The sequence below is a fragment of the Ursus arctos genome, chromosome X (genome assembly GCF_023065955.2).
Source record: "Ursus arctos isolate Adak ecotype North America chromosome X, UrsArc2.0, whole genome shotgun sequence".
NCBI lineage: Eukaryota > Metazoa > Chordata > Mammalia > Carnivora > Ursidae > Ursus > Ursus arctos.
The window spans coordinates 78,254,775-78,397,720 of NC_079873.1; the positions used below are offsets into that span (position 1 = coordinate 78,254,775).

The window sequence follows — 142,946 nt, forward strand, 5'->3', positions numbered from 1 at the left end:
ACAGGGGGAGCTTCCTGCTGGAGAGTCAGATTTCAGCATTCAAAGAAAGAGACTGCCTGAAGGGTCTATATTTAGAGTATGACTCCCCAGCAGGGACAGCTGAATGTCTGGGGACTAACTCCTGCATACTTTGTCCCTGAGTTCTGGGATTATTCTGAGGGGCTTGTATGGCTGCTGCAGTGAAATTGTAACACAAGGCAGGGAGTGAAAAGGCCTTTCTCAGCTGGTGCTGACTGCTTGGCATCCTGCAAACTACGCTTGCTGTGAGGGAAGAATGACACAGATTTCAGGGGTGGTGCAGTGATTCACAGTCACCCACAGACCCTCAGCGCTGTCGCCCCTGGAAGATGGTGAGCACTAGCTGCTGCTAGGGTGACAGACATACAGGACGTGAGCACAGATCCTGGAGACAGCTCACCCGTGGCACGATTAAATGAAAATTCCACCTGCTAAGCCTCATTTCCATCACTGGGAGAGCCGTTGGTCCTGTTCAGCCTGTGATGAGACCGATTTGATCACATGCTTATGTAAAATCCAAATAAAGTCCCTTGAATGGAAAGCGGGTTAATCTGGGAAGTCATCAGTTTTCAGGCACTGGGTTCATCAGGAGTTGGGTCTTCATTCAATCATCCAGGAGTCATCTGAAGAAGTTCTCAGACACTTGACACAAGATCATAGTAAGTTCAGCCAGAACTTGAAAAGGTCTTCAAATCACTTGTGGGAAATTGCCAGTTTTAGAAAACTGAATGTCTTCCCGCAGATTAATTTATAGATCACATTGAAAACGTGCTGGTTTTGTTTAGGAAAATTTTGTCCATAAAATGTCAATAATTACTAGTATGTTTTGAAAACTGAAATCGTTTACAGCAATTAACGTGGCAAAAAATAACGTGAACAGATGAGTCTTGTTATTTTTACGAACTCATTTTTAAATGTCGAATGAAAATGGCTTGCCTGCATTTCCCAATTGCAAAAACAATGAATGCGATGTTAGGTGGGGGCGGGGAAGAACATTATAAAAACAAAGTTAAGCATCTACTTGCACTCTCTGCTTCCTTTTCTGACGCCCCTTCCCAAGCCCATTTTGGTGCAGCAACGCACCCGATGGGGAGTGTTAGTCTTATAGCCAAAGAGAGAAAAGGATTTCTCCAAGAGAAAAGGCCAGAGCCGAGGCTTGGGGGAGGGCGATATGCAGACCCTCCCCAGTAACCAGAGAAGGGCAAACCCCCACCGCAAAGCGGTGAGGCCACACTAGGCGGCCCCCACATTGGAGGGGACAGAGCTGGGCGACCAGGCGGTGCGCTTTGGGGCTCGGCTCACAGACCGGTGGAGGGGGAGCTAGGTAGGGCGGAGGTGGGGGGCAGGGTCCCGTAGAACTCCCCGCAGGGAGGGGGTGGGGTGGGAGGGGAGAGAGAGGGGGAGAGAGAGCATTGGTGACGCGCGCCCTCACGTGACCCGGAGCTGCAGAGCGACGCAGCCTTCGGTGCAGTCGTCACTCCCGTCTGGGTACCGGCTCCCCGCTGTCCTGCGCCTGGCGGGCTGGCGTCGGACCCGAGGCAAGCAGAACAGGTAAGGGCTCCGGGGCCCGCGCTCGAGGCCAGGGCGGCAGCGGCCCCCTCCCCCCGGTGGCCGGTTCGGGGATGGGGGACAAAGCGGGCTTAAGTTCCAGGAGACTTCGCTGTGATTCTCCCGAGTCCCCTCCCCCTGTCTCCGTCTGTGCCGGGAACCTTGGGCTCTGACCGGGCGGATGGTTGGCTGGGGGTGGCGGGGGGGAGTGTCTCTAGAGGAAAATGCGGAGATTGAGATTTCCCATCCTCTCTGACTCTAATCGTTGACCGCACACGTCCGCCCAGCTTCCTGCTCCTGTCAGTGGAAGGGACATGCCACCGTGGCGTTTACAGAGAAAATGGTGGGCCTTGGTGACTGGACGGTGGCGTTGGTGGGGGTGGCGTCTGGGAGTGCGGGGACGGACGTTTGATAACCGGGATCCTGAATCCCGAAAGGTGAGTACTGGGATCTGTGTCCTGGGTGCTGGTCCAAGCACTCAGTGCCTTTACTCTCTCCTGTCTGATGGACAGTAGTTCCGTGTGGCACAATTTGTGGCGAGGCAAGGGAAGAAGGCGAGAAGAAAACTGCACGGGATCTGTGGAGGTTAGTGTGAGCACGGCCCGGCCTTTGAACGGTTGAAGTCCTGTAGGAATTCTCTACGACAGGAACTTAGGCGCCGCTGTCCTGTTGGGATGTGGGGTGGGGCTAACTAGGGGACTTTCCCTAAACTGCATGTACTTACTAAGCCTAGGGGTTTTAACTGAAATTGTACGTTGATGACCAGTAAAGACAGCAAACTTTTCCATGGATGCTTTTGTTCGCACTGCAGATACTATTAAGAAAATACCAATGGTCGTATCAAAGAACTTTACTTATTTTTTGAGATAGCCTCTGCCGGGAGGGATAGCGATTTTGTGGAAGAAAAAGCCTTCCCACACTCCTCACTTCTTTTGCTGGAGTCTCCTAGAGATGGGTTTAAGGGGAGGTAGATGGCAGGCAGTAGGCTATGTTTGATTCTAGAGTAGGGGATGGGGGCCTCCATCTCTCTCTCTCCGTTTTCCAGTTTTCCAGATTCGCTCGCCTGTCTGAGCACCTTGGTGAAGGAAATGATGGACTTTTGGGAGAAACCTTAGAATCCTACAGGTGGTTTTAAAGTAATTTGCCCCTGTCTCTTCCCTTTTATTTCTCCTGCCTCCCTTTTACACACTGCCCATTTCAGTGCTGGGGAAGCCCCAGGTTCTGCTTGCTAGAGAGTGGGTCTCTAGATCCAGTAAGTCAGGTACTGGGACCCCTGTTTTAGATGCTGGGATGTCACAAGCACTCAACAGTTACCTCCCCCCCCCCTTTTTCTTTGTTTGTTCCTAGGTCTTCCCATAGGCCTACACTAGGGCTGTTTACCACTGGAAGCCAGGGAAAGGGGGAGACTGGCCTGGAACCGTTGAAGGTTGGTGTGAAAGTGGGCAGCACCTGGGAATAACAAGAGGGTGAGCACAGAAGGTGGCTGAGACTTGAGAGGCAGTGGACGGTACTTTTGCCTCTTCTACACTCTGCCCGATTTCCACAGTGTTGCTACATCCCCTGCTGATTTCAGGGCAGGAAACAGGAGGAATAGTGGGGTAAGGGTGGGCTGGAGTGTGACTGAGAGAAGACTGGAGAGATCACAAGATGGGACACATTAGCAAACTGGACATGGGCTCTGGCAAGGCAGGTACCGGGATCAGGGATCAGGGTGCTTGTCTGTTCTGTGAGGACTTGGTGTCTATTACCTCCTGTTTGTTTGCTTGTCCATAGATCTGCCTGCAGGTCTGCTGTAGGGCTTGAGATTACTGGAAGCAAAGAAACAAGGAGGAAATTGCCCCTGATCAGTATAGACTGGTAAGAGGATGGGAACTGCCTGGGTAGACCTCCAGGGTGGGTTGGTGGAGATCAGCGTGCATCCAGTGTGGTCAATGTCAGTCTGGAGTGTCCTCAGCCTGTCCCTTTCCCAGCCACCTTTCCTACCATCCCCATCACTTACTCCACATTCTCACCTTTATTTTGGTATGGAGAGTGGCGTGAGCTGAGGGAGATAGAAAGGTAGTTTGATAATATGCCTGTCACATCAAGAACAAAATCTCCAGCCCCATCTGTCCCTCCGTCTGTCTGTCTGTCTCTAGGTCCACAGATCTCATGAGTTAATAGATCTACTTTAGGGTATATCACCAATCAAGAGAAGGAAAGAGGAGGGAACTGCCTTGATCATTACAGGTTGGTATGAGGGTGGGGACCTTTGGGAGTGGTGACAAGAGTAGGTCCAGTAAAAATCAAGGTCTGAGTGCTTCTCAGTCTCTCCCATTCATAGTCAGTCCCCCTCACCATCTTTTCCATTATTCATTTGGTGTAAGGAAATGTATATGGATGTACCTTAGGGGAACATTGTTGGGCACTGGGAAAAATGGGAGGGGAGAAAATAGAAGGGATGGAGAGAGAGTTTGCTCATCATCCTCTTCTCCCACCACGCACATCATTTCTACACTTTCCTGTCCTTCTGTGTATCTATCTGTATGAGGCACAAAATTAGAAGAGAAATTTTAGTCCATTTCCTTCCTCCACTTCTAGGTCCACCTCCAGTGGCAGCTGTAGTGGCCTTTAAGTGGCTGAAGACCAGCGCCTTCACAGGCCTACACCCAGACCTACTACCCTCTTTCCCCATCCTGATTGAGTCCCCTGTACCTTGTTCATGCCTTCAGTGGGGGTGATTACATGGGTCGCGTTCAGGAAGTGGGCTGGGTGACTGCAGGACTGGTGGTTTGGGCTGGTACCTGCTACTACCTTTACAAATTAACCAAGGGAAGAGCCCGGAGTGTGAGGACACTTGCCAAAAATGGGTCCAGAGTCAAGATGGAGACTGTGGTTGGGGTACAGAACCAGACCTTGGCCATGGGTGAAGCCATGGCTGGGACAGAGACTGAGACTAGACCCAAGGCCACCACTGGAGCAGAAACTGAAGCAGGAGGTAGGGCTGGGGCTGAAGTAGTGATTACCACCCCTGCTAAAGCCAGACCCAAAGCCAACTCTCAGGCCATGACAATGGCTGAGGCAGAGGCAGAGATACAATCAGAGGCCAAAACAGTGGCCAGAACAGTGGGCATGACAGAGGCAGTGACTCTGACTGAGGCCCAGGTCAAAGCCGGGGAAGTGGCTATGAAAGAGGCCGTGACTCAAACAGACTCTGAGGCTGGGAGAGTAGTCAAGAAAGAGGCTGTGACCCAGACCAAGGCTAAAGCTTGGGTACTGGCTGCCAGGGCAGAGACTAAGAAAGAAGTAATGACCCAGACCAAAGTGGAAGCTCGTATACTGGCTGAAAAAGGGATGAACAGAGTAATGGTGACACGGAGCGAGGTCCTAGGAGTGATCAGGGAAGTGTCCAAGATGGGTGCCATAAATAAGACTGGAATTGTGGCTGAGACCAAGGCAGGAGCCCTGGAAGAGACTGTGAGTGTGGCTGAGACTCAGTCTGAGGCCAGGCCTGCTAACACAGTTGATGCTAAGGGAAATCCTAATACCGTGTCCAGGGCTGAAGTTGGAGTGGACATGAGGTCGTGTGCACCATCTCAGGCTGTGACCAAGATCCAGGTCGACAACATGCCTGGTGCTGGGGTTGAGGTCAAGGGGAATCACAAAACCAGGTTTCAGGCAGAGTCTAGGGCAGACATGAGGGCTTCTGCCCAGCCTCAGATTATAGCCAAGACCCAGGCTGAGGCTATGCTTGGGGCAAAGGTTGATGCTGGGGTTAATACCAATGCCATGTGTAAGGCAGGGGCAGGGGCAGATCTGAGAGTTTCTACACAACCTCAGACTGCGGCCAAGAAACAGGGCGAGACAATGTTTGGTGCCAGGGCTGATGACAGGGGAAGCACTGATGTCACATCTAAGGCAATGGCTGGAGCCGACACATGGGCTGCTACTCAACCTCAGGCTGTAGTCAGTGCTCAGGCTGAGGCTATCCCTGACGCCCGGGTTAAAGGTAGAGGCAACTCCAATGCCACGTCTAAAACTGGGGCCAGGGCAAACTTGAGGGCCAATTCCCAGTCTGAGACCTTGCCTGATGCCAGGGTTAAGACCAGAGACAATCCCAATGCCATGTCCAAGATGGGGGCTGGGACAGACATGGAGCTCTATGCACAGCCTCAGCCTGTGGCCAATGTCCAGGTTGATGCTTTTCCTGATGGCAGGATTAAGTCTAAAGGCAATGCCAACACGATGTCTAAGGAAGGGGCTGGGACAGACACAAAGGCACAGTCTCAGGCTTCCACCAAGAGCCAGGTTGAGACCTTACCTGGTACTAGACCTAAGACTAAGGGAAAAGGCAAAAGCAAGTGTAAAGCAGGAGTCGGGATAGAAATGAAAACCTGCGTGCAGCCTCAGGTTGGGGCCAAGACGCAAGCTGATGCTTTACCCGATTCCAGGGCTGATGGCGGGGGTGATCCTAATGCTGTTTCTAGGTCAGGGGCTAAGGCAGAGCTCAGGGCCTGTGGACAGCCTCAGACTATGGTCAGTTCCCAGGGTGAGGCCTTGCCTGGTGCCAAGAACAAGGTCAGGGGCAATTCCAATGCTATGTCCAAGTCAGGGGCTGGGCCAGATACAATGGGCTCTGCCCAGCTTCATGCTGTGGCCACTTTCCAGGATGAAGCCTCACCTAATACTAAGAATAAAGTCAGGGGCAATCCCAGTGCTATGTCTAAGGTAGGGACTGGCCCAGATTCAATGTGTTCTGTCCAGCCTGAAACAGATACAACAAGCTCTGCTCAGCCCCAGACTGAGGCAAGTTCCCAGGGTGAGGCCTTGCCTGGTACTAAGAACAAGGTCAAGGGCAATCCCAGTGGTGTGTCTAAGGCAGGGACTGGGCCAGATACATTGGGCTCTGCCCAGCTCCAGGCTGTGGCCAGTTCCCAGGGTGAAGCCTTGTCTGGTAACAAGAGCAAGGTCAGGGGCAAGCCCAGTGTTGTGTCTAAGGCAGGGACTGGGCCAGATACTGTGTGTTCTGCCCAGGGTGAAACAGATACAACAGGCTCTGCGCAGCCCCTGGCTGTGGCCTGTTCCCAGGGTGAAGCCTTGCCTGGTACTAAGAACAAGGTCAGGGGCAATTCCAATGCTGTGTCTAAGACAGGGGCTGGGCCAGATACAATAGGCTCTGGTCAGCCTGAGGCTGTGTCTAATTCCCAAGGTGAAGCCTTGCCTGGTACTAAGAATAAGGTCAGAGGCAAGTCCAATGCCATGTCTAAGACAGGGGCTGGGCCAGATACATTGGGCTCTGCCCAGCTCCAGGCTGTGGCCAGTGCCCAGGGTGAAGCCTCGTCTGGTACTAAGAATAAGATCAGGGGCAATCCCAGTGTTGTGTCTAAGGCAGAGGCCAGGGCAGATGCAATGGGCTGTGCCCAGCCTCAAACAGATACAACAGGCTGTGCCCAGCCCCTGGCTGTGGCCAGTTCCCAGGGTGAGGCCTTGCCTAGTATCAAGAATAAGGTTAGGGGCAAGTCCAATCCTGTGTCTAAAACAGGGGCTGGGCTAGATACAGTGAACGCTGCCCAGCCTCAGGCTGTGGCCAGTTTCCAAGGTGAAGTCTTGCCTGGGACTAAGAACAAGGTCAGGGGAAATTCCAATGCTTTGTCTAAGACAGGGAATGGGCCAGATACAGTGGGCTCTGCCCAGCACCAGGCTGTGGCCAATTCCCAGGGTAAGGCCTTGCCTGGTGTCAAGAATAAGGTCAAGGGCAACCCCAGTGCTTTGTCTAAAGCAGGGACTGGGCCGGATACAGTGGGCTCTGCCCAGCCCCAGGCTGTGGCCAGTGCCCAGGGTGAAGTCTTGTCTGGTACTAAGAATAAGATCAGGGGCAATCCCAGTGTTGTGTCTAAGGCAGAGGCCAGAGCAGATAAAATGGGTTCTGCCCAGCCTCAAACAGACACAACAGGCTCTGCCCAACCCCTGGCTGTGGCGAATTCCCAGGGTGAAGCCTTGCCTCGTGTCAAGAATAAGGTCAAGGGCAATCCCAATGCTGTGTCTAAAGCAGGGACTGGGCCAGATACAGCAGGTTCTGCCCAGCCTCAGGTTGTGCCCAATTCCCAGGGTGAAGTCTTGCCTGGGACTAAGAACAAGGTCAGGGGCAATTCCAATGCTGTGTCTAAGACAGGGGTTGGGCCAGATACAGTGGGCTCTGCTCAGCCCCAGGCTGTGGCCAATTCCCAATGTGAAGCTTTGCCTGGTGTGAAGAATAAGGTCAGCAGCAATCCCAATGCTATGTCTAAGGTAGAGGCCAGAGCAGATACAACAAGCTTTGCCCAGCTTCAGGCTGTGTCTAATTCCCAGGGTGAAGCCTTGCCTGGTGCCAGGAGTAAGGTCCGATGTAATCTTAGTGCTGTGTCTAAAGCAGACACTGGGCCAGAGACAGTGGGCTCTGTCCAGCCACAAGCTATGACCAATGCCCAGGGTGAAGCCTCATCTGGTACTAAGAATAAGGTCAAGGGCAATCCCAGTGCTGTGTGTAAGGTAGAGGCCAAGGCAGATGCAATGGGCTCTGCCCAGCCTCGAACAGATACAACAGGCTCTATTCAGCCCCTGGCTGTGGCCACTTCCCAGGATGAAGTTTTGCTTGGTACTAAGAATGTCAGGGGCAATCCCAGTGCTGTGTCAAAGGCAGAGGCCAGGGCAGATACAATGGGCTGTGCCCAGCCTCAAACAGATACAACAGGCTCTATTCAGCCCCTGGCTGTGGCCAATTCCCAGGATGAAGCCTTGCCTAGTGTCAAGAAAAAGGTCAGAGGCAATCCCAATGCTGTGTATAAGGTAGAGGCCAGAGCAGATACAACAAGCTTTGCCCAGCCTCAGGCTGTGTCTAATTCCCAAGGGGAAACCTTGTCTGGTGCCAGGAGTAAGGTCCGGGGCAATCCTAATGCGATGTCTAAGGTAGGCACTAGGCCAGATATAATGTGTTCAGCTCTGCCTCAAACAGTTATAACAGGCACTGCCCAACCCCAAGCCATGTCTAATTCCCAAGGTGAAACCTTGCTTGGTGCCAGAAATAAGGTCAGGGACAATCTCAATGTGGTATTTAAGGCAGGGGCTGGGCAAAATACAATAGGCTGTCTTTCACCCCAGGCTGTGGCCATTTCTCAGGATGAGGCCCTCCTTGGTGCCAGAAGTAAGGTCAGGGCAAATACCAACGCTGAGTCTAAGGTAGAGGCTGGGGCACATATGATGGGCTCTGGCCAGCCTCAGTCTGTGGCCCATTCCCAGAGTAAGATCTTACCTGGGACAAAGGACAAGGCTGTACCCAAGTCTGAGGCTGAGGCAGAAGCCACAGGAGATGAGGGCTCTGCAAAGCCCAAGGCTGAGGCCATGCCCACTTCTGAGAGTGGGGGTGGGATAGGCACTCAGGCCTGTAGAAAGACTCGGCCTAGGGTCCATGACTATTACTGGAATGGGATTGGTATTGAGGATTGGATTGCTTCTGAGCGATGGATCAAATTTAGGTTTCAGGCCAGGGATGGATACTGGGAGAATAGCATGTCCTGGGCTGATGATGAGAATGAAGCCAGTATTGAGTCCTGGAGTGGGGCTAGTGATAAGTCAGTTAGGTCCTGGGCTGGGGTTAAGGCTGAAAATGAAGTTGGTTTTCCATCCTGGGCTGCAGCTGGGGACCAGGCCTGTGGGGGGCTCTGGGTTGGGAGCAAGGCCAGTGGGAGTTCTTTGTCAGAGGCTGGGGATGTGGCCATTGGAGCATCCTGGATTGGGGCTGAGAACCAGGCCAGTGGGGGGTCTTGGGCTAGCCCTGGGAACCAGGCTGTTGGGGAGCCCTGGGCTGGAGGTCAGGCCAGTGGGGTGTCCTGGGCTGGGGAAGATGCCATTGGAGGGTCTTGGACTGGAGCTGAGGAACAGGCCAGTGGAATGTCCCAGGATGGGGCTGGGATTCAGGCTAATGGAGGGTCCTGGGCTGAAGCTAGAGCTGGGAATGTGGCTAGTATTGGGTACTGGCCTGGGGATATGGAGCAGACTAGTGGAGGGTACTGGGTTGGGACTGGTGATCTGTCTGGTGGATCCAAGCCTAGATTTGAGGATCAGGCCAGTGAAAATGTATCCTGGGCTGACACTGCAGACCAAGCCAGTGGAGCGTCCAGGCTGAGGCCTGTGGACCAGTCTGGTGAGTCCTGGGCTAGGGCTAGGGAGCAGGCCAACAAAGGTTCTAGGCCAGGGTTTGTGAACCAGTCCAGTGTTGGGTCCTGGGCTAGCACTGGGAATCAGGCCAGTGGAGGATTCTTGGTTGGGACTGTGGACCAGGCCAGTGGGGGGTCCTGGGCTGGGACTAGTGATCAGTCTGGTGGTGAGTCCAAGCCTAGGTTTGAGGATCTGGCAAATGCAGAAGCGTCTTTGGCTAGGGTTGGTGGCCAGGCTGGTGGAGGGCCTAGGTTGGGACCTGAGGACCAGTCCAGTGGAAGGTCCTGGGCTGACTCTGGGCACCAAGCCAGTGGAGGGTTCTTGGTTGGGGCTGTGGACAAGGCCAGTGGAGGGACCTGGGCTGTACCTAGGGATCAGGCTGGTGGTGGGACTAAGCCTAGATTTGAAGAGCAGGCAAGTGGAAGAGCGTCTTGGGCTGACAATGGGGGCCAGGCTGGTGGAGGGTCTAGGCTGGGTCCCAGAGACCAGTCCGTTGGAGATTCCTGGGTTGGCACTGGGGACCAGGCCAGTGAAGAATGTAGGCTGGGGCCCGAGGATCAGTCCAAGGGATGGTTCTGTGCTTGCAGTGGGAGTCAGGCTAATGCAAGTGGGTCCTGGGGTGGGGCTGGTGGCCAGGCTATTGGCGGGTCTAGACTAGGGCCCACGACCCCACCCAGTGGTGGGTCCTGGGCTGATACTGGAAGTCGGGTCAGTGGAAGGTCTTGGGCTGGGACTGGAGATGAGGCTAGTAGCTGTCCCAAACCTGGATTTGAGGATCAAGCCAGTGGAGGGGGGTTCTGGTCTGGTGCTGAAGACCAGTCTGTTGGAGGATCTAATCCAGGGCCTGCAAACCAGTCTAGTGGTGGGTCCTGGACTGGCACTGGGAGTCAGGCCAGTGGAAGGTCCTGGGCTGGGGCTAGGGATGAGGTTGATAGCTGTTCCAAACCTGGATTTGAGGACCCAGCAGGTAGAGAAGGCTCCCAGGCTGGCATTGGGGATCAGGCTAGTGGAAAATCTTGGGCTGCGTCTAGGCCTGGTAATGAAGCCAGCAGAGGGTCTAGGCTGGAGCCTGAGGACCAGGCAAGTGGAGGGCCCTGGGCTAGGGCTGGTGACCAGGCCAGTGGAAGACCCCAAATCAGTGCTGAGATGGAGGCCAATGAAAGATCCTGGTTTGGAACTGGGGCTGAGACTAGTCCAGGGTCCTGCTTCAGGAGAGGGGAAGAGGCTGGTATTATATCCAAACCTGGAGGTAAAAACGAGGCCAGTACTGAATTCAGATCAGGGGCTAAAGAAGAGGCTAAAATTAGTTCCAGGTTTGGGGCTGAGGATAAGGCCAGTATTGGGTCCTGGATCAGCTCTGAAGAGGCAGCCTGTATGGATTCCTGTTTGGGGGCTGGGGCTGAGGCTGGCGCTGGGACAGAGGTCGGGAAGGAGTCTTGGCTCTGGGACGGAGATGCGGCCACTACAGGGTCTAGGCTTGGGGCTGAAGAAGAGGCTTGCATGGGGCCGTGGACTTTGGCTGAGGATGTAGAGGAGGATGAGCTAAGTAGAGCATCCAGCCCTGATATTGAGGAGATCAGTTTAAGGTCCTTGTTTTGGGCCGACAGTGAGAAGAGTAATGAGTTCAGATCCAAGAGGGAGAGAAGTGTCAATTTTGAGCACGGAGCTGGAGATAATGCCAGCACCAAGGATAAGCTCGAGGCACCAACTGGCGGGGGAGCTGATGAGAGGCCTTGGTTCTGGGATGGTAATGAAAACAGAAGTGAGGACAAACCTGCACTTAAGACTAAAGGCAAAAAGTCAGCTGAGTCAAGAGGCACATATCCATCCATGGTCCCTGGGGCAGGAATGGGGTCCTGGGCAGGAGCCATGATCTGGACTGAAATGAAACTTCCATACCAAAATGAGTCCTGCTTCCCACCTGAAGATGAGCTCAGAAAGCAGATCAGGTATGAGGAGAAAACTCAGCCCTGGACCTGTCGCTGTAAACGCGAAGCTAATATGGATCCACGAGAGCTTGAAAAACTCATTTGCATGATTGAGATGACTGAAGATCCTTCTATTCATGAAATAGCCAACAATGCTCTTTATAACAGTCCCGAATATCCGTTTTCCCATGAAGTCATTCGTAATGCAGGTAGAATCTCAATTATTGAAAGTTTGCTCAATAATCCCTATCCCAGTGTTAGGCAGAAGGCTTTAAATGCACTGAATAACATCTCAGTGGCTGCTGAAAATCATAGGAAGGTGAAAACATACTTAAACCAAGTATGTGAAGACACGGTCACCTATCCCTTGAATTCAAACGTACAGCTGGCTGGACTAAGATTGATAAAGCATTTGACTATTATTAGTGAATATCAGCATATGGTTACAAATTACATTTCAGAATTTCTTCGTTTGTTAACTGTGGGAAGTGGAGAAACGAAAGACCATATTTTGGGAATGCTTTTGAATTTCTCTAAAAATCCATCTATGACAAAAGACTTACTCATCGCCAATGCACCAACATCACTGATTAATATCTTTAGCAAGAAAGAGACAAAAGAGAATATTCTTAATGCTCTTTCACTATTTGAAAATATAAATTATCATTTTAAAAGAAGGGCAAAAGTATTTACCCAGGACAAGTTCAGTAAAAATTCCCTTTATTTCATATTCCACCGACCTAAAGCATGTGCCAAGAAACTCCGAGTCTTGGCAGCGGAGTACAGTGACCCTGAGGTGAAAGAAAGAGTTGAGCTATTATTAAGTAAACTCTGATTAGTTGTATGTTCCCAAACAAATTTGAGTAATATTTTGGGTTTGCAGTCTTGGTGTAATGCACGCTGTAAATTGCATTACAACTTTGAAACTGATGTTACTTGTGATGGTCTGTAGCTGGATCACTTTATGAACACCAAATGAATTCAAACTTGTACTGAAAATACGTGTGTTGATTATTACCTTGTCTGGATTGAGATATTTTTAGTATGCTTCATGAGCAGAAACTGACCTGATTCTTCGTAAGTAAGGTAATTTTTGGTCCTTTGTGTGGACTTATGTTTATACATTTGAGACTTTATTTTTATGTTATCAATAAAGTTGTGTGTTTTAAGCAGAAAAAAGAGACACATCTTTGTCCTTGAGTTTATGATCTATTTGGAAAGGCAAGATGTATGGAAACAAAAATATACTAATAAAACCACAAGCCTCTGATCGTGGCCAAACCCTTCCCATCTGTGCAGAAACTTCTGCAGGCAGCCGTGCTGAGGCAAAGTTGTAGAGAGGAGGGGGACATTTAGGTAAACTGGGCTTGAAGGATAGGATAAAAAGGGCAGGAGAGCATTGGAGGAGGGAGTAGTGGTGGGAAGAAAGGCGTGGAGGTGGTAATTCCGCTCCAGAGAGGAGGCTGGCCTGCCTGGAGTTTCAAGTGTGGGGAGGGAGGGGAATGATGGGAAATGGAATCCATCAGTCTGGGAGCCCCTTCATGCAGGATCCCTGATTGCTAAACTGAGGTGTCTGAATGTTACTCCATCCACCCCTGTTAGACCCCAAAGCCTTCTGTGACCAGAAGAATGAAAATGAAAGGAAAAGGATGTAGCTGATTTGTGTGCAGGATGGGTCAGAGTTAGGGTGGCCACTGGCGTGGCCATTGGAGATTGGAACACCAGTTAGGAAGTCACTGCTGTGGTCCAGGCACAAGATGATAAAAGTGTGAGACTTCACTACTGGCCATGGGAATGGCAAAAGGAAGGAAGTGAGAGACTTTAAACAAAGAAGTGATGGAACATATCTTGAGGGCATACAGAGAGGTACAATTTTATTTTAGGGTCCCGGTGGCATTGAATTGGAAAGCATTCTCTTTCTTGGCCAACTCTGGTGTCTATGTAAGTAAATACATTAGTTATTATTTTGAAATACTAAGAAAGAATAATAGAAGAAAGAACAACGTTTAGTGCTTCTATCAGATTTCTTTTAGAAGGCTGATTGAGGCAGAGCCTTTATGGAACCATTGAGAGTGGTGTTGGCATCAATACTGTAGAAGACCCACCTCTCTCCCACGCTAGAGTGTGGTGAGGGTGTGGTGGGAGGGGCGCTTTCAAAGTGGGCTGGTGGGAGCATACATTGGTACAAGGTCCCTTTGGATCCATGCTTCAGAAGCCTTTAAGATGTGCATGCTCTTTGAGCCAGTAATCCTACTTGTAGAAATTTATCTATAGAAAATTATCAAATAATTGGCTTGTACAAAGCTGTGCATCTTCATACTGTTTCGAAGAGTGAAAACGTGCATGACCCAAGTGTCTCAAAATAGGCACTTGGCTGAACAAATTAGGGTGTGTCTGCACATTGAAACATTTTGCGGCAATTGAAAATGGTGATGGGCATCTACGCTTATTTACTTGGGAAAAGTTCAGCATATAATCTTAAATAGGGAAAATAGGCTGCAAGAGCACATGCTATACTTTTTATAAAGAAAAAATATATATTTAAATCATCTCATATATGAGCTTTGGTGTATACTCTGAGAACGTTAATAGTGTCCTATGGGTGTTAGGTTAATGAGTAATTTTACCTGTTTTTTACTCATTTGTATTTTCTGATTTTTAAAAGATTTTATTTATTCATTTGAGAGAGAGAGAGAGAGAGAGGCAGAGAGAGCACAAGCAGGGGGAGAGGCTGAGGGGGAGGGAGAAGCAGAATCCCTGCTGAGCTGGGAGCCCGACGTGGGGCTTGATCCCAGGACCTGGAGATCATGACCTGAGCCAAAGGCAGACGCTTAACCATCTGAGCCACCCAGGCGCCCCCATATTTTCTGATTTTTATATAATACACAATAGGAGCTTTTGCATAATTTACCAAGAGGAAATGGATGGATTTGGGCTAAGCAGACCTGTCAGTAGTATTTCAGGGAACTAGAGTAAAAGTGTAAATAGAGGCTCACATATTGATGTCTAGATATTTGGAAGGTATAAATTAAAATTTTAATAAATATTTTAATAAAGCTGTAAATGTCCATGTAAATGTTTGAAAATTTAAATCTTTTTCACCATTTTAAAAGTAAAACTGTTGTCAATTCTATTATTCAATAGCCACTAAATTTCTGGTGGAAAAAATGATGTCACGCTTGTGGTAGATTCTGCAATCTGCTGCCCTAATCCTCCTTCAGGAATAAAGAGGTTATTATTTAGTTGCTAGGAGTGCTGCCAACAGACTGCCCTCAGCTGTCATCCCTTTTCAGGAATTGCCTCAACTGGAAAGTCACCTCCCCCAAGGTCATACCCTCTTCCTGGGGTACTTCCACCCAATGACTGATTGACATGTCCTTCTTGCCCCAAAAGGGACAGCTTAACTTCTCCCTCTGTCCAATCCTGCTTCCTTCTCTTCCCTTCCACAGATTTTGATCTCAAGAGCATTCCCTAATAAAAGCCCTTCATGCTGAACTCTGAGTCTGCTCTCCAGGAAGCCAATCTACAACAGTTGGTATGAGGAATAGTTCAGGAAAGCATACACTGTGATGAAATTTTGGAGATGACTCACCTGCTGGCCAGCTGGCAATGAGGACCCCATCACTGATGGTAGGTGGAGTAGATAAGAACCTGGAACAGGTGACAAGGAATTGTTAGAGCTTTCGCTGATGGCGAACTGGGATGGCAGTGGTGGAAGGGAATGCATTAGCTGGTTCTATGTAGCAGAATTTCAAGAACTATGTGGGAAATATTAAATATAAGGAAGGCCAGAAAATTGGGTAGCTATTTCTATGCTCGATTGACTTCTAGAAAAAAAAAATAATGAAAAGCCAAATTAAATTAGTCCACAATTAAGTGCTATATGTGCTATATTAAGTGCTATATGTGAAAGCCAGAGGGTTTCATTCATAGCGTATAAAGAGGCCCTCGTCTTTTCCAGGTAGACGGTAGAGAAATCTGAGGACCAGGCCTAGGACTTACGGAAAGCAAGCTTCAAAGAAAGTTAAAATCCCAACTGAGACAAGTCTGCTATGCCAAGATCAGGACCCTGGTTAGGAAGGAATGGGACCCTGGCACATGGGATGGGGACTTCTGGATTGACATCCCTAAAAATCTGTATCCTTAGATTTTCCTGGACACCTTGAGCATTCAGAAGTGTCCCACTCCTTCCTGTTAAGGGCTAGTGCTTCACCTTGCTCGATCCTGCAGAGCCCTTTCTCCTGTAATATAGTATGTGTTTCCCTCAGAATCTGCCCCACTTCCCATCTTGGCCACTGGGCCTATATATAAAGTTAAGTCACAGCATACCTTCATTGGGGATGTGATGGGCCTAAGAAGGAAGGAAAGGGACTACCCCAAGAAGAAGCTACAGGACCTAGCCAGCATGTACTAACAGGTGCTGAGGGGGAAGCACAGGACTGAATTCTGAGGGCCTTGATCAGGGAAGCTGGAATATAAAATTGAATAAGGGAAAATTGTTTTGAGAGTTCTCTCCCAAAATACAGTATTTAACATCCTGGGAAAGACCCCAGGAGATCATGTAAACTCAATACTAGAATGGCTTCTCAGAGTGCGGGGGCGGGGGGGGGGAGAATTAAGTGAAGTATAAATGCCAAAGTTGTTATAGCAGATGGGGGAGAAAGGATTAAAGGCTCAGGGAAGTGGGAATGATAAAATAAATATATTATGTGTGTCCAGAAAACCCTCTGGAGGACTTTGTTCTGCAGGAGGACCCAAAAGGCACACTATTTGCTAAAGCTATGAGGAACGCACTGGTGAGAGCAATGGCAGCTTTGCTAAGAAGTTCAGTGCTGGCTCGGCTCTGCAGGCCAGGGCTCAGAGTAGGAGAGGGTGTTACAGGATGAGGATCACTGATAGAAACAGTGATGGCCTGACCATCAGAAGTCAGGTGGACGCAAATACCATACTGCACTGCCGGGTCAGAGTGATGGGGGGGATGCTGATCTGCAGAGAGCTGTGGGGATGGTTAATAGAACACAATGCTCCTGGTGAATGGATGGTTAAGAGGTAGTTAGTAGATTATGTGGTCAATGTAACATAGTGCCCTGGGGAAAATAAGCAGCCAACAATCTGTGCTTAACATGAACAACCAAAAGAAATCAAAGATGGTCAAGAGTCTGAAGGACAGTAAAAAGTCACAATTCCTTGCTCAGCTTCTGATCCTAAGTCAGTGTTTGAACCAGGGTGCGCTGTTTGAAGGGGAGGCTGAAGGAGAGGCTGGGGTGCCCAGGAAGAAGAACCCTATAACATATGTGTAGTAATGATTTCTCTAGTCCTTCTATTTATGTGTGTAGTTGTATGCAGGGAAAAGAGGAATACCCAAACATTTTGAGGACCAATGGACACTGGTTATGAGTTGATACACCCAGAGACCTAAAATGTCATCGTGTCCCCCTTCTTAGAATAAGGGCGGATGGGAGCCTGGTATGAAGTGGACTCCTGGCCTGTGTTGGGTTCACAGTGGCTCCAGTGGGTCCACAAACCTACCTGATGGCTATATTCCTGTTCTCTGAATGTATAATTGGAATAGACGTTTTGGTAGTTGGTACAAACCTTACATTGGTTTCTTGACCTGTGGAGTCAGAGCTATTTGCAGATGAAAAGTGGAAGTTTCTGAAACTGCCCTCACCTTCCTCGGCCAAGATAATAAATGAAAACATATAGCATCTTGGGGAGGATGGCAGAAGTTAGTGCTGCCTTTGAAGACCTAAAGAATGCTGGGATGTGGTCCCCATCATTTCTACATTTAATGCACCAGTTTGGGCCCCTGCGAAATGTGGGCAGAGCCTGGTAGATGACAGACCATTGCAAACTCAACCCAGTAGTGATACAAGTGCGGCCACCGTGTCAGATATAATATCTTTGCTAAAGCAGAATAACATGACCTTAGATATCTAGTAATTAGCTATTGATTTGGAAAATGTAGTTTTCCATCCCAACAGAATAAAACATCAGAAAAAGTTCATATTCATATAGGACAGACAACAGGATACATTTATAGTTTTTCCTCAAGGGTCTACTAACTCTCCTGTCCTCTGTCATATTACACTCTGGAGATATCTGGACCATCTGAATATAATACTAGTCCACTCTGTTAACAACATCATGCTAATTAGACCAAAATGAGTAAGAAGTGGTTAGTACATTGGAGGCCTTGGTGAGACACATGTACTCTCCATGGTGGGAGATAAACCCTCCAAAGATCCATGGGCTGGCTACATTAAGTGCAGGTTTTCGAGGTTGAATGATCTGGGGGGCACGCCAGGAGATCCCCTCCTAAATTAAAGGACAAATTATTGCATTTTTCGCCTTCCCAACAAAGTAGGAAACTCAACGCCTGGTAGGCTTCTTTGGGTTCTGGAAACAGCACATTTCACACCTGGGATTACTTTTTCTACCCATATACTGGATGACACAAAAAGCTGACAGCTCTGAGTGGAGCCTAGAGCAAGAGAAGGTCCCATAGCAGGTCCAGGCTGTGGTTTCAAGTAGTCCTGCCACTTGCTCCATACAATAGACAGACCCTATGGCATTAGAGGTATCTGTGTGGGCAAAAGATGCCACATGGGGTTTTTGATAAGCCCTAGAGGGAAAGTCAGAACTTAGTCCAGAATTTAGGTTCTGGAGCAAACCATGCCATACATGGTGGAGGATTATATAGCTTTTATAAACAGCTCCTAACAAGCTACTGCATCCTGATAGAGACAGAATGCTTGACCATAGGACATCAAGTGGCCAGGCAACTAGAACTGCCCATCATGAACTGAATGCTGTCAGATCCACCAAGGTGTAAGGGTGGGCAGGCCCAGCAACCAGATGGAAGTTTGACACACAGGATCAAGCACAGGCAGGACTAGAGAACACAAGCCCCTACACAATCAGCAAGAGCAGATCCTCCATGATAGCAGATCCTCCACTGATGATGCACTAGCATTATTCACTCACCATCCACCTGTGGCCCCTTGGGAGATCTCTTTTTTTTAAAGATTTTTATTTATTCATTTGAGAGAGAGAGAGAGAGAGAGAGAGAGAGAGAGAGAGAGAGAGAGAGAGAGAGAAAACGCACAAGCAGGGTGAAGTGTAGAGGGAGAAGCAGACTCCCCGCTAAGCAGGGAGCCTGATGTGGGGCTCCAGGATCATGACCTGAGCCGAAGGCCAACGCTTAACCTACTGAACCACACAGGTGCCCTGGGAGATCTCTTGACAAGCTGACTAGGAAGGAAAAGCCCAAACATTGTTCTTAGATTGGTGGGCTTGGTATGTGGGTATCAGCAAGTATAGCAACTCCAGCCTGAGAAAGCCGTGGTGACCAGGAATGAGGATCTGGGTCATACCACCAGGCAAAGCACCAAGACCTTAAGACTGATGGGGATCTATAATTGTTACTGGAAGGCTTTGAGACCAGCTGCAGTATTGAGGGGTGTAGTGTGTCCTAAGTTTCTCCTAGGAAGAGAGACCCATCAGACTCCTGGAAGAGCTGATCCCATAATTCAGTGAAGTGGATCTGGGAGGCACAAGGGGTGGACTGTAGTGGACACAGCAATGCCTTGCCCAGAGCTCCCTTTAGCAGTTGAGGCCTTATTACTTCAGTTGTTAGGAACGCTTCCATCAGAGAGTGTGTGGCTGCTGGCCCACTTTCGGGATTGCATTAGCTGAGAGTTATCTTGCTTCATGTCCCTTTCTCAGAGTGGCTCACGTCCGGTGACTCACTGATGCTGTGTATAAAGGCCTGGCCCTTTTGGCCCTAACTATGGTAGTTTTGGAGTTTCATTCTGTCTTCATAATTCACTCTAAAAATGCTGAGGCATTCCACTGATGGTATGCTAAAATTTGATTTATCCCTTTTTTCATTCCTGCTGCTTTCCTCCCTTTCTTTCCATAAATGTTGATCCCAGGAGCACTTCCCAATAAACCTTCTTTACTCTAATCTTTGTCTCAGAATCTGCTTCCTGGAACATCCAATCTGTGACAATGCTTTATGCATGTTAAAGCTATCTGTCTATCATCTATCTGTCTATCTGTAACTATCTATCTATCTATCTATCTATCTATCTATCTATCTATCTATCCTGTTCACCCTAAAATCAAGAGTAATATGAGTTGTTCAATATTGTAAAATGTTCTTTAGCCTCTCTCTGCAACTGTGCAAATACTGCACTAATTTTTTATTGCCTCTGGAGCCACAGACTGGAAAATAAAGACAGGCAAGAAAATGGGCACTATTGGGGAATGATAGTTTGTTCAACAGAAACCTATTGCATTTGTGTTATCTGAGGAGGCTTTGACAAGTTAGCTTGTTTTTTCTCTTCCATTAAGTGCTTCCACCGCTTGAATCTTCCCTGCTTTCTGAAATAATGTCTGTTTCTTGGGTCAGTAGTGACACAATCCACGCATGGTCATGGCATTTGGACACAGTTGACTTTTATTTAGAAGATAGAGGGAAACAGATGTGGAGAAGTATGTTCCTGGAGCCTGAACAGTACTAGTCAAAGTGCAGATGTTTAGAGTTATAAGTTGCACTGTGCCAACAATGAGCACCAGATCCTGTGTGACACAGGCACCCATGTGTTATTTAATGTGTGTGTGTGTGTGTGTGTGTGTGTGTGTCTGTGTCTGTGTCTGTGTGAGAGAGAGAGAGAGATGCAGGACCCCTCAAAACATGGGATTTAGAGAGGGTCCCTCATGCCCAGTTCTAAGGGTAAGGCTGAGGCTAGGATAGCAGTGGATGACATTCCTAGATAATTTGGAGAGTTAAGTGGTCTTATAAACTAGTTCTGGGTTCCCCTGTGGCCCCACAACCTGATTCTTACTCTAGTGTTGTAGCAGACTCAGGGCTCAGGGGTTGGTTTAAGGTTTTGGATTTAGAGGCCTTGCTGGGTCATGGAAGAGTTTAACACCACTTTTTGAAAATGAAAATGCAGTTCTTCTTGGGAAAAAGGCCCATTTCTGGGAAACACATAAACTGATTGACCCTTAAGGCAGTGTAGTATAGGGGAGAGAGTACGATCTGGAGTAGAGGATGAGGCAGCAAGGCTATTAACATTTCTCTTTCCCTTTTATTTTTCAAACATGAAGGAGCATATTTGAGAGGGAAAGGGAATGAATCTGGTTTAAACTATTTGAATTTGAGGTGCCTATGGGATTTTCAAGTGGAGAGGTTCAGTGTTTATTTGAAAAGTGTGGATCTAGAGCTCAGGATAAAGGTCTGACTAAAAATATGTATTTTAGGGGTGCCTGGGTGGCTCAGTCTGTTAAGCATCTGCCTTTTGGCTCAGGGCATGATCTCAGGATCCTGGGATCGAAACCCCGCATCGGGAATCCCTTCTCAGCGGGGAGTCTGCTTCTCCCTCTGCCCTTCCTTGTGCACTCGCGTGCTCTCTATCTCAAATAAATAAATAAAATCTTTTAAAAAATACGTATTTTAGATGATAACTGAAGCCAGAGAGTGAGTCAGGTAGCCCCAGCAAGGGATACAGATTGAAAAACCAAGGACAGAATTCTGAGAAAGCTCAATACATGTGGGACTTGGACAGAAAGGAGTGCAGAACTGAAATGGAGGATATGGCCTCCCATCAATATTACAGCACGTATCTCTATACATTCTTTTTCTTCCCTTTAAAAAAATTGCGGCAAAGTACACAAAATATTTACCATCTTCACCACTTTTAAGTGTATGGTCCATTGACATTAAGTACATTCACATTGTTGTGTAACCGTCACCACCATCCATTTCCAGAACTCTTTCATCTTTCCAAACTGAAATTCTGTACCCATAAAACACTAACTCCCCATGATCTCCTCCCTCAGCCCCTGGCAACCACCGTTCTACTTTCTGTCTTTATGAATTTGACTACTCTATGCATTTGACTACCTCATATAAGTGGAATCATACAATGTCCTTTTGTGACTGGCTTATTTCATTTAGCATAATGTCCTTATATTAGTCTGCTTGGGCTGCTAGAACAAAATACCACAGACTGGCTGGTTTAAACAACAGACACTTCCTTTCTAACAGTCCTGGAGGCTCAGAAGTCCAAGATTAGGTGCTGGTAGATTTGGTTTCTCTGACAGCTCTCTTCCTGGCTTGTAGACAGCCACCTTCTTGCTATGACCTCACATGGCCTTTCCTTTGTGTGTGTGCCTAGAGAGAGAGTGAGTGAACACTGGTATTTCTTCTTATAAGGACACTAATCCTGTCAGATCAGGGACCCACTCTTATGACCTCATTTAACCTTAGTTACTTCCTTAAAGGCCCCATCTCCATATACAGACTACACTGGGGGTAAACACTTCAACTTACGAATTTTGGGGAGATGCACACATTCCATCGTCCATAATAATCCTCAAGTTTTCTGTACATTATTTACACGGAATTGGAGTCCTATTCTATGTTTAGTTCCAGAACATGGTTTTTTAAAATGTAATTTTTGTAGTTACAGAGTAGTGTAAAGCTTAGAGCAGCAACAAGAAAAATCCACTAGAAATTTCCTTCATCCTTTCCCAGGCCAGATTTCTGTTACTCAGAGACAATCACTTTGAAATCTTTTAACTGTTTCTTCTGGCATCACCTCCATATTTCTAAATAGCTGATTTACACTTTTATTTCTTGATTTTTAATTTTTATACATCAGTTATGACTTCCTACAATGGAAAGATTCAATTATCTTATACCTCCCACTCCATATATAACCACACTTTTCCCACATTCTCCTAATATATTGTTGTTATTTATTAAATCAATATTAAGTGTTTATATTTTGTCTGTGTAAATATTATTCAAAGCTGAACCATAAGAAGGAATAATTAAGAGCATAGAAGCCACCAGACAGCTTCACTTCAAATCCTGGTTTTGTCACTTAATAGCTGTGTGATCTTAGGTAAATCTCTTAATCTCTCTCTCCCTCGCTTTCCCTATATTTAGAATGAAAATAACAATATCTATTTTATTTATTTATTTTTTAAAAAGATTGTTTATTTATTTATTTATTTTTGCGAGAAAGAGAGAGAGCGAGAGAGAGGACGAGCGAGGGGGAGGGACAGAGGGAGAAGCAGACTCCCCGCTGAGCAGGGAACCCAATGCAGACTTGATCTCAGGACCCTGGGATCATGATGTGAGCCAAAGGCAGATGCCCAACTGACTGAGCAACCCAGGCACCCCAACAATATCTATTTTATAGGATTGCTGTGATAATTAAATGATTAAGCACTCAGTAGTACTTAGAAATTGGCATATATTATTGTTATTCCTTGTATATATTTTCACTTCCCTTCAATTCTGTTTTTGCTTCATGTATTTTGGGGCTTTGTCATTAGGTCCATATACATTTATAATTGTCATATCTTCTTTATAGATTGACATTTTCATCATTATAAATGGCCCTTCTTAGTCTCTAATAACAATGTGTGTCTTAAGGCCTAATTTTTCTGGTATTAATATAACCATTCCAGGTCCCTTTTGGTTACTGTTGCATGGTATAACTTTTTTATCCTTTGATTGCCAACCTGTTTGTGTCTTTGATTCTAAATGTCTTTTGTAGGTAGCATAGATCATATTTTAAAAATCCATTCTGCAATCTCTGGTTTTAAATTGAAGTGTTTAAGGGGTACTTGGCTGGCTCAGTCAGTGGAGCATGTGACTCTTGATCTTGGGATTATAAATTCAAGCCCTACATTCGGTGTAGAGATTACTTAAAAATAAAATCTAAATAAATAAATAAATAAATAGGAGTGTTTAATACATTTATATGTAATGCAACCCCTGATAAGTTATAATTTATATCTGCCATTTTGCTATTTGCTTTCTTTTCTTTTCTTTCACAGTAACATTTCATTTTTTATTTAAGCAATTAATTTAAATTGAATGAATTAACATATAGTGTATTATTAGTTTCAGAGGTAGAGGACATTGGTGCATCAGTCTTATATCACACCCAGTGCTCATTACATCACTTGCCCTCCTTAATGTCCATCACCCAGTTACCTCATCCCCCCACCCCCTCCCCGCCAGCAACCCTTTGGTTTCCTATGATTAAGAGTCTCTTATGGTTTGTCTCCCTCTCTGATTTCATCTTGTTTTATTTTTCCCTCCCTTCTCCTATGATCCTCTGCCTTGTTTCTTAAATTCCACATATGAGTGAGATCATATGATAATTTTCTTTCTCTGATTGACTTGTTTTGCTTTGCTATTTGTTTTCTATATGACTTATGTCCTTTTTGTTCCCCTGTTTCTCCACTCTTGCCTTCTTTTATGTCAAGTAGATGTTGGCTAGTTTACCATTTTCATTCGCTTGTCATTTCTTTTATTATATTTTAAAATATATTCTCTTAGTAGCTGTCCTGGGAATTACAACGAACGACTTAACAAATCGAGTTCAGATCAATACCAATTTAATTGCAAATCTTTGCTCCTAATAGCTTCATTCCCTACCCACTCCTTTGCATTGTTATTATCATATAAATCGCATCTTTATACACTGTATGCACATCAACATAGATTTATTCATATTGCTTTATGAAGTTTTCTTTTAAATCAAATAGAAAAAATAGAGTTACTACAAAATATATTTATACTGTCTTTTATGTCTCCTATATAGTTGTATGTATTTTAACCCTTTGTTGAGAGCTGGATATTTAGGTAATATAGCAACCCTGGATACTGATGCTCCTCTCAGTGGTCATTTGTTTGTTTGTTTGTTGACTTGGTGGGACTAATTCTGTGAAGTTTATTCCCCCCCACATACTCGTAGTGTGCATCTCTGATGTCCTGGCTCAGGTCTTTTCCCCTTGTTTTTATCTTTTAGCCTGGCTACTTAGGTTTTGCCTGTGGGTTAGCATGTCACTTATTGGTCAAAGGTTGTGCTTAAGTTCCCTCAGTTAGATATTTACCCTTTATCATTAGATATGTGTGTAGCTGCTCTCACGTTTCAGTGAGTTCACATAGTTTGCCTCTCTCCCATTGAGCTAGAGACTAGTAGCTTGGAGTTTTCTTCTCTAATTGTTCCTGAAAGGATATAGCCTTGGACATTCACACATTCTTTCAGACTGCCAAGGATGACTGTGACTTTATTTTTAATCTTGGCTTTCTAGGATTTGTCCCTGGGTCAGAGTAGCTTATGATTTAGTCAGCGCTTGGTCAGAGGTTGTGTTTAAGCTCTTTGTGCCAGTGAGGCTTTTGCCCTGTGTTTATGGGTCTCTGTGTGGCTTGGGGAATCCCTTCAAGCCTGTTCCATGTCTTTCTCTAATTTTCCTAAAAGGATGCAGCCTAGCATATACACACAGTCTTCCCGATCCCCACAATTTTATGTGATCTCAAGAGGGCTTTTATTGGTTGTCTCTTTCCCTGATTCTCTCTAGGAAACTTGTGACTGCTCTAACATTTTTCTTATATTAGTGGTACTAGCCTCTCCACCAAGATCTCCGTTGTTTTTTGACAATGCTTGTCAAAATGCATGGAATTTTCTAGCACCTTTTCCAAATTATTTCAATTCCTTCAGGCAGAGCTGCAGCATTCCTTATCCACGTGTCCTGCCTTTCTTCTTGGGAAGAACCCTTGAACCACTGCACCGGAGCTGAAAGCAGGCACCTGCTTTTACCTGAGTGACACTACTCCTGCTCTGTGAGATGGTGCTGGGAAGGGATAGCAGCACTTCCTGATCTTTTTGGCTTGCCCCTCCTAGAATAGAAAAATTATTTGAGGATATAATTGTTAAACATTTCCCAGATGTTTTAAACATCATCAATTTACAGATTCATGAAGGTCAATAAATCCTGAGCAGGATGAACTCAAAGAAAACCATGCCTAGACACATCTTATGAAACTACTAAAAACTAAAAGTAAAGAAAAAATGTTGAAAGTAGCTAGAGGAAAATAACACATTACTTATAGGAGAACAACAATTTGAAAGACCGTAGTTTTCTTATCACAAACAATGAAGGTCAGAAAATAGTGGAATAAAAACATTTTTAAAGTGTTTAAAGGAAAGAATTGCCAAACCATAGTTATACATCAAGAATGGAGATGTAATAAAGATGTTTCAGATGAAGGAAAACCAAAAGAATTTGTTGCCCACAGACATGTTGTAAAAAAAAAAAAATGCTAAAGGAAGGTCTCCAGCCGAAAGGGAAATGATACCAGGGGGAAATCTGGAATTCAGGAATGAAGGAGAGGCAATAGATAGGGTTAATATCCAGGTCAAAAACAAAAACAAAAAACTTCTGTTTTTTGAAAACAGTAACGACACTGTATTAGTTCCCTACTGCTGCTGTAACAAAATATTGAAAATTCAATGGCTTAAAACAAGACACATTATCTTACAGTTCTGGAGGTCAGAAGTCTAAAATGGGTTGACAGAGCTATGCTCCTTCTGGATGCTCTAGTGGAGAATCCATTCCTTGCTTTTTCCACCTTCTAGAGGCTGCTTTCATTCCTTTGCCCATCACCCCACGTCACTCTGATGTGTGATTCTGTCATCACATCTTATAGGACTCTTCTGCCCCCTTATAAGGGCCCTTGTAAAAAAAATTTTAAAAAGAACGCTTGTGATTACATTGGACCCATCCAGCTAATCTAGTATAATCTCCCTATCTCAATATTTTTAACTTAATCACATCTGCAAAGTCCTTTTTGCCATATAAGGTAACTTAGTCACAGGTTTCAATATGTAGACATCTTTGAGGAGACATTCTTCTTCCTACCACAACATCACCAAGGATCCACTAATTTTTAAAAATAATTTAAAGTGTTCCAGAGCATAGGAAAAGGTGGAAATCTACCCAGTTAATTCTATAAGGCTTCATAAGACTTATACCCAAACAAAGAGGAATAGAACTAAAAAAGTAAACCAGCGGTCAATCTAAATTATAAATATAATGCAAAAGTCCAAAATAAAATATTATCAAATTCAATATAGCATTGTAGTAAATAGAATAGTGATAATGGTCCCTATTTTTTGTGCTAGCTGTATTAGATTAGCACCAATATTATGGAGGCTATGCATGGGCTGAATAACATGGACTTCCACTTACTAAGGTTGATCTTGTACTAACACTGCTAAGTGCCCAAACCGATAAGAAAATAAGATTATGAAGAACCATTCAATACAATAAGATAGTATTTCCTGGGGGTACCAGTCAGCCCCATGGTGGTAGGATTATTATATGGGACACCTTTCATCATGGTGAGAACAGAAATTTTTCTTCATGGAAATAAATATTCTGGACACACATTTATCTGCTTTGCTCATGATGATTCCTAAGTGCCACCAGAATGCCTTAATCATCATTGGGTTATCCTAGGTAACAGTATTGTCTCTGACCAAGAAACTCATTTCATGGTAGATGAAGTACAATAATGGAGCTGTATCCAAAGATTCACTAGTCTATTACTTACTTCATCGTGCAGAAGCAGCTTGCCTGATAGAAAAGTAAATGAATTACTGAAAGCTTAGTTATAGGATCAGATGTTCCATGTTGAAAGTGCTATACTACAAGAATACAATGGCTGCTTTAGAACCAGTGGCCAATATATGGTGGTATTTCCCTCATAGTGAGGATACACAAGTCTGGGAATGAAGGGGTGGAGGAGGGAGTGGCCCCTCTCACTATCACACCAACTAACCCAATAGAAAAAAAATATATTTTTGTCTCCACAACTTTGGGCTCAGCAGGTTTGGAGGTTCTATTTTCCAAGGGATGAATGTTTCCCCAGGGAATAAGGCCATGGTTCCATTAAACTGAAAGCTGAAACTGCAACCTGGCCATTTTGGTTTCCTTATGCAATTGAACTGACAGGCAGAGAAAGGGGTTACTGTACTGGCTGGAGTGACTGAGTTACCAAGCGGGAATAGAGTTGCTGCCATACAATGAGAATAGGAGAAGTTTGCTTGGAGACCATTAGGGCACCTCTTAGTACTCAGTGGCCCAATAGTTCTGGTCAATGGGAAAATGCAGAAATCCAATAAAGATAGGATTGAAGGTTAGAGTCACTACATCAGGGTAAGAACTATGAAAAGCTAAGGGGCATATGAAATGGATTATTGACTTTGTCCTCATGACCAGCTACAAAAGGAGCTGTGGCGGCTAGGTGTATTTTTGCTGGTAATTATTTTTTTCCCTTCCTTTCTCTTATATATGAAAAATACTGGAGATGGTTGTTATAAATTAGGTTTCAGGTGGAGAGTATGAATTAACATTACTTTATGACAGTATAGAGGCTGATGGGTCTTTTTGTCCTTTCCTCCCTGTTGGAGATGAGTTTCTTTATTGGAGTAAAGGGCAAGAATGGATGCTGAGTGGCTAAAGGGGTGGACTGTGTTGGTGATCCTTTATTTTACCTCATCTGCTGATCAATTTCCCATCCCTTGGTCCTGTCCTATGCCCTGGGAGGCTGACTTCTATGGATTGTATTCTCTAGGCACCTTTCGTAGTTGGAGTCTCTTTGGATTTGGCCAATGGAATACACTTAAAGAATTTTGGAGGAAGAGAGAAGACAATTTTTTTTTCTTCCCTGTTCCCTCACTGATTTGGGCTGTGTTTTATTGGCAGTGACTGCCAATAAGTATACTGGCAGTGACGGGCCGAGACTTCAGCTCCTGCAGAAGGTACCTCTGACATGGCCCTAGTTCTCACCAAGAAGTCCCTCAGGCTTGAGGGACAAACACCAGAAGCGTTCTCATAAAAATTAGGAAAAAGACAAGGATGCAAGTTTTTTCACAATTATCTAACACTGTTCTGGAAGTACTACTTAATGCAATTATCTGAGAAGGGAATGTGATATTAATTTGGAAAGGGGGAGACAAGATGATCATTACTGCAAATGAAACAAGTCTAAGAGAATCAACTAAAATCTATTCGAAACTTTAGGAATTCCATAAAGAGGCTGGCTAAAAAATCAACTGCAAAACCCAACCACTTTCATATATAAAAACAATAAACAGAAAATGTAAGATAAAGAAAAGATTCAACTTACAGTAGCCATGGAGAAAAGTAAGCTACTTAAGAATACCCTTAACAAAAAATCTGCAAGACATACTCATTAATTCAAATATTTATTGATAACCTATAGTGTGCCAGGTGATGCTCTAGGAGTTATTATTTTTTTTAAATTTAGAAATGCTGCTGAGGAAAATGAATGAAGACAACTAGAAAAAATGGGTTCTTATGTAGAAAGATATTCTTTTTTCCTCAGTTTTATTGAGATGTAATTGACATATAATGCTATGTAAGTTTAAGGTGTACAGTGTGGTGATTTGATACACATATATATTGCAAAATGATTATCATAATATGGTTAGTTAACACATCATCATGCCATATAATTACCACCATATTTGTTGTAGTTGTTGTGGTGAGAACATTTAATATCTACTCTCTCAGCAACTGCCAAGGATACAATACAGTACTGTTAACTATAGTCACCGTGCCGTTCATTTAGATCCCCAGAACTTATTCATCTTATAACTGGAAGTTTGTGCCAACATCTCATTTCTCTCTTTCCCCAGCCTCTGGCAACCACCAATCTACTCTCAGTGTCTATGAGTTTGGCTCTTGTAGATTCCACATGTAAGTGATATCATACAGCACTTGCCTTTCTTTGCCTGACTTATTTCACTTAGCATAATGCCTTCCAAGTTTATCCATGTTGTTGCAAATGGCAGGATTTCCTTCTTTTTATGAATGAACTACTACAAATAGATATATTTACATATATAATATATAAATATAATATATGTATTTTAATTCAGTCATCCATTGATGAACATCTTGGTTGTTTTCATGTCTTGGCTATTGTGAATAATGCTGCAATGTACATGGGGGTACAGATATCTCTTTGACATAGTGATTTCATTTTCTTCAGACAAATACCCAGAAGTGGAATTACTGGATCATATAGTATTTTTATTTTTAATTTTTTAAGGATCCTCCATACCGCTTTCCATGGTGGCTGTACCAATTTACATTCCCACCAACAGTGCACAAGGGTTCCCTTTGTCTTTACATCCTCACCAGCAATTGTTCTCTCTTGTCTTCTTAATAATAGCCATTCTGACCTGTGTGAAGTGGTAAGATAGTCTTATAAAGATGCCAATTATCCCTCAATTAGCTTATAAATTAAGTGTAACCTAAATTGAAATAAAGACAGGATTTTAGGGGAATGTAACAAAATAATACATTTTATGTCTAAATAAACACATGTGAATAGGCAGGTAAATTATGAAAAAGAGTGATTAGAGAGGCTTTACCCTCCCAGATATTAAAACATATTATGAAGATACTATAATTAAAACAGTTTGGTACATAAAAAGAAAAAAATAACAGATTCAAGGAACATAATAGAGAATCAAGAAATATATCCAAATATATGTGGATATTTAGCTTATGATAAAGGTGACATTTTATTTATTTATTTGTTTGTTTGTTTCAAGTTTTTACTTAAATTCTAGCTAGTTAACATATAGTGTAGTATTAGTTTCAGGAGTAGAATTTAGTGATTCATCACTTACATGTAACATCCAGTGCTTATCACAGCAAATGCTTCCTTAATACCTATCACCCATTTAGCCCATTCCCTGCCCACCTTCTTCTATCAATCTTCAGTTTGTTCTCTATAGTTAAGAGTCCGTTTTATGGTTTGCCTCTCTCTCTCTTTTTTTCATAAAGGTGACATTTTATTTTTATTTAAAGATTTTATTTATTTATGTGACAGAGAGACAGCCAGCGAGAGAGGGAACACAGCAGGGGGAGTGGGAGAGGAAGAAGCAGGCTCATAGCAGAGGAGCCCGATGTGGGACTCGATCCCGGTAAGCCGGGATCACGCCCTGAGCCGAAGGCAGACGCTTTAACGACTGCGCTACCCAGGCGCCCCAAAGGTGACATTTTAAATCAGTGAGCTAGAGAAAGATTATTTGATAATTGGCATTGGACAATTTCCTAACTATTTGGAAAAAAATAATTCCATGTGTTCAATAAAGCTGGAGAAAATGTATTCACAATAACATTGAGATGTTACTTGCTGTATTCACCATGTTGACATTTACACAAATGGTTCAAAAGTAATGGTGGGGAAAATTGCTGGTGCCTTACTGGTAACAAAGGCAATGCCACCAAAAAAATTCCATATGAGCCAAAAATTTAAATACTAAAAAATGTACATAAAAATTAGAAGAAAATACAGGCCTTCCCAACCAGGACACACAACCCCAAAAATGTAAAGAAATAATTGATAAATTTTGTATCTTAAAGATTTAAAAATTTCATACTGCAGAAGTCCAAGGAAAATTATAAACTGGGAATATATTTATAACACCTATGACAGTCAAAGAGCTCATTTCCTTGATATACAGAAAGTTCTTACGCATTAATAAGAAAAAGACAAAAAGCCTAATGGAAAAATGGGAAAAGGCAATTCATAGAAAGAAAGATACAAATGGTTAACAAACCGAGGAAAAGATGCTTAATTTCACTTATAATTAAAGAAATTGAACGTTTTTGGAGCAGAACGTGGAATATATATATCACAACTTAAGAGGTGAAAGTTGGCAACATGGATATAATTTAAAATGAGTATCTACTTTGACCCAGTGATTTCACTTCTAGGAATTTATCATAAGAAAATAATGCCACAATTGTCAAAATATATGTGTATGAAGGTTTCCACTTTAGCATTTTTGTAGTAGACCAAGATTGAGAAGAGGCTAAATATCAATCAATCAATCAATCAATCAATAATAGATTGGTAAATTTTTGGTAAATCCATACTATAGAATATTTTTGTATCTGATAAAATAACGTACACAATATATTAGGTGAACAAATAGTTTGTATTCTGTGACCCAAAATTATTAGCTCTATGTGTATATACATATAATGTACCTATATATACATATAATGTACCTATATATCATCATCAATAAAACTTGGAGAGTCAAATGAAAAGTTAACAGTGACTTTCACAGGATTTATCCTAGGATTGAAGTATATGGGTTTTCATGGTGGTTATCAGAAAGGTGGAGAATTTGAACATTCTTATTTTCTGCTCCCATCCTTTCCTAGTTTATTCTTGCTTTCCTTCATCTCAGCTCAAACTTTCACTCCCTTTCCCCCACAAGAAAGTCTTCTTTGATCCCCAGACCCTCCCACTTCCCACTTCTTTTACTATATTAATAATGTTCCTTTCATTCATGATATATTTTTTTTGGTTTGTATGCATGTGTGATTATTTCATTAAGGTCTTGTTTCCACCATGAGAGCAGAATCAGAGTCTGTTTGCTCACCAACATATTCACAATAAGCACAGGATTTATGGCAATTCTCCCTGGTCCCCTCTTCCTCCCAATATTATGATGTGGACAATTGAATTTTTCTCAGTCTTATATAAAGGGTTATGTAAGTGCAGCTTTTATTTATTTTTAAAGATTTTATTTATTTGAGGGGGGCAGGGAGAGGGCATGAGCAGGGGGAGGGGCAGAGGGACAAGCAGACTTCCCGCTGAGCAGGGAGCCCAATTCAGGCAGGGGTTGGGGGGCTGGATCCCAGGACCCTGAGATCATGACCTGAGCTGAACTCAAATGCTTAACTGACTAAGCCACCCCAGTGCCCTAAAAGTGCGGCTTTTAGACCTCACCCCCCACGCGCACAAAACCAGAAGGAGAACACATCAGAAACAAACAGCAAACTCACACTAAATGGTGAAATCTTAGGGGCATTCCCATTTACTTCAGGAACAAGGTTGGGAGGTCCTCAATCACCATTATTCAACATAGTTCTGGAGGTTCTGGTCAATGCAGTACATCCAGAAAATGAAAGAATAAGAGATATAAATATTGGAAAAGAGGAAATTAAAAAACCATCATTAGCAGATGATTATGTATGCATACCCAGAAAAACCAAATGTATCAACTGAAAAACTATCAGAAATACTAAGAAAGGTCACTAAAAATAAATATATCATAATCGTTTTTCCTTAGATAGGCAATAACCTGGTAGAAAACATAATCGTAAAAGGAATGCCATCCCCCAAGACAACAAAACAATAAAATACCTAGGAATAAACTTAGCAAGTAATGAGTATAACCTACCTGAAGAAACATAAAATTTGTTGAAGATCATAAAAGTCAACATAGATAGACTCAGTTTTTAAAGATGATGTCAGTTCTCAAATTAAAGTGCAGATTCATTGCACTTTATGTCACTAAACGTCAACCATTTCGTTCTGTGTATTGTTCAACTTGGAACTTGACACATGCATACATATACTTTTTGTATTTGCATAAAGAAAGGTGGAAATTGTCAAAAGTGGTTGGTGGTGGAACAGGAATTGCAGGGCACTTTCACATTCTACCTTATACATTTCTGCATTGTTTCCACATTAAAAAAAATAAGAAATGTATATAATAAGAGAGAGGCAGAGAGAGAAAGGAAGAGACTGATTTCTACTCAGGGGATATATCTTTTTTCCTAGGCAAGTAGTTCTTCATTTTTTTTTAAGTCATAGAATCTGATGAAAGCTGTGACCCCTCTCCCCAGTAAAATAAACATACGTATGTGCATAACTTGGACACAAGTTCAGGTACCGCACAGAGGCGGCAGGTTGAGAAAGCCTACTCTAGGTTCATCAGTATGGTCAGTGGGGAGACTCCCTGGGCCCCTGGCATACATTTGGCTTAGGGGGCAGCAAAGCGGGTGTGGGCTGCAGGCAGCGACCCTGCAGCAAGGCTAGGTTCTCCCTGGGTGCCCCGTGGCAAGGAGGCCAGAGGTAAGAGGCCCAGCTGGCTGCACCGCCCAGGTCAGGTGGTAGCAGCAGCAGACAGCGTTGAGCAAGGTTAACTCAGGCGCCATGAATGAGGAATGAGGGCAGAGCGGGCCAACCTGGGCGCTTCCCCCGCCAGCAATCACTTTTTCTTCGCGGAAACCCACAGCTGCAGGGCTCTGTGGCAACAGCAGTCCCTTCTATGTATCCCTGAGTTACATCTGTGCGAATTCGGGGGAGGGAGGGAGAAAGCGAAGAAGCCAAAGACAGTTACTCAAGTTGGTCCCCTGAGTAAAGGTGGCATTTACCATCTTGCTCACCTGTCCTTGTGTACTTCTAGAGCGAGCGACAGAGTCAAGTGGCTGACTGCACGGAGGAGAGGCTTTGGAATACAGGAGAGGCAGGAGGGCAGCACCTTCCTCCCTCCCTTTTTGACAAAGCTGAGAGATCAGACCGTTTCTACATTCCTCACACCCTCAGCTGCCTCGCGGTAGTGGGCTGGAATCTAATCTAGGGGCAGGTGTTCAGAACAGCCATCAAATCACAACAGGTTCGTGCAGCATTCCGCCAAGACTTTGGGACTTTAAATACGTGTCTTTCTTTAATCAAACAAGACAGGATTGTGTTGCTTTTGTTTTTATCAAATTGTAAGTTGATCTCTAAGTAGAAAAACTAGTAGATCATTTACATTAACTGGCCAAAATTATACGACTAAAGATTAGATCTCTTTGTGGACTAATTCATAGATCGGATGAAAAATTTGTTTTTAATTTTAAAACCGGTTAGTATGTTTTGAAAGCTGCCACTGGGTTATAAGCAGTAAAACATTTTTCTTGTATTATAAATACATATAACGTAATTAATGAGGCCTTTTCGGTTTTCCTTCCCACTTAAATCCTCCACTCAAATGCAAATAGCATCATTTTATTTTCTCAATATAAAAGGAATGCATTACTGATTTTAAAAAATGAACTGGAAAGTTTAAGTAAGACACTCCCACTACGTACATTCTTTTCTGGGATCTTTCCTCCCATTTCATATAAGGGTGCAGGGAAAATGCTAGCCCTTCATGGCTGGGTGTGGGGGAAAGTAAGAGAAGGGGAGAAGCAATCGGACAGGGAGTAGAGAAGGGAAAAAAACGATCCCTCAAAGAGGAAGCAAAGAGCAATAGATAAGGGAACAGATGCAGTTTCCCCCTGTTAACCGGAGAAAGGCAAATTCCAGCCACAAGGAGCAGCTCTCCTCAGTCTCTGGGATTGGCAGAAGAAAATGAGTGGCAGGGCCTGATGTAGCCAGGAAGAAAAGGGGTGGGTCGGCTCCTGCCGCACTGCTGGTGGGAGTGGTAATTGGGGTCTTGAACTCACCGGTGACGTGGCCCTCACGTGAGCAGGAGCGGCGTTTGCAGACGTCCTTCTAATCCTAGTCCTGGTTTGGTCCGGTTACCAGCTCCTTATTGCCCCGAGGGCGGGCGGGCCTGTAGCCAGGGAAGCAGGAGGAGGTAACTGCCCGCATCCCAGCAGGTCTGTGTGTGTGGATGGGCGCTGCCTGGGGGATCCGTGCGGTGCGGGTGGCGGAGGGTGGAGACCAAAGAGGGACAAGGCCCTGCTTTCTCCACAGCCTTGCACTAGCCCTGGCCCTTCCAAGAACAAAAATGGTGGACGTTGGGGTCCGGATTTCAGGGAAGAACCCAGACCAGGAGGGAGGAAATCTGAAAACTTTGGCACCCAGGGCCTTGAATCGGGAAGGGCAGATACTAAGATTCTGGCCCTGTGTGCTGGCCCATCTACCAAGTCAGAATCTTGGGCTGTGCGTTTGTCATTGCCCATGTCTTTCAGTAGGGCGCTGTAACACTCAGAGCAAGAGAGTAACGAATCTGCTCCGAATCCCTGCAGGTCTGTGTAAAGGTGGGCTTGCCCCGCAGTCCCCGGAGGGGTGGGGGTGGCTGAGGTCCTTGACTTAACTTGGGCCCATTTCTGACTCCAGCTGTCTTCCTGTTAAAAAGGATGTGACAGTGCCTACAGGGAAAATGGCAGTCGTTGGGGGTGGAAATGCCTCGGGGAGGGGGCTCTTCTTTTGCTCCTCAGGTTTTCCCTCCTCCCTCGCCCCGCCTCCTCCGTTTCCAGTTGTTCGAAAGGGGTGTGGTTTTCGCTGGGAAAATGGCCGGCTGCTGAGGGTGGGGGCTGCGGGAGTGGGTGAATGGATGCCGGGCAGGAAGAGGGCTGATGTCAGCGGAGTCCTGAGAAGTGGGAGTAGGGGTGAAAGACCAGGGGTGAGAGGCCAAAAGATGAAAGCCGCTTGACAACCAGGATCCTGAATTTGGAAAAGCTGGTATTTGGGACTCTCTGAAGGGCTGTTCTGTCCGCCCAACTGTCTCTGCCCTGTCGCTTGTTTGTGCCTGTGAATCTTGCACTTTAGGGCCAATTCAACCCTAGAAAGCAGGAAGAAGAGGAAAATTGCCCAGAAAAAGTAGGTCAGAGTGAGGGTGGTGGCACTATTTGGGGACCCCTGGGGTGGAGAATTGCGAAGACGGCAAACCAGAGTGGACCCATGGACTTCCTCCGCACCCCCCTTCCTTTCCTCCTCTTTATTCCATTTCGGAGCTTTCAAAACAAAGTGCTGTGCAGGTAGCCCACAAAGAAGGAAGTGGCTGGGGGCGGAGTGTCACGAGAATCCTGAAGTGGGGGTGGGGAGGATCTTGCTTCAAGTTACTCTTTGGAGTACAGCGTCCAGGGTTTGCTCCGTGGGTCAAGCATTCAGTCCCAGAGTTATCAGTCCCTAGGTTTAGTGGAGGAGGCGGAAACTGCGGTAAGGGAGGAAGGAAATTGCTCCGGAGCAGTGGAAGTTGGTATAATGGGTGGAGGGAGGAGTGTCCTGTACCTCTGAGATGGTGGGGGTGGCGGAAGCAAGGGCGAGTTCGAAACCTTTGTGCATTTTTCCGTCTGTCTTCAGCGCTCTCTCCACCACCATCCATTTTGTTACAGGGAAAGGGCTGTGGCGTCACTTATGAAGGAAGTGACTGACCGGAGTGGGGTGGGATGGGGGGAGGATTGAAAGAGATAAAAGAGATGGGGAAGGGAGATGAAGAATTTCAAAGCCGCAGCTCTGTCACAGAGGAGTGGAGGGTAGGGCTACGCAGAACTGGGGCCAGAGATTCCGGAGAGGGAAGTGTGTCCCATCCAGGGTGAGGTCCTTCTGTCCCTTGAGCGTTCAGCATCCTCCTCCCCACCCCTTTGTATGCAGGTTTGCAAGACGCAGTGGACTTCCAGGCAAGGAAGAGAAGAAACTGCCTGGACCTGTGCGGGTGTATGTGGGGGTGCCACTACCCCCAGGACATCTGGAGGGGTAGGGGAGGTAGGGAACTGATTAGATACCTTACATGTAAGGTGCTGGGGGGGATGGTTGAACATGAGGTTGGAGAATCGGGGCGGGGTGGGGGGGAAGGGGAGAGATTTCAAAATTACCTTCTCCGTGGAGGAAAGGCATTAGTGATCCAGCCCTGAGTCCCTCTTACGTCCTCATCCATTTGTTCGTCCGCAGTTCATTCTGTCTGCATGCAAAGGCACAAAATGGGGAGACTGATGCCTTAAATCTTTAATTCATTCCTAGGTTCTGGTGTATCTGCAAGCTGCAACCGGGCCTGTGGGCTGTAGCTGAAGACTCCGCCCCCAACACAGGAGCACTCCTCTGGGCCAGAGCAATCCCACTCTACCCTGATTAAGAATTTGGTTCAGACATCCAGCCCGGCCAGCATGGGCCGTACTCGGGAAGCTGGCTGCGTGGCCGCTGGTGTGGTGATCGGGGCTGGCGCCTGCTACTGCATGTACAGACTGACCTGGGGAAGAGATGAGAGTGAGAAAATCTGGGACGACGATGAGGAAGACGATGAGGAAGAAGCTAGTGATATTGTCGAGGCTGGGGCGGAGACTGGGAAGGGGACTAATACTAATGCTGGGGTGGGGGCTGGAGCTAGACTTCAGGGTGAATCAAAGGTCAAAGCTGAGGTGGGCCTGGAACTCCAAAGTGGTTCAGATGTAAAGGCAGAGGCCCATGTGGGGGCCCAGAGTGGAGGTGGCCTAGAGGCCAAAGCCAAAGCCCTTTTCAGCACTCTGAAGGAACAGGCAAGTGCAAAGGCGGGCAGAGGAGCCAGGTTGGGCACTATCTCTGGGAACAGGACCCTTGCACCCAGTTTACCCTGCCCAGGAGTCAGGGGTGGAGGCTGCCACCCCACCAGGAGTGGGGCTAGGGCTGGAGGTAGGGCCAGTGGAAAAACCAAGGGAAAAACCAGAGGTAAAAGCACCAGGACTCCAGCCACAGCATGGCCTGTTCGCAGGGGCAAGTTCAACTTTCCCTATAAAATTGATGATATTCTGGGTGCTTCTGACCTTCAAAAGGTTCTTAACATCCTGGAAAGATCAAATGATCCTTTTATTCAAGAAATAGCCTTGGTCACTCTGGGTAACAATGCAGCATATTCTTTTAACCAAAATGCCATTCGTGAGTTGGGCGGTCTTCCAATTATTGCAAAACTGATAAAAACGAAAGATCCTATTATTAGGGAAAAAGCTTACAATGCCCTTAATAACTTGAGTGTGAATGCTGAAAATCAGGGAAAGATTAAGACATATATCAGTCAAGTGTGTGATGATACCATGATCTGTCGCTTGGACTCAGCTGTGCAGATGGCTGGACTAAGACTGTTAACCAACATGACCGTGACTAATCATTACCAACATTTGCTTTCCTATTCTTTTCCAGACTTTTTTGCTTTGTTATTCCTGGGAAATTACTTCACCAAGATTCAGATTATGAAACTGATTATAAACTTTACTGAAAATCCAGCCATGACGAGAGAGCTGGTCAGTTGTAAAGTACCCTCAGAATTGATTTCCCTCTTTAATAAAGAATGGGACAGAGAGATTCTTCTCAATATCCTTACTCTATTTGAGAATATAAATGACAACATAAAAAGTGAAGGGCTTGCATCATCTAAGAAGGAATTCAGCAGAAGTTCCCTTTTTTTCTTATTCAAAGAATCTGGAGTGTGTGTTAAGAAAATCAAGGCATTAGCAAATCACAATGATCTGGTGGTGAAAGTAAAAGTCCTAAAAGTATTGACCAAACTCTAACTGGGAGTATGTCTGAAACAATATCGAGATAATTTTTAGTGTGCACTGGGAACAATGCATTTTGTAAATTCTTTGTTTTCCACTGTGCTTACATGGCAAAGATCCTTTCAGCTCCTACTTTGGAATAATGAATCAAGGGTCATCAACAGTGATGTTACTTGTGGTGGCTGGTTTTAGTCTGGACCATTTTAATGATTTAATGAATACTAGAGCTTGTATAAAGAAAGCATTTATTGATTCCATCTTGCTACCTAGATTGAGATATTTTTTACTCTTTCCTCTACCTAAACTGACAGCAGACTAATCATAAATAAGCTACACTTTTGTATTGGTTTACATTTGTTAATCTTAGACTTGTGTTTCATCAATAAAATCGTATGTTTTAACCAGCAAAAAACAACAACAAAAAAACCTGACCACGTCCTTGAGTTTATGATCTATTTGGAAAGTTAAGGTGTGTGGGAACAAAACTATACTAACAAGGCTCTGATCATGGCCAAACCCTTCCCATCTGTGTAGAAACTTCTGCAGGCAGTCGTGCTCAGGCAAAGTTGTACAGAGGAGGGGGACACTTAGGTAAGTTGGGCTTGAAGGATAGCCTAAAAATGGGGATGTTTGGAGGTCAGATGGTGACTTGGGAGACAGATTCTGTGTTATGTTAAATACTGTCATGGCACAAAGTAGCACTACTGTGTTTACTGGTATTAGATAGACTTCTTTCCCCCATACTTCGGTATCTCTGAAGTTACGACGCATCTTACAGTTGATGGCACCTTAGCATTGTCCCATACTTGGATTAGAAGTATAGTTTTCCTTTCGTAGCAGTATGTAAAGTAAGGATGCATCTAAAAATCAAAGGCATCTTAGATCAGTGAAATTCTGTTTCTAGTCAATGAGAAAAATGTAAAAATGCATTTAATACTTAAAAGGTGTATTTGCTCCATAATAAGTACGTCGTTTTGGACCGATAGAGGTTTTGCAGTAGTTTGAGCTAAGGAAACTGGCAGAGGGCTGAGGGGGAGTCATCAAGCTCCCCCTGCTGAAGGAATGTTAAGTCAAGGGGACCTGCTGTTGTATCACTACTCTACTCATATCGCAGATTGTGATTTAGAACCAACAAAGCAACATTTAATCAATCTCATTAGATTCATGTTGATTTAATTTTTAAGTTTTATGGCTTGAGTTATTTTTAACTTGTGAGGTTTTTTTTTGTTTTAAACTTTATATGACAGTAAAGGTCGGTAGACTATGCCGCTCCAAAATATGCCCCTCTGGCATAAGGAGCTAAAAGCATTTGGCAAGTAGCAGGTACCAGAAAGGCACTCCGACCTGCCCTTTTCTTCCTAAAGGCAGGAGATACAAATCCCATGTGAACATTGTCTTCCCTATACCAGGAGGAAAGACACGTTCTTCTCACCAGAGATGGGGAGTTGAGGCTGAGAGAATTCTGTACAAACAGATCTTGTTAAAATAAATTTTGTCGTCCTTTAGTCTCCCCATATTTAGTTACTTTTACACAATTGCCTGCCTGCCTTCAACCTACTGTGTAAGCGCTTAGATTTTGCCACTCGTTTCGATCTTCATTCCCCTAGGAGGGCTCCTATGTCACATAAAACTTACGTTAAATAAATTTGTATGCTTTTCTCTTGATTATAGTGATAATTTCAGACAAAACTAGAAGCCCTTGAGTTTTCTCGTTTTTAAAGAACAGTGTTACTCAAATTTGATAAGCAACACATTTATGGACAAGACGTATATTATAGAAGAAAAAAGTGGGTGGTGCCTAATACTTGTCAGACACTTACTGGCATTTTATATGACTCCTACCCCCTCCACTGAGTCTCCTCAATGATCCTGTCAAGTAAGTATTATATTTTTATTGCAGAAGCAATGAGACTTGGAGAAGTTAGGTAAGTTTCCCAAGATCACTCTTAGTAAGAGGTAGAGCCACTAGCCTTCCAAACTTGAGCAAATTGATTGCTTTAAAATCGCTTTGTATGGAACCAAATGTCTGTATAATGCCTCTATTAGATACTCGACACAAAACTCTGCTTGATGAAGACACAGATGAAGATGATATTCTTTATGTCGAGTCCATAACTTTGTTTCCTCAGACAGGATCTCACCACCCTCCACAACATATTCCTAGCGAGATCAGGAAAGGGTAAAATCCTCTGTTCAGTTACCATCTGCTTCCAGCCCCAGGCTTCCATATACTTACCTTAATGTTGTCTATATTAGATAAGAGGGTCAGGAACCGGTTGGCTTCAAGTTGTTGCATATGGTGACCCTGTCGAATCACATACAAGTGGAGACTCATTTGACACTAGTTTTACAGGTGGGTGCGGGAAAAGGCAGCTAACGTTTTTCTTGCTCTATTATTAGGTCGAAGAAAAAGATTGGGGAGGGAAAGGCTAATGCACTTAAAATAAATTGAATTTGAGGAATCTATGTGATATCCAGATGGGGACAGCCTATTGTCATTTGAATGTATTCAGCTGGTACTCAGAGGGGAAAAAAAAAAAAAAGCTTTGGGAGCCACCAGAGGATGAATGGTAATTGAGGACATGGGAGTGGATGTGATTCCCGGAGAGGAGGTACGGAGTGTAAGAGTGTAAGGAACTGTGGCAGCTGGGGAGAGAAGCACAGAACTGAAACTGAGTGTGTACCCTTTCAGACACTTTTCCTATCCGTATTTCTATATATTCTACACGTAAAATCAGATGATACTGTGACTAGATTTTCGGAGGCTGATTTAAAAGTTTTCTGATTTTCTTCTAAAAAACATTCATTGGAGATACTTGAGAAAATAGGGACAATAAGACTTGTTTTCTAACTCAGATGTGTAGCTTGGACATCTAAAAAAATATTCACAGGGCGCCTGGGTGGCTCGGTCCCTTAAGCATCTGCCTTCGGCTCAGGTCATGATCCCAGGGTCCTAGAATCCAGCCCCAGTAGGGCTCCCTGCTCAGCGGGGAGTCTGCTTCTCCCTCTCCCTCTGCCCCTCCCCCTGCTCCTACACACCCACTCTCCCTCTCTCAAATGAATTTTTAAAAATCCTTAGAAAATATTCACATCAAGCCATGTTGAATTTGGGGTGCTGAGTGACTTTTTTTTACTTAACCTCATTTTGAATGTGGGTAAAAATGAGGTTAAGTAGTAAAAAGCCACCATGTGGCAGGGGCCCAGGCCTGACCAGCATCCATCTGCTCTTGGCAGATTTCTCCTCCTCTCCTTCCTCCCCACGCTTTTGCCCTCTCCCTGCCTCCCACTTCTATCTTTATTTCCTCCTTCTGGGGGATCACTGGCTGTGGTCTCTTTGTGCTTCTGTGACCATTTAATCCCCATGACACCAGGTCACGCACCAGTGGGCATTTAATACAGAATAATAATTGTCATTGCTATGGTAATGTGGCGACCCAGGGCGTGACTGGCTGCCAGACGTTTTCTGGAAGTCTTGTTGAACAGAGACCAAGAGGGAACTAGTCTGAGCGTGGCACAGCCCTGGGTGCACCGCATGTACTTGGGATGTCCCGTGCCTGGTATTACTTGGAACCAAATCGCCTGGACTTTGGGAAGTACCGTGTGAGACAGATGTGTGACAGCCTGGTGCAGGCAGGCCCCATGGCTGGCCAAGCCACTTGCTGATGTCCTGATGTTTTCACATTGGAGGTTGCCACTCTCGATCATTTTGGGAAGGGTACAGCTCTAGGATTGTGGCCATGATTGTGGCAGACCATAGGGGTGGGGAGGAGGCAGTGTGCTCTCTTTAGAGATGATGGCAGCTCCCGGGAAACCGAGGAAATTAGAAACTGGGAGGATATTTTGGTTTTGTTCTCATCTGAAGGTTTTAGGACTTTAAGTGGGTCTACCCCAGTCAAATGTGTTCAGAGGTAATTTTACAAAAATGGAGTTTAGTTCTTTTATAAATTGTCACCCAAAGCATAATATTTCAAGGCTCGGAAAATCAGCTTTCTTTTTTGAAATTCGTGTTTCACTTGCCTTGTCTCAATAAACATCGCAAGTGTAGGTTTAGCAAATTGATGTGGTTCAGCAAATTTTGTGTTTATACCTCTTTTTTGGTTAATTTCTCTGCCAAGCTCACCCTGTGGGGTGGGCTTTGAGCAATGGAGAATACACAGGAGAGCTGACAGATAAATTCTTTTCCATCTTTTCCACTTACATAGACTGTGTTTAGAAACAGTAATTTTATGTGTTCTTACTGAAGAAGTAATCAGCTGTGTTTTTGTTGAAAAGTTCTGTCCAGATGGATAACTTACCACCACCCCCTCCCATCTGCTTTCCCTCTTTCCTTGCCTTGCTTCCCTTTTCCCCTCACACTTGTTTCCTTATACGTATCAAGGTAAACTGTTGCCCCAGGCCCTGTTTTCTAACCTTGAGCTAAGAAACCACCCAAACTGTTCCTTCTATTTTTAAGAAAATGAGTTCCGTAGTATAAGACTTTATCAACAGTAGCTCAGTGCACATGCCTCAAAAGTAGCAAACATAAAAATAATGTTTCTAATTATGGAGAAAATTAACATTTTGGAGGTAACCAAAAACTAGCAGAATATGAAAAGTCCTTCCACAACATATGCTGTCAGAAAGAGGTAAGCTTTAAGAGTAGACACCTACTTCGCAATACACACAACTGTATATAACAGAAAAATTTAAAAGGAAAACATTAAAATGTGTTTATAAAAAGCATAAAGGGAACAGAGAGTCTGTTTTTAGAACCAAGAGAGAGGTGGGAAAGACCTTCCTCAGCATGATCAAATATCTAGAAGCCATAAAGGGAAAATATGAAAGATTAGATTACCTATAGTTGATCATCTGTATACGGGGAAAAACATGAGCAACACTAAATGAATTAGATATCCACCTGCTTTGACAGCATCAACATCTAGCTGAGTCAGCTTGCCTGACTCCCTGTGCACTAAATAATTGTCTGATAATAATTTGGCTTCTGATACAGATTGATGTTAGGGAGAGAATGTTCTGAGTAGCAAACACTAAGAATCTGGTCTACTTGGTAATTATTTTTCTCATAGTAACAGAAATTACCACTCTTTTTTATTTTCAAAAAGAAATTCTACCCCACTTGATGATAACGTTCTTTCCTCTGCAAACTTAGAAACACTCAATAAACAGGGGACTCTACGCCCAAACAAAGATCTTGTATTATTACGCCTACCCTTCCGATGGTCAGCAGGGCCAGAGAGTTGCACTAAGCCCAGTCTCAATGGTGGACTGAATTACATGTGCATGAAGCTGTAAGGATAAAGTTACCCCTCCGACAGGGCTTCCTGCTCTCCCCCCTCCCTTCTCCCCCAGGCCTATCCCCAAACACACACATTGTCCAAACCCTTAACACAAGGCCTCAGGGGGACCCAAGGGGCAGGGGCAGGTGTGGAAGTACAGCATTCTGAAATAGAAATATCTGTTATCCCGCTTAATACCACACCTCAGGACAGGGCAGACCAGGGGCCATTATCCTAGTTTTCTGCACCCCAAGATGGCAGCAAGATAGTTCTTGTTTAAAGGCAAGGAAGAGCCACAGTTCAAATACAGAAACCAGAGAAAACCTTCAGCCTGGGATGTGATGTAAAACGAATGTACAAAGATAACATTGAAAATAGTCATAATCATTCTTAGAAAAGCCATTATCAAGGGAGGATAGCTAGTCTCCGTTTGTCAAAGTTGAGCCCTTGGAGCATTAGCTCCACTGTGTTTCCTGTGTGTAGTTTGGCTAGTTTGCCGCAGCAATAGTCTCTTCTTGTTAGGTGACGCTATGTTAGGTCATTCCTCACACTGTGACTTGAACAACAGTGGCAATGGCAGTGGCAGAAACAGCTGTGGGTCATTGCTGTATTTCCCCTGGATTTCAAGCAAGGCAGTTGGCAGGGCCCAGGAATGGCGAGGGGAGGCAGATGGACCAAGTGGTACTTTGATGGTACATACATTGAATTGGGAAATGTGATACTAACAATTGTGTTATGAGTCCATTATGAAGGATGCTAAAGCACCATGGGGGTAGGATACAATAGACTTTGGGCTATGCAAATTCTACAATTTGAAAAAGTGGTCTGGACCAAAAATTCTGAGTCAGCAGGTGAAGTACTCATAATGTCTTCTGTCTCAGAATATATGACACTGAATGACTTAATCGGTGCATTTAAACATTTTCAAACTGCTGCCTAATTCTGTTGTTGAAGTTATTACATATTGTCATCTTGCCTTGCAACCAAGGACAAAACATGCTATTAGATCTTAAACACATGAGCAGTACCGATCAAGATATCTTTGCCAACACCTGCAAGGGGGGAGTGGCATCCCATTTGACAAGGTGGGTAAAATGCAGATATAACTTTAAACAAGTTTTCAGTACAAATAGAGAAAATAATATTAGGATAAAATGAAGTAAGTATAAGAAGGACATTGGGACTGAGACAATTCTTTAAGTTCTTACTGTAGCGATTGATTTGTCATGGTGTAGTATTTCTTTTTTTTTTAAGATTTTATTTATTTATTTGTCAGATAGGAGAGAGAGAGAGAGAGAGAGACAGAGAGAGAACAAGCAGAGAGAGTGGTAGGCAGAGAGAAGCATGCTCCCTGCTGAGCAAGGAGCCCGATGCAATGCGGGACTGGCACTGGATCCCATCAGGACCTGAATTGAAGGCAGATGCTTAACCGACTGAGCCACCCAGGCGTTCTCCAGTATTTCTTTGCCATACTTCTGGATTGTATTTATTATTTTTATATATAGAATTTTTGCATATGCATCATTGGTGGGATTAAGCCATAGTTTTTATATCACCAAGTTTTCTTAAGTTGAAATATGATTGACACACAATGTTACATTAGTTTCAGGGGTACAACATAGTGATTCAATATCTCTATATGTTATGTTATGCTCATCACAAGTGTAGCTACCATTTGTCACCATACAATGCTATTACGATACCATTGACCATTATTCCGATGTTGTACATTTCATCCCCATGACTTCTTCATTTCATAACTGGAAGCTAGTACCTCCCACTCCTCTTCACCAATTTTGCCCATCCCCCACCTCTCCCTCTGGCAAACACCAGTTTGTTCTCTGTGTTTATGGTTTCTGCTTTTTTGCTGGTTCATTTGTTTTGTTTCAGATTTCACATATAAGTGAAATCATATGGTATTTGTCTTTTTCTATCTTAGCATAATAACTTCATAATACTTTTCTTCACTTAGCATAATTACCTTCTAGGTCCATTCATATATCATCAAATTTTGATATTAAAATTGTGTGGCTTATTTTTCATTTACAAAATAGTATCTTCATGAAGAAAAAATTATCAATATTTTCCTTCATTTTATTTTCTTCTTTTTAAAGAAATTCTCCCATACTGTAAGGTCATGAAGATTATCTTCTAGAAGTTTTGTTGTTTTGCATTGCCTCATTTAGATCAACAGTTCGCCTGGAATTTATTTTTGTATATAGTGTGAAGTAAGGGTCAAGATTCCATTTTTTCCCCATTTCTTGAGAAGATCACTCTTTCTTCACTATACTACAGTGTCACATTTGTGATAAATTGTTGCCATGTATGTATGGGTCTGTCTCTGTACTTGCTATTCTGTCTATTGGTCTATTTGTTTATTCTTGCACCAATGTCCTGGAATCCTGTCATAATTACTATAGATTTATAATACATCTTAATATTTTGTAGTATGAATCCTCTTTATTGTTCTTTTTCAGAATTGTCTTGGTTATTCTTGGTGCTTTGCCTTTCCATATTGACTTTTGAAATAAGCTTGCCAATTTACACTCATATTAGTTCAGATTTGCACACAGTTTATTAGAATGACTCCTAAGATATGATGGTCTTTCATGCTATTTTATATGGCTTCATTTTAAAATATTCATTTTCTAACTGTTCCCTGTTGATATATAGGAGGAGAGCTGATTTTAAAAAGTATATTTGCTACTGGTTATTTACCCAGAAGATACAGATGTAGTGATCTGAAGGAGCACATGCACACCAATGTTCATAGCAGCGATGTCCACATTAGCCAAATTGTGGAAGGAGCCGAGATGCCCTTCAACAGATGAATGGATAAAGAAGATGTGGTCCATATATACAATGGAATATTACTCAGCCATCAGAAAAGATGAATATCTACCATTTACACTGACATGGATGGAACTGGAGGGTGTTATGCTAAGTGAAATAAGTCAAGCAGAGAAAGACAATTATCATATAGTTTCACTCATACGTGGAACATAAGGAATAGTGCAGAGGATCATAGGGGAAGGGAGGGAAAACTGAAGGGGAAGAAAGAAGAGAGGGAGACAAATCATATGAGACTTTTGACTTTGGGAAACAAACTGAGGGTAGTGGAAAGGGAGGTGGGTGGGGGGATGGGGTAACTAAGTGATGGGCAATGAGGGCACGTGATGTGATGAGCACTGATTGTTATACGCAATTAATGAATCATTGAACATTATATCAAAAACTAATGATGTACTATACGTTGGCTAATTGAATTTAAATAAAAAAATTTTTTTAAAGTACATTGACATTGTGTTGAGTGGACTTGTTGAAATCATTTATTAATTTTTGTAGTTTATAGATTCTTTTGGATTTTCTACATATGCAATCATTTTGTATGTGAATTATGATTATCTTTTTTTTCAATTATTATTCCTTTTATTTATTTTTTTCTTCCCTTATTGTACTGTCTAACATCCCCAGTATGATGATGAATGAAAGTGGTAATAGTGGCCATCTTTTTCTTGTTAACTAATCTCAGGTGGAAAGCTCTCAGTATTTCAGTATTAACTATGATGTTTGTTTTTGTGGATAATATTTATCAAATTATAGAATTCTCTTTTATTCCTGGTTTTCTGAGAGTTTCAAATAATGAATGGGGGTTGAATTTTATCAAATGCCTCTTCTGCATCCATGGAAATGTTTAGGTAAGTTTTTCCCTCTAATTACAATAATGTGTCAAATTACATAGAGTGATTTTTTTTTTAAACGGATTTTTATTTTATTTTTTTAAGAGAGAGATTGTGCTGGTGGGGGAAATGGAGGGGCAGAGGGAAAGAGAGCATCTTTTTTTTTTTTAAAGATTTTATTTATTTATTCGACAGAGATAGAGACAGCCAGTGAGAGAGGGAACACAAGCAGGGGGAGTGGGAGAGGAAGAAGCAGGCTCATAGCGAAGGAGCCCGATGTGGGGCTCGATCTCATAACGCCGGGATCACACCCTGAGCCAAAGGCAGATGCCCAACCACTGTGCCACCCAGGCACCCCGGAAAGAGAGAATCTTAAGCAGGCTCCATGCCAAGAGCGGAGCCCCATGTGGGGCTTCATCTCATAACCCCAAGATCATGACCTGAGCCAAAATCAAGAGTTGGATGCTTAACTGACTGAACCATCAGGGAGCCCCTACATTGATTGATTTTTAAATGTGAATTTAAGCTTGCATTTTGAGAAGAAACTCAACTTGATTATTATGTATTATCTGTTTTGTATATCATTCAATTTGGTTTGCTCTTACTTGGTTTGAATTGTTTGCATCTATGCTCATAAGAGGGATTCACCTGTGGTTTTATTTTTTGTAATATTCTTTTTTTAAAAAAGATTTTATTTATTTGAGAGAGAGAGTGTGTGTGCACACGAGTGGAGGGGGTGGGGGAAAGGGCAAAGGGAGAGGGAGAAGCAGACACCCTGCCAGACAGGGAGCTCAATGCGGGGCTCAATCCCAGGACCCTGAGATCATGACCCGAGCCAGAAATAGATGCTTAACCGACTGAGCCACTCAGGCACCCATATTTTTTATAATATTCTTTTCATGTTTGGTATCATATATTTGTGTTTGGATCATAAGACAAGGTGGGTAGTGTTATAAGTAATTTTATGTGTCAACTTGGCTAGGCCACAGTACCCAAATATTTGGCCAAACACTAGTCTGGATGTTGCTGTGAAATTATTTTTTAGCTAAGATTATTGTTTAAATCAGTAGACTTTGAATAAAGCAGATCATTCTCTATCATGTGAGTGGGCCTAGTCCAATGAGTTGCAGGCCTTGAGAGAAAATGACTGAGGTCTTTTGAGGAAGAGGGAATTCTGTTTCCAGATTGTCTTCAGACTCAAGCTGGGACATCAACTCTTTCCTGAGTCTCTTTCTAGCCTTCTGGTCCACACTATAGATTTTAGATTTGGCACCTTCCACAATTGTGTGAGCCAATTCCTTAGAACAAAATCTTTCTCTCTTTTTCTCTGTATATCTTTATTTCATCTATATATGTATCCATATCCATATCTATATATCTATATCTACCTCCTATTGATTTTGTTCTGTGGAGAATTCTGATTGTTTCTTTTTCTTTTCTTTGGAAGAGTTTCTATAAAATTAACATGATTTCTTCTTTAAATATTTGGATAAATTTATCTGCTTGCTCCATCAATTACTGAGCTAAATATATTAAATCCTCTATGATTGTGAATTGGTCTATTTCACCTTTAAGTCTATCCATTTTGCTTCATGTATTTGAATCTATGTTATAGTTACATCAAAATTTAGAACTGTTGTATCTCCTTGGTTGATTGACCTCTTTATCACTATAAAATTATCTCCTCCATCCCAAGTAACTCCTCTTGTCTTTCTTTTGGTTAGAATTTGTATAGTGTATTTGTTTCCATTTGTTTATTTATGTGTTCCTATACTTAAGCTGCATCTCTTATAAGCAGAATACAATTGGATTTTGGTTTTTGTCCAGTGTGACACTCTTATTTTTCCAATTGGAGTATTTGCTTTATATATATATATTTATTTATTTACTCCTCACTTTATTTACTCCATTTACGTTTAGTTTAATTACTGAAATGTTTGTGTTTAAGTCTACCAACTTAAAGAAATTTTGAATACAGTTTCCTTATAAGATATGTGTTTGGCAAATATTTCCTCCTAGTCTGTCTGTGGTCTGTCTTTTCATTCTCTTTCTTTTGCAGAGAAGTTTTTATTTTAGTAAATAATCCCAATTTATCATTTTTTCTTTCGTGACTCATGCTTTTGGTGTTGTCTCTAAAAATTCATCATTGAACCCAAGGTTACCTGAATTTTCTCCAATGTTATCTTCTAGAAGTTTTAGTTTTGCATTTTGCATTTGTGTATATAGTCCATTTCAGGTTAATTTTGTGAAAAGTGTAATAATATGTGTTTAGATTCTTTTTTTTCTTTTTGTCAGTGATCTATTTGAATATTCTGTCACAATACCATGCTGTGTTGATGACTGTACCTTCATAGTAAATCTTGAAGTAAGGTAGTGTCAATCTCTGACTTTGTTCTTCAGTATTGTGTTGGCTGCTCTTTTGCATTCCATGTAAACTTTAGAATCAGTTTCTTGATAACCACAAAATAACTTGCTAGGATTTTGATTGGGATTAAATTGAATGTATAGATCAAATAGGGAAGAATCAACATCTTAATAATTCTGAGTTTTCCCGTCTATGATCATGGAATATCTCTTCAGCTGCTTACATCTTGTTTGATTTCCTTCAACAGAGTTTTGCAGTTTTCCTCATCTAGATCCTGTAAAATTTCATTAGATTTATGCCTAAACATTTCTTATTTTGGTGTTAACGTAAATAGTGTTGCATTTTTAATTTAGCTTTCTAATTGTTCATTGCCAGTATATAGGAAAACAGTTGAATTACGTATATAAACTTTGTATCCTTCAACCTTGCTATAATTGCCTGTTAGTTTCAGTTTTTGGGTTTATTCCCAGGAATTTTTTATATAGATACTCATATTATCTGCAAAACAAAGACAGGGCATTTGTTTCTCTCCAATCTGTGTGCATTTTATTTCTTTTTCTTGTTTTATTATACTTCAAGTATAATGTTGAATAGGAGTGGTGGGAGGGGGTATCCTTGTTTTGCTCCCAATCTTAGGACAGAAGCATGTAGTTTCTCACCATTAAGTATAATGTTAGGTGTAGTTTTCCTGTAGATGTTCTTTATAAAGTTGAGGAAATTCTTTTTTATTCCTAGTTTTCTGAAAGTTTTTAAAATCATTAATGGGTGTTGGATTTTGTCAAATGCTCTTTCTACATCTATTGATATGATCGTATGATTGTTCTTTAGCTTGTGTATGTGACAGATTACCTTAATTGATTTTCTGAAGTTGAATCAGCCTTCATACCTGTAATAAGTAACCACTTGTTTATTCTTTTTGTATGTTGCTGCATTTGATTTGCTAATATTTTGTTGAAGATTTTTGCATCAATGTTTATGGAAAATATTGATTTATAGTTTTTCTTTCTTGTAATGCCTTTAGTTTTTACATTAGGGTAATGCTGCCTTCACAGAATGATTAAGAAGTGTTCCCTCTGAAGGCACCTGGGTGGCTCAGTTGGTTGACTCTTGATTTGGTCTCAGGTCATGATCTCAGGGTTATGAGATTGAGCCCTGCATTGGGCTCCGAGCTCAGTTCAGAATCTGCTTGAGATTCTCTCTCCCCATCTCCCTCTGCCCCTCCCCCCACTGATGCATGCTCTCTCTCTCTCTTGCTCTCTCTGAAATAAATAAATAATAAATAAATAAATAAAATCATTTTGTTTTAAAAAAAAGTGTTCCCTCTGCATCTATTTTCTGGAAGAGATTATAAGGAATTGGTACAATGTCTTGTTTAAATGTTTGGTGTAATTCACCAATGAAACCATTGGTACCTAGTCCTCTCTTTTTTGGAAGGGTATTAATTGTTGATTCCGTTACTTTAATATATAAATAGGCCTATTTAGATTATCTATGTTTCCTTTTGGTAATTTGTGTCCTTCGAGGAATTGGTCCATTTTATTTATTTTATCCAGTTTGTGGGTATAGAATTTTCATAATATTCTTTTATTATCCATTTAATATCTACAGGATCAATAGTGATGACCTGTCTTTCATTTCCAATATTAATAATTTGTATCTTCTCTCTTTTTTTCTTGTTTAGACTGGCTTGGGGTTATTCAATTTCATTGATCCTTTCAAAGAACCAGCTTTTGGGCGCCTGGGTGGCACAGCGGTTAAGCGCCTGCCTTCGGCTCAGGGCGTGATCCCTGCGTTCTGGGATCGAGCCCCACATCAGGCTCCTCCGCTAGGAGCCTGCTTCTTCCTCTTCCACTCCCCCTGCTTGTGTTCCCTCTCTCGCTGGCTGTCTCTATCTCTGTCAAATAAATAAATAAAGTCTTTAAAAAAAAAAAAAGAACCAGCTTTTGGTTTCATTAATTTACTATATTGTTTTCTATTTCCAATTTTATTAATTTCTACTTAAATTTTGATTATTTTTTCTCTTCTGCTTGCTTTAGGCTCTTATTGTTCTTCTTTTCCTAGTTTTTGAGGGTGGTAGTTAAGATTGTAGATTTTATATCTTTCTAGTTTTCTAAATATATGCGTGCATTAAATTCCATAAATTTCTTCTAAGCACTGTTTTCATTGTGTACCACAATTTTTGATAAGTTGCATTTTCACTTTTATTTAAAAATATTTTAAAATTGGGTGCCTGGGTGGCTCAGTCAGTTAAGCATCTGTCTTTGGCTCAGGTCATGATCCCAGGGTCCTGGGGTCGAGTCCCATGTTGGGCTCCCTACTCAGCAGGGAAGTCTGCTTTTCTCTCTCCCTCTGCTGCTTTCTCTCTGTCAAATAGATAAATAAAATCTTTAAAAAACATTTTAAAATTTCTCTTGAGACTTCGTCTTTGACCCAGGTTTTATTTATTAGTGTGTTGTTTTATCTCCAAATATTTTGAGATTTTGCAGCTATTTTCTGTTATTGATTCTTAGTTTAATTCCATGTGATCTGAGAGGATACTTTATGTTTTCTACTCTTTTAAATTTGTTAAGATGTGTTTTATGACCTAAAATGTGATCTCTCTTGGTGAATATTTCATGTGAGCCTAAGAACTATGTGCATCCTGCAGCTGGTGTTGGATGAAATATTCTATAAATGTTAATTTAGATCAGGTTGACTAATGGTACTTTTTCTCCGCCTTTACATGAAACAGGACATCTAGAATGGGGCTGGAGCTGGCCAGTTGTTTGTCCCCCCAGGTCAGATAAGAAGAAAGAGCTTCTCTTTCAGGACACCCCTGTTATGAAAAACCTCTGGACATCTTTCAGAATGGTTACTTTTCCCCTGACCACAATTCAAAATGATTATTTTCTCCTTCCCCTGCCAGAAACATGACGGGATTTTTCTTTAATCTTTGTCATGAGAACTTGTCGGGGTTCCTTGAGGTAAAATCATTGAAAGTGTGGCCCTCCCCCCCTAAAATGCTCCCCCGTGAATTTTCACTCTTTAGTACACACTCAGCCTCTAGCAATTCATCAAAATTACCACTTAAGTGTTCTAACCAGTTATTGACTCCAGAGCCTTTTGCTTCAAGTAAGCTTGTCACACCTGTGATTCTGCCTATATCTCCAGGTTTTGGGGGTGTTGGTTTGCCCTGTCACCTCGGTTCTCTGACAAATCTTAGAAAAGATTTTCTATTTGTTCAGCATTTTTTCTTACTGTGAGGAGAGTGGTGAGGCCTTCCAAGTTCTTTATATGTTGGAGCTGAAAGTAAAAGTCACTATTATATTTTTTGATTTAGAATTTCCATTTGATTCCCCTCACCCGTATTTCAGTTCATGGATGAAATTGTCCATCTTATCTATTTTCTTGAACATATTAATTATAATTATTTTAAAGTCTATGCCTGATACATCCAATAGCTTAATCTGATACAGGTCTATTTCTTTTGTCTATTTTTTCTTCTCTTGGTTTCTTTTTCTCCTTTAAAAATAATTCCCATTTGTCATGTCTCTTGGGGTGCTTTTGTTCAAATGTTGAACATTATGAGAGAAAAATTCTAGAAAATTGAGATATTTTCTTAATTTGTAGAGGATTTTCTTTCACTTTGCAAAGACAGTATAGGAGTAAATTAGCTTAAGCGAATCAAGAATTGAACTATTTCAAGGTTGGATTTCAATCTCTGTCAGACCTCTTCTATTTCCAGTTCACCTTACTTCTAGGGTGTAATCCTTCAGGGGTTCTAACTGACATTCTGGGGTATTTATCAGTTCCTCCAACCTTGGAAGTCCCCAAACGCTAATTTTTAAATTTCCCCTGTACTTTGAAGCTGCTGAGAACTCTGTTTATCTTCCCAGCCTCTTAATTGCCAATTTTACCTGGCTTTTTTGTTTCCAGCTCTACACCTATTAAGAACTGGTGAATCCATCAAGGAGAAAATTAACTCAGACGGCCCATTTCATTTCTTTTCTCCAGGATTTAATTTCCTTTTCTCCAGGATATTAGCCCATCAAATCCTGGCTGTCTAGTTGGCTCTGAGTTCTAGATTTGATTTAGCTCTGTGTAACTGCTGAAAGCTCTATTCAGGTTTCTGCCTCTTTACAGCTTCTTTTCAGCCTCTTCACCTATGTTGATAATGAACTGGTCAATGCCTCAAGGGGAAAACAGGTGTAAAATGTCAGTTTTGCTTCATTAAGTTTCCCTTCTCTCCAGGATTTTGATACCTCAATCCTGGCTGCTTTGGAAGCTCTCCAAGGTCTTTCAATAATTTAATCTGTTTAAATGCCATAACTATTTTTCAGCTTTTCTTGTCCTAAGTGGGAGGATTAGTCTTCTGTTAGTAGGCCGTTATAGCCGTGAGCAGAGTGTCTTTCACAGCTTCGAGCACAATATTTTTATTATCATCCCATGCAAAATGTTTTCTAATTTTAATTGTAATTTCTTCTTTGACACATGGGTTATTTAGAAATGTATTTCCTAATCCCCAAAAATATGTGAACTTTTAGTTGCATTTTTATTATTAATTTCTAGTTAACTGCACCATGGTTGGAGAACATACTCTGTACGATTTTAATCTTTTTGAAATGTTAAAACTTGATGTATGGCCCAGATATGGTCAATTTTTATACATGTTCCATATGTGTTTAAAAATAATGTATCTTTTGTAGTTGTTGAGTATACCTTTATGCCGACCAAAATTTGAACTAATTAGGTCAAGTTTGCCAATCATATTCAAGTGTTTTATATCACTGCTATTTTTATTTGATTTTTTCTGTCAGCTATGAAAAGAGATATGTTAAAAATTTCCCACTCTATTATTTTTTTGTAGTTCTGTCCATTTCTGTTTTATATATTTTCAAGCTATGTTGTTAGATGCATGCAAATTTAGAACTGTTACATCTTTCTGGTGAATTATACATTTTTTTCTCATGAGTATCCCTTTTTATCTGTAGTAATGCTTTTTGATGTAAAGTCCATTTTATTTGATGTTAGTATATTTTTACCTACTTTTAGTTAGTGTTTTCACAGTATATATTTTCCATTTTTACACTTTCAAACTTTCTGTATGTTAAAGCTTTTTTCTAACGATTTTATTTATTTACTTGTATGTGAGAGAGAGTGAACACAAGCAGGGGGATCAGCAGGCAGATGGAGAAGCAGGCTCCCTGCTGAGCAAGGAGCCCAATGTGGGACTCAATCCCAGGACCCTGGGATCATGACCTGAGCCGAAGGCAGATGCTTAACCGACTGAGCCACCCAGGTATCCCTCTGTATGTTAAAGTTTTTAGATGTATCTTTTGCGAACAGCGTGTAGCCGGGTTTTGTTATTTTTATCCAATATTGCAATATTTGTGTTTGAATGGAAGCATTTAGTCTGTTTTCATTTAATGTAATTTCTGATACATTTAAGGTTTAATTTCTTATCTTATTCAGTGATTTTTATTTGACCTGCCTACTCTATGTCCCAATTTCTTTCTTATATTCTTTTGGAATTATTGAATTTTTAAAATTATTCCTTTTTCCTCTATTAACTTGATAGTAGCACTAATTTACTATTGTTTAGTAATTACCCTATTATTACAGAATACATTGTTGATTTTCTAAAGTTTAGTATGAATTGGCCCTTTTACCCTTTTCCCAGACAACTCACAGGATTTAAAATGCTAACTCCACTTACCGTCAACTCAATTTATATGCCATTGTTGTCATGCATTCCAACTTTCTATATTTTTTCAATCTAATTCTCTTTATATTTCAAAATTTTAAGATTTCTTATTCATATTCTTATGTAATTGTTTTATATAGTCAAGACTCACACATTTACACTTTCCTTTGTGCTTCTTTTCTTCCTGCTTTGTAGGAAGATAAGTTTTCATTATGCCTGAAGAGCAACTTTTAGTATTTTTTCTAGCATGAATTTGCTACTGATATTTTTTTTTGGTCTGAGAATGCCTTTATTTCACTGATACAGGTAAAGGATATTGTCTATAGGAATATAAATCTAAATTGGCATTAATTTCCTTTCAGTACTTTAATAATATTCCTCCATTGTCTGGCTTTATTTTTCCTGTTGAGAAGTTAGCTATCAGTTTAATTGTTGCTCCTTTGAAGGTAATCTAAGGTTTTTGTTTTATGGCTACTTTATTTATTTATTTTTATTATGTTCAGTTAGCTAGCATATAGTACATCACAAATTTTGCTGTAGTGTTCAACGATTCATTAGTTGTGTGTAACACCCAGTGCTTATCACAACATGTGCCTTCCTTAATGCCCACCACCCAGTTACCCCATCCCCCCACTCCCCTCCCCTCCACAACCCTCAGTTTGTTTCCTGGAGTCCAGAGTCTCTCTGGTTTGTCTCCTTCTCTGATTTCTTCCCATTCAGTTTTCCCTCCCTTCGCCTGTGGTCCTCTGCTCCATTCCTTATGTTCCACATATGAGTGAAACCATATGATAGTTGTCTTTCTCTGCGTGACTTATTTCACTTAGCATAATCCCCTCCAGTTCCATCCATGCCGATGCAAATAGTGGGTAATCATCCTTTCTGATGGCTAAGTAATATTCCATTTTATATATGGACCACATCTTTATCCATTCATCTGTTGAAGGGCAACTCGACTCCTTCCATAGTTCAGCTATTGTGGACATCGCTGCTATGAACACTGGGGTTCATATGCCCCTTCTTTTTACTACATCTGTATCTTTGGCGTAAATACGTAGTAGTGCAATTGCTGGGTACTTTAAGATATTTTCCTTGTCTTTGATTTTCAGTAGTTTCACTATAGGTGTGATTTTCTACAATTCATCTTGCTCCAGATTTGAAGGACTTCTTATATGTGGCTTCATGTTTTGCGAAGTTCAGAAAATTCTCAACCATTATTTCCTCAGATATTACTTCTGTCTCATTCATTCTCTCCTGTCTTCTTAAGTTTCTTTTTTCCTCTCTTCCTAAATTTCAAGTACACATATGTTAAACCTACTCTCTGTATTCTCTCTTATCTATTCTTAATTTTTTTATTCTTTATGACTCTGGGATTTATTCTAGATCATTTCTTTCAACCTACTTTCCTGTTCAATATTTTTCTCTTCGTCTATATGTACTCTTCTGTTAAATCCATCTATTTGTTTTTCCCGTTGGGCATGGAGCCCAATGTGGTGCTTGAAGTCATGACCCTGAGATTAAGACCTGAGCTGAGATTAAGAGCTGGACGCTTAACTGACTGAGCCACCCAGGTGCCCCCCCATCTGTTCAGTTCATAATTAAGATTATTTTAATTTTTCATTTCTAGAATTTCTGTTTTATACTTTTTTATAGTTTCTAATTATCTGCAGAAATCCTCTATATTGTCTTTTATCTCCTTAAACATATTTATTTAAAATACATGTCTGATAACTCTAATATCTGAGGCCCCAATGAGTCTTTCTTTATTATCAATCATTTCTGATGATTTCTGTTAATTTTGTCTTGTCTTCTTGTGTATTTGGTTGTTTTCTTTTGTGTGTCAGATATTGTATTTTATAAAACTTCAGAAATAATCTGAGGATGACATCGTTTGCCTCCAAAGAAAATTTATGTTTGTGCTGCTAGGCATCTAGGAGCATTAGCACTCTGGGATTACCTTATTCTACTTTCCAGTGATTGAGATTATTAAAAATTAAACTATCCTTGTGACAGCTTGTCTACCTCTTGTTATTCTGACTCTGAGGTGCAACTTTTTTAGGATCACAATCTGAAAGACATTGGGGTTCATCAGGTACACCTCTTGGCAACATTTTGATTACAATATCTGTCTTCCTAGCCTCCAGAGGCTATCCAAAATTCTGCATAGCCTCTCAACAGTCCCCTTGATAACTGTATATGCTCCATTGGGAAAAGTGGCCCTAGCATTAAGCTAAACTTCCTTCCCCCAGTCCTATTCTGAATCAGTTAGTCTTAACTATCTTGTTAGCCGTCTAGTGCCGTCAGGGAAGTTAAAAAGTATGTTTGGTCCTGTTTACCCAGATCAGCAGAAGGACTGGTTTCATTCAATCATCTCCCATTTTTGTAATTCATCATTGAGGCTTTTTGGTAATTTTTTGTTAAAGCATACCATATATACAATGAAGTGTACAAATCCTAAGTGTTCATCTCAAAAATTTTTCATAAAATGAACAAGAAACAAAACATCAACAGCCTAGTGGAAGGTTCCTCCATCCCCCTATCTAGTCTATAACTCATCCCAAGGGTAACCGCTATTCAGATTTCTAACACCATAAATTAATTTTGTGAGTGTTCTTTAAGCTTTATGTAAATACAGTCACATAGTATATATTCTTTTGTATCTTTTTTTTGTTAACGTAGTCTGTGGGATTAATTCATATTGTTGCATGCATGCTATTCATTGCCATTTATGAATATAAACTCTATTTGTGAATATACTGTATTTTATTATCCATTCTACTGTTGATGGATATTTGGAATGTTCCCAGTTTGGGGCTGTTATGAAGAGTGCTACTATAAACATCCTTATATGTATCTTTTGGTGAACATATGCATGCATTTCTGTTGTGTGTAAGGTCATCAGTTGTGCATATTTTTGGACTGAAGACAAAATTAAGATTTGGAGCCTGGAGTGTAGCAAACTAAGCAAGGTAAATGCCGCCTTGTGTGGGCCTGTCTGGAAAGCCAGGTGATCTTGCCCAAGAGACAGATTTGTTCATCTCCACGTCCCATTGACCTTAACAGTTGGCACTGCAGCTAGAATGTGTTTTGTCTTAAATCTTATCCTCAGGGGCGCCTGGGTGTCTCAGTCATTCAGTGTCTGTGCTTTGGCTCAGGGCATTATCCCGGGTCTTAGGATCGAGCCCCGCATCAGACTCCCTGCTCTGCTGGGAGCCTGCTTCTTCCTCTCCCACTCCCCCTGCTTGTGTTCCTTCTCTCACTGGCTGTCTCTCTCTCCGTCAAATAAATAAGTAAAAATCTTTTAAAAAATCTTATCCTCAGAAATAACCAATGGTGACATTTTTAGCAAAAGGCACTCCAGAAAACTCCCTAAACACATAAAACCATGTACAATTTTTTTAATCTAGTATTTCCAAGACACAGGAGCAGAGACAATAAATAAATATTTAAAATTTCCCTTTCATGCCTTATTTCATGAAATCTGCTTTCTCCTGGATCCAAGAGAGATGACGGATATTAGTGGCTGAGCAGAGAGGGAGTGAAGACGGGCTATTGCCCCCTGTATTCTAGAAGAAGACAAAAAGTATAAAGAGAAATAGTTGCTCCATGAGAAGATAAATTCCTTCCCTGGAAATTAGAGAAAGACAAATTTTAACAAAATGGAAACAAATTTTCTTTTGGCTTTTAAGAGTGGCAAATAAAAAATGGGTGACAAGTCTGGTGTGCTTGGTGAAGGGAGAGAAGTGGGCAAGGTCTTGAATCACTGCTGGTGGAAGGGGAACTTAGGGACCATGGCTCATTGGTGATGTGTATCTCAGGTGACCAAGAATTGTGAAGAGGTGGTCTTTTGGGTCTTGCCATCAGCTTCCTGTTGAACTTAGAGAGATGTGATTGTAGCTGAGTGAAGAAGGAAGAAACTTCTCTGGTTGGGTACAGGTTGGTGTGAGAGTGAGCATTACCTGGGGAGACTTGGGGTCAGGGTAGGGTTGGGGCAGAGACCTGAAGGGGTAGAGTCAGATTTCCCTACATCTCCAGGCTACCCACCAGCTCATTTTAGTTCTCTAAATGATGAATGGGGTCAGGGGAAGAGTTGATGCTGGGATACAGGAGTGAAAGGTGAGAATCATTTGACAGAGTCCTGAATCAGTGAAAGGTAAGAATTGTGGTTTACCACCCAGACCTAAATCTTCACCAACCACTATCTTTCGGTTTCCTTGTTTGTCTCTAGGGGGCGGCACAACTCTAGGGAAAGGAAGAAAAAACATATTGTACGCTATTTAAAAGAAACTGAAGCGGTTCATGAAGGAAATGTGGGGCCTGAACTGGCCACAGGGTGGTGATAGAAGCAAACTTGCAACCAGAGCCCATTCTTACACTCCGATTCTGTCTTCAAAAAAGAAGGAAAAAAGCAATACTTATTCCCAATCCTTTTTGGCTCTGGGGGAAGCAGCGACAAAATCAATGGGGCAGAAATGAGGGGTAAGTGGGCATTTGAGGGGAGAAAGTGAGGTCGAGAGAGTGGTTGGAGGGCAAGGAAATGGAAAAAGTAAGCATTCGGTGGTGGTGAGGGGTGGTGATAAAAGTATTTGGAGCACAGGGTGAAGGGTGTGCCTGAGACCTAAATGCGACACATTTGGAAACTAGATTTGTCACTCTGGATAGAGGGCATTTATGTGCCAGCACATCTACCAAGCCCCATCTCTCTTGCTTCCCTGCAGACACAAATTTAGGCAAGGAAGGAAGGAAATTGCTCCACACAGTGTGATATCCTGGAGATAAGGGGTGGGGATAGAGGTGTCGGAGTCAGAATACAGGGTCCAGAGGCAGCTCAGACTCTTCCTCAACCAGCCTTTGGTTTCCTCCCTTCTTACTTTGGTGCTAGAAAAGTCAAATGTTGCACCTCTGAGAAACAGGGGGATGAGTGTAAAGGACATAAAAGCCAGAGAAGGAACATTTGAAAATCAAGACCCCCATGAAGAAAGAAAGATACTGATACCCTTGTGTTCTGAGTGTTGACGTGTCCATCTGAGGAAATTCAGATAAAATATCTAGTATTTGCGGGGCGCCTCGGTGGCACCACGGTTAAGCGTCTGCCTTCAGCTCAGGGCGTGATCCCGGAGTTGTGGGATCGAACCCCGCATCGGGCTCCTCCGCTGTGAGCCTGCTTCTTCCTCTCCCACTCCCCCCGCGTGTGTTCCCTCTCTCGCTGGCTGTCTTTATCTCTGTCAAATAAATACATAAAATCTTTAAAAAAAATATCTAGTATTTGCATTGCCCCTAGTCCCAGGTTGAATGGCAGTTAGTGCAATTTGCGTACCAAAAAGAATGTCCAGCAATCACAACAACTAGAAGGCTTTTAGAAGATAGTGCAATTTGTGTCCAGGAAAAGATTGTCCAGCAATCATCACAACTAGATAGCTTTTAGAAGAGGGTGAACCTTCTGTGACTTTTGTAAGTGTAGGATGTACTGAAATAGGTGATTTAGTAGAAACAGTTCTGGAGGTCAGGGGTAAAATTTACTGCAGTGTTTACCCAGTAATCAGAAGAGATTGTGATCACATTAAGCTTCAGACAAGGTGAGGACAGTTAAGGCTTCTGAACTTTAGTCAAAGACCTAAAAAAACCAAAAAACCGAAAATAAACCCCCAAAAAACACAAAGATCTAGGAAAAGCAAAGTCCATACTATGAGGCTGAATGAACCATGGGCAGTAGGAACACAGGAACTCCCAAAGAGAACGCTGTCCTAATAATAAAAGAAAAATCACCCTTTCCCCAATTAAAATTACCATATTTTTGCGAGGCTTAATGTATTACAACTTTCAGGTGTGTACTTGACCTCTCTAAGTGTCCTTTCATTCAGGGGAAAATGTGGTTTGCTCAGCCCAAGGATGCTGGTTTTTCATTTAGCCATGATATCAATAGTCATTTGGCCAGCCTCTCCATTGTTAGAAACACGATCCCCACTCCCGGCCCTGCTATTAAGGAGATGGCTCTCTGTGCTCTGGATAACTTGAACGCAAGGGTTGAAAATCAGGGCCAGATTAAGATGTACATCAATGAAGTGTGTCGGGAGACTGTGTCACATTGCTGTAACTCGTTTCTGCAGCGGGCCGGATTAGATTTGTTAATAGGCATGACAGTTATTAATAACATGCTTGCCAAGTCCGTTTCAGACTTGAAGTTCCCTTTGCTATCCGAGGGAAGTGGATGTGCTGAGGTTCAGGTTTTGAAACTGTTGATGGGTTTGTCTGAAAAGCCGGTCTTGGCTGGGGAATTGCTGGGTGCCCCAATGCTGCTCTCACTCATGTCCCTCTCGATCAGGAACGGAAACGCACAGGTTCTGCCCGACACCCTGGCCTCTTAAATGGCCATCTCGAACGGAACAGAGCCGAATCCACCCAAACCCCTCTGGCGAACACACGCTCGTGTTCTCGTTCAAAGAATCTGCCGTGGGTGCTGCGGAAGATCCAGCCTTAGCCAGTCACCCCACCACGGGGTGGAAGTTACACTTGCTACATCGAGGACCACACTCTTCTGGGCCAGGCAGGGGTCCCCCCAGAGCTCTGAGTAACTTCTGGATTTTGCAGTCTGCGGGCAGCGTGCATTGTCAATCACTCCCTTGCGGCCTTCCTCCTGTGCTAAAGGGATCCTTTCAGCCGCCAGCTGTGGCTACAGAACTTCCTATGAGAGCATCGGGAGGGAGGCCTTGCCTGTGGTGGTCTCCCTGTCCGAGCTGGACCATTTTGTGGAGACCAGGCACGTGTCGGGGCTCGTGCTGAAAACGCATCCGTTGCCGCTTAGGTTGAATTCTTTCCCATCTACTCCTTCTGCTATGCGAGCTGGTGGCTGGTGAACCCATGCCTCCAAAGAGGACTCTCCCCTTCTCTGTGCTGTGCTGACTTAACCTCCATTTGTATGTATCATCAATAAAGTCGTGTGCTTTGATTGGCAAGAACGAGACATGGAACTCGTCCTTGCGTTGACAGTCCACATGCAGAGGAAGACAAAGACAGGCGACCAGGGCTAGGTGACTGGGGCCTTAGCTCCCTGACTGGGGCGCGCTCACCAGTGCTTGCAGGAGGCAGGGGTAGAGGTGGGCTGGAGGGCTCAGGATAAGCCTCCAGAAGGGGCTGGGGGCCAGGGAGCAGAGGGGGGCTCGTGGAATTAGGACTGCAGGACACGGCACGTGTGAAGCAAGTGGCACAGTGCCTGGCACCAGGAGCAGAGAAATCCCTCGATGAAGCTGTTTGCCCCTGACTGCCAGCCTGGGCACGAAGGTCAGTATCCTTGGGGTCTGTCTACACATCCTTGGGGACCACTTGGCAAGCCATCCCCGCGCATTTAATGCACAAGTGTGGCAACGGTGGGTGCCGCTCGCTGCGTGCCCACGTGGTGCAGAGCTCTCTCCTGCGACGTGGCCGGGAAACCTACTTCCAGGCCCACTCCCTTCCTTGGGACCCCAAGCCCAAAATCCTGGCAGAGAGAGAAGGCTTGGCCCCCTCTTCCTTTGGGGGAACCTCCTTTCCGCCCTCTCCCCGGTCCGTTCGGTGACATCCAAGAAGGGGCCAGTGGAGCCCTCCACGAACTCGCCGTCAGGGTGGCAGGGCAGACGCTGGGGTGGGTGCCTGGCAGGGCTATGGCCGGCCTGTCGGGAGAGACATGTCTGTCACCCCCCCATCGGAGCTGCCGGCACGCCCTGGAGGAAAGGGGGAACCCAGCCCTGTGCAGGGAACCACTCCGTGGATCTGGACGACTCATGCGGCCGCCCCTCTCCACACCGCCACAGCCCTCCCAGCAACCCTTGGCCCCTGCATCACCGAAGCCAGCTCCCCTGCGTGTTTTTGATGTGTCGGGCAATGGTCCTCTTCCCCTAAGGCCTGGCCCACAACACAGGCAACAGGAAGCTTCCCTTGGGCAGTGCCGCCTCTGTGCCTGGTGCCCTCTCCTGGTCTCCCTGGGGTGCTGCTCTGGGCCACCGTGCCCTGGGCATCAGCACTCTGTGCCTGCTCTGCCTTCTGGCTGCTCTCCTCCACACAGACCATCGTTTTACTTGTTCCTCCTTTCTCCCGGGGTTTGGGTGGCAGGTGGATTACATGTCTTCTGCTTGTACCCACCCCCCCACCCTTCGGGCTGACTAGCAGGTATGGGTGCCCGCCAGGTCCGAGGACCATCTCTGGGGAATCTTCCAACCTGCAGTGGGGACGCTGCCTCTCCGCAGGCACTGGCACCTTGGATGGCCAGCATGTGACTTGTGCTTGCTGTGACAACACACGCCCGGCAGGGCTCACTTTCACTCACACACACACACACACACACACACACACACACACACAGGGGGGCGCGCCCTCCCCCGCACCCGCCCCCAACCCGGGCTTCCTCTGCTGGCTGCTGGGCCCTGTCAGGATTCCTAAGACTTGCTAATGTGACCAGCCCTTTCTCCCAAGCCAGCCTCAGGGGGGCTGGGCAATGTTTCCCGTGTAGGAGAGCCCTGCAGACAGCTCCCACACCCACTTGTCCCGACGGATCCTGCTTGGCCAATGCTGTCTTCAGCGACACCTCTTCACGCTCAGCCTCTCGAAGCTCAGCAAAAGGCAGAAGATCTTCTCCTTCCTCCTGGCTCGGGGTCCCAAACTAACAGGCACCTCCCCACTGCTCTGCGCTCTGCCAAACCCCCATTCGAGCGCTGCCACAGGCAGTTGTCCCCCGTCTCCAAGGCAGGCCCTTGGCCCTTTCAGGCCACAGCTGACTTCTGTCACAGGGAGGGTCTTGGAGACGTCCTGCTGGTCTCCTGAGCCGCTGTCTGTCACAGGGAAGCCTGTGGGCGTCCGAGGGTCTCCAGGGTGGGGTCCTGGCCCAAGGCAAGGGCCTCCTGTGCATCTGCCGGCACTGCTCTCCCCCAAACACCTCCCGAGTCTGGTAGCTCGGGCCCCTGGCCTGCCCTTCGTCCCCTGACTGGTGGCCGTGCCAGGGCAGGAGCCCTAGGGCCAGTGGAGGGGATTCGGGAGCATGCCTGCAGTCAGGGCCTGATGAAGACCTTCAGAGGCTGTCAGCGCCAGGAAGGCCATGGTGCGCCCCCCCCATACCTAATTCAGAATGGAGGAGCAGGGGACCACCAAGCACCAAGCTTGCCCACCTGCCAGCTACACGGAACAGATTCTTCCTGGGCTTCCCCGTGGTAAACATTTGACAAGGGCATCAGAGCTGCAGCTTGTCACGCTCTGTGGGGAAGTGCCCTGCCTTGATGGGCCCGCCCCAGCCGAGCCTGCCTCTTGGGTACATCTGGGGGACCGTCCCCACAGACCGCCTTCCAACCGCACAAAAGGCCTGGTCTTGCTTCTTAACCGTCTTCTGATGACGCCTACACTGGGGCCCTGTAGGTATGGGCTGCACACTAACTCCCAGCGCCCCCCCCCCCCACTTGCTACCTCTCCTGGGGATCCTGGGATCTGACCTCCCTGCTCCCCGCCCCCTGAAGTGCACACACAGGAGGTGGCAGACATCAGGCTTCCCAGCCCATGCAGCCAGTCCCAGACTCTGCCTCCTCACCGGGACCCCACGTGCCAGGCTCCAAGCAGTCTCCTCCACCAACCCCTCACTTTGATGCGCCACCCACAGATAGGCAGGGCCCGCACCAGGTCAGTCTGTAAGGCGCCGCAGCTCCATTCAGCTTAGGGTTTGTCAGCTGTGGCCAGGGCTGGCCCCAGGCTCCCTTCTGCTGCCCCCCTCCCCCTAGATGGTCTAAGAGGCAGATGGGTTTCTCACACATTCCGGCACAGGCCTGCAGAAGATTGGCCAATCCCTTGTCTGCTACACAGGCTGCAGGCATCACCTCACACTCTGCTACTTCCCTCCTCTCTTTGCTCCTGGCCTCCTGTTTGCCCTGAGGGCAGGCTCCTTTCCCCTTATTGCCTCTTGTTTTTGTGTGTGGCTTAGGATGTCCTCCCCCAGGCCGGATCACAGAAAGTATCTCCTGTATGGTTTGCTCATTTCCACTGAAAGGCTTGTCTCACAGGTCTACTTGGAGTTTACCTTTGTGCAAGGTGGGAGGTGGGATCCAACTTTGCCTCTTCCCCCCAGCGGATAACAGGTTACCCCAGCACCATTTGTCACTCCTTTCTGATGCTGCGGTGGGCACACCTGAGGTCCTCATGCTCCCAGCAGCAGAGCAGCCCCTCTGTGGCTCCCTGGTGTGAAGTCTCCCCTGAGGCACACCTTTCTCCCAGGAACCTCTAACTGACTCAGGGACCCTCAGCTCCCTGGGGGCCCTACGGCAGGAGGGCTGTGTGTGTCAGCAGGGAGGTGGGTGTTGGGGCTTGTGAGCAGGCCTCTGCCCCAGGTTCCTTCTCAGGACGTATTCTGGCCCACAGGAAACAGGAACCCCGTGCCCTGGCTTACTTTAACAACATGGGAAAGTGGGGACTGGCTTCTTCCCTCACCAAAATTAGTTGGTTTGTGTGAGAGAAAAACAAGTTGAATAAACTGCACTGTGTGTATCTTCATAAACATCATCTGTGTTATTGCATCATTATACGATTTTACATTTTCTGAGATTGTATAAATTCTCTTTGTAAGAATACACACAGAATGGCACAGCAGTTTCTACCTCCTGACAGATATATTGGGCTTGCATGGGAAAAAGTCACTAAGAGGATCATTTTTTTTCTGTTTTCTTGTTTCTTTTGAATTTTGTACATATATGTATTTTCATTCTAAAATTTAATAAAGAACAATTACTGTTGATTTGTATAAAATTCCTGATGTAGCGTTGTCATTCTACAGTCATTTTTGTGAACTCTTTTATTAGTTTTCTTATTTTTCTTCTTTCTGACTTTTAAGTAGATATACATAGTTTACGAATTATGACAGTTTTATCTCTTCCTGTTCAATATTTTATAGCTCATTTCTTTTTATCTCATTGCACTGTCGAAGACCTCCCGAACAACAGTACTGATGATACAGTGCATACTTGTCTTGTTTCCCATTTTAATGGTCGATGTTTCAGCAGTAAGGTTGATGTTTGCTGCGTAGGTTTTTGAATAAGTAATCTATCCTATATTTTTATAAGAGAATTTATAAAGCAGTCAAAATGAGTGAGCTAGATCTCTATATATCAGTCTAAACAATTTTCAGAAACCTAATGTTGTGTGAAATAAGCAATTTGTAGAAATATATGGGTAATGCCATTTATATAATTTTAAGCATATGAAACAATGCTATATATTATTTTGGATGGATATATTTCCAGAATAATTTAAAATGGGTACTGAAAGATGCACATCAATTTTACAATATCAATCACCTCTGGGAAGGGATGGAAGAAAGTGTGACTCTAACAGCATATGTAACTTACTTTGATCTGTTAATACAAAGATATTAAACAAATACAAGACAGTGTTAGTGTTTATAAATTATGGATGATATATACATATAATCTCATTTTTCTCTGTATCTCTTCTTTTAATTACAAAGAAAAGTGCATTATTTGCCCAATACAACCAATAAGAAAAGACCTTCACAGGGGTGCCTGGGTGGCTCATTCAGTTAAGTGTCTGCCTTTGGCTCAGGTCATGTTCCCAGGGTCCTGGGATCAAACCCCGTGTGGAACCCTGTGTCGGGCTCCCTGCTCAGCTGGGAGTCTGATTTTCCCTCTCCCTCTGCTCCCCCCTTTTCATGCTCTCTCTCTCAAATAAATAAATAAAATCTTTTTTAAAAAGACCCTTACCAAGGCACATCCTCAAGTAATTTTAGAATAATAAAGATTAAAAGGAGACCCTAAAATCTTTCAAGGGTAGGGGGAAAATCATCTAAAAATCATATTGGCATCAGACTTCTTATTCATAACACTGGATGATCAATGTCAATGAATAAATGCCTTTAAATCCTTAGAAAATATGCTTTTCTCTGTTATTCTATCTCTAAACACACTATCAAGTAGTTATGTGGAGACAATAAAGATGTTTTTAAGACTGAAAGTACTCAGGAAGTTTATCTCCTGTGGACCTTCTCTTAGGAGTTATTTGAACATGTCCTCCAACTAAACAAGGTAGTACTCAAGTCAAAGGGAAATACAGAGTCAAGGAAATGGTGAACCAAACTCGGGAAAGCAATAAAGGTTAGTTTTAAGATAACAGCTAAACAGCACACTTGGTTGACCAGACCAAAGTGGAACAAAATGGCAGAGGATTTGAGGTAGTGGGTGAACTCATGAACAAAAGGGGACTTGGTAAAATCAGTTGAGAGGTTAGAAAAATTAGAGGCAAATAAGAGAGGAAAAACAATGAGCAGAACTTCTAAGAAAATCTTATAGTAATCATTCCCAATGAACCATGCCTTCTTGTATCCATACCATTGTGTAGTCCTTCCCACATTGACTCTGGACCTGGCCATGTGAATTTTTTTGGGCAGTTTGAACATAAGCAAACATGACCCATGAAGAGGTTTGAACAGTGCATTTTCCATGGGGCTTGCACTCTTCCTACTCTGAAACCACCATGTGTGGAAGCCCAAGCTAACCTGCTGGAGGAAAAAAACATGCAGAATAGACATGAACTGTTTCAAATGAGTACGCCTATGAAGATTTGCCAGATAAAATAGAGGACTCCCAGTTAAATTTGAATTTCAGATGAGCTTAAAATATTTTTCAAAATAAGTGTGCCCCAAACATTTCATGGAACAAACTTATACTAAAACAATTATTAATTATTTGAAATTCAAATTTAACTGGGCATCTTCTAGTTTTATTCCTTTATCTAGCTACCTTAGCTACAGGAAAATCAGCCCCCAGCTTATCTGCCAGCTGGCTTCAGCCACATGAATAACCTCAGGCAAGACTGGCAGAAGAATCACTAGTTAAGCCCAGTGCAGATTCCTGATCCACAAAATAATGAGTGCGTTAAGATGGCTGTTTTAAGCTACTGAGTTTTGAAGTGGTTTTTTTACATAGTAATAGACAATAGATATACAAAAGAAATATGTCTACTTGCTCCAAATATGCAACAAATTAAGATAGAGTTCAGCACTTGACGGTGTGTAAAGAAAAAGAATCTATTGAATCTCGAATCTAAGAACAGTATCCCTTAAGTGACTCAAGAGCCTTTACTTTGGATTCCAGAACATTTCTAAGAAACTATAGTGGGCTGTGTTAAATCAAAAGCTAATCCCAGATGTCTCTGGGATCTGACCATTCCAGATAAGATGGGCAGGTTTGAACTAGCTCCTAAGTTATTAAGTAAATATCCCCAGGGTAAGCTGCATTGGTACCATGATAAAACTTACACCTACTTCAACCACACCAGAAGACAGGAGATAAGTAGACCATGGCTGCGTGGCTCTCAGAACAGTCGGAAGTGACCAAATGGATATAGAAGCAACCCTCTAACATCCCACAAAAGATCTAGGTTTAACTTGTGAAAGCACCTGAGGGAGTCAGTTGGTGTCATCATCAAAGCGATGCCTTCATGGCGTCTTGAAAGCAAGAGGAGCTTGCTCTTCTAATGGAAGGAATGCTGCTCATATTTCTTCATTATATACCGTATGTCTATGTCTATTTATCTATCTATCATCTATCTATCTATCTATCTATCTATCTAATCACCCATATCTACATAGTAAGTTCCAGTTTACTTTTACATTATGTTCTATAACAACTGAGTCTCCCAGTAAAGTTTTCTGCTTTCAACTCCAGAAGTTGAAAATCATGAACAGAATTTAGTTGGTTACAACTGTATAAAATGATGCTCGTTGCTGAGCCACATAGTGTCCTAATACTCAAATCTATTTTGTATAGTTTTAGAAAATGACTCACATATCACTTTGGGGATGCTATTTCAAGTAGGCAAAAGACTTAATACAATACAGTTGGCAGAACTCGGTTTGTAGAAGATGATAAAAGAAGAAAGGACAATAGAGCTGGCATCCTCATTCTATGAAGTGAGAAGTGAACAAATCCTGGTGGAAGTTTAAGAAAAAAATTAATGTTTATGAACATCATTTAAAGTTACATTTAGCTACTTTCTTTATTTTAATTTATTTCATGGCCTATTTCCTCCTTCAGAAAGCAAGCTTCATAACTGCTATCTCTGTCTTGCTTGCTACCAAACTCCGAATGCTTGGAATAGTGCCTGGCACACATGGTGCTCAATAAATAGTTGTTGACTGTATGATTAAACTAGGATTACTAACAATACTGTAAACATTAGGAATAAGAGAGGGGGAGAAAGAATTATGAAATAAATGAACTTCAGTGTCCTATTTTTGTAGGGAAGGTCATTAGAGGTACAAGTGTATTTTTGGCATTTTGAAGATAACCACAAGAATAGTTCTCAGTCTTGGCGCTACTAACATTTTGGGCTGGAGACTGTCCCGTGCATTGCAGGATCCCTGGCCTTTATCCACAAGATGTCAGTAGCGCCCTTGTCCTAAGTTGTGACAACCAAAAATGTCTCCAGACACTGACAAATTAGCCCTGGGGGGTACAAAATTACCCTGGTTGAAAACCACAGTGACAGAAGGAGCTAAAATCAGAAAAGTTAAAAAAGATTGCCCCTGGACTCTAGAGAGTGGTACTATGTCTAGGGAAGAACGGGAGGGGAAATTATTCATTTTCATCATAAATTCTGTACTAATTGTACTGTTATCATATGTAGGTATTGGTCTGAGAAATATTAATGTTTATAGAAAACCAATAATGAAGTGGAATCAATGAGACTTTGAGACAAGCTAGCAATACAGGATGAGGGAGAAGGAAGAAGTCAGGAATAACTAGGTTTTGGCAGGGGCAACTGGGTGGATTGTGGTTGTATCCGCGGAGACAGAGAAGACAAAAGGGGGAAATGTTTTCATATGCAACTGGAGAATGATGGCTCCAATTTCAAACATGTTGAACATGAAAAAGCTGCAGGATATGCAATCTGTAGGCATTAAATAAATTAATCATGAAACTCAGGACATATTGACTTATGAGTCATCAACATATAGGTGATAATTGAAGCCATAGCAGTGGATGAGTTTCCTGAAAAGAGAAGAGACCTGAGAGCAAGACCTCAAGATATGGAGTATGTTACATTCTGGGTTTTTTGATGCTTCTGCATTTTAAAAATTAATTAAGATGATATGGTAAATGTTTAATTCATTTTTAAAACAAATTTATCTTGGCAAACCTAATGCTTTTTTATTGAAAATATTTCAAAAATAAATAGATAAGCACAAGCTCCTGTCCAAAATCAGAATTGCAGCTTTAATGCTACACAATCAAATTGAGTAGGCACTGAGCACTAATTATGTGTGAGGCAGATGGAGATTCAATAGTAAACAAAACAGTCACCATTCTTGTGTTCATAGAGCTTACCATGTAGTGGGGAATACAGGCAAAGAGAACAGAAAATACAGTGGAGTGTGATGAATGCCAAGAAAATTAGTGATGAAAAGCCACTTCAACTAAAGATGCAATAGGATGTGATTTAAGCATCTTTTGTGTTACCCGTTTTTCTCTTAATAGGCATGAGCTCAGCTGCCAGGACAGGAAGAAACTGTGGTGTATGTTTCTTTGCCCCCTGTGCCGTGTAGTAAGAAAGCTCAGAAAGGCTGACAGAAAACATGGGGTTGTTCGCCTTTCTCGGCCTGACTAGAGACTTTGTCAAAACCAAGCCTGGGAGTATACTGAGCTCTAACTCCTTCACAGACAGCGTCTCCATTAATTTAAATTGGTTTTATGCTTGACAGTCTGTTCAGTTAATTTTCCAGGAAATCTCTAGTTGCGTTTCTACATTCTCAAGTCAGCCACTAGATAATACTGAATTTCAGAAAGGGGAGAGATGGTTTGTATATTTCTTTCTTTTTTTTATTGTAGTAAGAACACTTAATGTGAGAAATATCCTCTTAATAAATTTGTATATTTCTTAAAGTTTAAGAAGCATGCACAAATTGACAACAAGAGCCACCACGGAGCAGAAGAACCATAGTAAGAAGCACAGATAAATGGGCAAAATAAGAAATAACAGGGACAGGTTAATTTGCAAGAAGTAATCTGTCCCCAAGGTAGCATTGGAGATGAGTCTTCCCACAAGCAGCAAGGAAGAGGAGAGACTGAACATTCAACAGCCTCTTAGCTACCTCTGTCTAATGACTTGGGACATAAGGAAAATTCTTCATATCAAGGAAAACAACTCTGACGCTTGTCTTTGATGGGCTTTCTAAAAAAGAACTGGTTCAATAAAATCTGATATCCCTCCAAGATGGGGAATCAAAATGGAACGGCACAATAGGTAAAGACAGGTAAGAGGGGGAAAGAGAAAAAGTACCTGAAAAATTCATGGCAGATAAAGAAAACTCATCTGAAAAAAAGTAGATGAAAATTGTCACCAAATATTTCCCCACGAATTAGAAAGTTTTAATGAAGCAATTAAGCAGGAGCTCCAGAAAGGGATGGCAAGATAAGAATGAACTACAATATGAGCCGTCAGGCCTCAGGGAAAATGTAAGAGAATCACAAAGAGGAAAGCAAAAATGACAAACACAGGGAAGAAAGAAACAATAGCAAAACTCTAGCAATTAATGTCAAGTCTATGTAAATTTAGGACAAAGACCAAAGCAAATGTGGTGATTATGGTTATGGAACAAATGTAGTGGTGATAACCCAGATGAAAGAGAAATGATATAATTAACAGCAATTGGGAGAGGAAAGAAAAAGGTGTGAGGTAATGTAAATATGTTGATTTTTTTATCCTTAGTAGCTGCAGTCAAAAGATACCACTTAAAGCGGACAAACCCGGCAATAAGGGTCTAAGTATATTCAGTAACACAAAGGGAAACACTAAGAAATATAACTTAATCAACAAAAATTGGGTAGATAAAAAGAGGAAAAGGAGAAGGGAAGAAAAGGAAATATGTGTAAGCATTGAATCATTATTTGTAATATCAAGAAAAAATGGGGAATAAAACACTAAATATCCACATATAGGGGACTGACTACATAATTATGATATATTTATGCAACAAAATACTATTTGGCTATAAACTAAAAAAACATTTTTATGTAGTGATAGCAAATGATTGACAAGATTATTATATGTGTGTGAGTATATATATATATATAATTCCCTAGAATTGTGCACAAGAAACTGGTAACATTGTCTGTGGTGGGGGAGCACTGGTAGTGGTGACAGAGAGGTGAGAAGATTTTTAACGTATGCCCTTTGTTATCTTTTGAACTTTGAACAATTAGGATGTAACTAATTTTTTAAAATAAATTAAATTTAAGACGAAAAGTAAAGAACTGGTTGACCCATCTTTGCTCAGCCGTGTGGATATCATGTTATGTGAGATGCCCGATATATGCTTTGTAGAGCTTCCTAACTCCACATACAGTGTTTCTTGTTCTAACCCCCAAGGACTGAGGCAAATCATATAGGGAGGGCAGTGTCCTGGTTGCCCACTTGGCCCCCTGCATCCCTCCCCATTCTTTTTTTTTTTTAAGATTTTTTTATTTATTTATGTGGCAGAGAGACAGCCAGCAAAAGAGGGAACACAAGCAGGAGGGGTGGGGGAGGAAGAAGCGGGCTCCCAGGAGCCCGATGTGGGGCTCGATCCCAGAACGCCGGACCACGCCCTGAGCCCAAGCAGACGCTTAACCGCTGTGCCACCCAGGCGCCCCATCAGAGCTAATTTTTAAAACTCATAGCCATCTAATATTACTCAGCCATCGGAAAGGATGAATATTTACCATTTGCATCGATGTGGATGAAACTGGAGGGTATCATGCTGAGTGGAATAAGTCAATCAGAGAAAGACAATTATCATATGGTTTCACTCATATGTGGAATACAGGAAACAGCACAGAGGATCTTAGGGGAAGGGAGGGAAAACTGAATGGAAAGTCATCAGAGAGGGAGAAAAACCATGAGAGACTTTAAACTCTAGGTTGCTGGAAGGGAGGTGGGTGGGGGGATGGGGTAACTGGGTGATGGGCATTAAGGAGGGCACGTGATGTGATGAGCCCTGGGTGTTATATACGCAACTGATAATTGTTGAACACTACATCTGAGAGTTAAGATGTACTATATGTTGGCTAATTGAATTTAAATTTAAAAAAAGAAAAAAAAAGAAAAAGAACCTCATAGCCATCAATTTAGAGTTTTGCTAAATTCCAAAAGCTCTCATTATGTATCAGGAAGCAGGCCTGGAATACTCTGACTATAGATCTTTGCTAGATGCTATAGGTGGTGAGAACTTGGAACCTAAAGGAAGTGTCCATCAGAGAGGAATTTTGTGGAGGGAGAGAGAAGGAATCACAGCCAGGCATGTCTCCTGGCTCAAATCAATCCCTAGATCGGAAGCTTAGAGGGGGTGGGTATGAGAAATGACCAGATCAGATATTGGAAAGTCTCAGGGCATTGGGGTTAGTTTCTCACTTCCACAGGCACAAGCTTCAAAAAGTGTGGGGTCTGGCATGGGGCAGCCCAAGTGACAGGGTAGAAGAGGCTGAGAGAGAAGGCTGGTGGGAACATACTTCCCACCCCCCACTGCTCCCCCCACCCCTCCCAACCCCGCCCATCACTTCCCTTACCTCCACATGCCCCCGCTGCCCTGTTTAGAAAGTCACCAAATCTATCTACTAACCAATTAAAAAGTCTGGATAGTGAAAATACAGAACTCTAGATACATATTTACACATTGACAATTGGTCCTTGTGAGATACAAATATTTATTCAATGGGAGACACATGACATGGTTATTTAAAGTACTTATTTGTGGTCATAACTTGAGCCATCAAACTACCCTTCCTTCCTTCCCAATCATCCCGTATCCATAGATTCAAGAACAAAGAACAATAGAATACCAAGGGCTAAACTTAATGGAGACCTTGCCAGGGTTAAAAAAACATGATTGAATAAACCAGAAGAACCAGTTTGAACTACTCCACTGCCAGGGGAGAGGGAGCAAGAGAATACAAAAGTAAAATGAAAGAAAGGAAAGGGTCTTTAGGGAGAATTGGGGGAGGAGGGGGGAAGAGCACTTGTGGAACAATAGGACTTAATTCTTTTCCTTTTTCCTCCTCTTTAGGAGTGACTATGGTGAAGCACTTGATCATTCCCCTTTTTTATTGCTGTTCCCAAAGCAGCAGAAACCACAGTTATGTCTAATGTGTTGGCACATGGACTAGGAACGGTGGAATCGAAGTAGAATAGCATTGTAAGAGAAGGTATAAGGACCATACCTATTCACAAGCGAGCAAAACCAGACAAATACATGGGAATAAAACCCCAAAAGAAATGGGAAAGATCATTATAAAGAAAGGTTTACTAAATGAAAGAGGGATTGGGATAAACGTGCCTAGATGGGAAAATTATAAAGATGCCAATGCTTGTCAATTAACCCATAAACTCAGTGCGATTTCAGTGAAAACATTAAAAATTGGATTCTGCAGGGACGGACGGACGGACAGACCGGGGCGGGCCACCTGGCTCTCGCGCCGCCGCCACCGCAGGCGCGGGGCTGTGTGCCGAGGCCTGATCCCTGCAGCGCGGGCGAGCGGCATCGAGAGCTCCGCGAGCCTGAGTCGCCTGGACTCTCGCAGTTCGCCGCGGAGTGCATGCCACAATGCAGACGCGGGGAACAGCGGAAACTTAGGATTCTGCAGATGTTCTGCAGACGACAAAGGAGCCCGTCGGTGGAGGATCCTATCTCACCCAAATCTGTGAGAGTGATTTCCCAGCAATTGCTCTGGGTGATACAACCAAAGAACAGGATTCTTCTCTACTTTTTGGCCACTAAATGCCTAGGTGCACCGCACATTCCGCGAGGGAAGAAGGGCAGAGCTTCTTGGATGATGATGGACATTCCACCGGACAGAATGAGGGCAGAGAGTGTGAAATCTACACCACAAGGGTGCAGCGTGAACTTCCTCATCTCCCTTCCCGTCCAGCTCCCTGCCTTCTCTATCCACTGTGGTGTTTGGTGAGTTTTTCCATCGCCCTGGACAAGAGGAGGAACTTGGCAATTTACACGGGGGGGTTGCTTTTAAGCAGTGCGTTGACTAAAGCACTCTCCTGCGGTTTCCTCACACCAGACTCAGAAAGCTGCTTACCTGCCACTCAGAAGAGGCCATTCTGGAGCCGTGCGATGACAACAGTGAGGCCAATTAAGAGTACTATTTTGATCGGAACACCTCCTTGTTCAGATATGTTCTGCATTTTTATTACACGGGGAAGCTGCAGTGTCATTAGAGGAACAAAGCGTGTTTTTGTTCTGGCAGGAGATGGAGTACTGGGGCACCGAGGAGCTCTTCATCAGTTTCTGCCGCAGTAAGCGCGCTACCAGGAACGCAAGGAAGAAAACCACAGAGAAGGACTGGGACCAGAAGAGCAATGACGAGAGTACCAGCTCCTCCTCTGAAGAGTCTTGTCTGAGAAGGAGCTGGAGAAGTTTGACAAGGGGTGATTTGGTCAGCTCCCGAAGAAGATCTGGATTCGAATGGAAAACCCAGCCTACTGCCTGCCTGTCTGCCAAGCTCATTGCCATCTCCTCCGTGAGCATGATGCTGGCCTCCATTGTGGCTATGTGTGTCCACAGTATATCAGAGTTCCCGAATGAGGACAGAGAAGTGCATGACCCCATGCTGGAAGGCTTGGAGACCGCGTGCATCACTTGGTTCACCTGCGAACTTTGCCATCCGGCTGGTTGCTGCTCCCTGCCAAAAGAAATTCTGGAAAAATCCTCTGAACATAAATGGACCTCGTCTTCATGATTCCCTTCTATGCCACTTTGGCTGTAGACACCAAGGAGGAAGAGAGTGAGGACATTGAGAACATGGGCAAGGTGGTTGAGATCCTCAGGCTTATGAGAATTTTCCAAATTCTCAAGCTTGCCTGGCACTACGTAGGACTTTGATCTCTAGGTGCCGCACTAAGACACAGCTACCATGAGGTTGGGCCGCTGCTTCTCTTTCTGTTTGTGGCCATTTCCATCTTTTCTGTGCTTATCTACTCTGCGGAGAAAGACGACCACATGTCCGGTCTCACCAGTATCCCCATCTGCTGGCGGTGGGCCACCAGCAGCTTGACTACTGTGGAGTATGGAGACGCCCACGCAGTCACCTTGGCCGGGAAGCTTATCGGCAGCACGTGCATGAGCTGTGGCATCTTGGTGACTGGGTGGGTGTCTCCACATTATCTTCAACAAGTCTCCCTTTTGCAGAAAGGACACTGATGTGGACCAGAGCAGTGAGGACCCACCAGGGAAGTGTCATGAGCTATCTTGCTTTAACATTAGAGATATCTGTGCACAGCGGATGCACGGCTTCACTACTGGTCTGTCTTCTATGGGAACTGTGGTGAGCAATCCCAATTCCACAGATGCTTCCAGCACTGCAGACGCTGAGAATGTTTATAACACAGCATCTTGGGACAATTGCACTGGAAAATGAACAGGGACATGTGTACCTGTATCTTGTGGCCCTTCCTGATGTTAGGTTAACACAGCTTTATAAACCTCAATGGGTTCATTAAAATCATTTAATTCTCAGGGTGTACCTTTCAGCCATAGGTGGACATTCCTTGCTCCCAAATGATAGAATCTTCTTTATTTTCCTCATTAAAGTGAATTAAATGCCTTGTTCTGAAAATTATTTTTTTACAAGACAGAGAGTTGTGATAAGATTTTGGGGAAAAAGGTAGATGGTATTGGGTGGGATTTATTGCTATGGCTTATGTATCAGTCTGTGTTTGTCATTTACTCACATGAGGCTAAGTGTAAATTACTGATAAGTAGACTCAAAGGACCAGCGACTGAAGATTACAAGCATGTTGGATCCACAAAGTGAGACGACGCATATAAATCCATGTTCACGTTACAGACATGGAAATTAGGAACCTAATTATGGGGAAAAATTGGATTCTGTAATATGGCATTAGTATAACTAATTATACCTTTAGAGAAAATTAAGATACAAAGTCTACCTCAAAGCAAAAGTACACAAAAATGCACACATTACACATACACACCACCAATAGGTTAAAAAAGGAGCTAATTCTAGGGGCGCCTGGGTGGCACAGCGGTTAAAGCGTCTGCCTTCGGCTCAGGGCGTGATCCTGGAGTTCCGGGATCGAGCCCCACATCAGGCTCCTCTGCTATGAGCCTGCTTCTTCCTCTCCCACTCCCCCTGCTTGTGTTCCCTCTCTCACTGGCTGTCTCTATCTCTGTCAAATAAATAAATAAAATCTTTAAAAAAAAAAAAGGAGCTAATTCTAAAAAGAAAACCGTATCGAAATCACAAGGCAGTACAGGCAAAAGGATACTGATAAACGTGGGATGTGAAGACAGCCCTAAATATATGATAATATAAAAGATCAAGAGAAAACATTGACAAAAACAGAAAACTTAAATTCCAGATTGATTGAATGTACCACACTAAAAAAAAAAAAAAAGGCAAGGAAATGATTGAGAGAAACCATTGCAACATGTCAGTTCAACATCTGACAACAGCCATATTTCAAGTGCAGCTAATGACTAACATGTGCAAAGCGCAGCAAGTCTATACATAGAAAATGAACTTGCTCTCCTCTCACACAAACCAACTAATTTTGGTGAGGGAAGAAGCCAGTCCCCACTTTCCCATGTTGTTAAAGTAAGCCAGGGCACGGGGTTCCTGTTTCCTGTGGGCCAGAATACGTCCTGAGAAGGAACCTGGGGCAGAGGCCTGCTCACAAGCCCCAACACCCACCTCCCTGCTGACACACACAGCCCTCCTGCCGTAGGGCCCCCAGGGAGCTGAGGGTCCCCGAGTCAGTTAGAGGTTCCTGGGAGAAAGGTGTGCCTCAGGGGAGACTTCACACCAGGGAGCCACAGAGGGGCTGCTCTGCTGCTGGGAGCATGAGGACCTCAGGTGTGCCCACCGCAGCATCAGAAAGGAGTGACAAATGGTGCTGGGGTAACCTGTTATCCGCTGGGGGGAAGAGGCAAAGTTGGATCCCACCTCCCACCTTGCACAAAGGTAAACTCCAAGTAGACCTGTGAGACAAGCCTTTCAGTGGAAATGAGCAAACCATACAGGAGATGCTTTCTGTGATCCGGCCTGGGGGAGGACATCCTAAGCCACACACAAAAACAAGAGGCAATAAGGGGAAAGGAGCCTGCCCTCAGGGCAAACAGGAGGCCAGGAGCAAAGAGAGGAGGGAAGTAGCAGAGTGTGAGGTGATGCCTGCAGCCTGTGTAGCAGACAAGGGATTGGCCAATCTTCTGCAGGCCTGTGCCGGAATGTGTGAGAAACCCATCTGCCTCTTAGACCATCTAGGGGGAGGGAGGCAGCAGAAGGGAGCCTGGGGCCAGCCCTGGCCACAGCTGACAAACCCTAAGCTGAATGGAGCTGCGGCGCCTTACAGACTGACCTGGTGCGGGCCCTGCCTATCTGTGGGTGGCGCATCAAAGTGAGGGGTTGGTGGAGGAGACTGCTTGGAGCCTGGCACGTGGGGTCCCGGTGAGGAGGCAGAGTCTGGGACTGGCTGCATGGGCTGGGAAGCCTGATGTCTGCCACCTCCTGTGTGTGCACTTCAGGGGGCGGGGAGCAGGGAGGTCAGATCCCAGGATCCCCAGGAGAGGTAGCAAGTGGAGGGGGGGGGCGCTGGGAGTTAGTGTGCAGCCCATACCTACAGGGCCCCAGTGTAGGCGTCATCAGAAGACGGTTAAGAAGCAAGACCAGGCCTTTTGTGCGGTTGGAAGGCGGTCTGTGGGGACGGTCCCCCAGATGTACCCAAGAGGCAGGCTCGGCTGGGGCGGGCCCATCAAGGCAGGGCACTTCCCCCACAGAGCGTGACAAGCTGCAGCTCTGATGCCCTTGTCAAATGTTTACCACGGGGAAGCCCAGGAAGAATCTGTTCCGTGTAGCTGGCAGGTGGGCAAGCTTGGTGCTTGGTGGTCCCCTGCTCCTCCATTCTGAATTAGGTATGGGGGGGGGGCGCGCACCATGGCCTTCCTGGCGCTGACAGCCTCTGAAGGTCTTCATCAGGCCCTGACTGCAGGCATGCTCCCGAATCCCCTCCACTGGCCCTAGGGCTCCTGCCCTGGCACGGCCACCAGTCAGGGGACGAAGGGCAGGCCAGGGGCCCGAGCTACCAGACTCGGGAGGTGTTTGGGGGAGAGCAGTGCCGGCAGATGCACAGGAGGCCCTTGCCTTGGGCCAGGACCCCACCCTGGAGACCCTCGGACGCCCACAGGCTTCCCTGTGACAGACAGCGGCTCAGGAGACCAGCAGGACGTCTCCAAGACCCTCCCTGTGACAGAAGTCAGCTGTGGCCTGAAAGGGCCAAGGGCCTGCCTTGGAGACGGGGGACAACTGCCTGTGGCAGCGCTCGAATGGGGGTTTGGCAGAGCGCAGAGCAGTGGGGAGGTGCCTGTTAGTTTGGGACCCCGAGCCAGGAGGAAGGAGAAGATCTTCTGCCTTTTGCTGAGCTTCGAGAGGCTGAGCGTGAAGAGGTGTCGCTGAAGACAGCATTGGCCAAGCAGGATCCGTCGGGACAAGTGGGTGTGGGAGCTGTCTGCAGGGCTCTCCTACACGGGAAACATTGCCCAGCCCCCCTGAGGCTGGCTTGGGAGAAAGGGCTGGTCACATTAGCAAGTCTTAGGAATCCTGACAGGGCCCAGCAGCCAGCAGAGGAAGCCCGGGTTGGGGGCGGGTGCGGGGGAGGGCGCGCCCCCCTGTGTGTGTGTGTGTGTGTGTGTGTGTGTGAGTGAAAGTGAGCCCTGCCGGGCGTGTGTTGTCACAGCAAGCACAAGTCACATGCTGGCCATCCAAGGTGCCAGTGCCTGCGGAGAGGCAGTGTCCCCACTGCAGGTTGGAAGATTCCCCAGAGATGGTCCTCGGACCTGGCGGGCACCCATACCTGCTAGTCAGCCCGAAGGGTGGGGGGGTGGGTACAAGCGGAAGACATGTAATCCACCTGCCACCCAAACCCCGGGAGAAAGGAGGAACAAGTAAAACGATGGTCTGTGTGGAGGAGAGCAGCCAGAAGGCAGAGCAGGCACAGAGTGCTGATGCCCAGGGCACGGTGGCCCAGAGCAGCACCCCAGGGAGACCAGGAGAGGGCACCAGGCACAGAGGCGGCACTGCCCAAGGGAAGCTTCCTGTTGCCTGTGTTGTGGGCCAGGCCTTAGGGGAAGAGGACCATTGCCCGACACATCAAAAACACGCAGGGGAGCTGGCTTCGGTGATGCAGGGGCCAAGGGTTGCTGGGAGGGCTGTGGCGGTGTGGAGAGGGGCGGCCGCATGAGTCGTCCAGATCCACGGAGTGGTTCCCTGCACAGGGCTGGGTTCCCCCTTTCCTCCAGGGCGTGCCGGCAGCTCCGATGGGGGGGTGACAGACATGTCTCTCCCGACAGGCCGGCCATAGCCCTGCCAGGCACCCACCCCAGCGTCTGCCCTGCCACCCTGACGGCGAGTTCGTGGAGGGCTCCACTGGCCCCTTCTTGGATGTCACCGAACGGACCGGGGAGAGGGCGGAAAGGAGGTTCCCCCAAAGGAAGAGGGGGCCAAGCCTTCTCTCTCTGCCAGGATTTTGGGCTTGGGGTCCCAAGGAAGGGAGTGGGCCTGGAAGTAGGTTTCCCGGCCACGTCGCAGGAGAGAGCTCTGCACCACGTGGGCACGCAGCGAGCGGCACCCACCGTTGCCACACTTGTGCATTAAATGCGCGGGGATGGCTTGCCAAGTGGTCCCCAAGGATGTGTAGACAGACCCCAAGGATACTGACCTTCGTGCCCAGGCTGGCAGTCAGGGGCAAACAGCTTCATCGAGGGATTTCTCTGCTCCTGGTGCCAGGCACTGTGCCACTTGCTTCACACGTGCCGTGTCCTGCAGTCCTAATTCCACGAGCCCCCCTCTGCTCCCTGGCCCCCAGCCCCTTCTGGAGGCTTATCCTGAGCCCTCCAGCCCACCTCTACCCCTGCCTCCTGCGAGCACTGGTGAGCGCGCCCCAGTCAGGGAGCTAAGGCCCCAGTCACCTAGCCCTGGTCGCCTGTCTTTGTCTTCCTCTGCATGTGGACTGTCAACGCAAGGACGAGTTCCATGTCTCGTTCTTGCCAATCAAAGCACACGACTTTATTGATGATACATACAAATGGAGGTTAAGTCAGCACAGCACAGAGAAGGGGAGAGTCCTCTTTGGAGGCATGGGTTCACCAGCCACCAGCTCACATAGCAGAAGGAGTAGATGGGAAAGAATTCAACCTAAGCGGCAACGGATGCGTTTTCAGCACGAGCCCCGACACGTGCCTGGTCTACACAAAATGGTCCAGCTCGGACAGGGAGACCACCACAGGCAAGGCCTCCCTCCCGATGCTCTCATAGGAAGTTCTGTAGCCACAGCTGGCGGCTGAAAGGATCCCTTTAGCACAGGAGGAAGGCCGCAAGGGAGTGATTGACAATGCACGCTGCCCGCAGACTGCAAAATCCAGAAGTTACTCAGAGCTCTGGGGGGACCCCTGCCTGGCCCAGAAGAGTGTGGTCCTCGATGTAGCAAGTGTAACTTCCACCCCGTGGTGGGGTGACTGGCTAAGGCTGGATCTTCCGCAGCACCCACGGCAGATTCTTTGAACGAGAACACGAGCGTGTGTTCGCCAGAGGGGTTTGGGTGGATTCGGCTCTGTTCCGTTCGAGATGGCCATTTAAGAGGCCAGGGTGTCGGGCAGAACCTGTGCGTTTCCGTTCCTGATCGAGAGGGACATGAGTGAGAGCAGCATTGGGGCACCCAGCAATTCCCCAGCCAAGACCGGCTTTTCAGACAAACCCATCAACAGTTTCAAAACCTGAACCTCAGCACATCTACTTCCCTCAGATAGCAAAGGGAACTTCAAGTCTGAAACGGACTTGGCAAGCATGTTATTAATAACTGTCATGCCTATTAACAAATCTAATCCGGCCCGCTGCAGAAACGAGTTGCAGCAATGTGACACAGTCTCCCGACACACTTCATTGATGTACATCTTAATCTGGCCCTGATTTTCAACCCTTGCGTTCAAGTTATCCAGAGCACAGAGAGCCATCTCCTTAATAGCAGGGCCGGGAGTGGGGATCGTGTTTCTAACAATGGAGAGGCTGGCCAAATGACTATTGATATCATGGCTAAATGAAAAACCAGCATCCTTGGGCTGAGCAAACCACATTTTCCCCTGAATGAAAGGACACTTAGAGAGGTCAAGTACACACCTGAAATTTCTAAAGCTTTGAGTGCTCCAAGTATTTTTATGTTCATAGGGGAATGTGCGCTGTTTTACTGGGTGTGTTCGGTTGGCCTTGCCCCCACCTGAGGGCCTGTCCTCGGTGCCACCAGGGGCCCCAGGTTCAGTCCAGTCCCCATCCTCACTCCAGGGCCGAGCCATAGTTGTGAAATCAAACCAAAACTCAGGTTCCTCCTCATCCAGCTCCTGGTCATCGTCCCATTCCTCTTCCTCCTCCTCCAACTTGTCACTGTCATCTCTTCCTATGGTTAGTTTGTAAACACAGTAGCAGGCACCAGCCCCAATCATCAGTCCTGCTGCCATCCACCCTACTTCCCGAGCCCGGCCCATGCTCAAGCCCGTGCCAGCCTTGGGACAGGACAGGAGAGGGCCTTGTTCCACCTGACTGAGGAGGCTTCTCAGGGCCAGGGTGAGGAATGGTGGGGCGTAGTCCTCTTCAGCCTCTCCTGGGCTCCTGTAGCTTGTGATGAATCTATGGGTGCAAAATGGTATCAGGGCCTTGTGCTGTGTCTGAGTTTGTGCCTCACTACACAAACAGAGTGGAGTTTGAGTTCTGGTTGAGAGAGGTGGATTATTAGGAAACTATTTATTTGTTCCTTTTTGTCATCCTCTATCTATCCTCAGGACCCACCATTTCTCTTCCAGGCCCTACAGAAAAGGGCAGGGGATGGGGCTGTGCTATGATAGCCAGGAGGGTGACAAGGAAAAGCAAACATGCTTCCTCCACCACCAACCCCTCCCCCAAAGCTTCACAGGCAGGTTTCTCCCACCAAACCAATTTACCAAAATCAGGTAAATTTCTTCTTCTTCCCTCGTCTTCTGTTGTCAGTGCTCCTTCCAGGGAGATTGATGGACAGTCTGGCAGAAGGTCGGAAACACAGATAGCTGGCTTTGGAGAACTGAAAGTGTTGTGGATGGATCAGCACTGAGAAGACGGGTCCTAATACCCGCTTTCCTGCATTTCCAGCCTTTGACTTCAAAATATCTCTCCCACCTTCCCGACTTTCCACACGCGGGTTTCCCCCCTCCTCCCTCGTTATCGTCCGCCATTTCCCCAGCAAAGGCCGCCACACCCCTTTCCCTGCGCCGAAATGGGAGGGGGTGTGGAGAAAGAAGGGGCCAGGAGAGGGCGACTCGGACCCGGCCCGCGCAGATCCCAGCCCTTCCTCCTCCGCCACCCCCAGCGCCACCCCCAGCCAGGGTCCAGGGCTCATCCCACCTTCACACGGACCTGCACGGTCCCAAGGCAGTTCGCTCCTTCCCTCGGCACGACTTTTGAGGCGACCTATAGGCCAACAGACCTACAAACCTGCAAACAGGCAGGGAACCGAGGGGACGGAGTGCTTGGTGGACGGAGCAGGACTCGGGACACGAGTACCCTGACTGTGGCACCTTTCTTCGGAGTCTCTGGCCACCGCCATTCACTCCCCTCACCCGCGCCCGAAGTCCGCCGGTTCTCTCTACTAAATGGGCACTAGGGAGGGGGGGCGGCGGTATTTAGAAATTAGGCGGGAAGGGGACACAGCCCGGATCAGCCCGAACCTGGATCCGGGGCGCCCTTGGCCCTCTCCTGTCCCCACCCGCCTCTAAGCAGCGCCCAGGCTCGTACCGACCTCGCGGTCCGGGGCTAGTTTCCTTCTTCCTTCGCACGCCTGCAGAGTAATAGGGGGCTGGTACCCAGACGGAGGCGACTAGCAGGACTTCTGCTCTAGGCAGCTCTTGGTCACGTGACGACCACGTCACCAGTGAGCTCTGGCCCCCAATTTCCACTCCCACAAGCAGTGCGGCAGGCGCCAGCCTGCCCCGTACCTCCCCCCTTCGCACTGGGCCCTGTCACTCTTTTCCTCTATAACAATACCATTAAGCCAGAAGTGGCCGTGGCTCTCTGTGTTTGAATTTGCCTTTCTCTAAGTAGACCAAGGGGCCGCATCTCTTCGTGGGTCTGCTGTTACTTCTACTTCTTCTGGGGGAAATTTCTTATCCTTTCCTTGGCTCTGAAACGCTTGCCCCCCCCATTCCTTAATTTCTACCCCTTCGCACATCCAGTCTCTGCACCAAACTTGGGGCTGGGAGGTGGCATAAAAGGAAGCTCAATTAGTAGTGAGGTTTTTATTAATATTTTTCATATATTTATGTTCTATTTCATCCTTCCTTTTTTATTGACTCAAGCCAGACTACTCTGTAACCAGAAAATATAATAAATCAATTTCACTTGGAGAAAAAAGAATTCGAGTTATGTACATATGTTGTGTGCATACATATATATATGTATGTCATAAACAAGATTTCCCAGTTAATAGAGAGGCCTCATTGATTTGGTTAAATTAATTTGTACCCTGATGAAAATGTTTTCTGCTGACTACACAGGAAATAGCAGCTTTCAAACAGCATATTAAAATTTAAAAACATATCCTTACAAACAAAACCAGTGTGCTTTCAGATGATTTATAAATTGGTGGATAAAATGAATCTATGGTGAGGTGGTCAGTGTTTTAATCGTGGCCATTTTTGATAAGTGAATCACTATCCCTTTCTTATTCCTGGCTGAACTCGTAGTATTAAGTGTCAGATGGGTGAGAACTTCATAAAAGATTGCTGGATGGCTTTCACTCTGGCTTCAAAGGACAGACTTTATGCAGACCCTAAATTCAGATGAATCTTACCGTTCAGGTGAACTTCAGTAACTTCTTATGTTAGAACTTAGTAACTTCTCATGTTAGCCTGTCTTTCATTCAAAAGTCTTTATTTAAAATCTATTCTGAAGTTTCATGGTGTAACTCAGAAATAATCCATAAATTAGAGTTGTCCCTGTTATCCCACTCATGGAAATGAGGCTTAGCAGGTGGAATTTTCATTTAATCGTGCCACGGGGGGGGGGGGGGGGCTGTCTCCAGGATCTGTGCTCACGTCCTGTATGTCTGTCACCCTAGCAGCAGCTAGTGCTCACCATCTTCCAGGGGCGACAGCGCTGAGGGTCTGTGGGTGACTGTGAATCACTGCACCACCCCTGAAATCTGTGTCATTCTTCCCTCACAGAAAGCGTAGTTTGCAGGATGCCAAGCAGTCAGCACCAGCTGAGAGAGGCCTTTTCACTCCCTGCCTTGTGTTACAATTTCACTGCAGCACCCATACAAGCCCCTCAGAATAATCCCAGAACTCAGGGACAAAGTATGCAGGAGTTAGTCCCCAGACATTCAGCTGTCCCTGCTGGGGAGTCATACTCTAAATATAGACCCTTCAGGCAGCCTCTTTCTTAGAACGGTGAAATATGACACTCCAGCAGGAAGCTCCCCCTGTGAGGGGCCCCTGTGTGGGGGAGGCCCTTTCAGGAGGTGAGCCAGGGAGCCCAGAGTGCGTTGCTGGTGAATATTCAGAAGTCAAGAACACATCACAACTTTCTGGTCTTCCTCCAAAGTTCTATAGTCCAAACTCCTTCAGCAGGTTTACCCCCCTTTTCTCTAAAAACGCTTACCACATTTGTTCTGCATCATCTCTTTCTACTGTTCTTTTTGTCTCCCTTTACTTTCTTCTCCTAGACAAGCGAATTCTGTTTATGAAGCTTTACTAACAAATCTCACTGTCCATCATTCAATTTTTGGCTGCTAAGTAATTATATAAGTGGCTTTTGTTTGTTTTGAATATATACATTAGAAAGAACTAAGGAATATGTAAAGCTTAACTAAGCTTCAAGGACAAAAGCGCCACTCTTCCTTCTCCTTACTAGTATAAAATATCACCCTCCCCCACTTTGGTATGTTTTCCGGTTATTCCAATGTGTAACTCCCCGACCACCATTTTCCCAGTCTGTCAGACTTTTTCCCTGTCAGACCTTTCCCGTTTGAATCCACTCCCTCTCTAAAATGTCCTATACTCCAGGGGAATGATAACCTTTTCAATTTCTCTTCTTTGTCATTTAGATCCACAATTTTGACCGGGGAACCTAGAAACTAGCATTTAAAATCTGGTTTGCTCTCCATTATACACCCATCACCATGTTATTTGCCTGACATACTGTTTCAAAAGCCAAAAAGGAAAATCCTTAAGCAATTCCTCAGACAAGCCTGTTAAAAGTTCCTGAGCCTGCAGAAGGCTATGTGAAGCCACTGCTGAAAGGAACCTTTTGGCTCCAATTGGTGTGTGGTCCCAGGTGATGGGTGTCTTAGAGAGTGCCCCCAAACAAAAAAGGACCGGCAGATGCTAACACTAATAGGATTATAGAGAGTGAGAAAAAATATAGAGAGAAGATTTTTATTTTAAAAAGCTATATTACTTTTTGTATTATGTTATTTGTTTTTGTGTTGTGTTTTAGTTTATTTTGTTTGGTTGCAGGCAACAGAACCCAAACCTGGTTTAATTGAAACAATGAGGGAGTGTTGCAGACCAAGGTCAGCTTTGAGGGGGATAGGTGGGAGGAATTCACAGACAGTCTCTTCAGGATGCCATCGTTCAGTTGTTTTTTTAAATCTGTATTCAAGATTTAAATTTTAGTAAGAGAGGATTGAATTGGTCTCTTTGGGGCACAATGCCCACCCTTTTGCTGGGCGGAAGGAAGGGGGTCTGTAAAATGTAAAATGTACTTCTTTTCTTTTCGCAGAGAGAAACATAAATTTTTTTCTCTGTGGTTGGTTTGCTGTAGCCTTTTAATGACTTTGGATGTGAACCCATTGTTCAGCTACGAATGAGGTGCTGGGGGCCTATGTGCCACAAAATGTCTTAGTTGTGATTTTCACATTCACTGAACATCAGAGAGGTACGGTTCAGAAATGGTGATGCACAGGATTGTATTCTAAGCCAAAGTTACCCGGCTTTCCTGACAGGATTCCACAGGGTTTTATTTATGGTTCAGCATCTTGCCCTCATTGTTGCATGATCAACCCCTGAGTTTATCTGAAAGCAGAGGTCTGTATCAAGAAAAGACCGCCGTTCATAGAGACTTATATAAATAAATCTGGGTCTGAACGCCGGAACCCGTGCATCTCTGCATTCCCTCCCTTTAAGTGGGCCAAAAGGGAAGCTAAGTACCAACAGGAGTGACAACTGAAAATTTACCCTGAGAAAAACAACTGTCAGAGGGTACTGGAGGTTTCTGTCAGTTTTACCAGTCCATTCTCTCTGTAAGCAAGCTACTACTTAGGAAGCCGCAACCTCAGAAGTTGCTTGGTGAAACTGCAATCAGAGTAAGGGCATTGGTTCACCTTAAGAAGTGGCTTTCAGTTAAGGAAGCTCGAAGTACTCTTACACATTATGGGGATGGCTCTGCCAAGGAAAGCTGAATGTTCCATTCATCTTAGCCAGGAGCCCCTCTCCCCAGACAGCGCTTGGGTGGGAACTACCAACACTTTCCTCGGACTCTCCTTCTCATACATTCCCATGCTTGAATAAGCCCCATGCTGCACATGATCTTTCTCCGAACACAGAGTCACACAGTTGCTTTGGTTTTCTGTTTGCTAAATTTCAGTCATATCCTAGTACTGCCGCCTAGAAGTTACACAGAACTTCTTTGGAGTTCTGCCTATTCCCAAACTCTCCAGTCTCTTGATTCACTCCTGTGTGGTCTGTGAATTGTAAAAGTTATACTCAGATAATAACCTTATATCTGAACTATTAAGGACTATCCCATTGTAGATCCCAATGTTCTGACATTATTTTTATTACTTTTCCCAATAAAAAAAAAGGTTCAATCATTGCTGACAAGGTGAATCATTGAGCTCACCAAACCAGTCAGCGAAATGGCTCCACACTAATTACTAGAGGCCGAGTTCAGCCAATTTTCTCCTGGTCTCAGTGTTTCTCTAATACTTATTTTATTTGAAGGTGATATTCTCTATTTGTATCCAAGTGAATTTTGTATAATGTTCTTTTATGCTGCTTACTTTGTCAGTGTGCATGCCTTTTTGGACAGATACCCACTATGTAACTGTGACTTCTACTCAACCTTTTCTGTGTTAACTGCCTTCTGAGGGTTGCATACCTCTTCCTTGCTCACAGATGCAAGTGAAAGTCCGCCGCTCTCCTGTTTAGAACACTGGCCTAGTCAGAAGATTTATGCAATCTCAGACACTCTAATGAGCTCATTCAGGGTTGTGTTATGTGCTAGGCCTCAAGACATTAAGATTGTTTGGAGTGACACTCCCCACGAGTGAGAAACTGTGGGGCTTTTGGAGGCCATCACCCAACATCACTCTCCCAACTCCCACTCTTCCCCCCCCCATGAAAATAGCTTTATAGTAATTTTTTTTCTCACAGAAGAATGCAAGCTGGGGGCGGGAGAGGGCAGGACAAAAAAGAACAAAACAAGTATTAAGAAAATAAAAAAACACACTCTCACTTCAGGTCTCCTTTTCTGATGGCTTTTTCGTTTCAGATCTGGGACTAGATTTCAGAGGAAATGGTAGACATTAATAGCTGGGAGGAGGGGAGGTTGAAGGAGAGGTTGCTGTCCCAGGAGCTTAGGGAAGGAAGAGGCAATTTTTCAAAAAAGTCCAAGTGGCCGGTAGCCCCAGGGGAAGATGCTGTCCCTTCCTGGTAATCCGAGGAAGGCAAACACAACTACGGGGAGATGGGATTAGCAAAGAAGAAAGAGTAACAAGGCCTGGTGTGGGGGAGGGAATGGAGGGGGGCGGGCCCTCTTCTGCCGCACTGCTGGTGGGAGGGGAAATTAGGGACCCGAGTTGGTGGATGACGTAGATCTCACGTGACCAAGAGCTGACGTGTGCAGAAGTCCTTCTTGTTCTGGTCCTTGTTCCCGTCTGAGTACCAGCTCCCCATTGCCCTGAGGGCCAGCGGGCCTGCGGCAGAGGGAAGGAGGAGGAGAAGAAGGAAATTGTCCCGGATTCTTGCAGGTCAGTGCCTGGGAGATTCCATAAGGGGGGGGGGGCAAGGGCGTAGGGCGGAGACCGTCGCGGGTCCTGAGGCGCCTCCGCCGTCTCTTCCACTCGCCGCCAGCTTTCCAAGACATCTGTCCCGCCCGCAGCCCATTTCGATGCTGCGAAATGGTGAGCTGGGGGTTGTCTGGGGAGGAGCCCAGAGAACGGGGAGTTGGGAATCTGCTGGGAGCCGAGGCCGTAATCCGGAAAGGGAGCTGTGGCCTGGGTGTTGGCCCCCCAGTCCTTCAGGACAGCGCCGGCGGGGAAAGGCTGGACATTTGGGGAGGGGGAAGGTGCAACGTGATGTCGGCAGAACCTTGAGAGGGGTTAATAGGGTGGAAAACCTTTGACAACCAGGCCTCTGAATTAGGAAAGAGTTTCGTGTTCTGGGGACTGGTCGTCCACCAAGCGCTCAGTAGCGGCCGTTTCCCGTCTTTCTGACTGTGGCTCTGTCTTCCTGACCATGGCTCTGTGTCTAGGGGGTCCGAGTCTCTCCTGGGTTGCCAGTCTTTCCGTAGGTTGCGGCACTACGCCAGGCAAGAGAAGAGGAAGGAAATTAACCCCAATCGGTGAAGGTCGATTTGAGGGTAAGACGATCAGGGGACCCTAAGAGGGGCGGTGGTGGGGGTAGGGAGAAGCCAGAGATGGCAATAATCTAGGTTAGGGCTGAGGCTGAGTGTGTTTCTTGCACTCTCGGGACTGTGGTGAAATGGCGTTCAGGGTGTGTGTGTGTGTGTGTGTGTGTGTGTCGCGGGGGGGGGTATGAAGTGGGGGTTGGGGAGAATGACAGAAGGGAAACCTATCAGAGAGTTTGTTCATAATCCTCCTCTCTCAACAGCACTTAGTCCCCATGTTTTCGATCTGTCATCCTGCAGGTCTGCTGTAGCAGGTGGCACTACTTGAAGCGAGAGAGGAAGTTTCCTCGGATCAGTAGAGGTCGGTGTAGGCGTGGGGGCTGCCTGAAATGGGGGAGGGGCTGGAAATCAGCCACAGTTGGACAAGCTCACCCAATCCTACCTTATTTCCCTAAATATACCTCCTGTTTCAGGTTAGGGAAGGGGCAGGCTTATGCATGTTTTGGATGGCATAGAGGTTAAAAAAAATCTGACAGCCTGGATGGTGAATCAGGAAGGCTACGAATGTGAACAATCGATCCATCAAGTCCTCGGTTCTCACTGGCTCTGGTCTCTCTGCAGATTGCAAGGGTTGTTGGGCGTGGCACACCTCCAGGGGAGGGAAGAAGGGACAAACTGCCTGTCTGGAGGAGGTTAGTGCAACAGTGCCACTCCCTGGGGACACCCGAGCTTGGGGTGGCTGAGGCCCCAGCAGAGACTAAGGGCTCCATTGCCTTTATCTAGGCTTGGGGAGAGGGTGGGCTCCGGAGAGTAGAGGGAGGGTGAAAGGAGGAGGATATGGAGGGCTTGTTAACAATCTGCATTTCCTACCAACTACTCATTTATGACTCTCCTGCCCTTCTGTGCAACTCTGTGCCTGGGGCAACACAAAAGAGAAACTCAAACCCCATTTCCTTCCTCCACCTCCAGGTGCACCTCCAGTATCAGCTACTGTGGCCTTGAAGTGGCTGAAGACTATCACCTTCCACAGGCCTGCCCCCAGGCCCATAGCCCTCCTCTCCCAGCCTGAGTGAATACTCTGTTCCTTGGTCCCTGCTATTGTCAGGGACGATTGCATGGGCTACGCCAGGAAAGTAGGCTGGGTGACTGCGGGACTGGTGATCGGGGCTGGAGCCTGCTACTGCATTTATAGACTGACCCGGGGAAGAAAACAGAACAAGGAGAAGATGGCTGAGGGTGGGTCTGGGGATGTGGATGACGTCGGGGACTGCCCTGGGGCCCGGTACAATGACTGGTCTGATGACGATGATGAGAGCAGTGAGAACAAGGGTATAGTGTGGTACCCACCTTGGGCCCGGATTGGGACTGAGGCTGGAACCAGAGCAAGGGCCAGAGCAAGGGCCAGGGCTACCCGGGCTCGCCGGGCTGTTCAGAAACGGGCTTCCCCCAATTCAGATGATACTATTTTGTCCCCTCAAGAGCTGCAGAAAGTTCTTTGCTTGGTTGAGATGTCTGAAAAGCCTTATATTCTTGAAGCAGCTTTAATTGCTCTGGGTAACAATGCCGCTTATGCATTTAACAGAGATATTATTCGTGATCTGGGTGGTCTCCCAATTGTAGCAAAGATTCTCAATACTCGGGATCCCATAGTTAAGGAAAAGGCTTTAATTGTCCTGAATAACTTGAGTGTGAATGCTGAAAATCAGCGCAGGCTTAAGATATACATGAATCAAGTGTGTGATGACACAATCACTTCTCGCTTGAACTCATCGGTGCAGCTGGCTGGACTAAGATTGCTTACAAATATGACTGTTACTAATGAGTATCAGCACATGCTTGCTAATTCCATTTCAGACTTTTTTCGTTTATTCTCAGCGGGCAACGAAGAAACCAAATTCCAGGTTTTGAAACTCCTTTTGAATTTGGCTGAAAATCCAGCCATGGCTAGAGAACTGCTCAGGGCCCAAGTACCATCTTCGCTGGGTTCCCTCTTTAATAAGAAGGAGAACAAAGAGGTTATTCTTAAACTTCTGGTGATATTTGAGAACATAAATGACAATTTTAAATGGGAAGAAAATGAACCTACTCAGAATCAATTCAGCGAAGGTTCACTGTTTTTCTTTTTAAAAGAATTTCAAGTGTGTGCTGACAAGATCCTGGGGATAGAAAGTCACCATGATTTTTTGGTGAAAGTCAAGGTTGGGAAATTCATGGCCAAACTGGCTGAGCGTATGTTCCCAAAGAGCCAGGAATAACTTCTTGATTTTGTAGTTTAGAAGCAACACACATTGTAAACTATTCCTTTTTCTCCACCTTGTTTATATGGTAAAGGAACCCTTTCAGCTGCCAATTTTGAGTGATGAATATCATTGTATCATCATCAACGCTGATGTTTATCTGAGTTGGTTTTCAGGTCTAAGCTGGATGAATGAATATCACTACCTGTTCTGAAAACATGTTTGTTGCTTTTTATCTCACTGCCTAGATTGAAATATTTTTACTATTTCTTTTGGGTGACAGTGAACCAGTTGGTCGTAAGTAAGCTCCCTCCTGTCATTTGCATTAACTTTGTGTATCATCAATAAAGTTGTGTGTTAATGCTGAAAAAAAAAGAAAGAAAAAGAAAGAGACCATCCTTGTCCTTTGGTTTATAATCTAGTTGGAGAGATAAGAAATATACAAACAAAAAGATAACAATATCTGGAGCATATACTCATTGTCAAATGTGTGCTCCCAGAGGACAGCATAGGCTTCTGTGGGATATATAGTCAGCTACAGATTCCTGGAGGAAGCCACCATCTAATGAGTCCTGAATGGGGTAGTTAGGTAGGCTTTCCAAGAGGGGGAGTGAGCGGGCGCTAGGCTGAGAAAGGCATGGAGGTAGGAATGCTCTTCCTATGACAGTGAAGAGACTGGTCTACTTAAGAGTGGAGAGTGGGGGGAATGGAAGTAAATAAATTTGGAAAGCTGAGTGAAGGCAATTTGTGGAGAGCTGTTTGAATATTACCCCACTGAACACCAAGAGCCATTAAATATTTTTAACTAGAAAGAATAATTGGAATTCAGATAGGTCTCTCTCTCACCAGTCTATGGGGCTGTGGAGAGATGGATCCTACCAAACCCTGGTGGAAGAATGGGTTTACATTGAGTTTGTATAGGTTTGTGGAGGGCCATTTGGTAATACATGTAAGCCTTAAAGTATGTAAAACCTTTGTCCTAAGGAAATAATTGAATAATTGGCTAAAGACTGTATGTACAAGGCTATTTATCCCAGCACTGTCCCAAATAGTAAGAATTGGAAGCAACCTGTGTCTGGCACACCTGATTGGTTCAGTAAATTAAGGAATGTTCACACGGTATATATGATAATTATGTTGATTCAAATCCATATTGCCAGGAAAAGATATTCATTCTGCATTGTTAAATGAGAAAGGTAGGTTAGACAGCAGTGTTCCTAGAATGATTCCATTTCTGTTTTGAAGGTAGTAAAACATATTTTAAAGTAGACACTAACCACTATGGAATTATAGTTATCCAAACAGTAACTGGTATATTTGAGTGGAAGGATAATGAGTGATCTTTACCTTTTTACTTGTATTCATCTATATGTTCTTATTTATACAAAATGAATATTGGGTTTTTGGAAATTTTTGAAAAAGGAAGTGTTGGGAATGAGGCAGGTGGGTGGAGCATGTACTGAGTAGAAAACAATTTAGATTAAAAATGAGACAGGCTGAAGTTCCCTCTTTGAAATGCTAGATGAGTGATGAAGATGGGGCTTGTCATGAAGGTAAAATTAAATAATACATGCAAAACAGAATGTTCTAGCGCAGAGCAGTTAATTTAAAAAAATGAGCACCCTTAATTCCCTAGAATGCAAGGTTGACAGTTTTTTTTTTTTTTGGTTGACCTTTGTTTTGCTGGGGGCATTCTGCCATGTGTCAGTGTCATTTAATAAATAATAACACCAATAAAGGTTAGCATTTATTAAGTGACTAGTGTGTAGAGTTCTGTCATTCCTGCAAGACAACTGTTAAAATAATTTCTCAGAGGAATAAGGTTTTCTTATTTCCCAGGACTCTGTGTTTCCTCAGACAGGATCTCACCACCCTCCACAACATATTCCTAGCGAGATCAGGAAAGGGTAAAATCCTCTGTTCAGTTACCATCTGCTTCCAGCCCCAGGCTTCCATATACTTACCTTAATGTTGTCTATATTAGATAAGAGGGTCAGGAACCGGTTGGCTTCAAGTTGTTGCATATGGTGACCCTGTCGAATCACATACAAGTGGAGACTCATTTGACACTAGTTTTACAGGTGGGTGCGGGAAAAGGCAGCTAACGTTTTTCTTGCTCTATTATTAGGTCGAAGAAAAAGATTGGGGAGGGAAAGGCTAATGCACTTAAAATAAATTGAATTTGAGGAATCTATGTGATATCCAGATGGGGACAGCCTATTGTCATTTGAATGTATTCAGCTGGTACTCAGAGGGGAAAAAAAAAAAAAAGCTTTGGGAGCCACCAGAGGATGAATGGTAATTGAGGACATGGGAGTGGATGTGATTCCCGGAGAGGAGGTACGGAGTGTAAGAGTGTAAGGAACTGTGGCAGCTGGGGAGAGAAGCACAGAACTGAAACTGAGTGTGTACCCTTTCAGACACTTTTCCTATCCGTATTTCTATATATTCTACACGTAAAATCAGATGATACTGTGACTAGATTTTCGGAGGCTGATTTAAAAGTTTTCTGATTTTCTTCTAAAAAACATTCATTGGAGATACTTGAGAAAATAGGGACAATAAGACTTGTTTTCTAACTCAGATGTGTAGCTTGGACATCTAAAAAAATATTCACAGGGCGCCTGGGTGGCTCGGTCCCTTAAGCATCTGCCTTCGGCTCAGGTCATGATCCCAGGGTCCTAGAATCCAGCCCCAGTAGGGCTCCCTGCTCAGCGGGGAGTCTGCTTCTCCCTCTCCCTCTGCCCCTCCCCCTGCTCCTACACACCCACTCTCCCTCTCTCAAATGAATTTTTAAAAATCCTTAGAAAATATTCACATCAAGCCATGTTGAATTTGGGGTGCTGAGTGACTTTTTTTTACTTAACCTCATTTTGAATGTGGGTAAAAATGAGGTTAAGTAGTAAAAAGCCACCATGTGGCAGGGGCCCAGGCCTGACCAGCATCCATCTGCTCTTGGCAGATTTCTCCTCCTCTCCTTCCTCCCCACGCTTTTGCCCTCTCCCTGCCTCCCACTTCTATCTTTATTTCCTCCTTCTGGGGGATCACTGGCTGTGGTCTCTTTGTGCTTCTGTGACCATTTAATCCCCATGACACCAGGTCACGCACCAGTGGGCATTTAATACAGAATAATAATTGTCATTGCTGTGGTAATGTGGCGACCCAGGGCGTGACTGGCTGCCAGACGTTTTCTGGAAGTCTTGTTGAACAGAGACCGAGAGGGAACTAGTCTGAGCGTGGCACAGCCCTGGGTGCACCGCATGTACTTGGGATGTCCTGTGCCTGGTATTACTTGGAACCAAATCGCCTGGACTTTGGGAAGTACCGTGTGAGACAGATGTGTGACAGCCTGGTGCAGGCGGGCCCCATGGCTGGCCAAGCCACTTGCTGATGTCCTGATGTTTTCACATTGGAGGTTGCCACTCTCGATCATTTTGGGAAGGGTACAGCTCTAGGATTGTGGCCATGATTGTGGCAGACCATAGGGGTGGGGAGGAGGCAGTGTGCTCTCTTTAGAGATGATGGCAGCTCCCGGGAAACCGAGGAAATTAGAAACTGGGAGGATATTTTGGTTTTGTTCTCATCTGAAGGTTTTAGGACTTTAAGTGGGTCTACCCCAGTCAAATGTGTTCAGAGGTAATTTTACAAAAATGGAGTTTAATTCTTTTATAAATTGTCACCCAAAGCATAATATTTCAAGGCTCGGAAAATCGGCTTTCTTTTTTGAAATTCGTGTTTCACTTGCTTTGTCTCAATAAACATCGCAAGTGTAGGTTTAGCAAATTGATGTGGTTCAGCAAATTTTGTGTTTATACCTCTTTTTTGGTTAATTTCTCTGCTAAGTTCCCTTGGAAATGGCTTTTCTAAGAATGATTATGACTATTTTCAATGTTATCTTTGTACATTCGTTTTACATCACATCCCAGGCTGAAGGTTTTTTCTGGTTTCTGTATTTGAACTGTGGCTCTTCCTTGCCTTTAAACAAGAACTATCTTGCTGCCATCTTGGGGTGCAGAAAACTAGGATAATGGCCCCTGGTCTGCCCTGTCCTGAGGTGTGGTATTAAGCGGGATAACAGATATTTCTATTTCAGAATGCTGTACTTCCACACCTGCCCCTGCCCCTTGGGTCCCCCTGAGGCCTTGTGTTAAGGGTTTGGACAATGTGTGTGTTTGGGGATAGGCCTGGGGGAGAAGGGAGGGGGGAGAGCAGGAAGCCCTGTCGGAGGGGTAACTTTATCCTTACAGCTTCATGCACATGTAATTCAGTCCACCATTGAGACTGGGCTTAGTGCAACTCTCTGGCCCTGCTGACCATCGGAAGGGTAGGCGTAATAATACAAGATCTTTGTTTGGGCGTAGAGTCCCCTGTTTATTGAACATTCTAAGTTTGCGGGGGGGGGGGGAAGAACATATTATCAAGTGGGGCAGAATTTCTTCTTGAAGATAAAAAAAGAGTGATAATTTCTGTTACTATGAGAAAAATAATTGCCGAGTAGACCAGATTCTTAGTGTTTGCTGCTCAGAACGTTCTCTCCCTAACATCAATCTATATCAGAAACCAAATTATCATCAGAAGATTATTTATTTAGTGCTCAGGGAATCAGGGCAAGCTGACTTAGCTAGATGTTGGTGCTGTCAAAGCAGGAGAACCTGGTGCATCCATGTCTGCTCTGGGGATTGACTTGTTGCTGAAATTAAATACTTGTATTCAATAGGGATCATGACCTGAGCCAAAGGCAGATGCTTAATTGTCTAAGCCACCCAGGCGCCCCAAAACTTCCCCCTTCTTACCCATCTTTACAGTTACGTACTATTACCAGTCTAATGTGTTCTATGTGTATACAAACAAATGATATACGTATTCACATTTTTATCAGAAAATGAACTCACAGTCCATTATTCTGTTTGCAACTTTTGTTTCACTTAAAATATATCACGTGTATCTTTCTGTGCATCTCTTACCTCATTTAACTTTGTTCATGTTGTCTTTCTCTGTAGATGATCTACATTTTTAGGTAGTCATATCACTTCACCTTTCCCTTTAGGGCTTCTAGGATTGGGCTCATGCTGAGGCAGACTTTTCCCACCCTGGGATTTTAAAATAATTTTTAATATTTTCTTCAAGCTTTTAAAAATGTGTGTGTGTGTGTGTGTGTGTGTGTGTGTGTGTGTGTGTTTAATCCTTCTGGTATATACTTTTGTGAGTGGTATGAAGTAGAGAAGTAATTTTACTTCTTTTTCCCAGCCCCATACATTGAATATACCATGCTTTCCTCCACTTTTTGGCAGAACTTTTCATACATTATTAGTCATAGGTTATTTACAAAATGTTGTTCTCTGTAAATGGAAACATTATTGCTCTTTTTGCTATCTTTGAGGTATGGTACACTGAGGACTTTTGGTGAAGTCTTCTATCACAGAAACATTTTTATCAAGGGTGAAATTAATGGTACTGGGTTGTGATATTAGTAATTCACTGTGCTATGAGTCTACGAAGACATTTAAAACACCAGAAGTATAAACACAATACACTTTGGGCTATGAGAATGCCACAATTTGTAAAAGGCACTCTAGCAGATGACTTCATGAGTATGACAACACTTCACTCTAAGCAATCTTAACATTGTCCTGGCACGCATGACGGTGAATGAACTAATCAGTGTATTTGAGAATTTGAAAATCTGCTAGCTAATGCAATCTTCCAAGCAGGAGAGTTATTATACATTGTTATATGTGCCTTGGAACCAAAGATAAGACACTGATCTTTTTGAAATGGAATGAACTGTCAGATCTAAAGCACTTGAGCACTATGAATTAAGACATTTCGGTGGGCACTAACAAGATAAATATTCTTATAAAAAAACTGGAAGAGATAGAGATTTAAACTTATAAAACATATATGAGTACAAAATAAGAAATAATACAATAAAAAAATGAAATAAATATCAGTGGGACATTGACACTGAGGCAATATTAGGTTACGGTCCAGCTTTTTCTTGGCCAGCTTCTGGGTTCTACTTGTTTATATGTTTTATAATTTGTTAGTATTTTGATTTCACATTTATTGTTAGTATTTGCTCTAATTCTCTTTTATGTATTATCTTTAACAGGTTTTGGTTTTAGGATTGCTAGCTTTATAAAATTCATTAGTGAACTTCCAATTTTTCAATTCTTTTCTGGTAGAGCTTGAGTAACATGAGTGTTATCGCTTATTTAAAGGTTAGATAGAACTGACCTACAAAATCATTTGATCCTGGTTCCTTTTTTAGTGATAGGTCTATAATCACATTTCCAATCCTTTCTCTAGTAATTTGTCTACTCAAATCCTCTATTTCTTGAGTTAATGTTGGTAGCTTCTATTAGGAAATCATCCATTACCTCTAGAGTTTTTAATTTGATGTCATAGATTTGAATGTAAAATTATAATTCTTTTAATCACATCTATTTATGTAGTTAAACCCTTTATTATTCATAATTTGTATACTTTTGCTTTTCCTCTGTTTTCACTTAGTTGTACTCATGAAGAGTGTTTTATTGGTCTTTTCAAAGAAGCAGCTTTTAATTTATCACTTTTACAATTGTTTATCTTGGTCATTATTTTTATCTTTAATTTTCCTAATTTCTTCTATTTTTGGATATGTTCTGTTGTATTTATCTTTATCTAATTCTTCAAGAAGAGTGCTTATTTCCTTTATTTATGGTCTTCTTGAATAATAATGGTAATTAAGACCTTATTTTTCTCTGAGAACAGCTTTAATCATGCCCCATAGGCTTTGATATGATGTGTTCTCTTTTTCTTTGCTTTCCAGATTGCTTGCAACTTTAGTTGTAATTTTCTCTTTGACCCAGTGGTTATTTTAGAGAACAATACTATATTATCAGGCAGTTACATTTTATGGTGATCTTTTATTCTCTATTTCTAATTTTGTTAAGATAAGAGGGTGTGCCTATAAATTCTCTAATTTTAAAAATATATTTCCTTCTTCATTTTATCTGAGTTTTTAAATTTGAAAATTGTGTTTTTCAATCCCCAAAATTATTTTTCTTGCTTTAATTATAGTCCTTTCAGTGCTATCATTATTTATTTTGCTAAAGATTATATCTGACTCCTTCAATAGTTCTATTTCGGTGGGAGATAATATAAATTTTGCACTGCACAGGCAATGGATATGAATAGTCACTTATGGAAGTGATACAAGGGACTAGAGAAATTTGGAGAATAGCAAACTCCCAAGGAAGGTCTTCTGGGAGCTATCCCTTGGAGGCAGGACTCGGCTTTGACTGAAATTTGATCAAAATCAATTTTATGCTTCTGTGTTTATTCTTCACCATATCCACATTTTCTTCAAACACTGCTCCTTAGATGTACCTAGTGATGCCTATCTAATACTACATTAAAGATTTTTTAAAAATATTTTATTTATTTATTTGACTGAGAGAGAGAGAGCTCAAGTAGGCAGAGTGGCAGGCAGAGGGAGAAGGAGAAGCAGGCTCTCCACTGATGTGGGGCTCTATCCCGGGACCCTGGGATCATGACCTGAGCAGAAGACAGATGCCCAACCAAGCCACCCAGGTGCCCCTACATTAACGATTTTTCAGAAAGTGTCTTGAGACTGTTACCCATAATTTATCTGTTCTCTTACTCTGTCTCCCCAACCCCTTGAAGATCTGTTATGTATCAAATTAGCACAGTGTTCCAGCTATTGTATCGTGTGTTGACTACTTTAGTTGTAGAGTAAAAGAGCTGTGCTCAGAATTTAGTGTCTAGGTGAAAGCAGAGTGCAAGCAAATAAATTGTGTAGAGACTGTGGCTTGACCAACAGCTGATAGCATTTCCCGATGGGCTCACCCTGCTGATATCTCCAAGGGAAACCTCTGAAGAGTGAGAAAGAAGAAAACATACAATTATTTAGTAAGGGATGGGGTGGTAGACATTGAAAACAATTGAACATTTCCAAGTACTTTCCTACTGGAATCCTGGAAAGACAGTGCCATTTCCTCCTTCCCTTGAAGATTGTTTCTTATTTGTTCTCAAAGTAGAGATTTAATATTGTACTGATGATTATAAATATATACATATTGACGTGTATGCATATATGATAGAATATTATGTTTTAGATATAAATTTATGACCTTGTTTTTCTCTTCCACAGTATTTCTTACTTTTCCATATTCCTCATTCCTTTCTTCAGGAAAGGCTTATGGAAGGGATTTGGCACCCCAAACATATGAAAATATCATACTAGTCTTGGTTGGTGCTCTGCACTAAGATGGATCTGGTTACAGTTTTATTTGTATTCAGCCTGCTGAAGACTCAGCGTGTTTCAATATGAGTATTCATGTCTTCCTTCAGTTGTGCCGCAATCTCTTCAAGTATTGCCTTTTCCTCATCTGCTCTAGTCTCTTTATGGAAATGCTTCCAGGCATATTTTAATATTTTCCATTCTTTCTGCCATGTAGTCTAACTTCTCATTTACGTTTTGCACCACTTCATCTTTTTGGGCTCCGTTCTAGGTAATTTTTGAGATCTATGTTTGAATGTCTTTTTTTTTTAAGATTTTTATTTTATTTATTTGACAGAGAGAGACAGCCAGCGAGAGAGGGAACACAAGCAGGGGGAGTGGGAGAGGAAGAAGCAGGCTCCTAGCAGAGAAGCCTGATGTGGGGCTCGATCCCAGAACGCCGGAATCACGCCCTGAGCCGAAGGCAGATGCTTAAGGGCTATGCCACCCAGGCGCCCCTGTATTTGAATGTCTTAATTATCTCCTTGCTTTTGAGTTTACTTCCTCTAGGGCCATACACATTTCACCAGTTCCAGATTATTTTTATGTTAATTCATATCCTTTGGGTTATCAAACAAGTAGGAAGTGTGAATTCAACCGCGCATCTGTGGGTGGAGTTGGCCTGGGTTCTGATTGCTCCCAGAGGGCTCTTTACCCACATCCTTACATAAAAGATAAAACAGTATTTTTGCTGTGAGGAAAGGTTTTCTAGTCATCATTTTATGTCCTGGTTGTGCTTCTGTGGGGTCTGGGTTTAGAGAGGAGCTCAGTACCAGCTTCCCATCTTCCACTGCCCAGAAGCATTGCCTTCTATCACTAGGTGGGATTAAAACCCTGGTCCCCAGCGCTTAAAACCAATATCCATCTGTCTTTATCTCCTGCTCAGTGTTGTTAGTTCCTTCTTTGGTTTTTGGGGATTTCCATTTCATGATTATGAACTTGACTATATTACTTCTTTTAGAGGGGGTGCATAGTCTATCATTTTTGTGAGAGTTTCAGGTGAGAAGAGGAAAGCTTTCCAAGTCAGTTCAGTCTGCCACTGACTGGGAGCTCCTCAGATAGGTTTGTTGGATTGGATTGTGTATGTGACTTATGGTCATGTCTCTTAAGAGACATTTGGGGGTGGGGGATGGCTGCTTTATATTACTTCTAGCCAGGATAGTGTTGGGTCTTATCAAACTCTCTATGTCCCAGCATAGCAATGGCAGGAAGCAGCGGAGAAAGTCTTGATCAATCAAGGATGACACAGAAGCAAATAGAGAGCCACCATGTCTAAAAGGGCCACAAGGAAGGAATGAGAATGGTGAATTTTGTAGATGACACCAGAACCATATGGACTCCTTCCTTCCAACACTCTGAGGCACTCTATACACATCCTCGAAGTTAGACACAACCAAGGAGAAAATAGTAGATCTTGAGCTCATACCATTTTGGTCACCGTCATGTAGTAAGACTACAAAATGGAAATTATGAGTATTGCTATAGAAAATAAAAGTTGGATGTCTTAAACACTTGAATTTGTGGACTGATATTTATTCCAATTACCTAAAAATATATACACATATATGTACATACCGATTTGTGTATGGATAGTAAAATAACCGGATATGCCACAGTGCATTAGCTATGGCATTCTGTAGCAGTGAGATTACAAGATATTTATATTGTCTTTTTTGCCTAGCTAACTATACTTTTCCTTATTTCAGCTCAAATTTCACTTCCTTAGGGAAATTTTCCTGTCCCCTATCTACTGCCTCAGAGTGTGTCTTGATCTTCTGGTATATACTCTTCTATGTCTGTGTTTTAGTCCTTTTCTGTACTTATATGAAATTATAATTATACATACACTTGTGTGATTTCTTGGTGAATGTATATCCTCCACTAGTCTGTGAGCTTCATGAGTGCAAAGACCTAGTCTGTTTTTCTCACCATTGTATTCTCAGTAACTTGCATAGGCACTTGATAAAGACTTATTAAATGAATGGCTGAATACATTTCTGCATTGTTTGAATATTTTTACAATGACTGTAAAATTTCATTATTAAAAGAAAACAAAAGTCATCCTATTTAGAAAAAATATATAAACAGACCTTCTATTTAGTCTGATTCCTAATATCTTTGAGGGTCATACTTACCATCAAGAATATGTTGGTAATTTTATCCTCTCTCTCCTGAAAAATCCACATACACCCTCCCTTCACTCCCAACACACAACTTTGCATATATTTTCCATGTATTTTTTACTTGACCGGAGAACACTTGGTCTAGGTTAATCAGTATGGTCAGTGGGTGAGAATTCCTTGGATATTGGCCTAAGCCTGGATGAGGGGCTACGAGGGAGGCAGTGGACAGGCAGGCAACAAGGTTGCCTTGCAGCAAGGCTAGGTTCCTCCTGGGTTCTCTGGAGTTTGGGGATGAGAGACTCACCAGGCTGCACTCCTCAGGCCAGGTGGGAGGCAGCAAAGATGATTCAGGGCAGCTTCTACTCAGGCATCATGAGTAAGTACATAGAACAAATGGGTCTGCGGGACTCTCCCCACAGCAATCAATTCTCTGGGCTTCATGGAAACCCTCAGCTGCAGAGGTCTAGGATGTATCTCATTTCGGTTTCGGTTGGTAGGAACAATGCTCCCATCTATGCTGGGACTGAATTATCTCTGTGGGAAACTGGGCCAAATGCATTTACTCAGGTCACCACCTTGGTCACCTGTCCATGTACATCCTTGGAGTGAGCAAAAGAGTCAGGTGCCTGAATGCAAATAATGAGAGGCTCTGGAATATGGGAAGGGGGTCAGGAGACAGCACCTTCCCTCACTCTTGACAGAACAGGGAGGATCACACCATCTCTGCATCCCTCACATTCCACACGCTAGTCTGCCTCAGCCTCACAGCTCTTCCCTTTGCCCAGAGTTGAATCTCATTGTTCAGAAGGATTCCGTCTAAAAACATATTAAATATCTTAGCATGTTTATTAACACTTCTTCCCTAGAAAAATGATACAATTGTAAAACTTGATTGGACTAAGGCACTTGAAATGATGCCTCCATCTTAGGTTGGAAAAATTTTTTGTGACAGATTTTTCCTCATATTGATTCCTTGTTAATTTTTCAGTGAAAATAATTTCATTGCCTTTTTTCTGATGGTGAAAATGATTGCATGCTGATGCTTATTTTTAAAGACTGAAATAGTGCTGGAAAATATGAGGAAGTAAGTAAAAATCTCATGTTCACTCCCTGCCTCTATTGCTGACCTCCTGCCCACTCTCTATCCCCAATCCCTGCACACCCACACCCCCATTTTGGTGGATGGACATGGTTGCTAGGGAAATGGAAGATAGTACTGCCTGTGGGATTGAAGGTGGAGGGAGGGGCCTGGGGCCTGGGGATCAGGCCAGCCCAGAGAAAGGTACCAGTGAGTCTGAAGACATTTGAAAACAGTTACCCAGAGTCAGGAAAAGCAAGCACTGTGACCAGCATCCTGAATGATTAATAACATTTTATAATTCCTTTCACAAAGTTCTTGCACAATGTGGCAAAGGCTGTTAGTGCTCTCCAATATCCATGCTGTCTGCGTTCTCCTGGGCACCCAGCTAGTCGACAATGATCAGTGTCCCTTATGAATGAGTGTGGCCATGAGACTGAGTTTAGTCCAGTGAATTGCAAGAGTGATGTACATCATTTCCAGATTTTCCCTCATAAAACTCCATGCCTGGTCTGTGCTTTTTTTTCCTTATCTACCAGTTGAATGCAGAGAACTCTGAGCACCTAGTGGAGAGTGGAGTATAATAACATGGAATGAGCATGGGGCCCTGAATGGCCATGTGCAGCAGAACTTCTCTGCTGACCTGGAACATTAACCTGAGACTCTTTTGTGAGTGGGAAATAATTTTTTAAAAAGTCATACTATTTTTGAGTCTTTTGTTACAACAGTCTTAGCTTTTTATGCTACTACAACATCAATAGATTTCTTTCCTCCCCCCCTTTTTTTTTGGACTTCAGATGATGAGGATTATAACCATATTCCTTTCTTCATTTCATACCATCTGCATTGGTCTAATCAAAACTTTCCCTCTTTTCTTTATTCATTCATTTACTACTTTGTTTCTTCTCATCTCTATTCCTCACTTCTATCCTCCTCCCCAGAGGCTACTGTTCTAATATATTTGATGTATATATTTTTGTTTGAGTTCTTTTTAAACTTATGATATTTTGTATGCATGAATTTGTGTGTATTTTTTGGGGGGGCAATACTTGATATACACCATACATTTATTAGTAAATATCCCTCTAAAATCAGCAACAATATTAAAAAAATCATTGCACTACTTGGTCAAGCAGAACTAGCAACTTTCATTTCTAAAAAAGTACAAATCTGGGACGCCTGGGTGGCTCAGTCGTTAAGCGGCTGCCTTCGGCTCAGGGCGTGATCCTGGCGTTCTAGGATCGAGCCCCATGTCAGGCTCTTCCACTGGGAGCCTGCTTCTTCCTCTCCCACTCCCCCTGCTTGTGTTCCCTCTCTCACTGGCTGTCTCTCTCTGTCAAATAAATAAATAAAATCTTTAAAAAAAATAAAAAAAAATTAAAAAAGTACAAATCTGTTATAAATTTCAATCAGTATACATATATATAATACAACATACTAGTTATGTTAAATGCTACATGCCAATGTGAATCCAATGGAATGGAAAAGAATTACACATCTAAGCTTTAAGAACCATTTTTTCTCTTTATATTAGCATTTTCTCAAATACATACATGGGAAAAATGAGGTAACTGTAAAATGTGCAAGGAACAGACCCTCCCCCACCTCCAAATCACATCACAGAACACAGATGCTGGGCCCATCCAGAGCTGGGGGCTGGGGGCTGGTGCCCACTGTCTGACCCAGGCCAGGAGTTGGTAAATAAATGAGTACACAATGAAAGCCCCCACCACAGGAAATCATCGGTAACATGATGGCATCTATAGCAAGGTCGGCAAATCACAAACATCCTAAATAATTATTTTTTAAATCTTTTTTTTGATGACTTTAAAAAAATATTGTGGTTCCCTCCCCTCCCCACCCCCATAGCTGCTCCTTGGAATCATTGCTGCAGCCGAGGCACAGTCCCTGAGCCTGTTTCCACCTGCCCCGGAAACTTTGAGGAATCTGAAAACCTTTTGTTGGGGGTGGGAAAAAGTCGGGGGTTGGAGAGGGTGCTTCTCTGTGCAAAACACGTGGGGTTTCAACACTGCTATAAATACAGAAACGTCGCCTGGAGTTATATACAGTAAGACTTTGGGTTCGTCACGGGGCGGGGGGGGGGCAGGCTGATGGGGCCCCACTGCACGCTGAGGGGAGGCAGGGAGCCAGGGCCGCTGCGGGGAGAACGAGGGTGGTTGGAACATCCCTGAGGCTGCAGGCGCCAAGGGCTGCCTGCTAGGATGCGCCGACCCCACCCGTGGTTCATTCTGGACAGCAACCCCAGCCGGGGGTTTGACAGGGACCAAGGAGGGAGAAGGTGGGAGCCCAGCCAGACCCTATGGTGGGCTTCCACCAGACCCCCTCAGGCTGGGAGGGGGCCCCAAGCCCTCCCGGGTCGCTGTAGTTCCTATTATCTCTGGACCCTTACTAACAATTGGCTTGTCCCAGCTTTCTAATTGCCGGCCAAATAGGTGTAAATATATTTGTATTGTATTTTAATTAGCAATTATCTGACTAATAATAAGTTTGAACATCATGCATTCTAAGCAGTTTGGTTTTCCTCTTCTCTGAGTATACTTTCTATATATTTTGCAAATTTAGGGTGGTGTGTTCCTGTCCTTTTGGATTTGCAGGACTACTTTATGTATGCCAGATATTAATTCTTTGTTAGTTTAGCATATTGCAAATACAGTTTTTCTATCTGTTATCCATTAACTTTGTTCCTGGTGTCCTCTATTGAATAGAAATTCTCGTTTTTTATGTAATCAAATCTATTAATCTTTTTTGCCTTATCGTCTGTAGTTCTGAGGTTTTGCTTAAGCCATTGTTATTCAATTGTAGGCCACAAAGATATTCTCTATTATGTTCTATCAACTTCATAATTTTAACTTTCATATTTAGGTCTTTCATCCTCTGGTGTCCAGATTTATATTTGGTGCTAGGCCGGAGATTTTTTTTGAATGCTAAGCCAATTTTGCTTTCCGATATTGATTGTGACATATTTTACTACATTGCTGAATTCTACTTGCTGGTATTTTGTTCTAAATTTCCACATATGTTTATAAGTGAGACACCTATAATTTTCCTTTTTCAAACTGACTTTTTCTGGTTTTGATATACAGGTTAGTACTAGTCTTGTAAAATGCATTGGATAGTAACACTTCTTTCTATTCTCTGGAAGAGTTTGTATAAAATTTGAATTATCTATTCCATCTGGGCTTTTTTTGTGGGGTAGAGGGACTTTTAAACTACTTATTTATTTCCTCAGTGGTTATAGGACACCTTGGGTTTTTCTTTTTGAGTAAGTTTTGATAAGTTCTATTTTTTCAAGGAATGCATCGATTTCATCCATGTTTTCAAATTTATTATCATAAAGTTAGTCATAGTATTATCTTTCAAAATCTCTGCTTATGCATTATTTTCGCTTATTTATACTTTTTTCTTGATTAGTTTCACCAAAGGTTTGCCTTTTTTATTATACCATACAAAGGAACAACCTTTGTCTCTGTTAATACTGCCTAATGTATTTTTGCTTTCTATTTTATCTATCGGTTGCTCTTGTCTTTTTCACTCTTCTGTTTTTAGGCTAATTCTCTTAGTCTTTTTCTAACTTAGTTTGGATACTTAGCTTATTGATGTTTAATCTTTTTTTGTGTCTAACATAAGATTTTAAAATAATAACAGCTCTTTTGAGAGACAATTAATATACAAAACAATTCACTAATATGTATGATTCAACATTTTTTGGTGTTTTCACAGGGCTGTGCAACCGTCACCATGATAAATTTTAAAATGTTTTTATCATCTCCCCAGAAAACCCTGTACCTGTTAGCTGTCACTCTCTATTTCTCCTCCACTGCCCCTCCAGCCCTCATCAACCACAATTCTACTTTCTGTCTCTATAGATTTGCCTATGCTAAACATATCATAGAACATAAAAATTTAAGACCATAAATTTCCCTTGTTATACTGTTTTTACTGAATTCCACAAATCTGATCTCTGGTATTTTAATTATTATTCAGTTCTCAGTATTTAAACATTTCCATTATGTTTCCTTTTTTAACTCATGAATTATTTAGAAGCATGTTTTAAAATTTCAAAACACATGGGTTTTTTAAATGTTATCTTGTTCTTATTGATTTCTATCCTAATTGCATTTGGTCAGATAAGATGGTCTTTATGATACAGATTCTTAGAAATTTGTTGAGACTTGCTTTATGGCCAAGTACATGATTAATTATTATAAATGTTCTATGTAGCTTAAAAAGAAAGTGTATTCTCCTATTATTGGGTGCAGGATTCTGTATGTCCATTAAATCAGCTTGTTGATTGCATTGTTCACTATTCTATATCTTTACAATTTTTTTCTCCTTGTCCTTTGAGAACTTTAGAGAAGTACGTTGAATTTTCTCATGTGATTGTTGGTTTGTTCATTTCTTTTTATAGTTCTGTAAGATTTTTCTTTATATATTTTGAGGTTACTTTATTAAATGCCCATACATTTAGAATTATTTTTTTTGGTGAAATGAACCTTTTACCATCATTCAAAAATCTTTTATCTTGAAATAATAATAGATTTACAGGGAGTTGTAAAGATAGTACAGAGAGGTCTTCCATACCTTTCACACAGTTTGTCTCAATGGTTATACCTTACATAACTGTAGTGTGATAACAAAATTAGGAAACTGACATTAGTACAATGTGTGTGTGTAGTTCTACACTATTTTTATCACACTACTGCAATCAAGATATAGAATTATTCCATCACCACAAAGATTTTCTTTGTGCTACCTCTTTCTAGTCGCACACACTCTTCACCCCACCAGACCTTAATGCCTAGCAACCACTAACCTATTCTCCATCTCTATAATTTTTTCATTTCAAGAATGCTATATAAATGGAACCATATGGTATGTGACCTTTTGAGATTGGCTTTTTTTCCCCACTCAGTATAATGCCCTTGAGATTCATTCAAGTTGTTGTGTGTATCAATAGTTCATTCCTTTTTATTGCCAAATAGTATTTCATGATATAGATGTACAGTTTATTTAACCATTCACCTATTTTTATCTTTAATAATGTTCTTTGTCTTAAAATCTATTTTGTCTCATATTAATTTGGCTATGCCAACTTCCTTTTGGTTAGTACTCGTATTGTATATTTTTGTATCCTTTTACTTTATGAGTTTCTGTATACTTATACTTTAGCATGTGGCTGGATTTAAAAAATCTGACAGTATCTTTTAACTACTGACTTTAGCTCGTTTTCACTTATTATGATTACTAATACATGTGAATTATTGCGCTTTCTATTTGTCTTGCTTTTTTGAGAGTCCATTTTTCTCATTTCTTACCTTCTTTTGGATTTTTTTGTTAGTGCATTTTTTCTTTACTGCCTTAGACATTATATACTCTATTATTTTAGTGATCCCTTCTGAAATTTTATCATTCATATCTAACTTAAGTCTAGAGCTAATCAGTATATAAATAATAGGCGACTGCCCCAATTGCAATTAATATGGACTGATATAAACTTATGTTCTTAGGCACCCTCAAAATCTATAATTATCTCTTTGTTCTGATATTGCAGTGTCACCATCAGACCTAAAGTGTTTTCATATTTCAAAGTGTGAGGCTCAATAAGAAACATGAGACATATTGTCATTTATTTTCTTATAAGGAGGACTTAGTGGGAATTATATTTTAAAGGCCTAGGAAGGCTCAGGATTTTCCAGATCATCTATTTTGGTTACCGGTGTTCCCAGTTTCACTGAGGAAATGTAGTAAAGTGGTGAATTCAACTGATAATTACATTTAAGTAATAGACCAATTTCTAAACTCATTCTTCAAGTTGTTTTGGTCTGACAGCTTTAAGTGGAAGGAGATTCTTGTAATAGAATTCTGTAATGGCTCTATTTTGTCTTTTACATTGAATCAGGTATTCCATAATGTAGTCTACTCATTGTTTTCACTGGAAGTTGCTCAGCATCCTTAGAAATAAATATCTGATCCCAACTAATTCTTTCTCTCTATGAAGTCATTCTATAGGAACAACTACCTTGTCATATAAGAACCTATTGTAAGAGGGAAAGCACTCAGTTAATTGTAGGCTATTAGTTTTCAACCCCAGATTGTGGAAGGAGGTCTCATTTGTACTATTCCCATCTTAATCCACGTATCCCATGTTTTCTTGAGACTGTTGTTTACTACCCTATTTCTGGCTTACTTTTAGTCTGTAGCCACTTGCTTAAGCACACAAAAGGAATATAAGGAAAGATACTGTGATATATCTTACAAGTGGTAGAAAAATTGAATAACCTGACCTGATAAAAGGTGGAAACAAGTGCAGCTCTAGGGATTCCAAAAGCAGCAGTTTGTATCATTTCATCCTTGTGCTTTACCACTAAAATAATAGCAATGTATTCTCAGTCCTTGAATTTGCCAGTTCATATTATTAAAGAAAAAGAACATGATCACTTCATGATCCAATTGTTTACCCAGACCAATTAATTAGAGCAAGGAAGACAGGACTATTCAGTGCCAACATGGTTGTGAGGATTGTCCCACTTCACACATGCCTTGGACACACAATGTAAAAAGCAAAAAACTACAGTACAGAATGTCTAATGAATGTTTCACCAGTCACATTTAGGAATAATAGAACAGTATATAGCTGGTGCTTAATTCCTGGTACCCATAATTATTTTGTGACTATATGTTATTATAAGTTAAATCTTTTCAAATAGCTACTCTTCAGACTCAGCCACACCTGGACTGTGCTGTTGATCCCTCACATGGAATGTGATTTAAGATGCAAAACCTCAGACTTCAGGAAATGAAATATTTGCCTATTGTGTGATTCTTAGCTCATTCATAAGGCCAGATTTACATGTCTCTGGGCAGGAATAGGTTTCATCTGAAGTGGATGGAAGTTTCCACTGTTAATCAGAGCAAAGGAAGCTGGGTGGATTACCCTAATAGCTGGGATCGAGCCAAGAGATGCTGATCCATCCATCTTCAGTGTATGAGCTCAGACACCACCTCTGCTTCACCAAGAAGAAGACGTGACTGTTCCAGGATTGACATCTTTTCAGATTCTCCCTACTAAGGGTTCAAACAATCTTGGGTCTAACCTCACCTAGGGTCACCTTGTTAGTACAGCAATGATATTCTTTATTAAACGGCCATGGGTGTGATGTCATATGTTTTACACTGGTCATAGTAAAACCAAGGAAGATCAACCAAGTAAAACCTGGAGTCCTCCATCATCTCTCTCCTAAAAGGAGAAAAAAAGCCAGTGATTTCTTCAGAAAATCCTTGAAAATTCAGATTTTGCTTGAAGGCCCAAGATTTATTGTTGGTGACAAAACAGTCAGTTGTTTTCCTTGAAGTTTCGCATGTTCATTTTTTAAAAAAAATATTTATTTATTTATCTGAGAGAGAGACAGAGAGATAACAGGGGCAGGAGAAGAGGGAGAGGGAGAGAGAGAATCTCAAGCAGACTCCTTGCTGAATGCAGAACCCCATGTGGGCCTTGATCCCACAACCCTGAGATCATCACCTGAGCCGAAATCAAGAGTCAGATGCCAGGTGCCCCTCACACATTCATTTTCAAGAAAATGTCTGCCCCATATCCAAGTCTGAAAAAAAACGGAGATTTTCTGCTAGTCATTCTTTGAAGTAAAAATGGTGCTCCATATAAAAAAGCAGCTCATTCAGGGCATAACTCCAACGAGCATGCAAATATATTTTTTGAGACAACCATTGTTTCAAGCTACACAGCAGAAGTGCTTTGTGCACACTTCCCATTTTATCACACAGAATATTAGAAAAAGCATGCTCTCAAGAATGGAGATTTAATAAAATTAATACTTTCATTATAAATAAGTGCTCTTTTCACATTTTTTTATTTTTTTAATTTTTTTTTTATTTATTTGAGAGAGAGAAAGAGAGAGAGCACAAGCAGCGGGAGCAGCAGGTAGAGGGAGAAGCAGGCTCCCCACTGAGCAGGGAGCCCAATGCAGGACTCGATCCCAGGACCCCAGGATCATGACCCGAGCCGAAGGCAGACGCTCACCCGACTGAGCTGCCCAGGCGCCCCTTCATAACATTTTAAAATGAAGCGAGATTTATAAATTTTTTTGTCTGTGCGGCTGTAAAAAAAGTCAATCACTACCAGTATAGTTTGGCTATGCTAAAGCTCTGGCAATTTTACCCACCATTGATTTTGCAGCATTAATGTAAATGTCAACCTAGTGAAAAATAACAAGTACCATGTTCAATTGTTTTGGAAATAATTTTGACCTTACTGTTCCAGGCATCTGCAATGGTTTGTGGATACACTGAGAACCGCTGATGTATAATATGATTGATTCTGTGTAAAAAATACACAGAGATTACAGGAACATCTGAAAGAATTTACCGTTCAGTTGCAGGAGCCTTTTTAGACTGATGCCGCAGACTCTTATATATGGTGAATGTCTTTTCATGCCAATAAGATAGAAGCACATCACAGATTTTAATAGTTGCATAATATTTTACTGGGTGGACATAGCACCTATTGTTTAGCCAGTTCCATAGCATTAGACATTTAAGTTGCTTTTAATTTTTCTCCCTTAGAAACAGTGCTGAAATGAACATCCCTTATGTATTTCTCTGTGTGAAATTATTTGATTATTTCCTTAGGGAAAAAATCCTACAAGTGGAATGGTTTTCTGAAAGTAGGTACATCTTTATAGCTTCTTTTTCCTTTTTCTGTTTGATTTCAAGTTTTTATTTAGATTCTAGTTAGTTAACATATATGGTAAAATTGGTTTCAGGTGTAGGATTTAGTGATTCCTCACTTACATGTAACACCCAGTGCTCAACACAACAAGTGCTCTCCTTAATACGTGTCACCTGTTTAGCCCATCCCCTGCCACCTTCCTCCATCAACCTTCAGTTTGTTATTAAGAGTCTGTTTTCTGGTTTGCCTCTCTTTTTATCCCCTGTGTTCATCTGTTTTGTTTGTTAACTTCCACATATGAGTGAAATCATATGGTATTTGTCTTTCTCTGACAGACTTATTTTGCTTTGCATAATATGCTCTAGCTCCATCCACATTGTTGCAAATGGCAAGATTTCATTCTTTTTGATGGCTGAGTAATATTCCACTATATGTATATACCACTTCTTTATCTATTCATCAGTTGATGGACATTTGGGCTCTTTCCATAGTTATTCTATTGGAGATAATGCTGCTACAAACATCAGGGTGCATGTGACCCTTCAAATCAGTATTTTTGTATTCTTTGGGTAAGTACCTAGTAGTGCAATTGCTGGGTCATAGGGTAGTTTTATTTTTAGCTTTGTGAAGAACCTCCATACTGTTTTCCAGAGTGGCTGCACCGGGTTGCTTTTCCACCAACAGTGTAAGAGGGTTCCCCTTTCTCCCCATCCTCGCCAACATCTGTTGTTTCTTGTGTTGTTAATTTTAACCATTCTGACAGGTGTGAGGTTTTTGATTTGTATTTCCCTCATGATAAATGATGTTGAGCATCTTTTCATGTATCTGTCGGCCATCCGGATGTCTTCTTTGACAAAATGTCTATTCATATCTTCTGTCCATTTCTTAACTGGATTATTTATTTTGGAGGTGTTAAGTTTGATAGGAGCTTTACTAACCCTTTATCAGATATGTCGTTTGCAAATATCTTCTCTCATTCTGTAGGTTGTCTTTTAGTTTTGTTGATTGTTTCCTTCCCTGTGCAGAAGTTTTTATCTTGACGAAGTCCCTGTAGTTCATTTTTTTTTTTTTTGTTTCCCTTGGCTCCCGAGATGTGTCTAGTAAGAAGTTGCTGTGGCCAAGGTCAGAGAGGTTGCTGCCTGTGTTCTCCTCTCTAATATCTTTATAGCTTCTTATGCAGATTACCAAATTGCCGTCCAGATAAATTGTACCAATATATAATACCCATCTGTTCCTTTTCTATGTGACCCCCTCCCAGGAGTGCCCATCTCTATCCTTGTCTCATGTTACCATACACTTGCATAAAAATGAGTGTTCAGTGAGAGGCGTCAGGAAAGCAGGATGGGTTTGAAAAATCTCTAGGACCCTCCCCATTTTCTACTTTCATCGTTTCAGTGGGTCAAGGAGGAGAACAAAGAAGATGCATCTGCTCTTAAATGAATTTAAGGGTGGGGATGGGGTTCCCATAAAGGCCTCACCACTCCCCCTCTTCTAAGAGAAGACAGACCTAGATCTCTAACCCTAGGGAAAAAAACCACTCTTTACACTGAATCATTCTTTCTGTCACAATACTTTGTCTCATTAGAAATAACTCATTTTGGCATTTCGTGGTCACCAGAACTGCCCAAGAAAGAGGGCTTTCTTTATCAGGACCTGCACCAGATCATACAATTCTCCATCTTTGTCAATCTACAGTCAAGTCAGGCAGCAGATCTTGGTCTTTTTTTTTTTTTTTTTTGGTAAGCATCTGTTGTTTCCACCATTCCTTAACAATTCTTATAGTCACCACCTTATTTCACCCTTTACCGTCTGTTTTGGTTTATCCTAACTTCCTAATAACAGTTCTCATTTCCAGTATTTTTTAAAAAGATGTGATTTATTTATGAGAGAGAGAGAGCGAGCATGAGCAGGGGAGGGGGTGGGGGGGATGGGGTGAGGGAGGAGAGGGGACTGGATTCCAGGACCCTGGGAACATGACCCGAGCCAAAGGCAGACGCTTAACTGACTGAGCCACCCAGGTGCCCCTCATTTTCAGTCTTGATGCCTAACCCCATCCCAGCTCCAATCCATTTTGCACATGGCCACCAGATTATTTTTCCTTTTGTCACAAATGTCCAGTAACTCCCAGGATATGACAGAGTATTTCAATCTCAGCTGGAGAGTCGGGATCTCCTCCCAAATTTCCTCACCCTTGATTTCCACCTTTTTGTCTCATCACTTCTCTTCCCACAGCTTCCATTTCAGGCAAATTGGTTACCTTTTTATCACAGGAACAGATTTCCCACCTCATGACTATCTTCAAACCATTTTCCCCACCTGAAATCTCTTCTGTGTTTTCTCATGCTGTCCCTTCAGAGCCCAGCTTAAAGTTTTCTAGCAACTTCTTCGTTTAACCAGACAGCATTTATTTGACAATGAACATGTGCCCAGGTGCTATTAGTAATCCTTTTGTATTTATGTACCTTATCTCACCAGCTAGATTTAAAAACATGAGAATGCTTTTTTTTTGTCAGTCAAAACATACAACTTTATTGATGATACACAAATGAAGTCTTTGGTGGATAAATTCAAGTCAAAACAAATGACAGAAGTGTAGACTATTTATGATGGACAGGTACACTGTCAATTCACATACAGGAACCAGTAAAAATATTTCCATTCAAGCAGCACGATTAAAGTCACAAATGTATTTTCAGTACAAGAGGACTATTTATTTGGTATTCATAAAATGGTTCAGCTTAAAGCTGGAGACTCACAGATAACATCATTCTGGATGATACATTATTCAAAACTGGCAGCTGAAAGGGTCCCTTTACTACATGAACAAGTGGAAAAGCAGTAACTTTCAATTTTCATTGCTTCCGGACTGGAAAATCAAGAAATTTCTTCAAGTCTTTTGAGAGCACATAGCCAATCAGAATTTGTCCACTAGTTTTATAACTTTCACTTTCACCAAGAGGTCATGGTGATCGGCTAAGGCTCGAATTTTCTTAACGCACACTCCAGATGTAGTGCATAAGTAAAAAAGGGAACCTTTATTGAATTCTCTGTAGTTGAATACTTCTGCTCTGAGATTGTCATAGATGATCTCAAACAGAGTAAGGGCATTAATAAGAATTTCTGATTCCACGTAAGAATTATAAAGGGAACTAAAGGATGATGGCACTTGGGTGCTGAGCAGTTTTTTTAACATATCTGGATTTTCAGCAAAATTCGAAAGTATTTTCAAAATCTCAACTTTGATTTTTCCACCTCCCTGAGATAACAAACGGAAAAAGTTTGCAATGGAGTTGACAAGCAGGTGCTGGTAGTCATTGGTAATAGTCATGTTTGTTAAAAATTTTAGTCCAACTACCTGTACTGCTGAGTTCAAGTTAGAGGCCATGATATCATCCATCACTTTATTCATGTATACCTGAAGTCGGCCCTGATTTTCATAGTTCTCACTCAGGTTATTCATGGCCATTAAGGCTTTTTCCTTAATGTGGGGATCGGTTTTGTTGATCATGTTTGCAATAATTGGGAGGCCTCCCAACTTGCGAATTGTGTCTTGGTTGCATGAATAATTGGCATTGTTGCTCAGAGTGAGCAAAGCTACCTGTTGGATGAAAGGATCATCCGATTTCTGAAGCAAAGCAAGGACTTTCCTGAGGTCTCGGACACCGAGAATCTCATCTATTTCATAAGGAAAGGGGCGCTTCTGCATGGGAACAGGTCTCCTCCCTCTCCCTCTCTGCTGGGTTTCAGGCTCAGAGTCTGACTCCGACTCCGTGTCAGTCCACCCGGACTCCCCTTCTTCAGAATCGGGGACCTCTGCCAGGAAAGCCTGGCCCCCATTCGCCGAGGCTGCAGCAGCTGCTGCAGCCCCATCCCCGGGGCGGAAGCCCAGCCCCAATTCATCTACTTCCACCTTGTTTTTCTTGCCCTTGCCCTTGCCCCCAGTTCGAGACCTGGTTCCCTTGGCTCCGCCTTTGGGTACAGCTCCAGTCGCTGACCCGGTCTTAGGTATAGCGCCGGTATGAGCCCCAGGGGTCGCTTTCTTGGAAGGAGCTGCTGTTCTGGGGGATCCTGAAGTCCCAGGAGCTTCTGCAGCCCCAGTAGGCACTGTTGCCCCAGAAGGCATTGCAGCCCCAGAAGGCACTGGCGCGGCAGGCGGCGTTGCGGGTACAGGAGCCTCCGCAACCTCTGTAGGAGCTGCCGCCTCGGTAGGTGCTGGTGCCCTGGGAAGCACCGCTGGCGCCCCCGGAGCCTCTGCTGTGCCAGGAGCCTCTGGCAATTTGGGAGCCCTTGCCACTGTGGGGGCTTCTGCAGCCACCGAAGCCTCTGCCTCCCTGGGGGGTGGTGCCACTGAGGAAGCTGTTGTGGCCCCAACTGCTGGTTCAGCCTGAGGCCCAACCCCTGCCCCTTCGGCCTCCTGGACCTGATTTCCTGCCCCACTCTGAGCCTCAGCACTGGATACAGCGGGGGCCGCTGCCTCAGCTCCAGCTGCGTCCAGAGCAGAGGCTTCATCCTGGGCCCTGTCCTCTGCCCGAGTACGGACTGGGGTTGGAGGACCGAATCCTGGCCCAAGGTCGATTGTGAATCCAGCCCTTAGTCCGGCTCTAGCCCTGGCTCCAGTCCCAGCCACAGCCCTGGTCTTGGGCTTGGCCATTCTCTTCTTTGTCTGGTTTCTTCCCCTGGCATATTTGTAGACACAGTACCAGGCACTAGCCCCAATCACTATCCCGGCGGCGACGCAGCCAGCATCTCGAACTCGGCTCATGGTGCAGCTGGAGTAATTCTCTGATCCAGGGCGTGTAGCTGGCTTGCCTAAACGGGATGTGTGCACGTCTGGGCGAGGCACTTCCACTCAGGCTCACAGGTTTCCCCCAGGCTGCAAGCCGAGCAGGACCTGGGAGAAAAGACAGAAACGAAACTTAAGGCTCCGGCTCACTTTGTGGTAACCAGGCCTATGGAGAGGAGAGCTTGGAAACAAAAGGCTTGGTGAGTGGGTGAGTACCCAGGCACAGGTGTCAAGGCCTGCGTTTGTGGATACAGGACCCAGGTTACTGAAGGTTTTCTACAGCTTCATCCCTAGCTGGCCCTACCCAATGCCAATACACAATTTCCCAGCACCTACATGGGGGATGAGAGGCAGTATGGACCTTAGGAAAGCTGGTGGAGGACAGGAAAAACAGTAGAGATCCCCCAGATGCTGCTCTGATCCCCCCACAGTCACCCCCAAGAGTTCCCAGATGGTGGTCATGCACATACCAACCTGCTGGGAGCAGGAGCAGTTTACTTTTTTCCACCAGGCTTGTACTTGTGCAGGGCCCCCAATTCAGACAGACCTAAAGAGAGAGTCCAGAAAGGGCTGTGTTGGGGGTCTGTGGTAGATGGATTCCATTTCCTTTCCTGATTTGAATCCTTACGGGCCAAGTTTTCCCCTCTCAGGGATCCTCTTTCCCTCCTTAACCCTTCCTCCTCAAACCATTAATCAAGAAGGCGGATGCCACACCCCTTTCTCTGCACCAAAAAGGACAGGCCCAAGGCAAGGGAGTCTTGTGAAGAGGGAGAAGATGGGGGAAGAGGAGCCTCTGGTCTCAGACTCTGCTCTGGTTTCTGCCATACCCACACCGGGGGTTCCCAGACAGTTTCCATCCCCCACACTGACCTCCAAGGATTCGGGGCCGTTTCCTCTTCCTTCAGCTCAGTGAAAGCTTCATCCTAAGGACAGACTGAAGGGTAGAAATACAGACACCAGACGTTGGAGACTGAGAGCCCGATGGATGGAGACCCAGTACATAAGTCTCCATACCTGCCTTCTAGCATTTGCGTACCAGCATGACAACCTCTCAATTCCCTCTACTCTTCTCACCCCTCCCATCCCACACCAATCTCCCCCCCTGCTGCGCAGGCTCCCCAGGCGCTCAACCCCTCCTTCCTTTTGCCCCGCCCCGCCCGTCCGCCATTTCTCCGGGACACACAGCCACACCCCTTCTCCTGCACCGAAGCGGGAGGGGGCGGGGCGAGGGTGCAGCAAAAACTGGATGGGACGCGGGATGAGGGATTACTGCCAAACAATCTAGTGTCTTCCTCCCAGGACCACCCGTCCTTCAGCCCCCAGGCCCCAGACCTAGCATAAGCCTGCAGAACAGGGGCCCCGATGTCTGACCTTTCGGTTTGAGGGTCGTGATTTTCCACTGTTTCTCCGTTCTGGGCTCCGCCTCCCACCCCCCACCCAAATCCCCTAATAACCGCCATGACTTCCCTCCGGCGTACCAGAACTCCTTTTCCAGGACTGAATAAACGGGGATGAAGGGCTGTGTGGGTTGGAGGTGTCTGGAAAGCAGTCTGGGAGTTAGCACAGCGGTTTAATACCAAATTCTCTCAGGGTCCCCCCCCTCCTGTGAAGCCCAGACAGCGCCAAACCCGCCATCTCCCCTACAGAGGCTGGCACACCCATTTTCCAGCACCCCCAAAGGACAGGGGGCCGGCCGGGGAGGGAGAGGAAAGTGGACGGGTGGTCGGAGGAGGTATCTGCAAAGAGAGGGTGAGAGTGAACGGGCCGGGCCGGCTTGTTTCCAAACTGCGTCCCCTCCGGTCACCCTTGCCCAACCGCCCCGCTGGCCTTATATGCTCTGCCACGTTTATTTCTCTTCCCTCCTCCTCTCAAAACAGGACGGGATGTGGGGTGCGGGGCCTGAGTGTCAAAAACAAAACCAGAAAACACTGACGGCGAGAGGAAGTGAACGGATTCTCCGCAAGTATATCAGAGTCTTTAGGCTCCCCCCTCCCCCTCTCCCTGCCGCCCACCAAAATGAGCTGCGACTGAGCGCGGGGATCTGGAAAGCCGGCCTGGGGCGGGCGAGGCAGAGGCACCCGCGGCCTCAGACTCCCGCTTCTCTGAGCTACCCCTTTCAGGAGTGCCAGGCTATGCCCACCCTCACACCCACCTGCCCGGATCTGGGGGGAATTTTCTCCTCCTCCTCCTCGCCTGGGTTAAACGCACGGCAGTGCGCAGCGCAAGAGAGTTGGTACCCAGAGGAGGACGGAGGACGGCAGTCAGGGCTTTAAGTACCTTTGCCCACGTCAGCTCCTGGTCACGTGAGGGCTGCATCGCCAGTAAGCGTGGGTCCCCAATTTCCACTCCCACCGAGAGCACGAGCCCCCTCCTTTAGCCCCACTACCACCTCACCCCACCACATCAGGTCCTGTCACTCATTTTTTTTTTTTTTGTCTTTGTAGTCCCAGAGGGCAGAAGTAGCCCCTTCTCCCTGTGTTAGATTTGCCTTTTCCGAGATACCGGGATGGGATGCATCTTCTTGGAGGGCTATTGGCAAGTTTTACTTTTGTGTGTGTGTTGGGGAATTGTTTCATTCTTTCCTGAGCAACTGGACACTCTCTCCTCACTCCACCTTCAATCCCCCATCCCCTAGTACCCACCGTTTCCCTTGCAGTTGGGCCTGCGTTCCAGTATAGGTAAGAGGCAGAGTGTCAGAAAGGAGGCAAGGAGTGGGAATGGGGTCTGTATTTTTGTAACACTTCTCTGATTTGTTTTTAAAGCGATCACCATCCTTGATTTTTACAGTAAGAAAATACCAGTGTGGGAAGCAGCAACAAAAAAGAGCTGCCTGATTTATAGAGAAGATTTCCCACTGATATTGGAAGGCACCATTAATTTTGGTTAATTTTTACCACACAGAAAATGAATTCTATTGGCCCCATAGGAAATAGTTTTCAAAACATGCTAAGGTATTTGAACGTCTAAAAATGGAATTTTCCTCAACAAGATAAGCATGTTTTCATGTGATCTGTAAATTGATCCATGGAGAGATGTTCAGTTGTCCAATCTTATTTATTTTGGACAAATAATATCCTACTTTTTCTCCTTCTGGGACAGCTTTTAAGTTGGATAAATAAATGATCCTGTCTTGTTCTGTTAGAGAAACACATTTATTTAATGTTCCCAAACCATTGCTGACTGCTGTGTGAACCTCCTGTAATTTGATGGCTGTAACCATGACAGTTTTGAACACCTGTCCCTGGATTAGGTTCCAGTTTCGTGATTCAGCTCTGGGCAAAAGGAAGAGCTGTTAGGAGGAGGAAAGGACAAAAGTGAGGGATGCAGAGGTGGCCAAATTCCCCCGTTTTGTCAAGGGTGGGGTAGATGCTGACCCTCTCCCTCCTCCCAGATTCCAGAGCCTGCTACTCCCTGCAGTCAGCCACTTGACTCTGTCGCTCGCTCTAGAAGTACACAAGGACAGGTGAGCAAGATGGTAAATGCCACCTTTACTCAGGGGACCAACTTGAGTAACTGTCTTTGGCTTCTTCGCTTTCTCCCTCCCTCCCCCGAATTCGCACAGATGTAACTCAGGGATACATAGAAGGGACTGCTGTTGCCACAGAGCCCTGCAGCTGTGGGTTTCCGCGAAGAAAAAGTGATTGCTGGCGGGGGAAGCGCCCAGGTCGGCCCGCTCTGCCCTCATTCCTCATTCATGGCGCCTGAGTTAACCTTGCTCAACGCTGTCTGCTGCTGCTACCACCTGACCTGGGCGGTGCAGCCAGCTGGGCCTCTTACCTCTGGCCTCCTTGCCACGGGGCACCCAGGGAGAACCTAGCCTTGCTGCAGGGTCGCTGCCTGCAGCCCACACCCGCTTTGCTGCCCCCTAAGCCAAATGTATGCCAGGGGCCCAGGGAGTCTCCCCACTGACCATACTGATGAACCTAGAGTAGGCTTTCTCAACCTGCCGCCTCTGTGCGGTACCTGAACCTGTGCACAAGGTTTTGTTTGTGAGTGGATGCGTGGTTAAGTGCATTTTTGGGGGGAGGGGGATAGAGGTCACTGACCTCATCAGTTTCTGAAAGGCTCTGTGACTGCTCCCCTAAATATTAAGAACTGATACAATGGCCTAGAGAGTGCTATATATAATAATCCAGATTAGGAAACTCTTGTTTTTTTTCTTTTCTGGTGATAAAAAGTAACATATATTAATGGTTAAAATATTCAGAATAATAAAGAAATATATAAAGTATACAGAGAAAGAGCTCTGCGTGCGATATCTTTTCCACTCTCAGCCACTGCTAAAAATTCCCATTGTCTTTTTTATGCACATATTAGTAGGTGCATTTGTGGTTATTAATCAAGTTCCAGATTAAGCAACAGTAAACACATAATAAGCATTTGGAATTTGTATTGTAATTGTAGTAAGTCTGCAAATTAAATTGAAAAACACTAACATCTTAAAATTGAGACTTCCCCTCCAGGAATATGGTATGTCTCCATTTTGTTCAGATCTATTTTTGTGTTTGTTAATCAAATTCCATAAGTTTCTTCAGCTAAATAATTCCTATTACTTGTTAGGTTTTTCCTAGGTATTTAGTAGCCTTTGTTGCTGAAATACTCTTCTTTCTCCAGTTATAATTTCTGATAGGGAACTTTCTGCTTAAGGAACATGTTCTACTATTGTGTATTTATTTTATATCTGCCAATTTTTGTGATCTATCTTATTAATTCCAATAGTTTTCAGGTGATACTTTGGTTTTTCCAGGTATTTATACATGATCATCTGCAAACGATGATTTTTTTCATTTCTTCCTTTCCAATATTTATACCTTTTTTCTTTTCTTTTCTGCATGTGCTATGTTGGTCAGAGCCTCAGGAACTATGTTGAGTAATGGTGGTGGCTAACAGCCTCCTGATCTTATTCTTGAAGAAAATGGGCAGGCCTCTTTTGTTTTATTATTTAGTGTAAATTTTGTTCTTTCTGACATATTGTCTCCTTTTTTCTTTTTCTTTTTTTAACATGTATGAAGAAATGTTTTAATGAGTGGCGAGAGGTCTTACAAAATTTTTCGGGTTGACAATTTTGCCATAAAACTAAATTACTAAAGCCTCATAGAACATTTGAAAAATACAAAAAAATAGAGACACAAATTAATATTCCCCATAACACTTCCATATAGAGATTGCCACATTTTGATGTCTTCATATCCAACCTTTTTCTCCACGCATTAAATAATTGCATCATTGAGTTCCAATTTTCAGATAGTTTCTGATTATGAAAATACTTGCTCACTGTAAAAATGCAGAAAAAGATAGATTAGTAAAGACAAATTACTTATGGCCTTACTACCTGAAGTGCCCCCAACAAGGTTCTCAATGGCAATACCCAAAAAGTGATACTGGCTAGGGAGAGAAGGACATAACTAGAAAGCCTGGAAATAGGATACATTGTCAATAAGGAGTTGTGTTTACCAGGGTTATTCTCTCCTTTTTTCAAGGTTATTTTCACTTACGTTTACCAGTACTGAAACAACAACAACAACAACAACAAAACAATGAAAAGAAATAATGTCAGTGAGTGGAGCCAAGTCATAAGTTCTGTGGTCTTGGTAGCCCACAAGGAGTGAGGAATCTGCCACGTCAGAAGATCTTCTGATCACATGAAAAAATGTTCAAAATCATTAGCCATCAGGGAAATTCAAATCAAAACCACACTGAGATACCACCTTACGCCAGTTAGAATGGCAAAAATTGACAAGGCAAGAAATAACAATTGTTAGAGAGGATGTGGAGAAAGGGGATCCCTCCTACGTTGTTGGTGGGAATGCAAGTTGTTACAGCCACTCTGGAAAACAGTGTGGAGGTCCCTTAAAAAGTTAAAAATAGAGCTACCCTATGATCCAGCAATTGCACTACTGGGTATTTACCCCAAAGATACAGACGTAGTGAAGAGAAGGGCCATATGCACCCTAATGTTCATAGCAGCATTGTCCACAATAGCTAAATCGTGGAAGGAGCCGAGATGCCCTTCAACAGATGACTAGATTAAGAAGATGTGGTCGATATATGCAATGGAATATTACTCAGCTACCAAGAAGAACGATTTCTCAACATTTGCTGCAACATGGACGGCACTGGAGGAGATAATGCTAAGTGAAATAAGTCAAGCAGAGAAAGACAATTATCATATGGTTTCACTCATCCATGGAACATAAGAAGCAGGAAGATCGGTAGGAGAAGAAAGGGATAAAGAAAGGGGGGGTAATCAGAAGGGGGAATGAAGCATGAGAGACTATGGACTCTGAGAAACAAACTGAAGGCTTCAGAGGGGAGGGGGCTGGGGGACTGGGATAGACCAGTGATGGGTAGTAAGGAGGGCACGTATTGCATGGTGCACTGGGTGTTATACGCAACTAATGAATCATCGAACTTTACATCAAAAACCAGGGTTGTACTGTATGGTGACTAACATAATATAATAAAAAATATTATTATATAAAAAAAGAAGATCTTCTGATATATTCTTTATCAGGAGAAGGACATTTTGTTTTATATCTGATTTAATATAACCAAGTATGATTTGTTAAATTATGTATAATTCTTTACTGCATAAACTAAGTTTCCTCCTATTCCTATTTTACTAACATTTTTAAATATTCAGAAATGGCTAAGTTTATCAAATACTTTGATTGAAAGGTTTCCTTTCTCTTTTGGTTTGCTGTTGCAATGAATGATTTAGATAGACTAGGTTCCCTGCCACTCTAGTCTCCCTATACTCTATTCTCAACACATCCCTCAAGTTCAAACTCTGCCCTCCCCCCCACACTTCCCCTGATGTTTAGAGTAAATGCAAATGTCCTTACTATAACTTACAAGACCCTACTCTCTTCAATCTTATTCTCTCTCTGCTTCATCTTCTATTATTCTCTCTCTAGCTCAAGCCATACTGGTTTCCTTGATGTTATTGGAATATACTGGGCTTGTTGCTTCACAGAGCCTTTTCATTTCCTTGTTCTCCTCCCTAGGACATTCTTATCCAAAATATCACCATACTTAGATTCCTCATTGAATTCAAGTCTTTACTCAAAGGTTACCTTCCTAGTGATTCCTTCTCGGGTTACACTATCTAAATGTTCAACCCATCTCAACTTTTCATATCTTCCTTTCTTGCCTTTATTTTTTTTTTCTTTTTAGTAGGTATCACTAACAATGTGCTATATATTTTATTTATCTTGTTTGTTGTTTGTCTCTCTGACTATAATGTAAGGGCCATGAGATTAGAGATCGAGGTCTCTTTTATTCACTGCTGTAACTACAACATCAAGAACAATGCATGGCATGTAGTAAGTGCTCAGTAAATGTGTTGAATAAATGAATGAATGGCCTTCCAACACTGAACAACTCTCTTGCATTCCAGAAATAAAGCTTACTTGGCTCTACCATATTAGTATATTTGTAAACCCTCAGATAACTGATTCACTAAATCAGGATCTTGTCATGTGACAAGTTGTAGAAGAAATTAAGTTTGATTTGAATGGCATGTGCAAAACTCATTATGCAGTATGATTGTTTATGATACATGTCATTTTTTAAGTGAATCTTTTTTTCCTTTAATGAACATAGTTCTATCATTTTTTCTGATAATAAAAAGGACGCATACTTAGAGGTTAAAATAAGAAACAGAATAAGGCTAACAAGAAAATAATAAAATTCATTTTTTCTTTCCGCTCCCTTTCCAGATACCCCTTCCCCCAACCCCATTTCCAGGTATTTTCGGGACTACAGACGGGAACCTTAAGGATTCCAAAGAAACAAGGTGGAGGGAGCAGAGAAAAGGATGGGACCATTCCTCCAGAGAAGCAATACACTCGGCCAGGGCTACAGGAGAAGATGCTGCCCCTTCCAGTAATCAGAAAGACAACACATTTGTTGGCTGTGCAGAGACTTAAAAAAAGCGACAGTGGCCAGGCGGCGCGGTGGTGGTGGGGAAGGGGCGGGTCGTCCTCCTCTTTGCTTATAATAGGAGGGGAAATTTGGGACCCGAACTCACCAGTGACGTAGCCTCACGTGACCAGGAGCCTATGTACTGAAGTCTTGGTCTAGACAGAGGTTCGGCTCAGGTAACCAGCTCCCTATTTCCTTGGAGGTGGCGTGATTGTGGGCAAGGACGGAGGACAAGGGGGATGAGGAGGAAACCGGTCCTGATTCCTGTCTGTCGGTGTGCGGGTGGGTGTTGATTGAAGACTCCTGGAGTGAGGGTGGAGGGTAGCAATCACAACTGCTTCTGTGTTTCCCCATGGGAACACCCGAACCGAGCCTCTTTTTCGTGCCTTGTAAAAGGCAGGACCGTACCAGCAGCAGAAATGGTTGGCTTAGGTGACTGGAGAGGCAGAGGGGAGGAAGCGGTTATCAGGGAGCAAAGAGATGGGGGAACTGGGAGGTGGGAAACAGGTCTGACAGCCTGGCTCTGGAACAGGGAAATGTCGGGGTTCGGACCCACATTCGGGTGTTAGCCCATCCACCGGAGCATTGAGGCTCCGCATCTCCTGTTCTTGTCTGCTTGTGACTTTGGTCTATGTCCGCTGGTCCATCCATTGATGGTGGGGTGGGGATGAAAAAGAAGAAGCCCAACGCCTCATTTCCTTTTTCCCTCCTCCCCAAACACCCACGCCCCTGTCCCTTAGGTCCCACTTGACTGCTGTGTCGGACTCCCGCCTCCAAGGCGCTCTCGCTAGCCTGGGAGAGACCCCTGAGATATCCGTGGCAGCTGCAGCATGGGCCGTGCCCAGAATTTGGGCTTGATGGCAGCGGGACTGGTGATCGGGACTGGCACCTGGTACTACATATACCAACTGACCTGTGGTGGAGAGCAGAACAAGAAACCAGCTGATTCAAAAGACATTAATCCTGCCTACAAAAAGTTTAGAAAGTACAGAAAACTATAAGGAAGAAAAAAAATAAGCCATCAATAATTATCATTCCTTGTCTTTCTCTCTGTGTAAGAATGTGGATGTGGGTGTTTAATATTGCATCATACTGTATATGTTATCCTGGAATTATTTTTTTCAGGTAGCATAGCAGGAGTTGCCTTTTCTTAGTTAATGAAAATGCCTCACAAACATTCTGGCAATAGATTTTTTTCATAATAACAAAATATAATAATATTACTCTTCCTCTTTTGCTGACCTTTCATGTAGTGGGTATGAAACTTAGTTGTCAGACTCAGGTGTAAAAAAATATTAGACGTTTTCATTTTCTAAAAAATATGTAGACTAAACTAAACTATCCACAAGGGGATATCTTTCCACATTAGTTTATAGCGGTGATACCTATTATCCAAGTTTCCAGGTGGGCCAGTTAGGCAACTTCTGTGCCATGCTTGGCATAAAGGACGCAGGAATTTGGTGAGGTTGGGAGCCCTGGGTAGGACCCAGGTCATCAACCTTGAGTTTCTACTCTTTTCTCTGGGCTGCCAGGGACCAGGCTAGAGGTCCCGTTTGCTCAAGGGACTCAAAGACCTCTCTCTTTCCCTCTCTAGTGGGATTGGGAATTTCTTTTTAATGTGAGGGAAATCCCTCACTGCCGGAACTCCATTACAGTGGACTTGGAATTTGGGGGAAACAAAATCTGGAAAGTCCTGGCACAAGGTTACTCTGAGGTAAGGAAGTAGAATTGACTTGACTGAGAAAGGGAAAGTGGAGAACAAAGACAGACATAAAGATGAAACTTATTAATACCCTGTGTTTTAAGTGGGGTTCCCTAGAAGCAGACCCTGAGAGGGGGATTCTTGTGAAAGTAGTTTACTGAGGGAGTGTTCTCAGATGAAATTTGTATGGAAGTGAGGAAAGCAGCATAAGACAGGGGAAGAAACTAGGCATAGATATAGTTCAGCTGATGTGTAGCCTCGGCCTGAGCCCCAGGCGACTCTGGGACATGAAGAGCACCATGGAATTGATCCACCTTGAGACAAAGGAGCCAGGCTTTTATATCCACGGACTGCAAGCCAGGGTGTATGGGTGAGGTGGCATGAGGGGAGAGGGGTTTTAGCTCTTGGGTATCCTCCGACAAGGGTACGACTATGAATCCTTAGCAACCAACCTTCAGAAGAGCTAGGGGATGGATATACTAGTCCAGTAAATGGAATCTAGATAGATTATCAATAGGTTTACTACCTCTACTCTAACTAGCCAATCAGCATTCTTGCAATGCCAATGTGCATCCTACCCATATGCTCCTCCCAACAGAAGGCTTTCACTTCAGCATTACCAGCTATGTTGCACTCTATCAGAAAATGCCCAGCTTTTCCATAAATGGAACAAAAAGAGGAGAGTGCTTGTTCTTCTCTAATTTCCTAGTGGTTGTCTCAGTGGCTCTCCCTTAGGTTAGTTTTCTCTCTCTAGCCTAAGAACCAAATCTCCTCCTTCAATGTACAAGTTTTGGAGGAGGGTTGTATGGCACATTTTAGCACCTCATGAAAATGTGTTCTGCCTGTAAGGAGATTAGAGGCTGATACAAAGTTTGAGGGATATTTCGACATAGAATGTGCAGGTCTGTCCCATTTAAAACAGGTTTTGGCAGGTGTTAAATTTACTGCCTTACAACTCACTTAAAAATTTCTTGAAAGTAGTGAAGAAGTTGCTAAGCAAAGGTCAGGTGTTGGTCACCTACTAGACAATCAAAGGTGACCCAAGCAGAGATGGGAAGTTGTTAAGGCAAGGGGACCTTGCTGTTCTGACAAATGGGCTTCTCATTAATCTAATATCCACGTGACCAAGGCTCTTCGAGATAGAAAGTACCTTGGAGGAATTTAAGCTTTGAGTCCTCATCTTGCTAAAGATGAAGAAAAATCAGCCTCATTTATTTTTGTGGTTCCCTTACTCCTTGAGTATTGTCAAAATTTGGGAGCCAGAGTATCAGAAAAGCAGGCCCAGTCCCATAGTCTGCTGAGACACACATTGTTCCAGATTGCAAATTCATTCCAGGCTTCATGGCTCTGCTGCTTCTTCTCTATGCTAAAGGAACAGAAATTTTTGTGAAAACTGGAGCTGCTTTGACAATGGCTCTTCTGAGGCTTGTCGCATCTTTGAGACACTGCTGGAGTAAAGCGCTGGTATCTCCTTGTTCAGGAACCCCTCATTTCTTTGTCCTCACTAACACTTTCCCAGAACAGAGGAATTTTTTTTTTTTTTGCCTGAGGAGAAATTCTTGTGTCTTTAAACCGCAAGTTATTTTGCTCAACTTAACAGACGTCAGAGAGGGTAAGAAAATTAACCAAGACCCTATAGACAGTAATGGTCATAAGATAAATATTTTCTTATTAAAAATATATCAAGTTAAATTAAATAATAAAATAACAAATAAAATATAATATAAATCAAAATGTGAGAAATTGTACTACGATTTAATTTACTCCCTTCTTTTCTTTTCAACCAGTTTCATTTATAATTAAAATTTACACCTTTTAATGCTGTGAGATCATTAAATATTGAAGCACGTTATAGGATATTATGTAAGAGTATATAAAAATGTACATAACAAGGATTCCCAAGTACCAGCTAACAGCCTATATTTATGTCGTGGAAGCATTTCTCTCACAACTATATTTTCATAATTCAAGTTGGATATAAGGTGATTGATCAATTAGGAAACCTATTTTGCATTATGTAAAGAGTGGTTGGTATTAATACCATCAAAATCAGAAGCCATTATCACCTGTATTTTTCTTTTAAGCTTAAGAACACACCAACTTTGTTGGGATGCCTTTAAGATTTTTTTTTAAAAGAAACCAGTGGGTGGTAAGAATGTGTAAGAAGTTCTGTGCTAATGATGAAGCTTCTAATGGATAAGGAAAAGAAAAGCCATTACTCCCAAGCAAATCCTCCATGTAATCAAACCCTGAATTTGTTCACTGAAGCCAATGTTTTATAGCTACGTACTTATATCTCTTATAAAACCTTTATTATTGAAATTCTTGCAGGAAATCTACCTTTGTTATTATGAGTCTCAACTTTTCTAGACCTTAATTCTATTTTCCCCATTGAAGCAAATATTTTTAGAGGGGAATTTTGAAAAATGCAGATTTCTTTGAAATGCAAATACTGCTTTATAGCAGAATGTACTTGTGAATTTGAGTGAACCCTTAGATAACCATGACAATCCTAACTACTAAATGGAGAAGTGCTTTTCTGTCATCCTGATCTCAGGGCCCCCAGGGATCTAAAATCCACAGAAATGTGTTTTACCTATTTTAGTTTTATTTTAAAGGGTGAATATAGAACTGGTTTACTGATTGACCATGCAATCAAAATCTCATCAATAAGGATTCTGAGACTCCAAACCAATCTGCTAGAATGTGAGAACTTTCCATGTGAGATGTTGCAGTAGATTAATGATACCTTGGGAAAAAGAACCCTTACCTTGGGTTATGAGATTCAATACCCTGAACTGCCCCATCAGGCTTGAACTAGCCCTGTGACTTTCTCCTCGTATAGAAAGTACAAAGTTTATTATAGATCATGAATGCAGTGTGCTTCTCAGGCACTCTTTCTTCCTCCTGATACCTGGCATAAAAACCCTAGAATGGCGTGCTTCAGATTGTCTTGGACCAGAAATGATAAAAATAGAAATGATGATGGTGATGATAATGATGATGATGATGATGGTAACAATGAACGTGATGAAAACTTTCTATGTGTTATCTATTTCAGTTTTGACAGGTCTCATTGGAGATAGGTATTAGTTTAGAGATGAAGAAATAGAGACACAAAATAGTCAAGCAACTTTGTTAATGTGCACCCAGCTAGAAATGAATGGAGTCAGTCTCAACTGTCTCCAAAACTCATGCACTTCACTGCTAGATTATGCTGCATCTTAATGTACATGTCTAGGAAGGCCCCACCAGCAGGCTCTGGCAGACAGAATTGCATAAACAGCCTGAAAGAGGGAGGAAAAAAGGAAAAGGAAAGTGCCTTCCTCAAAAGAGGAAGAACATCGAGAGCCTTCCAAGGCCCCAAGAATACAAGGAGTGTAAAAGCAAGACACATCCCCAACCCAGCCCACCCCACCTCCAGAAACACAGACCCACAGTAAACAGGAAACCAAAGGAGTAAGGGAAGAAATGATATTGACCTGAGATGTCACAAAAGTTCCCCCTTTCCACACCACATGATATACATTTGGCCTCTGCCGTCTGAGCCTCTGGTTTTCTCCTCTTTCCACTTCCCTTCTCCATTTCCATGATCTGGCTACCTGTAGCCAGCTGATTCACCCTCGGGGTCTGTAGGCTGATGATACCCACATCTTTTATCTTGCACCCAAAGTCCAGATCCATGTGATCAACTGGCCAGTGAAGAGCTCCATTTGGACAACTCACCAGCTCCTAAAATTTGACTTTGCTCAACCTGAGCTCCTCCTTCTCCTCCCCCTCCTCCTCCTCCAACTGTTCCTCTTCTTCCCCTTCCTCCTCCTCTCCTCCTCCAAAGGGTCTCACTCTCAGTGAAGGGCACCAACAACCCACCCCATTGCCAAAGCCAGACTGCCTCCTCCACGTCACCCCACATCCCATCCATTTATCTCTGCACTGTCTCTCATCAGTCCACACCTCCTGGTTGTCACTTCTGCCAATCTGTGCCCAATCATCTCTCTCCTGGATGATGGCAACAGCTTCCTAAACTGGTCTGCCCACCCTAGAGGGTGGGGGTGAGACTGGCTCCAACACACTCTGCAGCTGAAGTGATCTCCCTCAAATCTGAGTTCCTTCACATCTAACTTGAATTACCTCAATGCTTGGCTTCCCACTGCACTGGGGATAAGGTCCAAATGACTTTATGGGCAGACAAGGCCTTCTATAGCCCCATCCCCGCCTACTCCTCCTTCACCGTTTTGGCCATACTGAACTTATTAACGCTCTAGGAATGTGTCATTCTCTCTCTCACCACCTAGCTTTGGTACATGTTGTCCCTTCTGCCTGGAACACACTCTTTCTTCCCCTTCATCTGGCTGGTCCCCGGGGCAGGTCCCTCAACCTTGACTAGCAGTGTTGGATGAGTACATATTCTGCTGTCATACCTGAGCAGGCGGTTCTTTGTGTTTTGCAGTTTAGTCTTCACATATATTATGGCTGGCTTTTACTTGTTTAACTTTCAGAGGGAACTTTATTTCCAAACTCTTGGATGTGTGTATATATGCGTGTGTGTCTTTATTTCTCTCCTTAAAGAAAACTTGGTTAAAGGACGACTTAATAATTTATTGCCAGAGACTGAGTTTAGCCCTTTGTCTCTAGTCATGCATTCCATTAATCATCCAGTGTATTTTCTCATTACTCATCTTTATTGATGTGCAAGAATATTTGTGATCTTATGTTTCTTGTAAGAAGGGCTCTCTAGTCAGCCTGCATAGGTACAAACCTTGGTTTTATTGCTATACGTATGACTTTGAGGAAGTTACTTAATCTTTCTCTCTTTTTAAAAAGATTTTATTTATTTATTTATTTATTTATTTATTTATTTATTTATGAGAAAGGGAGAGTGAGCACACACGAAAGCAAAGGGGTGGAGGGCAGAAAGGGGGAGAGAGAGGGAAAGGCTCTTGAGTTAGAAGCCCTAAGGGGCTGGATCCCAGTACTTTGAGATCAAGACCTGAGCCACAAGAGTCACTGGCCTAAACGACTGAGCCACCTAGCCACCCCTGTCACTTAATCTTTATGCATTTTTCTTATGTGAAAAGTATCCTTTCTCACACAGTATTTGTGAGATATATATGATACAGAGGGTAGAATGTGCAGTGCCTGGCACATAGTAAGTACTCAGTAAATTTTACTGAAGTTGTCATCCTGAATGCTGTTTTCCTTTGCATATGCTTTTTTCTCCAAATAACAGAGAAGCTACTCTCTGCATTTTAGAGTCTTTAGCCATTGGGTCTCTTCCAATTGTATTTTTTCAAGCATACTTTACTGTCTCAGGTTTCTGTTCATTTATAAGTTGAGAGTGAAATATATTCAAAGATTATTCCAGCTTCAAAGACCACAAAAGAATTAAAGAGAGCTGGTCAGTACTTAATTGAGAAAACACTAATTTGGCAATTGTTCCTGTGATTTTGAACATTATGAATCTAATGTCTGGTTAGAGTGAGAGCAATAGAAATTCAGTCTTCAAATAAAATTAGGTGCGTGATATAATTTTGGCTTATTTTGTTGAAGTATAATATTAATAATCACTATAAGGTCCAAATAATAAGGTCTAAGTACTCAAGCAAAAACTCTCTCACCCACTATCTCCTAATTAGCTGACATTTTAAGGTAGGATGGTTTTGAATGACCAGCCAACTGCAAAATAAATTTCCTTTGTTTCTTTCATTCTCTGCTAATTGAGTTAGAATAAATCACATCATTAAGAAGCTTCTCTGGGCAGCCAGCCTGCAATAGGGTGTGAATGAAGGTGGGCTACAGGAAAAGGTGTTGGAAGCATGGGCATTGAACTACTTCCCTTATCTTGTGACTCAGTGTATCAAGGTGTCAGGATTCTCTGGAAACCAAGAGCTGTCACTTCAGAATGCACCTTCGTCCAACAACCATACTGCCTCTTTCAGGTTTATGAATAAAACAGGGCCATATTCATCAAGAACAATCTCTTGATATTAAAAGAGGGAAAGAAAAAGAGTAGAAGGGGGGCACTGGGTGGCACAGCGGTTAAGCGTCTGCCTTTGGCTCAGGGCGTAATCCCGGCGTTATGGGATCGAGCCCCACATCAGGCTCCTCCACTGTGAGCCTGCTTCTTCCTCTCCCACTCCCCCTGCTTGTGTTCCCTCTCTCGCTGGCTGTCTCTATGTCTGTCAAATAAATAAATAAAATCTTTAAAAAAAAAAAGAAAAAGAGTAGAAGGAAAAGAGAGAGAGAGAATAGTTATTAAGTTCCTGGTGTATACTTTATCCTAAAACTTGGACTTATGCTGTTAATATCTAGTAAAATATCCTGATTACCTTTAAAAATAATGAATGGAAAAAAATTTTTAAATTTAACAGCATTATTTATTTGCTTTTAATTCACAAGCACCTTCCAAAAGCATTAGAACAATGTTCCTGTATTTTTCTTTTTTTCCTTTTCAGTTTTTTCTTTAAATTCTAGTTAGTTAACATATAGTGTAATTTTGGTTTCAGGAGTAGAATTTAGTGATTCATCACTTACATATAACACCCAGTGCTCATTATAACAACTGCCCTCCTTAATACCCATCACTGAATTAGCCCATCCCCCACCCACCTCCCTCCATCAAACTACAGTTTGTTTTCTATCGTTTAGAGTGTCTTATGGTTTGCCTCCCCCTCTCTCCTTCACTTTTTTCCCTTCTCACCCGTTCATCTGTTTTGTTTGCCAAATTCCACATGTGTGTGAAATCATATGGTATTTTTCTTTCTCTGACTATTTTGCTTAGCATAATACACTCTAGCTCCATCCATGTCATTGCAAATGGCAAGATTTCATTCTTTTTGCTGGTTGAGTAATATTTCAGTGTGTCTGTGTGTGTTTCTGTGTGTGTGTGTCTGTGTGTTTGTGTTGTGTGTGTATATCATATCTTCTTTAATCTGAATGGGAATATTTTATTTATTTTATTTAAAGATTTTGTTTATTTATTTGAGAGAGAGCAGAAGCAGGGTGAATGGCAGACAGATTCCATGCTGAGCAGGGAGCCCGATGTGGGGCTCAATCCTAGGACCCTGGGATCATGACCTGAGCTGAAGGCAGACACTTAACCGACTGAGCCATCCAAGTGCCCCGAATGCGAATATTTTAAAGAATTCCTAGGGAAGTGGTTGGCAGCAGAGGAACCTACAGTGAGGGGTTAGGGAGTACAGTGGATACACCTTGAAGTGGGATGTTTCAATCAGGCAAGATTGGTATTAAGATTTGTATCCTGGGGCTGACTGAGTACTTGGATATTCATTGAGTACCCAATCTTCACCTTCATATGTATTTGTCTGTGAAGTGGGGTTGGCTGCAACTAGCTGGAGTCCTGGGGCAGCCACTGCCTCTTCTACTTTGTACTGCCTATTTTACATCTTCTTCTGAATACCTCTGCAATCTTTGCTGCCCTACTCTCTATTTGTCCATCTGCCCAGGGGGTGAAGACCTGCTGGAAGACTGACCTGCCACTCTTGTCTTCCACTCCCTATTTGCCTAGTCTCAACCAGCTACCTCCACACACCCCTAATTGTGAACCAACTGGGTTGGTGTTTCTGGTCAGTGGGAGCATGCTAGGGAGCCATGAAAGGAATGGACTTCCAAGTGGGAACAGTTTGACAAGCATGGTCATGAATAAATAATTGCAAGTATTTTTACCTTCCCCCAAACATTTAATACTCAATATTTGCCTAGTTGTCTGTAGGGGAAGGATTGGCCTCTTCCACTCCTTTTTCTATCCCCTGGTACAATTATGGTTTCCAACTGTATGCTGATCTGTGGAGAGAGGGCAGAAGTATATAGGAATAAGTATCATAGAATTCCCTAAGATGAAGACCACAAAGTAAGAACCAGCAAAAAACTAGGGCACTGCATTGAGAATGACAGGTAGGAGTACTGATAGCTTGGGAAGGATCAATCCACAAAACAATCTCCAGTGTCTCCTACTCTCTGCACATTTTTAGATGAAGAACAGTCTGGACAGCTCTGCTTAGTTTCAGCAAGTGTTTGGAAGAGCCACCTGCACATAAGAAAATAGAACATGGCTCTAGCTGACTTCAAGTCTCACCAAGACCCTAAATTAAGATTGAACCCTAAGGACTAAGGAGGAGGGGACAGAGGCAGAGATTTAAGAGGAAGGGAGTACAAATACATTGGGTTTTTTCCCCCTGCTGGGTTCCAGGTCCTCTGCTAGGTCCTGTCCCATCAGGACACTGAAAATGTCCATAACCTTCAAGAAGATTCTTAGTTCACAGCCCCAGATAGTAGTCCAGCTGTGTCCTCAACACCTTTATTTCCATCCAGAAGCACTAGGTTTGCTTCTCCATCTGAGGTTCCCCACCATTCTGCCATCCTGCTTTAAGAAAAGTCTTACTGATATGCTTCTGGGCTTAATTTTGTTTTTATTTTTACCTACAACTTTGAACTTGAGTATTTAGATTTATTCTGGTTACCATTTGTTTAGAAACCAGCCTCAATGACTCAACTCAATGACAAGGTAATAGGATACCAAGGCAATTTAGCAAGTATAACTAAGTATAAAGAGGAAGAAACTAATTCCACGTTAGTCTGCTACAATCTAGGGACCTTTTATGTAGTCGAAAACATTCTGCATGAATGACCTCAGTTTCTCTTTAACTGACAACTTCCTGGGCTTCTGGTTGGGAAGAGGGGAGAGCAGATATTACCCCTCAGGTCATTCATAACTTTATCAGTTTCTGTGTATAAGTGTGTATTTGAATGGGAGAATATAGGAAAAGAAGTTACAAGAGTAGTAATGGTGAGGTAATGAACATTTGAAGACCACTAACCAGAATCAGGAGTGATGAGTATTGAGGTCACTGTTCAGGGCTGATCCTTTCACTGCTTCTGGTTTGGACATGGAAACTCTACTTTTAGGGACTGCTGTCGGTGAGTTATTTAGAAGGTACAGATATAAAAAGCCCCAACCCCAGCCATGCCTGTAACAGTGCATTCATCCACAGGCACCTAGGAAAGCTCCTATTCCATAGGAGAACTATAGCAGATCCTACTGAGGCCTTAGCTAGCTCAGGGTTGAGTTCCAATTTGAGGGCATGGAGGGTAAAATCAGAGCTTCCAGAAAGAAGGAAATAACTTTTATTGAGCCTCAGCTGCATGCCAGTTCACCACATCAGGATACATTATTGCTTCTTAGTCCCCAAGAAAATTACTGATTTTCACATATTCAGGCAACAGAGCTTTAGTGGGCTCCTCAGGAAATGTAGCAATAGAGCAAAATCCCCTTGCCCTTATTTTCTAGCTAGTTTTTTTAAGCCACAGGAAAGCACTTAAGTTTTATACATTAACCTTGTAACTGGCCATTTACTGAACTGGCTTACTGCTTCTAATGCCTTTCCAGTTCTTCATCTTGAAATTTCCAGGTATTAAATCATATAATCTACAAGTAAAGGTAGAATTTGCTTCCTCCTTTCTAATATTTATACCTCCTTTTTCTTTCTCATATCTAATTGCACTGGTTTGGGACTTCTAGAACCATGTTAAAATATAATGATGATAACACTGTTATTTTGTTCTTGATTTTGCTGAAAATGCTTCTGTAGTGTTTCCTCACTAGTGGCTCTGGCTTTGACTAAAGATATATTTATCAATTTTATAAAGTCTTCTTAAAAGTAATGATTATGTGATAAATATTAACAAATTGTTTTTCTGTATCTATAAGGATGATGGTATTATTTTCCTTCTTTAAGTGCTGGGTTTTTAAAAAAGATTTTATTTATTTATTTGACAGAGAGAGACAGCCAGCGAGAGAGGGAACACAGGCAGGGGGAGTGGGAGAGGAAGAAGCAGGCTCCCAGCAGAGCAGAGAGCCCGATACAGGGCTTGATCCCAGCACCCTGGGATCACACCCTGAGCCAAAGGCAGACGCTTAACGACTGAGTCACCCAGGGGCCCCTAAGCGCTGTTTTGATTAATTATAGCAATATATTTCTTAATATTTCCACATTTTTACATTACTGAAATGAAACCTAACAAAGAGCACTACTTCTAATATAATGGTGGGTACTATTTGCCAATATTTTATTTGATACTTCTGCATTGCTATTCCTAAGGAAGCCAAGTGTTCAATTTTGGAATATTTATTGGGAAAACATATTTATAACTTCTATAATTGTTACTAGCTTTATAAAAAAGAATCTGGAAGCTTTATGATTTCTTATGCTCTAAAATAGTTTAAATAACATGGAAATTATCTGTTTATTAAAGAACTATTTAAAAATTTAATACAGGAAGTGGCAAGATAGAAATCTATACTGACAGTAATGTGCAGAGGAGAGAGATTGAGAGAGGAAAACAGTCTGGGAGTTATTGTAATGGTACAAACATGAGACAAATAAGGCATGATAAAAAGAAAAAGTGGTGAGAATACTGGGATTGCAGCAGTGGTCATGGAAGCAAAAGACACTTCAATAAGAGAAAGGAGAGAATTAGGTAATCAATAGGGTAGCCAAATAAAAACCAAGATACCAAACATTAATTGAGTGATCAAGTGGGAAGATTGTATGATCCAATGCACATTTCGAGAGGTAAATGCCTTTTTTCTTGGGCAACTCCAGTGATTGTGTAACTGGAAAAATTACCATTTTGAATAATGAGGAAAGAACAGTGGTGGAAAGAATAACCTTTAGTGTTCATGCATGATTTGTTTTATGAGGTTAGAAGTTTATGTCTGTTTTCTTTTAGAACGGGGACAATGGTAAGACCTTTTATGACACCACTGAGTTTATTTAAGAAAAAAATGCCCCTTCCTTTCTTCCTTTCCTGCAGAACTGAAGCAATGACAGGATGGTAAGAAAGTAGAATGTATGAACATGATTCAAAGAAGTTGAAATAATTTTTTGGAGTGATTTAGATTACACAAAAGAAGGATTTCTTTATAGAAGGGGATATGTGATATGAAAATATTTAAGTCATTTGTCCTCCCAACTTTGTGACTGTTTGAAAAATGATGGAAATGTTAATGAGTAGTATACTCTATATTCTGGAACCAAATAATTTTTTTCAAAGATTGAAAATATGCTTTGAGCCACAGATTATTTTTATAATATTAAATAATTTTTTAAAATAATTCATTTTGCATTGAAGGGGAAAATAAAAAATACTCTCTAAGTATAATAGTAAATTTCTAAAATAAAAATTATGAGTGTAAAAGAAATAGTTTAATACTTATTAATGGCTGCAACTCATTGCAGAATTGGAGATACTTACAACTTCTGACTTTTTGTCTTTTTGTAGATTTTCTTGTTATTCCTATCAAAGATAAAAATGTGGGTTCACATACACTGTGATGAGTTTCTAATAGTCAGTGTGAGTATGTTGAATATTTAGTCCTCTCGGGATTTTATACTTAATTGAGTCACTGAAACCAATGCGCTCAAATGATTTCCATGAACTTTTTATTATTGTCTCAAGTTTCATCCAGAGAAGACCAAAATGAGTGCTTCTTTTATTCAACTTGGAAATCAATTAAATTTCAAAACCATTTGGAAAATAAAATCCAACATGACAAACAGATATTTAGAGACCCTAATCTGCAGAGAAAAGAGAGCAATAGATCAGAGATGGCACTGCTCTTCCTTAAAACACATGCATCTTGCTCTGCATAGAAGTGACTGACTGCCCTCCTAGATGATCTCTAGCGCCCTGTGTTCAGTTCTTATTTGTTCTGTCCACTAACTGGCAGCAGGGCATTCTGAATAGAAGCTCCCCATTTCCTTCCTTAGAAGCTTTCTGCCTGTCTTCTTTACCAGAATAGTCAATACCAAGGTTTTTATGAGTAAAATAAGACTTTGGAATCTTCCAAGATGCAGCAGCTACCTATTGTGTGTACTGAACTCTTTAGCAGCAAACCAAAACCAGATGTTCTCAGACTGTGGTGTCCAAGGGAGCAGAATACGGACCAATCATCTAGGCAGAATCTGTTTCTTCTCCAGCAGCTATTCCCCTTCTACGGTCCAGAACCCAGAGAGGTCCCCTAGGTAAAGTTCTGAATAGTCTTAGGAAGGAAGAAACACCCAGTATGTTAGCATTGGATTAGGGGAGTAAGGACTGATAATGAAAATGATTATTAACTTCCAAGTACTCTTCCTTAAACCCTGGAAAGAGAAAACAATTTCTTATATTGTTGGAGAACGGACCGTCATTTGCTTGTGAAATGGAAAAGGTTATTGCAGTCGAGCTAACAAACTCAACTAGTAAAGAATATTCTGTTCAGTTCCCCTGCTAAAATATAACTTATTCATAGCTCTGCCCTTGCATTTTAAGGAACAGAAGTATTAATCCTGTTTTGCTGGAACTACACTGACAGTGAAAATGTGACACGTGATACTGAAGTCAACAGACTGACTTTCTTCTTTAACAAACATGAGAACTTAAAATGCAAACAAGTATTGACCTTCAAAATAGTTACCTTTGAAAGAAGCTATTTGCTTCTGTTGTCTTTCTTTAAAATACATTGAAAATTGCTTTCAGAACTTGTTCCAAAGTTATACAGGCAAAACAAAACAAATCAAAACAAAACCCAAAACCAGTGTTCTGCCTGTTTAGATATTTCTCATATTACAGCTATAAATTATTTTATACTTTACATAAATGACTTTCAAATTTTCCGAGCTGCTAGGGACACCTGGGTGACTCAGTCAGTTGAACATCCAACTCTTGATTTTGGCTTAGGTCATGATCTCAGGATCCTGGGATCAAGCCCCGGGTCAGGCTCCACACTCAGTGCAGAGTCTGCTTGTCCCTGTCCCTCTCCTCCCCACCCCCGCTTGTGCTCTCTCTCTCAAAATCTCAAATTTCCTGAGCTGCTAAATCTTTTACTTAAAGGGAGTATTATAACAATCTTCATAATAAACACCTAAAAGGGAAAGTACTCTGGAGAAAGCTGTGCTGGGGGATGCCCAAACTCCTGCTAACTTGCTATACCCTCAATCTCTTCCTAGGTTTATAAGAAACTTGCTTGGAGCTTAGAGCTCTGTGGAACACAGTTTGAAAGCCTCTGTTTTGTATGGCTGTCTGTATTGTATTAAAAATGTCAGTAAGGGAGAGAGAGCTCTACTAAAAAGCAGTGCTCACAAACTTCAATGTGCAAGCCATTTACATGCTCAAGTCTGCAAAGTTACTTTTTCTTTTAAGAATATAATTAAATGAGCAATAACTAAAAACCTTTTTACTAATTCAACTTAATTTCTCTTTTGAGCCTATCACTCTGCTGGAGTGGCAAAAATTTAATCACAGAGTTTGGGTTCTTTCCTTCTATCAAGGTTGTGTTTAAATTTCAGTGCTAAAAGGAGAAGGGAGCAAAGATATTGGTTGAAAGTGGGTGGAAATCTGGTCCTTGAGTCATAGGTCACATAGGTCTGGGTCATTGGTTTTTGGAGATTGCTACTGAAAGTCCCTTCACTCCTGTCTGATGGCCCCTTCAACTCTAAAATCTCTGTCAGATGCTTCCTTTCCATGCCAAAGCACAGGAACTCTGTAGGGTTGTCTAGGGCCCCATCCACCTCAACATAACCTGCATTCATTTCCTTTCTGGAATCTCTGCTCTTATTACTTCCTTTCCTTCTCTCCTCTCCACTGGGCTGAGGGAGGGTTTTTCTCTAATCTTGGAAAAATCCTTCTCCTTATTATTCTTGTTTGCCTCAGAGGCTCCCAGAATAATGGGCTCCGGTTTTTATGGAAACACAAAAACCAGGAAACCCGGCCACAAACCTTCACTGAAGCACGGATATCTACATGAATGGCAGGAAAGCCCAAGAGTGAAATACCCAGAAAAGCTATAAGAATTCAGGTTAATATTTCAAAAAATATTATTTTACACACAGCTAAGGTAGAAGAATGGATGCAAAATTAAGCATGTGTTAACATCAGTGAGGAGGCATTCAATTCAGTAGCACAGCATTTGGATCAAGTTATGCAAATCATTACAATGCCATCATAATAGGGAGGGGTTTTTTCATTGTGAAATCCCAGGTGCTCTGTTCTTCCATAGATCACATTACAGAGAAATTATTAGAACAAAGGAAAATGGTTATAGGATGGGACAGAGCCCAGCTGAATATTGAATGTGTAAATGAAGCCCCAAGCACCCTGTCATCACGATTTTCTCCAGTGGCAGTAACTGCAATGGTGGTAGAGTTTGGGAGCCCCTTGGAACAGCAACAGAGAAAATTGATCTGGGGAGTGACAGATGCAGTTGAATTAAAATGGTGATGAGCTCAGGGAATTGAAGGCACTATTGAGAGGGCCATAATACATGAGTCCAGACTGAGTCAAGATTAAAGCAAGATAAGAAGTAACTGTCAATCTAAGAGAATAGGCAGGCATGTTCGTTTAGTGGCAGAATATAACTAGGGAGAAGGTGTTGAAATTCAAGTGGGAGATAGATTGAAGTATTCTTCCCTAAAGAGTAGCTGTGACTTCTAGGGTCTTCAGATAATACAAACTGAGAGAGACTATTGGCAGGCAAATTCTTTTTGCTGTCAATATAGCATGCTTCCATGCTACAGAAGTGAGGTCCACTCTCAATCCAAGTTGCCTCAGAGGAGTTATCATAAATATTGTTAGGCCTGTTTCATCAGTTCCATTGCCAGGAATTCTGTCTTCACGATAGCCATGTAAATCATCAAGTGGAGTGAGGATGGGAAGAGTGAATGCATTATTATCAAGAGACACCAAATAAATAAATAATTGCTACAACTTTGCTCTTTTTCCTGGCTATGTGGGGTTGACAGTCTGATCCTTTCTTGCCTAGTGAATGACTATCTTATACTTTTGTATTCCATATAATCCATGACCATATAAAAGACTCTCTGGTCCCTCTGCCAAATACAAGATACCAGATATTTTCCATTTAATCACTATAATAGCTGATACTTGTAGAGGGCTTACTGTGTGACAGGCCCTGTTTAAAATGTTTTCCATATATTAACTCATGTAACCCTCAAAACAAACCCCTGAGATACATACTGCCACAATCATCCCCATTTCAGTGAAAAACAAGTTGATGAACACTGAGGTTAGCTGCCTTATCCAACATTACACAACCTGGTAAATGGTAGTTCTGGAATTTGAAAGGTAAGCAAGGAGACAAGTGGGCAGGCAGACAGGCAGGAAGTACGGCTCATGAATCCATAAGCTGAACCACTTCACCTTTGCTACTTATGTACTTGAGTAACAGGAGGGTTATAACTGACTCCAAAGCCTGAGGCATGTTTGCTTAACAGAAATATTCTAACTCCTTTAACTGGGAAGTAAAGGAACAAAGGAATGCCTTGTGCAGATGATTGACCATTCAGATTATCCTGCTTTAAATGCCAGCTAATGGGGGAGGCAGTAAAGTTAGAAAGTTTTCTTCCTCAAAGTTTACTGCCAAAAGCATCTTATTAGCAGCCTTCCACACAATAATATTCCACTTCAAATTATAAATCAGCAAGTGCTAAGAATATATTTTTTTAACTAAGATGTTGGAAAGTTTGCCAAAATAGTTTTATGTGGTTAGTTTAGTGTGAAAATGGTGTGATTCAGCCAGATGTTATAAGTAGATGTTAGTAGAGCTTACCTTTTTGAAAGTCTAGGCTCATTTTGAAAATTGTTTAGAACTCTTATGGAAAGAGATGGGGAAGAAGAGCAAGGGAATGGGAATGTGGGCAAGCTCAGCATGAAGTTGGAAGAGAGAGAGGCTGGAAAAAAGATGAGAAAGGGCAGAAAAAAAGGGGGAAGAAATTCACTTTTTACTTTACATGCTTTTACACTGCTGAATTCTTATCACAATGAATACTTTTGTAATTTGAAACAATAACAAAGGAAAAAT

At 43.2% G+C, this 142,946-nt stretch overlaps 5 protein-coding genes and 1 pseudogene across 61 annotated transcripts; 4 read left to right on the plus strand and 2 right to left on the minus strand.

Annotated features, from left to right (window-relative positions):
• Positions 1–1,438: 1,438 nt before the first annotated feature.
• Positions 1,439–47,135, plus strand: LOC113244307 (armadillo repeat-containing X-linked protein 1). 41 transcript variants are annotated; one of them, XR_008959711.1, is made up of 10 exons: positions 1,454–1,569; positions 2,079–2,151; positions 2,612–2,691; positions 2,914–2,992; positions 3,340–3,423; positions 3,705–3,795; positions 15,116–15,296; positions 36,694–36,804; positions 37,060–40,917; positions 46,514–47,135. XR_008959711.1 is itself a non-coding variant. In XM_057313141.1 (10 exons), exon 10 carries the CDS (start codon positions 37,203–37,205, stop codon positions 38,577–38,579), a length of 1,377 nt encoding a protein of 458 aa, XP_057169124.1. In that variant the 5' UTR covers positions 1,454–1,569; positions 2,079–2,151; positions 2,612–2,702; positions 2,914–2,992; positions 3,340–3,423; positions 3,705–3,795; positions 15,116–15,296; positions 29,207–29,267; positions 36,694–36,804; positions 37,060–37,202; the 3' UTR covers positions 38,580–43,373. The 41 variants fall into 41 exon arrangements, 36 of the variants coding, with proteins under 36 accessions (XP_026339361.2, XP_048069536.1, XP_026339363.2 ...); XM_057313141.1 differs by lacking the exon at positions 46,514–47,135 and adding an exon at positions 29,207–29,267 and having other exon boundaries at positions 2,612–2,702; positions 37,060–43,373; XM_057313123.1 differs by lacking the exon at positions 46,514–47,135 and adding an exon at positions 29,207–29,267 and having other exon boundaries at positions 37,060–43,373.
• Positions 47,136–59,637: 12,502 nt separating this feature from the next.
• LOC113244327 (protein ARMCX6-like) lies at positions 59,638–62,556 on the plus strand. The gene is made up of 2 exons (XM_026483616.4): positions 59,638–59,681; positions 61,390–62,556. Exons 1-2 carry the CDS (start codon positions 59,638–59,640, stop codon positions 61,928–61,930), a joined length of 585 nt encoding a protein of 194 aa, XP_026339401.2. The 3' UTR covers positions 61,931–62,556.
• Positions 62,557–64,659: 2,103 nt separating this feature from the next.
• On the plus strand, positions 64,660–76,987 carry LOC113244329 (potassium voltage-gated channel subfamily S member 3-like; annotated as a pseudogene).
• A 4,640-nt stretch (positions 76,988–81,627) lies between these two features.
• Positions 81,628–84,535, minus strand: LOC113244308 (protein ARMCX6-like). Of its 8 annotated transcripts, XR_007188358.2 has the most exons (5): positions 84,402–84,502; positions 84,008–84,097; positions 83,572–83,687; positions 82,757–83,260; positions 81,628–82,258 (listed from the first exon to the last, which is right to left on the minus strand). XR_007188358.2 is itself a non-coding variant. In XM_048213526.2 (4 exons), the coding sequence occupies exon 4, from the start codon at positions 83,116–83,118 to the stop codon at positions 82,216–82,218; it is 903 nt and encodes a 300-aa protein (XP_048069483.1). In that variant the 5' UTR covers positions 83,119–83,260; positions 83,572–83,687; positions 84,008–84,097; positions 84,398–84,535; the 3' UTR covers positions 81,628–82,215. The 8 variants fall into 8 exon arrangements, 7 of the variants coding, with proteins under 7 accessions (XP_048069483.1, XP_048069482.1, XP_026339376.2 ...); XM_048213526.2 differs by having other exon boundaries at positions 81,628–83,260; positions 84,398–84,535; XM_048213525.2 differs by having other exon boundaries at positions 81,628–83,260; positions 84,402–84,517.
• Positions 84,536–89,456: 4,921 nt separating this feature from the next.
• Positions 89,457–94,224, plus strand: ARMCX3 (armadillo repeat containing X-linked 3). Of its 4 annotated transcripts, none has more exons than XM_026483595.4 (5): positions 89,457–89,630; positions 90,134–90,241; positions 90,530–90,590; positions 90,851–90,921; positions 91,199–94,224. In XM_026483595.4, exon 5 carries the CDS (start codon positions 91,345–91,347, stop codon positions 92,482–92,484), a length of 1,140 nt encoding a protein of 379 aa, XP_026339380.1. In that variant the 5' UTR covers positions 89,457–89,630; positions 90,134–90,241; positions 90,530–90,590; positions 90,851–90,921; positions 91,199–91,344; the 3' UTR covers positions 92,485–94,224. The 4 variants fall into 4 exon arrangements, with proteins under 4 accessions (XP_026339380.1, XP_026339383.1, XP_048069613.1 ...); XM_026483598.4 differs by having other exon boundaries at positions 89,459–89,630; positions 90,162–90,241; XM_048213656.2 differs by having other exon boundaries at positions 89,474–89,783.
• Positions 94,225–115,157: 20,933 nt separating this feature from the next.
• Positions 115,158–119,682, minus strand: ARMCX2 (armadillo repeat containing X-linked 2). 7 transcript variants are annotated; one of them, XM_057313241.1, is made up of 5 exons: positions 119,594–119,682; positions 118,920–118,979; positions 118,312–118,375; positions 117,916–117,988; positions 115,158–117,549 (listed from the first exon to the last, which is right to left on the minus strand). In XM_057313241.1, the coding sequence occupies exon 5, from the start codon at positions 117,418–117,420 to the stop codon at positions 115,573–115,575; it is 1,848 nt and encodes a 615-aa protein (XP_057169224.1). In that variant the 5' UTR covers positions 117,421–117,549; positions 117,916–117,988; positions 118,312–118,375; positions 118,920–118,979; positions 119,594–119,682; the 3' UTR covers positions 115,158–115,572. The 7 variants fall into 7 exon arrangements, with proteins under 7 accessions (XP_057169224.1, XP_057169229.1, XP_048069781.1 ...); XM_057313246.1 differs by having other exon boundaries at positions 117,912–117,988; XM_048213824.2 differs by having other exon boundaries at positions 118,920–118,991; positions 119,594–119,675.
• Between the last annotated feature and the right edge of the window lie 23,264 nt (positions 119,683–142,946).

What these genes read in the sequence shown, in the direction of transcription:
- LOC113244307 (XM_026483576.4), top strand. Translation starts at nt 4,291, where the DNA reads ATGGGTCGCGTTCAGGAAGTGGGCTGGGTGACTGCAGGACTGGTGGTT.
- LOC113244327 (XM_026483616.4), top strand. Translation starts at nt 59,638, where the DNA reads ATGGGGTCAGGGGAAGAGTTGATGCTGGGATACAGGAGTGAAAG. An exon ending in CTGGGATACAGGAGTGAAAG is followed by an intron (nt 59,682 to 61,389) that starts GTGAGAATCATT and finishes TACAACTTTCAG; the next exon opens with GTGTGTACTTGACCTCTCTA.
- LOC113244308 (XM_048213526.2), bottom strand. Translation starts at nt 83,118, where the DNA reads ATGGGCCGGGCTCGGGAAGTAGGGTGGATGGCAGCAGGACTGATGATT.
- ARMCX3 (XM_026483595.4), top strand. Translation starts at nt 91,345, where the DNA reads ATGGGCTACGCCAGGAAAGTAGGCTGGGTGACTGCGGGACTGGTGATC.
- ARMCX2 (XM_048213825.2), bottom strand. Translation starts at nt 117,420, where the DNA reads ATGAGCCGAGTTCGAGATGCTGGCTGCGTCGCCGCCGGGATAGTGATT.